Raw genomic sequence first — 111393 nt, forward strand, 5'->3', positions numbered from 1 at the left:
TGAATTCTGCACTGGAAAAGAAAAAGTGTACTCAACAGGTAAACGGCTCAAAGAGGTTCTGCAGTGCCTGATGGATTGGCTTAGCCTTCCATGCCACAAGCAAAATAGAGCATGTCCCACACAATGAGAGCTGTGTATACAGCTTACAAACTAGCAGATCTCCTAGAGTGCTCTGTTGGAAGAAGAAATGATGCTATTTGTTGTCCATGGGAGCACTGACACGAAGGCACGCTAACCCCACACCACACACATGCTCCCAAACTTGCTGTGATGCTGACACAGGGAAAAGGAGCGCAGGGATATTGGCTGGCCAGAGGAGTGTCCTTAGCAGCAGCTCTGCTTCATGCAGCTGATTTATAACGAGAGTCAGAAGAATTCCCAAGCAGCTGCTGCATTGGGGAGCAAACTAATTTCTTTCTTCTCTCCTTGGATGCGCAGACCGGAGCCTGGCTGCACCTCAGGTTCCAGCTCACAGTCTATATTCTGCATCATAAAAGATACAAGAGAGAAATCTAAACTAGAGAAGTAATAACCTGTAAACTAATAAAGCAACCCAGCACTTTGATAGCGAGGTGTTCCCAAGAGCAGGGATTATTAATGGATGTCCTGAAACACCGTGTCTAGTTTTCAAGAGAAGTGGGAAAGATTTCTAATGCTCTGCAGATCTCATGCATTAGCTCTATAAAATCACTTCAGATAGATGCAGAGATCATTATAAAAAAGCAGACTACACAGAGGCACTTAAGCATTTAAAAAAACAAAGGAGTGGTAAGAAACTGCTTGAATAAATAATAATAAAGGTTTAAAACTGCAATATTATGGGTAGTTTTTCTTGTCAAAGCATTGGGCTGCATAGTCATTGATTTTTGCAAGTAATTGAGATAGTGACACGCACGACTTAATGTTTCCTCAGCTGTAAGTGCACGGGAATGGAAGAAGAGATCTGGTGCCTTGCAGCCAAGGATGCGATGGCTTCTGAACTGCTGTCTGCCTTCATTCTTTATTGCCCTCGGACCGTAAAATGGGGTGTATTAATAACCTCTTATGTCAAAAGAGAGTTGATGAAGCTAAATGTAATAATGTTTGCAATGTGATTAGGGATCATTGGATGAAAAGCTCTGTAGATAGGCAGAGTGTAAGCACAGACATATGTCCTTCTGAGGCAGAGCAGGGTGGGAAGCGCAGGCTGACCCATGGTGCAGATCCCACATCCTGCCCATTCAAACCTCCGCACCCTGCCCAGGTCAGATGAGCAATAGGGGCCTTCTCCTTCACAGCCATCTCTATTTTTTGAGCATGTTTATTTTTGGTGATGAAAATTTAGGGCTCGGCTCCCTCCTGCTGCCAGCTTCACGTGTTTGCTCTATATCCTGCCTCCGATCCATGCCAAAATGGTTTCCAATCAACTGAAATAACTCTTTGCTCCCAAACTAATGGGAATCAGTGAAGTGTAGGGGACAGGGCTGTTTCCACGGAAATCTGAACTGGAGCGGAGTCTCTGTCCTCTCATCACGTAAAGAATAAAACAGAGGCTGGAAAGGATGGCAGGAAGAATCCAGTGCTCTGTTTCCTGAAGTAAAATCTTCCTCCGGAGAAGGCAGGACAGGAGTGCACTCCTCCACGAGCCAGGAGGCTTCGCTGACAGGAGCTGCTATCATCTCTGTCCAGCAGGCAAAGCTTCGAGTGATGCCGCTCAGCAAGAGAGCGGCGCTGACGGTTCGCAGTGCTGCAAAACAGACCGTGGCCACAGCGCCGAAAGGCACCGAGCCTCTCCGCCTGCATCAACCACCGCCTGAGCCGGTGGAAGGGATTTCTGTGGAGCTCTGCTGCTCTCTGATGGTGCTTCCGAGCACACTCAGCGCACAGCCTGCGTGCTCCGCCTAGAAGCTATAGGTTGTAAAGCGAACCAAAAAGGAGCGACTGCTTTTAGAAGCAAGGCAGAGTTCGGTGCTTTTCCTGCGGTGTTTTGGAAGGAATGGTAACAGCGAATGCGTGGAAAGGAAGGGTTGCGTTTTGGAGGCGTCACCCACAGCACGTGCACGAGTCCACACAGCTGCAAACCTCTGAGAAATCTCAGCTAGGAGAGCTTTGTGTAACTCTGCTTTGGAGGGACGCAGAAGAGCGTTACAAGCACCCAAATAAAGTACGGATGGAGCAGAAATCAGCACCCGCGTGACTCTCAGCGGCGCACGAGGTTTACGCACTCTTTGCTCATCTCCCACGGCAGCATACGAGGGTAGAAAAACACACGCTTTGCTTCGGGATACGAGCGAGAGGCACGGAGCTCCGCCCGCCTCGCAGCGCTGCCCACACGTGCAGGGGGACCGCGGGGCTGCGGGCGGCCCCTCCCCAACATGGCGGCCCCTCCCCAACATGGCGGCCCAGCGCCATCTGCCCGCGCCGGATGGTGGGATGGGAGGAGGGGACGGGCGCTCTTCCGCCGGGGCGGGCCGGGTGGCGGCGTGGGGCCTCAGCTCGGTCCGGGGTACGGGGAGGGGGTGACGAGCTGCGGGCGTTGTGCGGCGGTGTCCGCGTGGGGGCATTGGTTCCCCCGCACCTCTGGGTGCTTTTACGCTCCGGAATTCAACCGCGGTAACGAAGCCAAGCCAATGAACGAAAGGTTGTGGGCTTTGGATGGCCGCGTTCCGCGCATTTCATCTGATGTGGTCTGATTGCTTCCCGCAGCGATGGCAGCCAGTCCCATCGTGACGTCTAAGCGGCGGGAGGAAGCGGTCCGCGGGGTCCGCACCGAGGTGGTTTGCACCGCGTTCTCCAACTCCATCCTCGTGGTGGTCACGCAGTACGGCAAGATGGGCACGCTCGTCTACGTGAACCCCGATACCATAGGGGACAACGTTGGCAGGCCTTCGCTCAGCACCAAAGTGCTGCTGGGCAAGGATGAGGTAGGAGCAGATGCGCAGCGCCCCGGCGCCGAGCGAAGGGGAAATGCTGTAGGTGGGGCCGTGCGAGTTGCCAGGGAGCTGATGAATCACAGCCGTTGAGCGGTGTTTGCACGGCGGTCAAAGGGGTGTAAAAATGTGGTCTGGAGGAAGAGGGGCTCCTCTGGAAAATAGGCACGTTCATCTGTTCTCCGGCAGCTTTGTGGGGCCGGTGCTTGGTGCCGTGCAGGGTGTGGGTTGCCTTGCTGTGTTTATGGAAGGTTTGATACAGCTCGTGTTGCTTTAAAGGCTGCGGGATCAAACATACAGCCTCTGATAAGCTTTCCTGGCCTTCTGTTCCAACGATTTCTCCTTCTGGAGTCGCTCTTTTTTCCTCCCCCCAGCCTCCATTTCTGCCAGCCCCATAATGGACTTTAGATGCCCTCTCTGTGCACCTGCCAACACCTGCCCTCGATAAAGTTTAATTTGTTTTTCTCCAACAAAATGAGTTTTTATCGACTGGTTTCACAGAGCTGGAGAGAAAGCAGAAGGAAACGTGTTTTGCAAAGTGTCAGCTGGTCAGGCATTAAAGCAAAAAGTTACAGAGCTACAAGTTTATGAGGCTTTCCATCAGGGTTGGGCTGTCAGATGCTACTTGCTCACCTTAACTAGAAAAGCTGTAACAACACGTAGGTTCTCCTTTCTGTGCCCCTCCATGCAGTTCTCCTTCCTCAACAAGTCTGCTTTCCCTTGGTGGGGGAAGCTTTGCTTTGCCTGGTTGACATGGCTGCTAATTCTGAGCAGTGGCATCTCTGAGCCATTTCTGTGTTTTATTTTGGAGATAGGAAGTGCCTTTTTTACACCGTGTTTTTAAATCATGTGACCAACTTAATCAATTAACTTTAAGAAGGCTTTAATTTGCTGACTTCTTGCTTGTTGCTATGAACGTTTGAGACCATACATACTTCCAAGCTATGCTGGCAGCTAAAGTCAAGCTAGCTCAGCCTTCTAAATGCATAAGTATAGGTGTCAGTAAAGGCAAGTTGGATATTCTTCTTAAAGAAGTCTCACTAAGGAGATGATATTCCTTCTCTTCCCTGCTTCGGCCTCACCATTTATTTCTGGTTTTTATTATTCTGTTAAAATCAGAAACATTTTTTACATGTGCAAAGGCTTTGTGTAATGCCAGTTTGAGGTCTCTAAGACTTAGGAAAACAAGACAGCCTACTTCCAGAGTTTGTCAGCAGAGCGTGGTCTGGTCAGCAACAAGAATATGGTACTCAGGAATCTGGTTATGATGGGAATAGAGGCATTCTGATCATTTTATATAAGTTGGTATTTGGTGCTGTGGGAAGAATTGCAGCAGGGCTCTCAACAGCAGCTTCCCAAACACTCTAAGGCAGTGCAGAACTCCAGCGCAGCTGCAGTTCAGTTGTTTCAGGATGGGCTGTTGGGCAGCCGCTCGCAGGTCTAAACTCTTCTATTTTAAGTCTGTTGAGAAAGTGCCTTCTCAATTATCCCATACCACGGCTTGGCTATGCTGGCCAGCCAAGCTGTGCGTCTGTTTCCAATCACTCTGGAACTGCTCAGCAAGCTAATGCTCAGCATCCAGCACAGGCAGGTTCTCGACGTGCTCCACGAGCGAGTCATTGCAGGGCTCTACCTCTGCTAACTCATGCAGGATGACTTTGCAGGTGCGAGTGTACCTCTGTTTACCTTTGCTTTTCAGCCCCTCGTCCATGTTTGTGCCAAGAACCTGGTGGCATTCGTGTCTCAGGAAGCTGGGAACAAACCTGTTCTTCTCGCTATGGCTTTGAAGGACAAGACCATGGAAGGAATACAGGCTCTACGGGAAGTGATCCGAAGTTGCCAAGTGTGGTGAAGTTGTACCATCTGGATTCAAGGAAATGATCTGGAGTCCATGACTCATCACCACTTCTTTGAGAGGACAAGAAATGAAAATGATGGAATGTCTTTGTGCTGGTTTTGGACACGCTTAGGAATGTGATGAATCTTTCTCTACTGTGTAGAATGGTTGTGGGTTTTCTTCCTGTGACAGGTTTGCGGTCCAGATAGTTGGTGATGAGATGAGAACAGTTGCCTCAATAGACAAGGGAAATGTTATATTTTCACCTGGGGAGGGGTGTATATTTGGGAAACGTCACAGCTCTGCTTTTGTGCCCGAGGAGTGATGGATGCCAAGCTCTGTAGCTACGCTGCACCGCAAAGGGGAACACCCAGTGCAGAGTGAGTAAAAGAAACATTGATGAATCTAATTTTACATGGTTGGTTGTTTTTTTCTTCGCTCTGCAAAAATCACTTCAATTGAAATACAAGCCTCCGTAACAAATAAACAGCAATTGCATAATAGGAAAGATTTTTTTCTTGCCTGCTTTTCTTTTTTTTTTTTTTTAAGGGAATTACTTCTATATGACTACTTGTATCCTTATGTCATTTTCCTCCTGATGTATGCTGAATCTGCTCTTCGTTTTCAGTTGCGTTTTGAAGAGAGGTAGATAATTGCAGTGTTCCAATTTCATGAAAACTGATGACAGGATGGCAGAAAGGATCCAAAATTAATGAGAAAAAGGCAAAATATCGGTTGTTTCCGTATGATGTGTGGTAGTAGCACTTCAGAGAGACAGCCTGTGCATTGCTCTGGGCCACCTGCAGCAAGCTGCCCTTCTCCTGAAGCACTGTCAGAGCAGACATGGGGACAGAAGGGCTTTGGAGGTTACACAGTGGGGTGTTGGCTGAGTCCATTAAAAGAAAGTGCTCTTATGCGAGGTCAGACGAGTGAACGCAGTGCTGAACAGCCCAACTTGTGCTGTTTGCTCGGAAAGCACGTTTGTTTTTTCCTCTTCTTGGAACAGGTAGCACCAAGTAGTCAATTTTAAAGTAAGCTGTTGCACACTTTTGTCACTTAGGAACTTGACTGAGCAGACCAAGGCCAGGTCTTGCCTTCAGATTCAGGGCAGAAAAGACCTGTGCTGTGCTGGTACCCATCAGTGTCAGCAGAATCAGCACAGACCCTGTCCGTTCCCCATGCAGATCCTATTGCTGGATCATTACTGTTGCTAAAAAAAATCCCATAAAAGTACAAAAGCAGAAAATACATTTCGAAAGGACTTTTTCCTCTGAAGTAATGTTTTTTACAGCATTTTAAAGGATAACGAGAAATGAAACATTTTTTTAAGAGTACATTCAAAAACTGCAGGCTTGCAGCTGCCCTTGACAGAAATTTCATCTAAAAATAATTTTCCAAACTGTGCTTCCAAGAATCAAAAATTTGCATCTGTCAGAACTCCAAATTTTCCCTCTTTTACATTTCTTCTTTTTTTTTTTCTTTTTTTTTTCTTTTTTCAGCCTAGGAGGGCTCACAGAGCCATGTGGAGTTTGTTAACGTTGCTCTTTGCTAGTGGAGATCTCTTCCCAATCCAAAATGCGGTGTTTCCTGACCCCTGCTGCTCCTATGATGCCCTTTTAGCTCCAGTGAGTTTATAAACCATGTATGAGTTGTGGTTTACATTGAATTGGCCATCTTGCACTGTGGTGATACGCTGCCTCACTGCTTCTGTGCCCTGAAAACCTCATGCGTTAACACCTGAAAGCTGACCCTGGTTTACTGCCATGCTTTCCTTGTTCTTTTTGCAACCAGGTCTGCACGCAGCGGTGAGCAAAGAAAGGACGTGGCACTCTCTCCTGTTTGATGCTCAGAGCCACAGCGTCTCATCTGGCTGCCTCTCTGCAGGCGATAAGTCAGACCACGAGCAGCTGGTCCTTCAGGTTTGCTCTGTTCTGCAGTAAACCAAGGGAAGGCCTGTCCCAAAAAACAGCCTCCCCAGCCTGGCTGCTTGTACAACCAGATGTCTGCCTTTTAGTCATCGCTATCCTCCAGGAGGAATTAATTCTCAATCGCAACAAGAACTGCTTTTGCCACCCAGGCAGCGCTCACCACAAACGCAGGGCAGCAGCTCCGGAGCCTTCCAGCCTTGTTTGCTTTCCGGGCGTGAGTGCTAAACGGGGCAGACTGGAAAGGTACGTTCGGCAGCTTTTCTGCAGGATGTAAAGCCCTACCTGCCGCCCCAGCTGCTATGGGGAGGGCACAGAGGGCCGGTGCCGAGCCCCTTGGGGTGCAGCGAGGGAGGGCTGGCGGTGTCCTGCTGGGAAGGTGCCCGGAGGAGGAGTCTGTGCTGGAGGAGGGCACAGGGGATGCAGAAGCAGGTGCACGGCGGGACGCAGCCACGGCCTGCAAGTGGAGGAGCCCCGCAGGGTGAGTGGAGCCTCGAGATCGGGGCACGATGGCCGGCAGGGCGGAGGTTGGCCCCGTGCACCTGCGGGTGGTGGGGTAGAGCCTGTGGTATGGGCTTGACAGAGGGCTGGGTGCTGCTCTGCCTTGGTTATGTGTGCTATAGGTGCTTCCTCCTGGTGGTGTGGGGGTGGTATAGAGAGGCTGCTCGTAAACAGCCCCGAGCTGGGCTTTATCTGGATGCAATCAGCAGGAAAGGAGTGCCTGATGCTGGCAGGACGCAGCCTGGCCGCTCCCATCCCTGGGTGCAGATCAGCCATCTCCCCTCACCAGCAGCGTGGCCTGGGCACAGCGATCCTGCAGACAGCCTGCCCAAACCCAGCGCACTGTCCATGGTTTTCGGTTCAGCTTTCACTGAGCGCCTCCAGTATCCAGGGATTGAGCAGAGCGGGCAGTCGGAGCACAGCAGGTGTCTGCCCCGTGTCTAAGAGCTGCCTGTTGGGATGTGCCATCCTGTCGAGCTGAGTTTTGGGGCTAAAATTACCCTCACACCTCCTGGCTGCCTTTGTTTTGGAAGCAAATGGGCCCTTGGCTGCATTGAGTTGCCCGGCTATGTTGCACGGCCGGGATCTGGTTACCTCTGGAGCTGGGAGCCCTGTCTCTGAGTGGCACTGAGGCTTTTGTTTTTAATGACTTGCTGCGACGCGTTAAGAGTTTTACAATGCAGGAGAGCCTGCCAGGAAGGCCGCTGGTGCCGAGCTGCTTGCTGCACAGCCGGGCTGTGAAAGCTAATAGGAGCTGGGACAGCTTGGGCCAAGCATCTGTGGCACGGCGCCGGGCTGAAGGCAGAATAAATGGGTCTGGAGCTGAACACAGCTCTCTGCCATGTCCCACGGAGCAAGCCCGATTGTGCTCTTCCTTAGCACAAAGCTTGAGGAGAGTGAGAACATCCAAACCTGACTTAGGGCATCCCCAAAACAAGCTGTGGGGAAGGGTCTTGCCACGGAAGGGTCCCAATACGGCTTCCTCCCTCCTGCCTGTACCGCCAGCTCTCCCTGGCCTCCTGTTAATGTTTACAAGGGCTGTCCAAAGAACAGATCCCTCCCCGGGATCCTGCTTCCTGCCGGCCTGGGCAGGGTGACGACAGCTGCACAAAGGAAAACCCTCAGCTCCTGCTGCCCTGAGAGCCCAACTGCAGCTGCAGGTACTCCCTGGGACCCGGCCACCAGCAGCACCCACTGGGCATCTCCCCTTACAGACTGCGGGAGGGGTCTGGGGGAGGTATTTTTAGGGGTGCTGATCTGATACCGGCCGAGTTTCCTTCCCTAGAGGTTGGGGTTTGTGGAGAGGGAGCTGCCAGGCGAGCTGGGCTTTGGGCTGTTTGCTGTGTTCGAGGGGATCAAGGTTGTCCCCTGCCACAATCATCTCTGGCAGATATTTTCTTGCCTCTCACCATTCTCTACTTACAGGTTTTCCTCTGGGTGATAGTTACCCAGCAGCTAAAATCTTTGTTTTTTAACAATGTGCTGAGGAGTGTCTACATTATTAGAGCTCTGCTTGCTGCTTTTTTTTTTTTTTTAACTGCTGTTGTTATATGTGTGGAAAAAGCAGGTTTCCATAGATAGCTCAAAGAGAGGCCAAACATGGCAGTCTGTGCATCTGTTGGCCTTGAGATATGAAGCTGCCCTATAAATAAGAGTGTATTATTAGTTTGGTCCTTGCTGGCTGAGCTGCAGAGTGCTTTGTGCTGGGAATGCTGGGGTGAGAGTCTTTGAGGAAGGCAGAGCTGCCCACGAGGATGCTGCAGAGATGCAGGATGCTCCAGCATCCCCCAAACCCCACGCTGCTGCCTGGGCTGGCACACCAGAACCTTGAGGTCATGAGATGGCTGAGGTTTGCTGCCTGGCTGAACGCCCTGGGTGATGCCAAACCTCCTTCTTCTGATGAACCCTGGAGCTGGCCACTAGCAGGTCACTCAGAAAGAAAGAAGCCAAATGTGGGGGTGGACCACAAGGACCTCGGTGTTCTCTGGGCTCCCAGGATAATGATGTGAGCACATTGTCCATAGGGATGTCAGTATCCTGACAGCTTGTTGATAAGGGGATGGTTTTAATCATGGAATGAGGTGATATTGATGCTTAAGTCTCTGGTGCCCAGTGGGAGAGGTCCTGAGCTGCAGGTGAGAATACCTGAGAGCAAGAGTGTGGGCAGATCTTTTTGTTTCCTAAGGGATGGTGACCCCAGAGAAAACCAGAGGGAGTGCGACTGAGAGGAAGAAGTGTGTATTTTAGGGGTTGTGGAGACTAGAGACACCTTGCAGACACAAGGGTCTGCTCTTGAACATTTGCATTTTCCTGCTGAGAAGCAGCCCTGACCATGGAGAATAGGCTGGCTTGGGAGAGGGCCACGCTGGGAAAGGCGTGGGGAGGAGAAAAGCTCACTGGAGATTTGTGGGCTGGGAAACTTGCTGGGATCTTCCCCCTCACCAGTTCACCTCCATCCCACACCACTCCCCGTGCCTCTCCCTCCCACAGATGAGTAATGCCACCCATGCTTGGCCCTCTCCTGCGGCGCCCAGCTCTCCAGGGCCGGGCACAGCTGCCAGGCTGGCCTCCGCCACCCCATCCTCAGCCCTCACCCTGCTCACAGCTGCTCACAACGACTCCAAGGATGGCCAGCAGCTCTTCCTGACCACAACAACAGCACGGGTCATCTCCGGCATCTTCGTGTGGTCGGCACTCGTCATCACCTTCCACCAGGTATGGACAGGACGGAGTCACAGCTTTGGGTCCATGCTGGGGCAAAGCCATTGTTTCCCACCATCTCACTGCAAATCCTTACCTCCAGGTGGGTGTTTCCTCCTGCAGCTGGTGGAGGGGAAAACTCTGCATCGGGAGGGGTGGACTTTACCCTGTGGCTGCTGGAGCTGGGAGAGGCACAAGGCAGCACTCAGTGGGAGCTCATCTAGCACCGCGCAGCCGTGCCTTTGGGCATGCAGCCTTGCAGCACCCCATCAGTAGGCACATTCTGCGATGCTGCACAGCCACACAATGCTGGGGCTGCCCCAGAGCGAGCCACTGCCTCAGAGCAGCAAATTAAGCCCAGACTCATCAGTCCTAGCCACAGCTCTGCACAACGGGCACGCTCTCCCTTACAGATCTACACGCACCTGAAGAACTACACCATCCCCAAGGAGCAGCGCTACATCATCCGCATCCTTTTCATCGTGCCCATCTACGCCTTCGACTCGTGGCTCAGCCTCCTGCTCCTTGGCAGCCACCAGTACTATGTCTACTTCGACTCAGTGCGCGACTGCTATGAGGGTGAGCACAGGGCAGCTACGTCAGCAGAGATGCTAACAGCACAGCAGGGCTCTCCTCTGCCCTGTGTCTCTGGAGCATCCTGGCTTGCACACAGTGCTGGATCCCCATTGTTTTTGCTTTCAGCTCCCCCCGCCACCATTTGGAGCTTTCCCCCTTCCTGCTCCATCAGCAGGAGGGAGAGGAGGGCCACGGGGCACCTGCAGGCTCTGAGTGCCCAGCATCTGGCCACATTCCCAGGGGAAAGGATTTCTGCCTACCTTTGAGGTAGAAAAACTGTTGTTCCAAAGGAAAAGGCAGACTTACCTACAAAATCAGGCAGTTGGGATGTTTTGAGGTGCAGAGAAAGCTTGTGAGTTGAGTTTAATGTCCTTCCATGAAGGTCTTTGGCCATTGCACTCCTGCACATGCTCAGATGTGCATCCTTGGGTGCTGCCAGTACATCCTATGCCCAACACATTCTGTGCATGCAGGGGTTGTGTGTGCATGGTGGAGCTGCTGTGTCTGCAGCAAAACACATTTACTCTGTAGACGTGGCACAGTGCATCTGGCTGAGGTGTATTGAACCTGCTGGTGGCCTTCTACACACCCATGCCATTGTCCCAAACCCTGATAACATGCTGGGTGGATGAGGAAACATCTGAGCAGGAAGATAAGTGAAATTTAAGGCCCCCCCCGATCTCTACCACCAGCTCTGCTGACCATGTCTGCTCTTTCCTTGCCAGCTTTCGTGATTTACAGCTTTCTGAGCCTGTGCTTTGAGTACCTTGGTGGGGAGAGCACCATCATGACTGAGATCCGAGGGAAACCCATTGCGTAAGTGGTGGCACACCACCAACTCCTCAGCCCTCTGCCTGTTTTCCCCATCCTGTTGCCCAACAGCATCTCCTTGGCTTTTGCTTCCAGGTCTAGCTGCTTGTACGGGACCTGCTGCCTCCAGGGCATGTCCTACTCCATTGGCTTCCTGCGCTTCTGTAAGCAGGTGGGTACCCAGTGGGGAGCACTGCAACACCCCTCCACAGCAAGGGGTGGGGGCTCTTGGGGCTGTGTTGCAGTGGGTCCCTTACCCAAAGGCAAATCTCACCCAGATGCTCATTATTTTTCTCTCTGTCGGCACCTGGCCAGCAGCAGGGCGCTGCGCTTGCTGTCCTTGCTCTGACTCACTGCTGAGTCAGGGTCCCCTCCCACTGCAGCTCTGAGATTTTTATCTCTGCCTACTCTCAGGTTGGCTGGCCGGCTCCCTGACTGCCCAGTGCTGCGCTGCAGGCTGGAGGCACCGTTCTGTCCCCGAGCCACCCCCTCCTCGGAGTGGCTATGCTGATTTTTGGGAGCGCTCAGGGTGCACAGCCTTGCTCCCTCCTGTCTGCTGGTCCAGATCATTCCTGCAATGGAGAAGCACTTGTTCCTCCATCCCAGCAGCAGAGAGTTGGCTGTGGTGGGGCTCGGGGGGCAGGAGGTCGCTACTGCCCTGTTCATGGTGTTTCTCCCCTGTGCAGGCCACGCTTCAGTTCTGCATTGTGAAACCCCTCATGGCAATTGTCACCATCATCCTGCAGGCGTTTGGGAAGTACCACGACGGGGACTTCAAGTGAGGATGCTGGGTGGGGCTGAGAGGAGTGCATCTCCTGGGGGAAGGGGACTGGGTGGTCCCTGCTCCATCAGAGGGGATGGGGGACCTGCTGGCCTTCCCCAGGTAGCGAGACCACACGGAGCCCAAGAACAGCCCCACTATCCCCAGGCAAGATTCGAACCAAACACCCAAGGGCCAAAATACAAAAGTGACAGCAGCCTCTGTTCCCCCTCCTACCCTTCCACAGCTGGGCTGGGCTGGGCTGCCCCCCCACGGCACAGCCATGCACAGCCCCCTGCTCCTGTCCTTCCCTCTTTGCCCCCAGCTGTGTTCACTCAGCAGCTTGCTCTCCCCCCGCAGTGTCCGAAGTGGCTATCTGTACATCACCATCATCTACAACTTCTCTGTCAGCCTGGCTCTTTATGCCCTCTTCCTCTTCTACTTCGCCACCATGGACCTGCTGCGCCCTTTTGAGCCAGTCCTCAAGTTCATCACCATCAAGGCTGTCATTTTCCTCTCCTTCTGGCAAGGTGAGTCCCAGCCTTCTTGTGCACCACGCAGCCCAGGGGGGTGGTCCAGAGCTGATCCCTCTCCTATTCCCTGCACAGGGACACTGCTGGCAATCCTGGAGAAATGCGGGGTGATCCCCGAAGTTCAGATCATCGATGGGAAGGAGGTGGGGGCTGGGACTGTGGCTGCTGGATACCAGAACTTCATCATCTGCATTGAGATGCTCTTTGCTTCCATTGCGCTGCGCTACGCTTTTAGCTGCCGGGTGTACAGAGAGAAGAAAGAAAACTCAACAGGTAACTGTTCCTCTCTCCTGCCTTCTTTCACCAATGGGTAGGGAAAAGGCAACCTATTGCAGCACTACAATGGAATGGTAAAAACAGTAAAGGAGCCCTCTTTTGTGCTCCGTGAGTTTCTTCTTCCTCTACTGCTTGTGACAGGAGGAGATACCTTGGTGTGGACAGGCAGAATTAGGGCATTTTGGTATAACAGCACACACAGCTGGAGAGGATCCACCCTCTTCGAAACATAGGGCTGGATTTGCCATCCTCCTCCTCGGTGCTCACCACTGTGAGCTCCATTGTCCCACAGTGAGACGTGGCCCACGGTGAGGCCACGATTTTGAATTTGTAGGGAAATACATCACTGCAGTGTTAAAGCACTGGGACTATTGGCCATCTGATGCCCCATCACTTCCTGCTCTGTTTTTCAGCAAACCTTGCCCCGATGCAGAGCATCTCGAGCGGGCTGAAGGAGACGATGAGCCCGCAGGACATCGTGCAGGATGCCATCCACAACTTCTCGCCCACCTACCAGCAGTACACCCAGCAGGCCATGCAGGAGGCAGAGCGCAAGGCGCCGGATGAGAACGGGCACGTGGCCTGCAGGGCAGAGGGAGCAGGAGGCAGGAAGAGCAAAAACATCGAGAAGAGAGTGCTGATCCTGTCGGACGAGGAGCTGTAGGAGATATCCGAGGGGACAGAGACATTGGAGAGGCTTAAATGCAAGGAAGGGGGGACTCTCGAGGCTGTGACAACCTGGTCATGTTGGCACGCTGGAAGGAGGAGAGCCAGGAACTCTACTCATAAAGCCAGTTCCTAAAAGGGAAGATGCAATAACCGGGGAAAGGTTAAAATAGTGCCAGCTTCTGACTCATCTCTGAGGTGTTAGGGACTGTGCTCTCTGCTTCACTGCCAGTCTGGGTGCCAGCCCTGTGCCCATACCCCTGCTGGGCTCCCAGTGAGCCAGGACCGCCCCAGTGCTGTTGGGCAGACTGGCCTCCTCACCCTGCTCTTACCTCCAAACAGCACCGAGACCTGACAAAAATGCTTTTCTCAGCACAGTTCTGCTCTAGTTTCTCCTGATTTGGGTAAAAAAATGATCTCCAGGGCCCCATGGAGAAAAGCAGTGCAGGAAGGTGACTTCAATTCACCTCAAAACCTGGTAAAATTTGAAAGACATCATGCCTTATTTTTATGTTTTCCTCTCTACTTCCCTTCAAAAAGCCCACAGAGCTGTACAGGAGCCCTTTACCAGGAGGAAGAGCAGCTCATCCTCCTCGGCCTCCAGATGGGGATGCAGCTGCTGGACCGGATCTCCTGGGATCAGAAGTGGGACCTCTCCTGGACCTCACCGCACGGTCCTGCAGCTGCATTCCTGAAGGCTGCAGTGACAGAGGAGCTTGTTTATGTCTGAACCCATTTATCTGCAAGCGGATCAGGAGTTAAAAGGGATTCCAGCTTTCTTATCAGAGCCATTAGGGAACCAGACTGTGACTGGTGGTGGTAGGAATGCACCGACCGGGAACTGTCTGTTCCTCCTAACTCCTCTCCATCCCCTGTCCCTACCCTGCATGCAAGAAGCAAGTGCTGCAAGACCAGAATCAGCGGACGCTGGAGGCCCTGGGGAACTCAGCTGCATTGAGGGCTGTGTGAGCCATTTCCCAGAGCACCACAGCATCCCACAAATCCGTCGCCCTGCCTGGGCTCTGAGAAGGCACGTGGGGCTGAGCCACTGAGACAGATTTTCTCTGTCCTGCTAAACTTCCTCTCCAGTTTTATTTTCTCCTATTTCTGTTCCCCTGCTGTTAATCAGATGATCCCCTAGGGAACTTCTTCGGGCACCAGCCAGCTGTTGGCTGGGGTGGGAGCTGGGCAGTGGAAGGACAGGGGCAAGTCTGGAGCCTTTGATTTGCAGTCACATGGCAAACAAGCCTACGGGTGAGGCTTATAGCTGTTTTACAGCTCCTAGTATTGTTTTATTCCCTGCTCTTGAGCTGCAAAGTGTAAATTGCAAGAGGAAATTATTTATGATTTTTTTTTTCTAATAAACAGCAATTTCTACCATGGGCTGAATGAGCGTTTTCACTTAGCTCAGCGAGCAGAGCCCGCACTCTGCCCGCTCCTGCTCTAATGCTGATGCTCTTAAGCTGCACGTCCTCCCTGCCCCTTGGTGCTGGCCCAGCAGAAATACCTGCACACACAGCATCCTCCACACTCCGACGTTCCCACAGGGCTCGCGCTCATCCCTCTCCCTCCACAAGCAGTGCGTCCCCCCCATGCACCTCCTCCAAAGCTGTGGATGCAGCAGTTCTGAGCTGCTGGGTCCTCTGCAGCCGAGCCAAGCCCAGCAGCAACAACACAAATCTATGTATTATTATCAGAAGTATTTTATCATGCTGGAAACGTGGAGCCAACACAGGCAGGCTATGGCTGAGCCAGTCTTGCAAGCCCTCTGCTCTGGAGATCTGCTGCCTGTACCTGCCCAGCCCGTGAGGTTGCTGTTTTGTGTCAGCTGGCCTGTAAACAAGAGCCGAGCAATTGGCACATCCAGGGAGCTGCCACCAACAAGGCTTGACTTGGGTGCAAGCCTGACAGGGAAGCAGGGCCACATCTCAGCAAACATCTCCATCTTCTGAGCCCCTCTGTGCTGCAGCTGCGGGGACAGAAGCAGCTTCACCCCCTGGGTGAGGACAGACTGCGAGGTGATGATTGGGCATCTGCCAGCGTGCTCGCGGGATGCAGACTGGCATAAGAACACAGCAAGAAGCGTGGCTGTACTTCATTGCACAAATGATCAACTCCAGCACATAATGGGCTGCATTCATTGCTCTTGCCAGCAGGTGCAATTCCCACTGCAGACGGTAACAACTGCCTATTTATGTCAAGTCCTGATTACTGTATTATATGTAAAACAGGTCTTTCTCACAAGCAAAACACTGAGGGGAAAAAAAAAGCACCAAACCAGCTGTGGTGCACCCAAGCCTGCAGAACAATGCTGGCCCCAAGGAGTGCACTGCTATGGCCTGGGCCTTCAGCCTGCAAGGCTCAGAGCTCAGAACGCCCCAACGGGTGCCGAAATACCAAAGGTGTCCCTGGCAGAACGTGTCCTCCAGCATGGTGCTGCTCCATCCCTGGGATGGGCACGATGTCCCACCTCCCTCTGCCATCACCAGCTCCTCGCTGTCCTCTCCATGGGCTGGAGCTGAAGCAGGGGACGGTGACCTTCACAAGCTTGCTCCTCACAGCACCAGCAATCCCCTGGCTCGCCCTGCATCCCCACTCCATGCTCAGGAGCTGGGTGAGGAGGCAGCCAGCCCCACCTGTAGCACCGCACATCCCCAGTCCCACTGCTCATCCATACACTGCCCTACTTCCATCACTGGCCACCTCTATGCGACACGCAGCCCTGGCCCAGCGCAGTGCACGTTTCCCCCTTTTTAGCTGCCCCTAGAAACAAGGGCTGCCCATGGAAGGGGATCAAAGCCCAGGCGGTTCCCAGCTCTGCCACTGCTTTAAAGCTTGGATGAAGCGACAGGGCAAAAGAGAAGGATGAAATATCGATCGAAGGAATTAAAGCTGTTTATTCCCCAGCAGTTGCACAGGAAGCACCGAGGGATATTTCATAACTCCACGGCGAGGGGAGCGGCTCCCTCCAGCACCGTGACCTGTTTCACAGCACGAGGTCTCCAAGCCAAGTCCCACGGGGCGCTCCCAGCACCGCCACCGCGGCAGCTCCCACGTGCTCTGGGCAGAGAGCACAAACACACACCAGGAAACACGATAAGCGTGAGCCCTGGGGGAGCAGCAGCTCGGACCGGAGCACGGCCCAAACACATGGGAACAGCAGCACAGCGGGGCTGGGAGGCGGTCAGGCTCAGCCGCTTGCAGGAGCATCCACACTCAGCCTGCGTCCCAAAACCACCGCAGCCAGCTGCTCAAGGTGACGAGCAAGGAAAACGCCCCTGAAAATCAATGTGAGCTCCAAAACGCTGACCATACACCAGGGCAAGTCTGAAACCAGAAAATGCTTTATTGGAAAGGTACAAAAAAACCAGTCACTGCAGCTAAATTTACAGCAATAAATTACGTTGTGGCTGTCAAGAGAAAGTAATGGACACATACACAGGGCTACTCGCCTTACAAACAGGAATCCACATTGCTTGGTATATCAATAATTTATTTTATAATAAAAAAGCAGCACAAAAATAAATATTGAAATGAAATTACTGAGTAACCACAGAGGATAGAATGAGCTGGTGATAAAAAAAAAAAAAAAAAAAAAAAAAAAAAAACCAACTTAAAACAGAAGACTTCTATCATTAAAAAAATGAAAGCAAGTATCCACCATCTACGGAAACACCCCAGCAGACTGAAATACAGACGAAGGAAAACAAATCCACGTTACAAAAGTTTTTCGGTTTTTTTTTTTTGTTTTTTTTTTTTTTTTCCTTTTTGTTTGTTTCTTTGTTTTAAATAAAAACAATCATGACGACAAAGTTTAAATGATTTGAGAGAGGAAGAAATAAAATAAAATAAATGCCACTTTCTCCTCCTCCCCGGGTCCGAGCCGTGCCGCAGCCCAGCCCTGCTGCGCTGTCAGCCGGGGCACCGCGGTCTCCTCCGTCAGATGGCAGAGCTGGGCGAGAGCTGAGATGCTGACTTGCTGTGGGGGGGTCTGAAGGTGCCCTGGAGGGAAAGGTTTCCCCACTGCCACTGGAGAGCTCAGCAAAGACACCTAAGAGACCAAGGATGTCGCTCCCGGCGCTGCCCCAAGGTACCCGGGTGGATGCGTCGGGCCGTTCCCAGCATCCCAAGGTACCCACATGGTGCTGCAGAGGGGGAAGAAAGGCCCGGGGGAAGAGCATCCCAGCGCTCGGCCTCAGTGCGCCTGCACCTCGGGGAACAAGGAGGGGCAGAGAAGGGAGCCCAGCATCCGAAATACCGCAGCCAACGGAGGCGGCAGGGAGCGCCCAGTGACCCCGCAGCAGCAGCCGGCTCCCTGCGCCACGCTCAGCCTGGGTTCAGGCTTGCAAGGGCAGGACGGAGAGAAACGAAACAGAATAGCAACAACAACAAAAAGAAACAAACGGAAACAAACCAAACCCCAGAGGAATGCAATGCGACAACCCCAAGCTGCAGGGCCCTCCGGGGCGGAGGGTGGAGGAGTTGGGTCTCCACGGTGGTCAACAGCTTTCGGGTCATTCCTCCCTCCACGTTACCTTGCAATTCTGATCCCTCTGTGGAAGTTTAGCCAGGACATTTCATTCCCCTCCAGGTCACCACCCAGGGAGGGAGCCCTGGACCGGCGATTTCTTTTTAATAAAGATTTACAGTATCAAACTTGGAAAAAAAATTATCTTTTTTTTTTTCTTTTTTTACGAAAAATCTGTACGATAAAATGTATATAATTATATATTTATATATATATTTCTCTCTCTTTAAATATTTCCACGTGGTCCTTATGGATATCCAATATGGATTACCTACCATGGCTATGGTATCAACAGCTTTAACAACACCCAGGCCTCTTGTTCTTAACCGAGTGACCAGAGATTGAAGTGCCTACCAGCACCAAACTAGCAATCACTTGGACAAGCCTTTGGCACCCTTCCAAGAACTGGAAAAAAACAAACAAAAAAAAAACCACAAGAAATACTTGGCCACAAGGGAAGTGCCACATCTTAAAGATATGTTTCTCAACAGCAAGAAGACCCCACGGAACAAAGTTCAACCTCCATCCCCCTCCGTGTCGCTGGTCTGATTTCCCTGGCAGGGGCCAAGGGCAGCCCAAGGGTGTTCCTATCAAGCCAGGAATGTTATGGAGCTCTGGAGCTGTTCTAAAGACTGGAAGCATTTGGGCATTTACGAGTCAACTGGCCTTTTTTTCGTTAAAGTTTTCATTTAAAGCCCCAACAGTGCCAGGAGTCTCCATTTTTGCCTGTTTTCGGAGGCACCTGTAAGGTCTGGGAAAGTTTCCAATGTTTGTGAGCTGGAGAACATGAGAGGACCAGGAAATGACAGTAACATTTTTCTCTTCCTCAGCTTCTGCTGTGGGAGTCAATAACTGGTACTGATACACAGGACATCAATCTGCCCGTTAGGAGATAGGGAGGGAGTGGAGGAGAAATGAGGTAACGCTAAGTGTCATCCAAACTCTGCGCCTTGGAAAATCACTTGAAGGAAACTCCCTGCTCCCCTCCGGCACGCGCGGCTCTGGCAGGGGTAAGAAGCCTTCGGGAGGAGGCTCACCTGCCCCTTCCCAGCTCCGAAGGTCATGAGCACAGGTGTCGAGGACCGAACAAGAACCGAGGCTGAGGCTCCTCTTTTCATTAACCTATTTCACAAAGGACCCTCTCTGGGGAATCCAGAGACTCCAATGACAAGGTGGGAAAAAAAAAATAAAAGAAAAAGCAAGCTAACTTCTTCCAAAGGCAAAGAGGGCTCCACTGGAAGCCTACCAACGTACTGCCCCCAGACAACGGCTCGCACGGGGCGGCGGATGCCAGCATACTGTCTCCTCTGCGACAGCGCTCGATTAGCTCTCTTTCAGTCCAAAACACTGGTGAACTGCCCGCCATCTCTGGCTTCTATTCCACAGCCCAAGTCCTCCAAGCTCTGCTCCTCACCTCATCCATCAGCAGTCTCATTCTCTTCTCACCTGCACGACAACAGGCATCGTCCATCCCACAAGTCTCTGCCCTGCAAAACTCACAGGCCCTTTTTCTTTCCTACTTCAAACAGAAAATTAAAAATAAAACACAACAGAACACACGAACACCAACATAGCTATTTTTTTTTTTACAGTGACCTGGACACATTCATCTTTTCAGCGCTGCTGTGTGACAGCAGAATTCCTCCTCTTGGCTTCCCACTTCCTGCCCATCGCCGGGCCAGAAATCCCTCTCCCAAACCACTGCTCAGAGCCACACGCACGACTTCTCGGTGCCAACTCTTCCATTCCCTATGCACACGGATTTCCACCCTGCCCCCTGCCGGGGCAGTTCACACATTCCCAAGAGGAAGCGTCAAGTTTCGGGCTCGCATCCACGCAGGTTGTCTGAATACTGCAGAACGGAATCGTGCAGCTCCCAGCCAACCTCCCCATGACCCTTCCCTGGTCAAACAGAGCCCAGTGAGCCCAGCCCTGCAGCCGGGATGCTCCCTGCTCACCTACCAACGCTTCCACCAAGGAGGAGGCTCTAACTCCTCCTGTCTGTGCTATGGCCCTCTAGTTACACTTCAGTGCTTCTAAAACATCCTTCCCAAACCTTCTGCACAAACCCTTTCTCACAGTGCTGATCCCAGCAGAACAGCCCCCCTGCCTTGCAGTCAGTTCTGCCTCCATCTGGTAATACTTGCAGCCTTTTCTCTTCCTCGCCTCCCCTTCTCCTCCCCACCACACTGCTCTTCACAGCATCTACCGTGCCTCCTTCCCTTAAGCTTCAGGGAATCCAGAAAAAAAAATAAAATAAGCCGCTATTTCAAGACTGTGGATCATTTGGAAGAAATACACTGCATAAATAGACCCAATTCACAGGACACCTTAGGGAAGGAGCTATTGGGAAACATGGGCTTGGAATAAAGGAGGCTGCAATGTAGTTTTTCACAGGCCACACAGGTCGTGAGGCGTATTAAAATATGTAAAATATATATTTTTCCATATTTTAACAGCATGGATTGAAAACAAAAGGTTATTCCTAGTGGGTGTGGTCAGACCCAAGCGTTAATCTCCGTCATCCTCCCCCTCCCATCCACTCATAGCAGGATGAGATTCAAACCAAAATGCCTGTTTCCCTGCCCTCGGAACAGCAGATGGAAGTGGGGAGGAAAGGGGAGACCCTTCTGACAAGGAGTAGGATGCCACTAAAGGAAACTCTTTTCCATACATTCATCTCACACGATGATTTCTACGGTCCATCTGTTTCCTGGCTCTTGAGCATCATTCACGAAGGCTCTGGAGGCTCCTCAGGTATCTTCTCCCAGCTGGAACGCTGCTCACGGCTGCGAGGGGCTCAAGGAAGCAGGGACAAGGAAGTAGATCTTGCAACTTGTACTGCAGACAGAGCTCAAATCCTGGACACGAGGGGTTGATGGAGCCACCGAGTCCAGAGAGAAGCAGCCAGTTAAGTTCCCTTTGTAGGTATTTTTTCTTTTCTATTTTCTTCCTTCCTTACTTAATTTATTTAATTTTTCTTTTTCTAATTTTTTTTTTTTTTTTTTTTTTTGCACTTTCGGAAGAGAGTTGTTAAGATGCCAATTCTTGACGTGACCAAGAACTCCGGAACAATGCATAAGAGCCTCCTCCCCCCCCTCTGAAAGGCCGCTAGTTCCCCCACCGAGGGCACTAGGACGCTGCTGAGAACGGCACGGAACTGGATGAGATTTCGGCTGATTTCACGATGGTGATGACACTGGTGGTGGCAACTTTGGTCGGGGTAATGGGCCCTCGCGCCACAGTACGAGCAAAGGTCTGGAGTGCTTCGTACTTGGAGCGCAAGGCGTCCAGCTCTAGCTTCATGCTGCTGTTTTCTCTGGCCAGCTTCTCCACCTCTTGCTGCAGCTCAACCCGCTGCCTCTCCAGCTCCTCTTTCTGAGTCACGCGCTTGATGCGGCAGCTGGCGGCGTAGCCCCGGTTCTTCAGCGTGCGCCTCCGCTGCTTCAGACGGATGACCTCCTCTTTGGTGAGACCCCGCAGGTGCTGGTTCAGCTCCCGTACGGACATTGACACGAGTTCATCATCGCTCAGCACTGGGGCATTCTCTCCCGACTCCTCCTTTACCTGCAAACACCAACGGCACAGGGGTAGCGGCGGCCCTGCAGGAGAGGCCGATGGGGACAGCAGAGGCTTTCCCTCAGCACCCTACTGGAAATGCCCCAAAGCACTTCACAGAGCCTGTGCTCCGCTCAGACACTGCCACGGTGGGGTGACGCACGGCAGAGAGGCAAGCACTGCCCCCACCTGGGTTCAGGTCACCCTCTCATGTCAAGGACAGCAATGAGCCTTATAGGAGCACAGAATCACAGAATGGCCTGTGTTGCAAAGGAGCACAATGCTCATCCAGTTCCAACCCCCTGCTGTGTGCAGGTCGCCAACCAGCAGCCCAGGCTGCCCAGAGCCACATCCAGCCTGGCCTTGGATGCCTGCAGGGATGGGGCATCCACAGCCTCCTTGGGCAACCTGTGCCAGTGCCTCACCACCCTCTTTGTGAAACTTACTTTGAACTGAACAGTGACATTTTTAAGGAAACAAAAGGACATGGAAGTCTTTTGCATTCCTTTGTCAGGAATTCACACTGAATCCCACAGGGGACACCTTTTATCAGCACCGTGCTGGCACACCAGTGCAGTAGTCTCACAAGCAGAATAGCCACTTGTGTGCAGGGTTTCATTCCACATTTTGTGGCTTTTCATTGAACACTGCTCATCTGAGTGTTGAACAAAACCAAGCTTGCTTGGCTTCACTTGGCCTGACTTGGTTGTCCTGACTCTGAAGGCACACAAGAGAAATACCAAGGGCTCGTGCTTTTCTCTGAAGAATGTTTGCTACCATGGCTATCTTCAGAACCTTTTAGACACTATTATTCTATCTCTTCACAGACTGTAGATACCTGGAACGAACTGCCAGGACACAAGAAAAAATACAGCAGAGCATGAACAATGCACATGTGGTCCACCATACAGCAGCTGTACCCAAAGCATTTGCTGTCTGCTGGATCTGTGAGAAAAACAGGTGGGAGCTTCCTCTCCTCAGTGCATCTTCGCACTGAGAGCAGAAGTGCTGCACTGTCAGGCCTGGAGCACTGCTTTCAGAATGCTGCCAATGGCCAGAGGTCTCTGGGCCAGCAGATGGGACGATCTGGCCCTATGCTCTTGCAGAGAACTCAGACTTCTAAGCACAACCAACATTCTTCTACCTATCTCCCTAAGAACTTCTCTGCAGATAATAAGAAATTATATTAGTGCCCATCTGTGGGAGCCTCACAGAAGAAGAAAAGAAGAGGCATGCCATGTACGACAGTCACCGCGTGGAGCACGGCTCTGCGGCAGCCTGCCCCAACAGCCAGCATCTCCAGCCTCTCCCCTACCTTTAATGCCTTGTTCGGTTTGGGATTAGTCGTCATAACCTGAGCACAGTCTTCTGGACAAAACCGCTCAGAAATTGCAACTGGAAAACACAAAACAAGATTTTTGAGTTAGACTCGGACGTGAAGGCAGGTTAACAGAACAGCAGTCCTGAACCCCAGCTCCAAAACCCCGCCAAAGGAAATAAAACCACACAAGGAAGGATTCAGAGATCAGTCCACCCCATATAGGTCTAAGAAAGAAAAATCTGTACGGATAATCACGTTGCTGCTTAATGCTCAAGCCCTTATATTTTGTTTTTAAGCACACTGAGGACAGGGCAGGGAGGGAAGGACGTGGCTCACACCGCAGTCGTGCAGGCAGCCATGCACTGCCCAGGCCCCACTGTCTCCCCTCCCTCCAGAGGCATCCAGACACTCCGGACGCCCTATTAGGGACTGATTGAAGAGTTAACTCCGCTCATAAAAGGCACCGAAAAGCCACAAGACAACAACTCCATTCTCATTTCGATGCTTATTAACCCAGCTTGACACTGAATCAGCAAGGCAGAAATAAGCTGCCTGGTTTGTCACCTGCTCCCAGCACCGTCCCCACCCAGCGCTCCCAGAAAACCCAAACACCAGAAACAAAAGCCCCCCGTGATGACAAAGCAGGCAGCAGCTCTGCTCTCCTGCCGCTGACGATGCTCACAGCCCAGCAGCCTGATGCTGTCTGGCGAGGCGGGCGCGTGTCCACCGACAGCATCCTCCGCCAAGGCGCTGCCCTTCACGCTCACCTTAGCCGAGGACAACACCCAGCCGCAGCTCAACGTCCCCCCCCTAAAACCATCACCCTACAGCACCGCGGCACAGCAGGCACCGGGGTACCTACCCCGGGAAGGGTGGCCTCAGCCCTTCCACCATCACCGCCTCCGCCCGTCTCTCCCAGCCGGCGGGGCTCCACGCCGCGCCGGTCCGCCCCGACGCGCGGCTCCGAGGGCTGCGCAGCCGGCGGCACCGCGTCTGTCTGCCGGAGTCCTCTCCTTCTCTCTCCCCCTCTCCCCACCCCTACCCAGCCGGGCCCAAACCCTCCCCATTTTCACGTCTGCATCGTGTCACACATCCTAATCATTCATGAAAAATCCAGCCAAAGCATCCCAAGCATGATTCCCGTCTGATAGTTGCCATGGTGACCTTGGGAAAGTAGCCAACCCCGAGACAGTCGTCATGGCAACAGAGAAGCCCAAAAGCAATAATGACTTCAGGTCATGTCTGTGCAAAGACATCACCAAGTCGGCGGAGAGTAAACAAACTCATTCATAGCTGCGAACGGGGGGCGGAGGGAGCGGGGTGCCAAGGTGGGCAGCGAGGCTGCAGGAAACCACCCCGGCTGTCGGGGCGTGCATTTCGGTTCCTCCTCTTTTGCAGCACGAGACAGCCCCGTGTCACACAGCTGCCAGAGGGCCAAGGACAGCCACGCTCCCCAGTCCTGCTCTGTGATGAATGGAGCTCGGAGCAACCAGCACGCAGCACCTCCCCGAGCCCCACTCTGCTCTCCTCCCCGCATGCGGCTCCAGCAGCTCCTCCTATGGCACCAATCCCCGCAGACCCCACAGACCCCTCCATCGCCTGGCATCTCACTGACCTGCACCAGGCTTTGCCTTCAGACCTCAGCGCTGCCCTCCACCCGTCCTCCTCCTCCTCATCGCTTCCCCTCCGCCGCCCACCCCCATGTCCAGGCAAGCACGGAGGAGGAAGGAAAAGCTCGGACGGCCGAGGGGAGCCGAGCGCTGCCAGTGCGTAAAGGAAGCGGCCGGCAGCCCCCTCCCTGCACGCCGCGCAGGCACTTGGTGCCATAGTTATGCAGTGAGTCACCAGCTGTTTACAGAGCACAGCTCGCATTCCCACAGCATCAGGAACTCTTCCTCCCCTCGGTATCCCCCCCCTCCTCCCTTCGCCGCCCCCAGGCCCTACAAGGATGGGGTGCGATGGGGTGCGCGGCGCGGCCGGAAAAGGGAAGGTTGAAGTGGGGCGGCTGCACAGAACGGCTTTGATCTGCGCCCAGCGGGGCTTCAAAGCACCGACGGAAAAACTGAATGGGGCGTGAGGCGACGGAGAGCTGCAGCGCGCCGTGAAACAGAAGCGGGCAGAGGTGGGAGCCCAGCGCTGGGGCGGCCATTCTGCCACCTGCCACCCCGTGACATCAGAGCAGCGCTGCAGAGCAAGGCCTCGTCCTGCACGGCACTGCGGACAGACCCGACTGTGCTGTGCCGTGCGCCAGAGCTGCTGCTGGCACCGGGGCTGGAAGGTGGCTGGGCACGGTGGGAATGGCTCTCTTCGAACATGGATGGGAGCGCGTGCCACCTGCGGCCGGTGGAGCTGCTGGTGTGTGCTCCTGACATGGAACCAGGGGGTGTACCAAGCTGTAGGAACCCACGTGGATCACCGAGTCCAACTCCCAGCTCCACACAGGGCCTCTCAAACCCAACCCCAAACCCAACCCCTATGGCTGACAGCAGTGTCCCAGTGCTCCCTCAGCTCAGGCTGTGCCCACCGCCCTTCCCCAGCTGCCTCCCTCCCCTGGCAGCTCTGCACCACTCCCTCAGGTGCTGGCACTGAACCACATCTCTGCACTGACCAAACCCTGCCCACAGGGACCACCTGCACTGTTCAGCTCCCAGTGACGAGGTACCCCCAGAGTTAGGAGGCAAAAGCCCCAGGGTAACAGCCAATCACCCCACAGACACCAGGTGGTGTCCCCCAACCACGCTGCTTCAGGCTGCGCTGGGACACCACCTGCAATTTGATTACTACAACCCTTTTAGTCTTTGCCCTATTGCTTTCCTTAATTGCATTTGCTGCATCATGTCTCAAATTAGGAGCTCAGCTTTTTGGAACAAGGACTGCATTACATCTTTGCCCTGTAAGCAGCGTGACACACTTAGGACACTACATAAATAAAGCAGTGAGTAGTAATACACCAACGGTACGTGCAAAGGCTTGGGATTCACAGCCACTGTTTTGACTGTGGGTTACATAAAGAGCCCTTGTAATTCTGCAATAAAGTTATCCATCAGCAGCCTTGCCAACGCCCTCGCCCTCTCTCAGACTCCTGTGCCATTGGCAGCACCCCCAGAAATAAGGCACCCCAACGTCTCGATGCTGAGGATCTGAGCTCGGAGCACCTTGTGATTGCAGTGCTCTGAAGGGGAAGGCAGCAGAAAGCCGAGGCAGAGCAGAGCTCTCCATGTGAGGTTCGCAATTAAGGCGAAAGGAAACATGCCAGAGTGCAACTTCAGACTTTCCACGCTACGGGGCTCTCACAGCGCGTTACGCACTGAGGGATTACCATAAAGTCAATGCCGACACCCAACGTCTGAGGATGAACTCCAGTTTTAAAGCTCTTTCTACGCCTCACGAAAAGCCTGGCCAGAACACGAGGGCCTGGCAGGCAGCCCTGCTGGTGTTTAGCTTCCATCCTGAGACGAGCACAGCAAACTGAAAACACGCAGCCCTCACCTTCAGCCGGGCCAGCAACAACTTCCCGAGGGCAGAAAAACAGCAAAGCGCTCAAGCAGCAGCAGCAGCAGCAGGGATCTTCGCCATCGAACCTTAGCACAGAGCTGAGTTATATGGGAATACTCCTCTCATTCCCAAACACAGGGACTGGATTCCCAGGCAGCTGCTCCAACAAATCACCCAAATATCAGGTTCACCCCTGAGTTATCCTCAGCTCCAGCTGCGTTTACTGAGAGCACCTCCAGAGCCAACAGGAGGAGGCAACTCCAGTTCTCATCTCCGCACCACTGCAGCACCATGCGGATCAGTGTGCCACACAGCCCCATCCCTCAGCCTTCAACCCTCTCCCCACCCCGACAGCCTTCACGCACCCCATAGGGCAGACTGATGCTTGTCATTCATCTGTAAGGAGAGAGGGGAGGGCTGCGCTCCGGGTGTGAATCAGACAGCAGGAGCATATGCAAGGCAATATATTTGACATGAACAGAGAGAAGACACACGGAGGGGTGAGTCACTGTTTACTGTTCTAGAGGAGCTCCGCACAGCCCTCGCCCAGCTGGCCAGCTTTCCATTTCCCTTATGGATCGGAACCAGCATCCAGCAGCAGAGAGGAGCTTCACGAACCTTCAGAGCAAAGGCGAGAGCTGCCAGAACACGGCGCTATGAGGCGCTCTCTGGGGAAGCCTGGACGGAGATCAGACAGCCCTTGGTGGTTGGGTAAACAGCCTCGTCAGATGCTGCAGAGCCTGCGGTCAGCGAGCAGAGCACCGGGAGGGCGCAGCGCACTGCACCACGTCACAGCTGGGACCTCGGGGAGGTGGTGGCTGAAGGGGACAGGTATGCAACAGACAGAGCTGGTGTTCACCAACCACAGGATGCAGCACTTTTTCCATCACACAGGGGGCAGTGGCAGAGCTACACCAGAGTCACAACATCTCAGCACCGCTAGCCCAGGCAAGCTGAGCCTGCAAGCAGCAGCCAGCTCACCCATACACAGAGCAACGAAGGACAGGTCAGGATCCCCAGTGTCCCCATGCCGTGGCCAGCCAGCAGGTCGAACACCTTCACCTGCTGCACAGCAGCGTGGCACTCAGTCCTGCAGCAGCACAGAGCAGGGATTTGCTACGCCTGCTATCCCGCTGCTCGGGAGCTCAGCAGCAGTGGGACGGCTCCCGCCTCTCCCCCAGCCCTCGTGTTTATGGCCGTGGAGCTGCATGGCTTTGCGCTTGCTTCATGCTTGGAAGGCTCTCCGCTCGGGTTTGAAGATAGCCTGAAACAATAGCTCAGACAGAAGTGGAAACTGCCGGCTCATCTCGACAGGGTGCTGAGCTGGAGACTTCCTGAGAATTGAAAGCGCTCGCGCCGCTCGAGCACTTCACAGCTGGATGTTTACAGCACGGCCAGCTCAGCCCACGGCCCCCGAGTGCTGCCGGGCCAGAGCTCCCAGCTGTCCCCTCCTGCTGCCCAAACACAGCCAGAGCCTCACGCTGCCCACTCTCACACCGCCCGGTTTCACAGCGCATTCCACACCATTAATCACTTCCCAGCACACGGGGCGTATTGTGCTGCTCTCAGCTTTCCCTTTCGGAAGGCACACGCACGGCACCAACTCAACTGCGAGCTGCAACAGATTGCCGAGGGAGCACGGGGATGGGATGAAACACAACAAAGCAGAACGAGGGGAGAGCAAAAAGCTGACAGTTGGCCACCTGGCTCAGAAACACCTCCGAAGAGGGGCGTGAGCTTGCACCAGCATAGGTACAGACATGTAGCGAGCCAAGATGAGCCGCCAGCTATGGAGAGCCGCCGTGCCCCGTCCTCGTGGTGATTGCGACGACAATTAATTAGCGCCCAGCACCCCATCAGGTGCAGGCAGAGTTAACTCTGCTGCCTGCCGGCCCTGTGCAGCGCCATTGGGCAGCGGCAGCGTCCATCACAGCGAGGAAGTGACTGCGTGGGGAAGGAGCTGTGCTGTGCTGGGGGACGCGGAAGGAGAGGGAAAAACACCGACACGCAGCGCTGCGAGCGGACACTGCCAGGTAACGAATGCTGCAGAGTGCCGGGGTGCATCGATGGCATTGATGGCAGCGATGGCACACAGCTGCCCTCCAGCACATCCCTCCCGACGGCTGTGCCCGTTCCCAGCCCTGCTCGGGCTGCCGGCTGCGCTCAGAAGGCAGGGGCAGGTGACAGCAATATAGGGGCCCTGTAGCTTTCTGTGACAGCGCTGCCCAACGGGCCCGTTCCCAATTCGGGACCTGGTGGCCTGCTTTTGGCGGAGCTCTGGGACAGCCCCGCGAGAGAGGAGCGGGAGGAGGGCGGCACTCCTGCAGCTCTGCTCTCGGTTCCCCTCCCCGGCGGCCCCACGCTGCTCTCCGGCTCTCATCCTCCCCATCTCCACGCGGAGCTCGGAACGGGTTTTCCCCCAGCCCCGTTTCTGAGCAATTACAACACATCATCATCACCATCATTATCACCACCGTACTAAAATCCCCAGCCGTCCCGCGCGACGGCGGCTCACACGAGGAGGACGCTGAGGGTCACGGATCCCCGCAGCGCTGCGCGTGGCCGTGGGCCGGCTCGCGCACCCAGCCTCCAGGCGCGGCACCGCGCGGTATTTCCAACCGCCCGCCGTCACCACAACAGGTTGTGCCCGCTCTATTTTAAGCGGCGTTCGTGGATCCAAACGCGGCACCGAGCGCGTGCAGCGCGGCCCCGACTCGCGGCAACTTTCTTTCGGCGGAGGGGAGCGGGGAGGACCCGCGCCTCCCCCCGCCACGTGCCGCCGGGCCCGGTGCCGCGCGGCCCGCGCGGGGCGGCGGCCCCACGTGCCGGCGCGGTGGTGACTCAGCACTTTCCGCTCAGTCTCCGCGGGCGCGACCCCGCCCGGACGGCACCGAACGGGCACGGCGGGGCCGCGCCGCGCCGGTTCCCCCCTCCCCAGCCTCGCAATACCTTCATACCCAACCCCCCCCCTCTTCCCCGATCGCGAGTGGCGGCGGAGGCAGAGCCGCGCGGCCCCCCCACCCCCCGGCCCCACCCCGCCGCCGCGCCCGCGCCCGGTGCTCACCTGCGTGCCGGCGGGAGCGCGCGCGCGCCCGGGGCGGGGGGGGCGGCGGCGTGCGGCGGGGGGCGGCGGCGGGGGCGCTGCTGGGGCTCGCTGCCTCCCTGCGCGCCAGTCCCGCGGACAACAACAAGCGCGGGGCGGCCCCCTCCCCCCCGCCGCGCCGCCGACCAACCAGCGCCCCCGCCGCTTCCGGCATGGCGCGTCACCGCGCGCGTCACCCCCGGCCCGCCCCGCCTCGCTCCGCCCCGGCCGCTCGGTCGCGTCACCGCCGGCCCCGCCCGCGCGGTTCATTCATGGATGGGGAAGGGGACGGGGTGGTGACGTCACGAAGCCACGCCCCCTCGATCGCCGCCGCGCTGCGTAGCGCCGCGCCCCGCGCTCGGGCGGTCGGACGCGGGACTGCGGGGCGCGGGGTTGGCGCGAGGCGGCCGCGATGCCACCGGGGCGGCTCCTGGCCGGGCCTCCGTTTGCGGTGAGCCTGAGCCGCTCCGCTCCGCACCGGTCCTCTCTGGGGAGCTGCCGTGCCCGCAGCACCGTCCCGATGGCGTTTCGAATCGCCGTAACGTCCAACAGAAAGAAAAATGGCCCAAAGATCAGAGAATCGCAGTGTCGTTAGGGTTGGGAAAGACCTCGAAAGTCACCAAGCCCCACCACAACCCGTCCCCACCGTGGGCACCAAACCCTCGGTGCCGCGCTTTGCAGCACCTCCAGGACCATCGGCCCCGCGGCTCCGTGTGCAGCAGTGCTATTGCATCACCGCTCCTTCTGAGCAGAAACTTCTGAGAGCCAAGCTGACCCTCCCCTATTGCAATGCGAGGTCAACACAGGTGGCTGAGCAAACCCAACAACCTCCATCGAAACCGGACTCCCATTGCGTTTATGAGCAGGGCTATTTACGGCTGCATTGCGAAGCCAGCGCTGGCTCTTTGCAGTTTGTGCTTTCCAGCCTCAGGGCCAAACCTCCTCAAATAGCCACAGCTGAGGGCCGCCGTCAGGCTTTGCGTAAGGTTTCACCTTTCGCCGCTCCTTTTGCACAACGTGGGGAGCCCCACGTAGGGCACAGCAGGAGAGTGTAGGGAAAAGCGGAGCGTTGGAAACCTCCGGTGCTGGGACAGAGCTAACAAAGTGGGTTAAAGCTTCCAGGCGGCGGCACGGAGCTGCAGTACTGCTGGTCTCACCTCTCCCGTGTTTGCAGACTGGTTAAAATCTGGCCCTCTGGCTGAGTCCTGCTGGGCTCAGAGTTCAAGGGCAGTTCCGAGCCAGCCCTGTGCTCCGTGCTGAGTTCTGGATGTGTTTTGTATCCTCATCTCCCTTTCCAGCTCACAGAACCCAACAAAGGACAGGAGACCCGTGGCCACCGTGTCCCCCTGCGGCTGCCCACCCTGCTGTGCATTGCGGGTGGGTGGGGGATACAGAGATCCTGTTGCATCCAGGGCTTCTCCCTCAGCTGGTGGCTGTGTCTTACGTGTGGTCTCTCCCTCTGCAGTGACCCAAAGTGGGACATTCTGCCCTGGCTTTGCAAGGATGGGATTGAACATACTGCGTATGGCTTGGGAGGGGGGTTGTTGAAATTCAGCTTCTGGGTGAATTGGCCATTCACGACAGATCTGGATTTTTGTTTCCATTCCCGGAGAAAGCAGCTTTGCTCCAAAGGTCTGTTGTCCTTTGCTGCTGACCTTTGGACTGCAGTGGCCTTCAACAGCAAACGAGTGGCTCTGATCCCCTGAGAGTGCAAACCTGGCTGTTAGCATGCACACACACCCACTCCTTAGCCAGGAGAGTGTGAGCACAGGGCAGAAAGTGCACTTGGTGAAAAATGAAGGGACGAAAGGGGCCTTGCTTTGGGGATGTGGGGAACCTGTGGGGCAGCCCTCGTGCTGTGTGCTCAGAACAGGCACCATGGAGCGCTCAGCACAGGCATCTCTTCCACCCTCTGCTTGGGCTGAAACACTGAAACGCTCTGATCCTGAAAAGGGGAGGCTGGAAATGTGAATGTGCAGGCTCTCGAGACCCAATGTGTACACAGGAAAATTGGAAACAAATCATTCACTTCCCATGTTCTCCACCACGGGGCTTTGGAACAGCACTGAGCGTGGACCCATCGATATATACAGACACACTAAAAGTGCGCAGCAAGCAAAGCAGATGAGAGAGCAGCTGAGAAGTCAGCGCGTTAGCAGGCGCTGCTATTAGAAAGGAGCGGTAGGCGCTGGGCAATTGCTCGGAGTTTTACGGCGGAGCAGGCAGGGCTGCGCTGCTGGGAGCCCCGAGCCCGTGCTGCCCGCATCGCCGCCCGCAGCCACAGTATCAAGAGGACACACGTGGATGTAAGCGCCTGGGTTGTGCCCCCCGGGCTGGGCTGGGGGCCCCGCATCCGCCCTTGCACTTTTTGGCAGGGCTGGCTCTGCGCCCTCTGCCCGAAAGGCCATTGCTGCGTCGCCGTGGCCTGGCGTGAGCGCGCGTGGCCGGGCAGGTGGCGTGCCGAGCAGGTTGGGATCGATGTGCAGAGGCGGTCGGGTGTGCATGCAGGGGGTGAGGGCACCCGCTGCGTCCCGTCCCCACCAGCAGCCCCACGGCACGGGATGGGTGCCGAGCGGGGTGCTGAGCGGGGCGGGCCATTTTGGTGCAGGGCCAGGGGAGGGCCGACGGGGATAAAATCCGCTCTGCAGCGAGGGGCACCGCGCTGAGCTTGTGCAGATTAGGAGAGCGAGGTCTGGGCTGGAGGTGGGCAGGAGAAAGTTGCGTCCTTGTTTATAGCTCTGGGACTGCGCCCTGCAGGCAGCAGGAGCGGGGGCTCTGCTTCGCTTGCAGTCTGGAAGACGTTTGCCTGAGAAGTTTCTAAAATCGTATGTTATCAGTGGGAGGCAAACACTGACGGCATATTCCCTGCTGTCCTCCCTAGGCTGAAAGGTCTGACTCAGGGCTTTGGGCATGAGCAGAGGATGCTCAGAACAGAGGATGCTCCACACCTCACGCTCCCAGCACTGCTACTGCCCCAGTGGGTGGTTGGGGACTCGCTTTTGCTTGTCAATCTTCTGGAAATGCCACAACCCATACATTCAGACCTGGGCAAAAATCTTTGCAGGAACAGTGCCACCACCCCAGACCCAGAGCGTGTGGAGTTCGGTCTGGTGGTCCTTGGGGGTGCAGCAGAGCCTCATGGCTGCCTCTGTGCTGTAGTGGGGCTAGGCATGGGCAGCTCCAGAGAAAGCCATCAGTGCCATGAGTTTGCAGAGCACATCTCAACCAATGCAGAAAGCTCTGCATCAGGCTCAGGGAAGCCTTGCATGAACTTCCTCTGGCCACTTCCCACAACCATGCACTCTTCATCTCTCTCCCCTCACTGCAGCCCCAGGACAATGAGGTCGTACCAGAAGCTGAGGACATCGGTGCCACAGCTGGTATTGAGCCAGGAGGAGGAGGAGGAGGAGAATTCAACCAACCCGACAGCTGCTGGCCGCAGCAAGCTGGCCCCATGGTGGGTGGGCAGCGGGCTGCTGATCACCGCCGTGCTGCTGAGCACCATCACCGTCTGGGTGCTGCGACAAGTATCCAGGGGCTGGCATGGCCCTGCACCACCTTCCCAATGCCACCTGGTCCCTGAGAGCCACCGCTATGACTGCTACCCCGAGAGGAGCGTGGTGGTGACCCAGGAGCTGTGCGAGAGCCGGGGGTGCTGCTTCATCGAGACCCTCCCTGCAGTGGGGGGCAAACGTGGGGTGCCCTGGTGCTTCTATCCGCCCAACTTCCCCAGCTACGTGGTGCAGAGCCTCAACCAGACGGCGCTGGGCATGACGGGGCTGCTGGTGCGCAGGGAGAAGGCCTATTACCCCAAGGACATCCAGGTGCTGAGGATGGACGTGGAGTTCCAGACGAACACACGGCTGCGCATCAAGGTGAGCGTGCCTCCAGCTCCCTTCCAGAGCTCTGCACTCTGTACCACGTCTGTAGGTGACGTCCCCTGCTCAGAGAGAGGCTGGCAGCTGCTTTGCTCCTGACACGAACACGTGTCCTCAGTGAGCATCTCCAGCCCTCCTGTTTTGCTGGTGTTCATAGTGTCCTTTTTCCCCGTTGCAGATAACCGATGCAGCCAAGCCCCGGTATGAGGTGCCCCTGGAAGTTCCCCGAGTGATGAAGAGAGCAGAAAACCCCATCTACAGCCTGGAATTCTCCCAGGATCCCTTTGGGGTGCTGCTGCGACGCCAAGGGACAGGGACAGTGCTGTAAGAGCCCACCTTCTCTATGTGTCCTTCCCTCAGTGGGATTCAGCGTGCCTCCCTGAGGGCTTTCCTTAGGGAAAAACACACCTACACATCTCAATCCATCAGTTATCATTGCTTTCATCCTTGCTGCAAACTCTGGTGCTCACATGGGGACGCAGCAGCACGTGGCTTTCTGGCCATGCTGGACTGAGTGGGATCAGCACCTACTCCCAAACCAGCACAGTACCCCAAATTTCCACCGGTGTCATGGAGCTGCTCCAAACTGTGTCTTGAGTGAGGCACAGCCCTGGGATGCGGGACCCCAGCGTATCACCAGGGATGGACCTGGAGGCTTGGGGAAAGGACCAGCAAAGGGCTGCAGCTCTGCCTGCTTGGCCTTGCTTTTGGGGTTCTCCAGAGCTGTCTATGGTGTGGGAACTCCCCAGCAAGCGCTGGGTTCAGGCTTTTGGGGAAAAAAATACCAGTGGATTCGCTGTGCTGCTCCAGTCTTCTCCATGGCTTTGCCTGAGCTGAGCCACAGCGAGCTGCAGTGCTCAGCATAGGGCAGGTTGTCCCAGCACTCCCCCAGATCCTGTCCTGTCCTCCTCCCTCCCATTTTGGGCCCTGTGGTCTGTCTTTTCCTCAGGAGCTGCTTATCAGCAAGGGCAGACAGAGAACTCCCTGGCTGCATCGCCTCGGTGGTTAATTATAACCGGAGTGGAAACTGCCGGTGTCAAATGAATGGCTGTGCGGGGTTGGGCTGGCTGGGGTCAGGATGTGCCACCACCCAGACCCCAGTCTGCCCTAACAGGACTGGGAATGGGATGGGATGCACTGCTTTGCTGACATCGAGATGCTTCTAGAGGGAAGGGCACGTCACTGTGAGGGGATTACCATCCCCTGGTGACCTTCTCTCCCGCTGTGTCACCCGGCAGGCTCAACACCACCGTGGCTCCCCTGATCTTCGCCGATCAGTTCCTGCAGATCTCCACCACGCTGCCCTCCAGGTTCCTGTATGGGTTGGGGGAGCACCGCAGCACGCTGCTGCACAGCCTTGACTGGAACACCCTCACCCTCTGGGCCCGTGATGTGGCCCCCACGGTACCCCTGGGGCAGGGAGTGGTCATGGGGAGGATTTCAGTGCAATTGCAAAAAAACGTGTGTCCTGATGGCCCTGAGCGCTGTCTGGTCCATGCAGCAGGTTGTGGTGCGGCTGCCCTGGGCACAGCTTAGCAGTGTCCAAGGGAGAAGCAGCTCCCGTGGCTTCCAGCTCCAAAACTGTCCTCACAACCCTGCCATGCCCTCCATGGGGTGATGGATGCTAGGCTGGGTGGTGGCAACTGATGTGACTTGGGAACATTGGTTAGCCTGAGTCTCATGGCTCTGAGCTGAGCTGCTCTACCCGGGAGCTGCTCTCTCACCAGGCAACCCCTGCTTGCAGGAATCCTTCAATCTGTACGGCGCTCACCCCTTCTACCTGCTGATGGAGGAGGGCGGCGATGCCCACGGGGTTTTCCTCCTCAACAGCAATGCCATGGGTAGGTGTGTGGCGTTGGCTCGGGATCTTGGGGCAAGAGGAAGCCATAAAAGGGAAAAGATGTGGTCCGATGGCTCCGTTATTGAGCTGAGCCATCTGTTTCCTGGCTGAAGCGAGGCTCTTTAGCAACTGCTGAGCAGTTTAACCGCACACCCAGCTGCTGAATTGCTGTCGGAAAAGCGAGTCCTTCGCGTGCAGCTCTGTGCCCATTCCCCATCTGCCCAAAGCAGCCTTGCCCTGAGGCTGGCAGGGTGTGCGATTCCTGCCCAGACGGGGATGCTGCCTGTGCTGTCCCCAGCTGTCCCCAGCTGTGCCACCTGTGCCCTGCAGCACCTTCCTGCTAGTAGCCCCACGGGGTCCTGCTTTGCCAGGATGGCACTGGCGGTCACCCGTCCCCCCTCCAGTAGCCATCTGGGACCGTGCTGCTCAGAGCAGGGCTCCAGCTGTGCTCAGCTTCAATGCAGCTCTGCTTCCCAGTGTGAGCGTGGAGCAGAGCACGGGGAAATGCATCACCCAGCTGAGGTCTGAGGGCTCAGCCATGTGAAAAACCCGGGATCGCCCTGACTCCTGTGCACTGGAGGAAGGCATGCATTTGGTTTTTAAGTGAGGGCCAACAGAGGGCACAGCTTTCAACTTGAAGAGCCTGTTCATAGAGAGCTTTCTCCATGTATGAACCAGTGATCTGCCCAGCCTGTGACGGTGTAAGCCCTGGACACCCACAGGGATTTCTCCTTTCCTGCACCGTGGTGGTGCTGCCCGGCCCCATGCTGGGATGCTCCCCAGGTCTCATTGTGCTTTTCTCCCCACTGTGCAAAGAGGTGGCCTTGCAGCCTGCCCCGGGCCTGACTTGGAGGACCATTGGAGGTGTGCTGGACTTCTACATCTTCCTGGGGCCTGACCCCAACATGGTCATCCAGCAGTACCAGGAGGTGATAGGTAGGCACACACACCATTAAGTGCTCTTCCCTTTGTCTCCGTGCCTGCATCACCCCACCCCATCCCCATCCCTCCAGGAACACCACGTGGTCACCCCATACTCCATCTCCCCTTTTCCCTTCCTCTTCCACCCCCCTTCCTCTCCCATCCCTTTGCCATGCTGACACTGCTTGTGGACACACTGCAGGTTTCCCAGCCATGCCTCCGCTCTGGGCGCTCGGCTTCCATCTCTGCCGCTGGGGCTACGGCTCCAGCAATGAGACCTGGCAGACTGCAAGGGCCATGAGGAACTACCAGATCCCACAGGTACCCCAAGGAAGGAGGGAGGGATGGGGGCTGTGTGCTGCTGCCTGCTCTGAGCCCATTCCCCGCAGGATGCTCAATGGAACGACATTGATTACATGGATGGGTACCGGGACTTCACCTTTGATCCCCAGAAATTTGCCTCTCTCCCCTCACTGGTGGAAGATCTCCACAAGCACGGGCAGCACTACGTGATGATCTTGGTACTTGCCTCACTCATGCTCAGGGCTGTCACTTTCCGGAGCTGGGCTTGGTGGCTGCAAGGCAGGGACTGGGGGCAGCTCATGGCCCCCTCCGGTGCCTGGGTGGTGTCAGCCAGCTCCAGGACTGGGGATTTTTGTCAGCGTGCAATCTGCCTTTGGAAATCCCCTGTAAGGGCAGGGAGTGCTGAGATACGGGCCAGGTTATTGCACTACGCTCCCATCTGCTGAGGGAGCACAGGGAGGCGGGCTCCTCGTCCTCATGCGCAGAGGGACCATGACTGAGCCTGGGTTCAACTCGTGGGTGCTCGACACAGGAATCCCCGCTTCCCCACCAGTGCTGAGCTCTCATGACCCTGCGGTGCTGTCCCACTGTCAGGAAATGGGATGTGGTTCTGCTCATTGTGGGCAGCAAGGCCTGGGGTGCAAATGGACCCTGGGAGGGGATGTTGGGTTGCCCCGGGCAGATTGAAGTCCCCTCTGTAGCCCAAGCTGTGTCCTGATGCTTCTTGCGTAAGTTCATGATTTCTTATATTTATCCCCCCCACCCCAACACCCCATAACGGGTCCTCGGGACTTGCAGAAGTGACATTTTAGAAAATGAGCCTGGAAGTGTTGAAGCAAGTTTCTGTTCCCCTTGGTTGAAACAGTCGCCATGCGTGGGCTTTGGCTGACCCTGCCTTGACTGTGCTCCCTGAATCACGCTGGCATTGCAGGGGAAGGGGCCGAGAGATACTGACTCTGCTCCATCCCCAGGACCCCGGCATCAGCAGCACCAGCCCACGTGGTTCCTACTGGCCTTTCGATGAAGGCTTGAGACGGGGTTTGTTCCTAAACACCACCCAGGGGCAGCCACTGATTGGGCAGGTGAGGAGCTGGGGGAAATCCTGGGGGCTTTGCAGGAGTCGGGCTGGGATTTCTTCCCTCCTGCTGGAGGAGAAGGCAGGTGGCTGATTGCCAGGGCCCGGTCCTGCTCTCAGTTTTCCACATTTCACTTTGTGGCATCTCCACCCGCCTCCAGAGCCAGCTCCTGTCCCACAGAGGCACCCGGGCAAGTCATATGAGTGCAGAGGGGTTGGTGGTTCTGCCTGAGGCCGATCATCTGATCCTCTCCCTTCCTGTTTTTGAGGTGGGAAGAGGTTGCCTGTGATGCTCAAGCGCCTCCAATCTGCTCCAGACCCGCAGCCAGTTTATTACCCATTCACAGCCATTTGCTCCTCCTGGCTCTCCCTCTCCTGCTGAAACTTTTAACAGTCTAATGACCCACCTCTGTAATTCCAACACTATAATTCCTGGAGTGAGGTGAAACACAGAGAAATCACAGCTCTTCCCCATCACTGGCACATGCAGACAGACTCTGCTCTCCACCTCACCCTGAGATGCTCAGGGGGGATGCTGCACACGCAGCATCCAGCCCTTGAAGCAGTCAGCCTGGATTTTACCGTTGGCTTTATTGCCTGTTTTAGCCCTGGGTCCTTCAGCACGCTCAAAGCCTCAGGGTATCTCCTTCCCCTTAGCGTTCTGCCCTGCTGAACCACTGCTCTGTGGCTTCCCTGCAGGTCTGGCCAGGCTACACTGCCTTCCCCGACTTCTCCAACACAGACACACACCAGTGGTGGCTGGAGAACCTGCAGCGCTTCCACACCCATGTGCCCTTCGATGGCCTCTGGATCGTAAGTGCTCCCCGTTGGCTGGTGCCATCTCCCTGCTCCTGGAGCAACAGCCATTGCCCGAGTGCTGCTTTTCTGGCTTCATCGTGTTTTGGCAGGACAGCACTCTGCATATGTGACCATCTGTGTGCGCTGGGCAAAGGGGCTCAATGGTTGTGGTGGTGTGGGAGGAAGCCTGGAGCCTGTGGGTTCCAGCACACCCCTCATGTGCCTCCCTTAGACATCACTGATCCCTAACAGCTCCCCCTTCACACTGCTCTGTGGTTTTCACAGGACATGAACGAGCCATCCAACTTCATGGATGGGTCTGAAGAGGGCTGCCCGCCCGGAGAGCTCGACAGCCCCCCGTACACGCCGGGTAAGGAGGGCGGTGAGATGCAGGCTGCGCTGGTAGGTACCACGTGCTCTCATGATGCTGAAAACTGAGTGCTGTGGAGGAAAACCATTCTTTCAACACATCACACCTCTGTTCCGCTCCCTGACCGTGCCCATCCCTGCTTTCACGTGCTGATCTCCATACCCGAGCATTGAACGCTTGTGGCTGTGCTGGGGCGCGGGATGGGAGTTGCTGTGGGAGCTCACTTTGCAGCATGGGTGGCTCTGCGCCCCTCACCCTCTCCACCGAATGCCAATGGTGGCTGTCCCTCCCGGCAGCTGTGCTGGGCAATTCCCTGTCCGCCAAGACGGTGTGTGCCTCAGCGAAGCAGAACGCCTCGGTGCACTACAACCTGCACAACCTCTACGGGCTGAAGGAAGCCGAAGCGACGGCGAGGTACCTGAGCACCCTGGGGATAGGATGGGTGAAAGTGTGCTGCTCAGGGATGTCAGTGTAGGGAAAGAAGTGGGGTTTGAGTGGCTGAGCCAAAGGGAGATGCTGTGGCTGCTCACAGCCTTGCCCAGAGGAACGAGGAGAGGAGGGAGGATAAAGCTGGTCCTGTTCCAAGCCCAGGGACTATGCTACTCACACTCCCAGAGCTGTCTGTAAGGGGTGAGGAGGCTCCTCAGGGCAGCTCTCACCTCCTGCTCCTCGGTCTCCCCATTGCCTTGCAGCGCCTTGATCCAGATCCGAGGAAAGCGTCCCCTTGTTATCTCCCGCTCCACCTTCCCCAGCCAGGGCCGGTACTCGGGACACTGGCTGGGTGACAACCGGAGCCAATGGAAGGACATGTATTACTCCATCCCAGGTGGGTGGTACGGTCTCACAGCTCTGCCCTTCCCCAGGAAGCACCCCAGCCCTGCTGGGATTTCCTTTCATCCTGCATTTGGGAGGTGATGGAGACCGCAAAACTCCCCGTACTCTGCTGAGCATCTCTGCCCACCTGTCTGCAGGGATGCTGAGCTTCAGCCTGTTTGGGATCCCTCTGGTGGGGGCCGACATCTGCGGCTTCTCTGGCAGCACCTCGGAGGAGCTGTGCACCCGCTGGATGCAGCTTGGGGCCTTCTACCCCTTCTCCCGCAATCACAACACCCAGAACGAGAAGGTCTTGGGCAGGATGGGGGATATGGGATGCAGGATGTGGGATTTGGGATGTTGGATACAGTATGCTGGATTTAGAATATGAGACGTGGGATGTAGAAGGTAGAATGCAGGGGGATGCAGGCACATTTGCCCCATGAGGATGAAGATTTGGGTGAGGATGGGGCATTTGCTGACTCACATTTGTGTATCCTCCAGGCCCAGGACCCCACAGCTTTCAGCCCCTCAGCAAGGACAGCCATGAAGGACGTGCTGCTCACCCGCTACTCCCTCCTGCCCTTCCTCTACACACTTTTCCACCGTGCCCACCTGCAGGGGGAAACCGTCGCCCGACCTTTGTTCTTTGAGTAAGAGCACCCTGATGGGAGCTGGTGAGATGCTGGCTGTGGTTTGGTGGTGAAGGAGTAACTGATGGCAGCTTTGTCTCCATCCTACTGCAGGTTCCCCTGGGATGTGGCCACATATGGCTTGGACAGGCAGTTCCTGTGGGGCCAGAGCTTGCTGGTGACCCCGGTGCTGGAACCTGGAGCAGACTCGGTGTTGGGCTATTTCCCCCAGGGCGTGTGGTACGACTTCTACACGGTGAGGAGCACCATGGCACTCACACTCAGGTTTTGGATGATTTGGACGAGGCTCTCAGGGGATGCCGAAGTGTTGGATCATCACCAGCTGTGGGGCTTGCTACCTGAGGAGCTGCTCCCTGGCCCCTTGCCTGAGTCCATCACTATGTCCCTGATCCCCCTTTGTCCTTTGCTCCCTTCCAGGGCTCCTCTGTAAACAGCAGTGGGGAGATGTTGAAGCTGTCAGCCCCCCTGGACCACCTCAACCTCCATCTCCGGGAGGGTTCCATCCTGCCCACACAGGTGAGCTCCCTGCTGCCACCTCCCTGGGCTGGGGACGGTCCCAGAGGAGTCCCCTGCTCCACGACGTGTCCTTCCTCAGTCCTCAGCATGTCATAGCCTTCCCTGCCCCATACCGGGCACACAGCCTCACAGCTTCCTTTGAAATCCAGAAACCCGGGACCACCAGCAAGGCCACCCGAGGGAACCCTCTGCTTCTCATTGTGGCCCTGTCCCCACGTGCCACTGCCTGGGGGGACCTCTTCTGGGATGACGGCGAGAGCCTGGACACCTTCGAGCGGGGCAACTACTCCTACCTGGTCTTCAATGCCACAGAGGTGGGACATGGTAGGGAGGGCAGGGGGGTGTCCAGGACACCTCGTGCTCACACCATCCCCTCCTGCAGAACATCTTCACCTCCAACGTCCTCCATGCCAGCACCGAGGCCAACTATGTCACGGTTGATACAGTGAGATTCTATGGAGTGCAGGAGCCGCCCAGCAAGGTCCTCCTAGATGGGCAGGAGAAGCCCTTCTTCTACCTGGACAACCAGGTATGGCTTTGTGTTGGCGTGCTGTGTCCTGGGGGTGCCCATGCCTCCTCTCCCAGCCCTCATTGATGGGGGGCAGGAGGGTGAAGAAGGTGTTCTTGTGCTGTGTGGAGGGTTGAGGTCATTGCATAAGGGCTGGAGGAGCTCAGCCATGCTGTCCCCTCATGTCCTGCAGGTCCTCACCGTCAGCGGCCTCGGGCTCGGTCTCAGCCAGGGCTTCACCCTGCAGTGGCTGTGAGCTGGGGGGGCACGGGGCTGCCTTGCCATGACCTGCTGTGCACGTTCCTGATCCAGCCCTCAGGGCCAGGATGGTAACACAGGGACTGTCATCTGTCATCACCCGCTGCTGCAGATGGGGGCGGGGGACGTGGGGATGGGGTGGGGCTCCATCTGTGTCATCAGTGTGAGATCAGGGCTGTGCGCCCATCGCCCCACCTGCAATTAAAGGCACGCGGAGAGCTTGGTGTCTGGTTGTCCTTCTGTCCTCACACATCCCACAGTTCTCCCCCATGCTCCCCGATCCCTTACGTTCCCCACTTCACCCTCATGTCCCGTGTCCTCCTGTTCCCCAAACCCTCCAATTCCCCCTCCGTCTCCCAATTCCCCCTCCATCCCCGATCCCCCATGACCTCAGAACTGCATTTCCACTCCAGCCCGCGGGGCGGCGCCTCACACCGTGCCCTAACGGGACCTCCGCGACCTCCCACCACCAGGCGGCGCGATCTCTGCTCACCCATGGCGGGGCGGGAGGGGCCGCTCGCCGATACCGCCCCTGCAGTGGGGGCGCACGCTTCGCTTCCGCCTTTAGGGCGGGGGCGGGGAGAACTTCCGCTTCCGGGTCGCGAGGGCGGTGTGCCGGTGTCGGTGTCCGCGCCGTGCGGCACCATGAACCGACCGAAGGCGGCGGCCGTGCGGCGGCCCAGCGCCGCGCCCAAGCCCTCCGGTGAGTCTGAGGCCGCGCCCGAGAGGCCGGGGCGGGGGCCGTCCCGTTTGCCGTCGCGGTCCCCATCACGGTTGTCGTCCGTTGCAGCTCACCCGCCGCCGGGAGACTTCATCGCGCTGGGCTCCAAGGGTCAGGGCGGCGATGGCAAGGCCGCCGTCGCTCTGCTGAAGCCGGCGCCCGCCGGGCTGCCCTCGGAGCGCAAACGGGACGCGGCCGCCGCGCTGTCGGGCCCCGCGGGGCTGGGCGGGCTGAGCAAGCGGCCCAAGCTGTCTGCCACGCCGCCCCTCAGCGCCCTGGGACGCCTGGCCGAGGCGGCCGTGGCTGAGAAGCGGGCCATCTCGCCCTCCATCAAGGAGCCGTCCGTCATCCCCATCGAAGGTAAGGGCCGGCTTGGGGTTGGGTTTGCAGGAAGCCTTTCCTTTATCCTGTGCGGTGCCTTTCGTGTGCTGTCCTTAAGGCTTTCCCTGCTGGATAGGGGGCCAAAGTCATAGTTTCATCACCTTGTCTTCCTTGTTAGTGTTGGATTGTATTCATCTTGTCTGAAAAATTTAATAGGAAAAACACCACAGAGGGGCGAAAGGTATGCAGATTGTAGAGTCGGCATCATTAAGGTTGGATAAGATCTCAGAGATCACCTCGTCCAACTGTCAGCTCATGCCCAGCACAACACCAGGCCACCAGGTCCCTCAGTGCCACGTGCATGTGTTTATTAAGTGCCTCCAAGGATGGCAGCTCCACCAGCTCCCTGGGCAGACTTGTCAGTGCCTCACCACTCCTGAGAGAGGAAAGTTTGTTGCTAATATTAACCCTGATCCTCCCATGGCACAGCTTAAGGCCGTCACCTGTCCTACTGTCACTGTTACCTGCAAGCAGAGGCTGACCTCCATCTTGCTACAGCTTCCTTTCAGGTGGTTGCTGCTGCCCCGTCCCTGGAGGTGTTCAAGGCCAGTTTGGATGGGGCCCTGGGCAGCCTGGTCTGGTATTAAATGTGGAGGTTGGTGGCCCTGCATGTGGCAGGGGGTTGGAGATTCATGATCCTTGAGGTCCCTTCCAACCCGAGCCATTCTGTGATTCTGTGGTTGTAGAGAGCCTTGTCCAGAGTGAACAATCCCAGTTCCCTCAGCCTCTCCCTGCAAGACTTGTGTTTCAGATCCTTCACAGCTTCCTTGCCCTTTTTCTTACATGCTCCAGGGCCTCAGTCAGTCTTGTGTTAGGAGTCCTGTCACATCCCACCTGCAAGAGAAGGGAAGGGATGGCCCAAAACCGAGCACAGTGTTTGAGGCGTGGATCCATGTTTTGCTTTCCTGGCGGCTGATCCTGGCGGTGCGTCAGGGCAGGTTGTTTTGCATGAGGGTAAAAACTGGTGCCTGTGTGTTGGCTGTTGCAGTTGTGCCCACGGTGCTGCTGGATGAAATTGAGGCAGCAGAGGCAGAAGGTAACGACGACCGCATTGAGGGAGTGCTGTGTGGAGCGGCCAAGCAGCTGAAAATGAACCGAGCCAAACCTGATACCACGCTGTACCTGAGCCTCATGTACCTGGCGAAAATCAAACCAAATATATTTGCCACTGAAGGAGTTATCGAGGTGAGAGCTGTGTCACACGGGGACTCCTGGGCTTCCTGAAGCATCTGACTGCATGTTTCTGAAGTATAATTCTGGGGTTCCTGCCACGTCACGGGTAGGATTGTAGCTGCTGTCTGGCCAGAAAGTAGTTGGCATGCCTTTGTAAATGGCAAGTTACTGAGATGTGTAGCTTTTTTTTTCCTAAAGCTTTTCTATATGATTTTTGGGTATGTAACTTAAATTTTTTGTTTGTTTGTTTTTTTCATATAATTTTCCAGGCATTGTGTAGCCTGCTCCGAAGAGATGCCTCCATTAATTTCAAAGCTAAAGGGAATAGCCTTGTGTCTGTCTTGGCCTGCAACCTTCTCATGGCAGCTTACGAAGAGGATGAGAACTGGCCAGAGATCTTTGTCAAGGTTGTTGAACAAAGGGTGTTTCTGCTGGGCTGAGGCAAGTTGTATGAGAAAGTTTGAGTGTGGTTTGTGTTCTCTGCTGCTTTCTTTCCTATAGGTTTACATTGAGGACTCCCTTGGAGAGCGCATCTGGGTGGACAGCCCTCACTGCAAGACATTTGTGGATAACATCCAAACTGCTTTTAACACAAAGATGCCTCCTAAGAGCATGCTCTTGCATGGGGAAGTTGGTCGTAGTGGTGGCGACATTAGTGCTGGTAAGTGGATGTTTGAAAAACATTAGCAGGACTTGCAAACAGATGTGAGCAGTGTGTTACTTGATGGAGTCCTCTAGAGCAGATATTGAGTTTCTGGCATTGCTTTTCCCTTCTTTGCTGCCCTTCATTTTGAGGGCAAGCAGCGAAAGACTCGAATGATGTGCCTGTATGTGTGAGTGATAAGCAGTGGAAAGAGTTGTCTCATGATGTGTGCTTTGTGCTGATCTCTTGTAGGAAGTAGCCCACACCCTTCCATGACAGAGGAAGAAGACAGCCAGAGTGAGCTGCTGATTGCAGAGGAGAAAATGAGCCCAGAACAGGAGGGCCAGCTCATGCCCAGGTAAAGTGCTTTCCTTCCCTGTCACAGCTGTGTGACACATCTGCCTGTGCCACCCACTCCTGAAGTGCTGTGGCAGAGCTCCCTCTCTGCACGAGCTGTCCCACGACAGCTAGAGAACGTTGAATGTCAGGAGAAATGAGTAGATTTGTTTTTGTAGTCTTTACCGTGAACAAGAAAGAATGCTGATCTCTGGACACAGTGAAGCATGACAGAGCTGGCTTGGGAGAAAGTGAATAAAATGCAGTTTGTATGGCCCAGGTACGACGACCTTGCAGAGAGTGTGGAGGAGTACGTTCTGGACATGCTGCGGGATCAGCTCAACCGGCGCCAGCCCATGGATAACGTGTCCAGAAACCTCCTTCGTCTGCTGACAGCGACTTGTGGCTACAAAGAGGTGCGACAGATGGCTGTGCAAAGGCTGGAGATGTGGCTGCAGAATCCTAAGGTGAGGATGGAGACTGCTGGACCTTTAATTTTTTGGACCTGGTCTGAAATTCAGCCAGTAAGGCGAGTTCCATTTCTGTTCTGTGTTGGCCGGTGGCTGCAGTTCTCCTGTTCTTCCTCTGCAGTTGACCAAGCCAGCGCAGGACTTGCTCATGTCTGTTTGTATGAACTGCAACACTCACAGCTCAGAGGACATGGAAGTTATCTCCAACCTGATCAAAATTCGTCTCAAACCAAAGGTCCTTCTCAACCACTACATGCTGTGTGTCAGGTGAGTGAGTGACTCCGTGTGGATGATGTGCCCAGGGCCTTGGCTCTGGATAGGCTTGCTAAATATCTGCTTTGGCCATGGGAGACTGGGTCACATTCATATAAATTTCACTGGTGTGGAAACCCTTCAGTAATCCTTTAGCATCTCTGAACACACCTACTGCTGCACCTCCTTTAGTTTTGTGTATTAAACACTTCAAAGAAAAATCAGAGCATGAATCTAGCTGAAGTCTAAGCTTACAAACCTCTCGTCTTCCCTTGCAGAGAGCTGCTGAATGCACACAGGGATAACCTGGGAACTACGATTAAGTTTGTGATTTTCAATGAACTTTCAAATGCAAGGAATCCCAACAACATGCAGATCCTGTATACTGTTCTTCAGCACAGCTCAGAGCAAGCGCCAAAGGTAGGCGCAGCGTCTTGTGTGACCACTGGTGGGCCCAGATCCCTGCCTGCGAGTTTTAGCTGAACTGTGTCTCAAATGAAATCTTCCCACAGCCAGCTGTGTGTGTGTATCATACTGTTTTGAGATCACCTTGTTTAACTTGTTATGAATAAATGTGTATGGGCATCTTTTGGCTCCCACATTTAGAGCGACCAGACTTGTGGCGACGAAATGTCATTCGAGACACGTATTATAGCTCACAGGTGTCTGAACGACAAGCAATATGCTTTTTGTTTTGTAATTGCTGAAGTTTGCAGTGCACTGACAGTCCTGTTTTCCCTCAGTACCTAGCAATGGTGTTCCAGGATCTTTTGACTACTAAGGATGATTACCTGCGGGCTTCGCGGGCTCTGCTGCGAGAGATCATCAAACAAACAAAACATGAAATCAACTTCCAGGCCTTCTGCCTGGGCCTCATGCAGGAACGAAAGGAGGCCCAGTATGCAGAAATGGAATTCAAGGTAGCACTTTGCTTGCTCCGTGGGTGGTACCAGGGGTGTGCTGGGCTTTTCTGTATCTGGTCTTTTTCCCCTGTTATTTGGGTGACTCAGTATTGTGTCTTGCAATTCATAGCAGATCTTCCATATTCCGTTTCCAGACAGTCACGACTTTATCTTTTTATGATGAAAAACTTCAGAAGATGGCTGTAATTTGGTTCTCTTTTGTTTTCAGGAGCGGTTTGTCATCCACATAACAGATCTTCTAGCTGTCTCCATGATGCTTGGTATCACAGCCCAGGTGAAAGAGGCTGGAATTGCCTGGGACAAAGGAGAGAAAAAGAGTAAGCATAAAAACCTAGCTTCCTTCTGAAGATGGGTAGATTTTGTTAGATATCTCCAGGCAGTGCTGGGACTGAGTTACAGCTAGAATTAGAAAGAAGTGTATGCCAGTGTCCTGAATAGAGGTATGGGGCTGATGCTGTTATCCCACGACCAACAGAATTGTAAGTAGATGGGCATTTGCACGTTGGCTGAATAGATGGTGCCTTTTGTGGGACAAGGTCACGTTTGGGGGAGCAGCAGTAAGGATCACCAAGTACATGTTTCTGAGGTGGCAGAGCTTTTGGGATAGCACTGAAGTGACTGCTGAGATGTCTTCTCGTGGTCTTTACTCCTCTGTGCTACGTTTTGGGATTTTGTTGCAGCGTGCATCAGAAAGTGAAGCACGTGTGCTGTCAGTGTTGGGATGCTAAAGACTCTGACTTCTTCCCAGTTCACTTAATGTTCAGGGCATTGGTTACTACCTGCTCTTGAAATGTCTGCCATCTCCTGCTTTGCTTTGGATGGCATTCTTGTATGTGTGTAGATTTGTAATCTGACTGTCTTTCAGACTTGGAAGTGCTGCGCTCTTTCCAGAACCAAATTGCTGCTATCCAACGAGATGCTGTCTGGTGGCTTCATACAGTTGTTCCATCTATCAGCAAGCTGGCTCCAAAGGACTATGTGCACTGGTAAGAGAGTTACTTGGGAACCTACTGTGCTTATCCAGTCCCTTTCCCAAAATGGCACGTTGTAAAGGCCCTTGCATGTGTCCTTTGGAAATTCCTTGTGACAGGTTATCTGATCACAGATGATTCTTGTGGATCCCTTGTTATCCTGTCTGATGTCTTTTCACTGCGGAAAATGAACTCTTGAATGTGTTGTTGAGACTCACACGGATCGTGTTTACTGTCCTCTCTGTTCTGACAGCCTCCACAAGGTGCTTTTCACAGAACAGCCGGAGACCTACTACAAGTGGGACAACTGGCCCCCTGAGAGCGACCGCAAGTGAGTGCACGCTCCGTCGGTAGCTGGGTACACAGGCAGAGCTGCTGTAGCTAGGGGCAAAGGAACTGGTGTTTTCTGGCGCAGTTGCTCCGGTCTCCCTGCTCTTCTTCCTTGATTCTTTTTCCCTGTGCCAAGCTGTTCTGTATCTTAATGCTGTAATGGTGAGAAGGACAGCCCTGTACTGGTGTAACGTTAGGGAGCTCAGACTCGCACAGACTGAAGTGCAGAGGTACAAAGCAACACAAGCAATTTGTTTCAGATAGTTGCATTTGGACCTGGGGACCAGGAAAATGGTTGGAAGCTAAACTGTGCTTTATTTTCCGCTCAGGTGAGCTGTAGGGTCTGTGGAGGGTTTCAGCAGTCTTCGTGCTGCCGTCAAGAGAAGCACAATTGATTGTCTGTTGTCTCATGCAGCTTCTTCCTTCGCCTGTGCTCCGAGGTGCCCATCCTCGAGGACACGCTGATGCGGATCCTTGTGATTGGTTTGTCCCGGGACCTTCCTCTTGGCCCTGCGGATGCCATGGAGCTTGCTGACCACTTGGTGAAGCGTGCTGCAGCTGTGCAAGCAGATGGTGAGACTGCACAGAGCTCCAGCCAGCAAGTGGTTCCTTCTGGCTGCGTCTGCTCAGCACCGCTCAGAGCTGAGGCAGCTCCTGCCGTACTCCAAAGAGCCTCTGCATCGCTCAGACGTGTTTTAATCTTGATGGCAAAGCATTTGGCTCACAGCCAGCTGTATGTTGCTGTTCCCTTCTCACTGGAGCAGATTCTTATTTTCTCCTACCGTTTCTGCCCGTTACTCATCATCAGTCATTGGGGTGTCTGGGAAATACTGGTTTTGGTGAGGATGAGAGGCTGTGATTTGGCACCCAGAGATTTGAGTTACCACTTCTAAATCCAATTCAATCCGTTATCCAGACAAGGAAATGAGCAGAAATTTTTGGGCCGTTCAGAAGTGTTGGAAGTCAAAGAAATGAACCCACGTGTTCTGTGGTCTTCTCATTTATGTCTCAGTACCATTATGGCTTGTTTTAAGTGTTGCTGCTTTTTGAGTTGTGGTTTTTTAATGCTGTAATATCATGAGAACAAGACCACGATGACATAGTTGCTTGAAGCTGAATTTTTGTTGCTTTGTTGGTTTTCTTGAAGGACTTTCAGCAAAGTAGACTGGTCAATAACTTGCTTTGTCTTTTCCTCTCCCCCAGATGTCGAGGTCCTCAGGGTAGAGAGAATCCAGCTGATTGATGCTGTCTTAAATCTGTGCACTTATCACCACCCAGAAAATATTCAGTTACCCCCAGGGTAAGGCTTTTCACATAGATAATCTCAGTGTGATCTAGTTCATTTTCACTTTACAACTGGCAGTTCTAGTTCACGGATTTCAGGATGCTTTTTCCAGTTACAATTTTTAGTAATGAAATCCCAGAGAAATCTTTTCAATGTTGTGCTCTGGTGAGAATTTCTCCTAGGCAAAGGTAGTTCTGAGTCACAGAATGGACTTTTCTTTGCAAGAACTCTGGACTTTCTGCTCTAGAAATGTTCAGCTGAACTCTGTTGTCACACTTGCAAGAGATTTCTTTTTTTCCTGGAAACTACTGAACTGATGTTGCCAAATCCAAACAGTGTATGATTAAGTAGAACGGTTTTGTAGTGGCTTCCAGTAACCAAATTGTATCTATTGATGGCTTTTGTAGGTACCAGCCTCCAAATCTAGCTATTTCTACCCTGTACTGGAAGGCCTGGCCTCTCCTGCTTGTAGTGGCTGCATTCAATCCTGAAAACATTGGTGAGTGTGAGCATTTTCCTGGGTACCAGTTCTGCTGCAACAACTGGCTAAGGGGCTAGCAAGTGTGCTGTGCTGCATGCTCCTCGTGTGTGTGAGAATAAACAGTGAGGGGGTTTCGACTGGCATGCGACTGGAGTCAGTGTCTGGGCCCTGAGTGTGGTGGGATGTTCCACAGTAAGCTTGTCTCTCCATGACTTGGATTGTGATAGAATCTCTGTAAAAGCTCTGACTTTTTCCTGTTTTCCTGAATACCTTTCTCTTCTATGCTGTAGGTCTGGCTGCATGGGAGGAGTACCCCTCTCTAAAGATGCTCATGGAAATGGTCATGACAAAGTTAGTACGTCTAGATCCCTCTATAAATTGAGTGTTTCTGAATTCAGCTTGTGTCTGTTGGCTTCTTCCATTTAGTGGAGCTGGCAGTAGTGCTGCTGTTTGAGTGGGAAAGGAGTTTTCCCCCAGGAGAACATAACCAGCAAGGGCTGACTGTGATGTAAATTTGCTGAAAGGCTCTCAGTCTCCCTGGCACTGCTGGGAAGGTGCCTTTTTGTGTGTGTGTGTTTTCCCTAATAACATGGGGACGTTCTTGTTTCATAAGTCTTAAATGGGGCAAGATAACTGGTCTTTTTCTTGTTTTCTCAGTAATTACTCCTATCCTCAATGTACCTTGACGGATGAGGAGACACGCACAGAGATGATTAATCGTGAGCTTCAAATCTCCCAGAGGGAAAAACAGGAGATCCTTGCATTTGAGGGTCATCTGGCTGCCGCGTCCACAAAACAAACCATCACAGAGAGCAGCAGCCTCTTGCTATCCCAGCTGACAAGTCTGGACCCTCAGTGAGTACCTTTGTACTCTGTTGGTGTTGGGAAATCCCAGTTAATCCTGGTCAGGAACTCCTGCTGCTAATAAGGAGGTTGGTGGGGATAGGATATGTAGGATATGTGTTGCAACTTGTATGTAGTCTTCATGCACTGCTGAACTGGCTGATCACAGTGAAAGTGTGCCTTGTATGTGATTAACCTCTTGTTTCTCTGGCAGGGGCCCTCCACGCAGGCCTCCACCGCATGTCCTGGAGCAGGTGAAAAGCCTGAACCAGTCCCTTCGCTTGGGCCACCTCCTGTGTCGAAGTCGTCATCCTGACTTTCTTCTCAACATCATTCAAAGGCAGGTAAGCTCCACGGATGGATTGGCAAAATTAGGATCTGATCTCTTCTCTCTAAAGCTTAAGCAGAGTGAGGGACAGGAGGGAGCTGAGTGTGGTGCAGGAAAGGGTTGCTTATTGCCCATGAAACGATTAGTGCTGCGGCAATGTTCTGCTGATCCTGCGTTGTCATTCCTTGCTTCATAGGCTTCATCGCAGTCAATGCCATGGCTGGCAGATCTGGTTCAATCCAGTGAGGGCTCCTTGGATGTCTTACCTGTGCAGTGCCTTTGTGAATTCTTGCTTCATGATGCTGCTGATGAGTCGACCTCAGGTGAAGAAGAGGAGGAGGGTGAGAGTAAAGAGCAGCGTGCCAAGAAACGCCAGGTGAGTGGTCCGTGGGGCTCAGTTCTGTTACCTGCTTTCAGTGTATCCTGGATTTGTTTTCACTGGGAAGGCCAACTTCTCGCTCCACAGAGACAACAGAAACAAAGGCAGCTGCTTGGACGGTTGCAAGACTTGCTTTTGGGTCCCAAGGCAGATGAACAGACAACCTGTGAGGTGCTTGACTATTTCCTGCGACGCCTGAGTTCATCCCAGGTGGCTTCACGGGTCCTGGCCATGAAGGTGAGCAAAAGAAAAATCTTTTCAACTAGGGCTTATCAGAAGCTGAGGGTTGAGAGCAGTGTTTTGTATCATCCTTCTTGGCTAACTCCTCTCGATCTCCAGGCCCCATCAATTGCACTTGTGCTTCCTGCTGCTCAGAATCTTCTCTGTCCAACAGCCAAATACCATTTTAAGATAAAGCTGGATTTTGCTGTTTCCTGTGAAGTTCACGTGTAGACTCAGCAGATTGTGAAGTACAAGGAGTAATTGGCAGCAGCTGTTTTCTGTGGGGAGTGTAAATTAGTAAATGCCTGGTGCTCTAAAGCACAGTCAAGGCAGGCAGAATTGCAGAGTTTGAGATTATGCTTACAGAGGACTGAAACTTTAAGCAGGGTAGCTGTCAAGCAAACAAGTTATATGTTGGAGGTTTTGTGTGTGGCAGTTGGATCACTCCCTGATGTCTGAAGCTTGTTTCTCTTCTACTCACTGGTATGAAACTGGTGGGTCCAGCTGTGGCCTCATACACACAGGCTGTGTTTGTGTGATTTCTGCAGGGCTTGTCTTTGGTGCTATCAGAAGGAGGACTGCGGGATGGAGAGGAGAAAGATCACCCCATGGAAGAAGACTCTGGTGATTCTGAACTGCTGCAGGGTTATCAGTGGCTACTGAGAGACCTCCCAAGGCTGCCACTGTTTGACAGCGTTAGAGCAACAACAGCTGTTGCCTTGCAGCAGGTAGGTGTTACCTGGAAGGGATAAGTGACCAGCTCCTGGGCAAATATTCTTTATCCTGCTCATGCTAAAACAGATCTGAGCAAACTGTGTGGCTGTGGTGTTGTCGTTTCTATGTTCTCACAGAAGAGCATACTTTCTGCTGGTGCTTCTTTTCATCACTTCCTGATCTCTAATGAGAACCGTGTCATTCTAGGCCATCCACATGGAGACAGATCCCCAGACCATCAGTGCTTACCTGGTGTACCTCTCCCAACATGCTCCTGTGGAGGAGCAGGGACAGCATAATGACCTTGCTCTGGTGAGAGACAGGGATGCAAAGACAGAGGGATTGCACGGGGAGCCCTGATGTGTTGAACTTGTTGCCCAGGGCAGTGGTGGCTTGCTGTACCAGCAGGATGGGGTTTTTGGGAGCATGTGAAATTGATAACTGCGTGGTTGTGCTTCTGGGTATTTGATGGAGGGCAGCTTGTGTGTTTGGTTTCATATTCAAACAGAAGATCAGAGTCACGATCTCCAGTCTAGCAGCCCATCTCGGATAGTATGGGGAATGCAAGAGCAGGTAGTGTTTTGAAGGGAATGTCACCATATGGCAGCATTTCTCAAGTAAGCAGGTGTTAAACCTGCATGTGTCTGGAGAGAGAATGGAAAGTCAGGAACCTTAGTGGTGGAATATTCACTCTTCTGTAACTGAAATTGAATTTCTGACTCTTTTTTTTTTTTTTTTTCCTTGTTCAAGTCTGGTGATTTTGGGATGGTTGGCTTGTATACTGTGGTTATTCATTGTTCTCACTCTGGGTGCTTTTTTCATAGCTTTATAAGTCCACTGACCAACATCCTTTGTAACAGTCTTCTAGAGGCTCACTTGCATGGATCTAGAGATTCAAAGGCTCTTTCTGCTTTTTGTAGATCCTTTTAAACATATGGGTGTTGCTAAATGTTCAGAGAAACACCGTTCTTACTATGCAAATACTGGTAAATGCTCCCTTTTCATGGGATGCATTAGAAAGCATCTGTGCTACAACTTGGGAGCCTGTAAGTTTTCACAAGATGCATGCAAATTGCTTGGTCTTTGCAATCTGATGATTCCTGTCCTTTCTACATGTGTTGGTCTCCAGAATCACGTTAACTGGGCTGACGATGGAAACTGGAGGATGCAGCTTAGTAAGGCAGGAGGTTCTGCCTGTGTTCCTTTTGTAAAGACCTCACAGATGTGTTTCTCTTGCAGGATGTAGCCCGGCTCATAGTGGAGCGCTCCACCATCATGTCTCACCTCTTCTCCAAGCTGTCATACTGTGCTGAGTCAGATGCAGTACTTGTTGCTCTTCTGTCCATCTTCTCTCGCTACATCAAATGCATGCGCCAGAGTAAGGAGGGCGAGGAGGTGTACAGATGGGTGAGTTCCTCCCTACCTTTTGTAGGCAGGTAGAAGAATGTTAACACAAAATGTGCCCATGTGGGCTGCTGAAAATGTAGAAGCTGTGTCTGGTTCAAAAATTTCCTGATCTGAGAATAGTTGGAGGTTGATGTAGTATCAAAAGTGTGTGTGTGTATACATAAACATCACTTTGTTTTCCTTATCTTCTTTTGCCACTGTTGGAGATACTGGGGCTAGGTTGAACTTGGGTCTGAACAGACTTGTCCATTCTTATAGTTTCCTTTCACCTGCTTCTCACAGTACTCATTTCCTGTTCTTTCCCCACCATTGCTCATCTGTTTGTTTTTCTCCTTTTTTCCCAGTCGGAGTCACAGGATCAGGTATTCCTTCGTTGGACTAGTGGTGAAACAGCCACTATGCATATCCTTGTGGTGCATGCCATGGTCATTCTCCTGACACTAGGGCCACCTCAAGGTTAGTAACTGTACTCAGATTTGTTCAAGGGGTGCTGGGCTGCACAGAGGGTCTCTATCTGTGTAACAGGTTAGGTCAGTGCTAATTCTACCCACAGTTGTCCTTTGCAACATTTGCTAACAGCTGTAGTATTCTAATAGATATTGCTGCACTGAGTGAAGGATTTACAGGCTTATTTGCTGCCTTCTGCAGAGAGCAGAAAGTATTGAAATGGTGTGTCCCTCCCTGCTAAACAAGGACTTCAAGGATTATTGTGGGATGAGAACTGGGCACTCAAATACACACAGGTCACATTTCCATTTGATAGTGTTTATTCCTAAGTTGTCTCTAGCCTTTGAGCAAGAAAGGGTTTTGGTGGATTGATTTGTACAGAGAAGGATAGAATATTCTAGGTCCTTATGTTCATAACAAAGATTTTTGTGTCTGCTTTTAAGCAGGGGATGGTGATTTTTACACATTATTGGATATATGGTTCCCGGAGAAAAAGCCCCTTCCTACTGCTTTTCTGGTTGACACCTCAGAGGAGGCCTTGCTGCTCCCCGACTGGCTAAAGCTGCGCATGATCCGCTCTGAGGTCCCGCGGCTCGTGGATGCAGGTGAGCCTGTGGGATGTTTGCTGGTGTTTCAGACCCTCCTGTAGGGAAGGTTGTCTGCTCTGCTCGGTTCTTCTGTGCGTCCAACTACGTGGGTGCTTTTGTCAGAGCAGACCTTGCAGTGAGCTGCTTTTGTGTGCAGCTGAGTGACGGTGACTATTACTTCTAAAGCAGGGGAGAGCTTGTACAGCTTCTGTGTTTTCTGTGTGCTTTGAAGGAAACAGGTGACTGTTATTTGGATACTATCTACACTATAACAATTCAGCTCAAATTAAAGTACGCAATCACCAGACACCAGGCGCAGCTTTGCTTCTATAGGATGTGGTGTGCTTGCAATGTGGAGAGCAGTTGTCTGAAGAATGCAGGCTGTATCTGCAGTTACTTCTGTCCTTGCACAGCTTATCAGTGCTGTCTTTTCTTCCTGGTGTTCAGAGCTTTGTCCCTTTCTTGCTAATTAAATGACAGCTCTCTATAGCCAGTGATTGAATTATTCAATAACTCCTGCCTGCAGCCATTAACAGAGAGGGTGGAAGTTATTTTTTTAATATGGATGATTGAGTTCCTGAGGTTTTGATCAAATTAAACAGGAGATCAAATTAGTCAGTGAGTGAATTAACTGAAAGATGCCGTAAGAAGGCAGTGATTTGCAGAGCAGCGTAGGCAGCAGTCAGACTTCTGGCTTTAGGCTCTCTGCAGTCCTGTCATTAATGTGTTGCTTGGTCCAGCCAAAAGTACAATACCAGGTAATAAAGATGACCCTTTGTAAGCAATTTGGTGATCTGGGAACTCAGTGCTTTTGTATTTCAGCCCTGCAGGACCTGGAGCCACAGCAGCTGCTTCTCTTTGTTCAGTCCTTTGGAATCCCAGTTTCCAGCATGAGCAAACTTCTGCAGTACCTGGATCAAGCAGTATCTCATGACCCACAGACACTGGAGCAGAACATTATGGACAAGAGTAAGAGCTTTGCTGAGGTTAACTAGGCATTTTCCTTTGTCTTAAACAGTCATTGTGAGTACATCCCGTGACTTCCTTGTGTAAAACCCAAACTAGTTCACTGGACTCTGTGGCAGCTGCTTTGGTGGCTCGTTGCCTCTGTCGAGACCACCCTAGTTCTTGTCCAGATGGCCCTTGACTGTATTTCCCGAAGAAGAGAAGGGTTTTTCTGAACTGGATTGTACAAAGTACAAATAGTCTGGAGGCTCAACTGTAAAAGAAACAGGCCTCATTTGCATCATGTTTACGAAGTCCAAATGAACAGCAGAATGTCTCCTCTGTGGTAGCTACACAAGCAGCCACCAATTCTGTACTGCTTTACTGAAGAGGGAGAAGTAACGTATTCATATCTTGTCCTTTTTTCAGACTACATGGCTCACCTTGTGGAGGTTCAGCATGAAAGAGGAGCGACAGGAGGCCAGACTTTCCACTCCCTGCTCACAGCCTCCTTACCAGCCCGCCGAGGTACTGTCCAGGATAGCTTAAACTTCAGAATATCCAAGTTGTCTTTCAAATGTCTTTGCTGCTCGAGGGAGGAATTCCAGCATTATTGGAGTCCTCTATAGTTTTTTGTTCCAAGTAGTATGGAAAAGCAGGTATTGCTTTGCCTTGAGGGAAAAGCTACTGGATTTCTCAGTACCTAGAGACAGGGAAGCTGAAGATGATTCAGTACTGGGGCTCCAGATGCTACTTATCATAACAATATTTTCCTTTCTTTTTTTTTTTATTCTTACTACAGACAGTGCTGAGACTGCAAAGTCAAAATCTAGCCCTGAGAGCAATCAAGGCCAGAGCCGAATCCGGGCCTTAAGCCAGGTTCGGGTTCTGGGCCCAGAAGATGATCTAGCAGGCATCTTCCTGCAGGTACTGGTATAGCCTCGAGCTGGTTGTCCATCACCTCCTTTCCTGCAGCACCTTTGCAAAATCCATATTGTTTATTTGCCTCTTTTGCTCCATTCTTCCTGCAGTGTTTGTAGGTAGGGAATAGGAGAGCCCAGCAGTAAGGCTGTGCTCTTACAGTCTGGCAGAGTTGATGCTGGATGGACTTGTTTTTTCGTGTATTCTGAACATGATGTGGCTTTTGATCACGCCTAATACTGTCAGTGCCTGCAAGCACGTTACCATCTCTGCATCTTGTTTGTTCTGTGTATGGTGCCTTTCGTCTCAGCAGTGCATGGAGGATTTGTGAAATGCTCACAGGGCCTCGGCAACAAAGCTGTATGCAAACAGCCTTTGTGCTTTGACATGTCTGCTAGCAGAGCCTTCCTCTCTCTGTTGACTTCAAAACAAACCTTTGGGGAATTAATTGGACAAGTTGATTGCCTGTATTTGGGTAGTGCAGTGATCCCCCATGGTGTCAGTGTTGACAGTCGGGTTGGTTTTGCATAGGTGCTGTTCCTGTAGCAGGCACTAGAATATTGAAAAAGCTGTGTCAAGGTTCTAGTTGGTTCGCAGTCGGTCTGATCATACAAGGCAGATTGATCCTCTGCCTCGGGGTACTTTGTGGTATGGAAAGTCCTTTCATTTGCTTTCATAGACATATTCTGTTCTGCATCCTACCAGCTTTTCCCAATAAATCCAGACCCACGGTGGCAGAATTCAAACCTGCGCCCGCTTGCCCTGGCATTACAGCAGGCCCTGGGGCAGGAGCTGGCTCAAATCCGCCAAGGAAACACACAGGTGACCGGGATCACAGCACAACTTCTGCAGGCAGTAGCTGCACTGATGAACTCACCACACAGTGGTGCACTGGTGATGGCTATGCATCGTAACCACTTCATCTCCTGCCCACTGATGCGCCAGCTGCACCAGTATCAGGTGAGTGGTGCTGGACAAGAATCTCTGTAGCATTGAACAAAGTAGGCTGGGGAGGAAACTAAATCTGCTGTGCATCTAGTCTGTTGTGTGCAGATTTTCTACCTGTGTAATGCTAAAAACACAGCTTGGGAGCATAATACAAAGGGACTTAAGTTGTCTGAAGGTAAGACAGCTGAATGCCAGTTGGCCATGTTAGCCTAGCACTGCTGAGAGTTGGGGCTTACCTTCAGGGCTAGGTGAACCTGAAGCAACATAGTAACGGTGGCACTGTGGGTTTGCAGCTGTGAGTCCCCTGTTTTGGAGTCTCCAGTCTATGCTGTTGTGTAGCATGGACATGTCTTGTAAGCCAGAGCATCTGCAGACAGTTTATGAAAGGAAGCCTGTAATTCCTTAAGGAGAACTTCAGGGCAGGCTAAGAGTTACCAGTAAAATATCTCATTCCTTTCATGGTGGAAGAAGGCACAAAGCTACCCTTAATTATGCTTAGAGAGGTATTTTGTTTGTGACTGATGTTTTCTGCCTTGTGTTTCCATGTCAGAGGCTGTTGCCTTGATTTCAGTGAGGTATGGTCCAACAGAACATACACCATGGTGTACTCTGTATTCATGGCACTATGTGCCACTGTCTGCCCCTTCTGCTATCTTTGTTTTATTCTTGAAGTGTGTGTAAGAAGGTGTCTTTTGCTGCTCTCCCCAGCGCTGCATGCCACAAGACACTGCTTTCTCCTCCCTCTTCTTCAAAGTCCTCATGCAGATACTGCAGTGGTTGGACAACCCTGCAGTGGAAGATGGTCCTCTGCGTGCTCAGCTGAAGGGTTTTGCTGTGCAGTACTCCTCAAGGCACAGGATCAGTGACGGTACTGGCATTGTGCAGCTTGTGGGGCTCTGAGTGGACCAAGTGGGTTCAGAAAGGGACAGAAACAAAGCTAGTTTGCAGTAGACATTTGTTAGCATCTGAGTAAGCAGAGCAGATTTCTCAGGGAAAACTTCCATTTGCTCAGGTAAGGAATCCCATACTAGCTGTAGACCTGGAAGATGAGCATGCAAGAATGCTCATGGAACAAGGTCATGTCATGACTTGTAGTTATTGTCATCTGCCATCTGTTGGGAAGAGACTGTCACCGAGAGCTTCATCAGGGAAATGAGTTTGTGGTTGTAGAGTATTCTCTTAATCCACATTGTCCCTGAGAGCTGTCAAGAGCTGCAGAGGGAGTCGAATGACAGTGGGATGTTGTGGGTGTGTATGTTTGAGTAGTCGTGTGCCACTACAACGTGGTGCCTCTGTGGAAGAGAGACCTGGTGTTGCTTGTCCCTCAGATGCCAACGCTGTAATTTCTTTGCAGTTCGAGGTGGTTTCTTGCACCTCACAGAAGCTCTGACTTTCCGTCATGACCCTGACTTGATCAGCTCCACAGTACGTGCCATTATTGCAACCCTGAAATCAGGAGAGAAGGGTAATGTGGAGCCAGAGCTCATCAGCAAAGGTATGACTGTCTTCCTGCTCTCCTCTCTATCGCAGCAGCAGGTTGAAATTCCAGCACAGTGAGGGAGTACCTCATAGATAGGCAGTGGGAAGCAGGAAAATGCAAACTGATCTAAATGTGGCCTATTTTATATCACCTCCTTTCCCTGTGCTGGTATGTGGGTTTGTCAGCTGTGACCTAGGACTGACTTACAGCAAACTGTCAGTTTCTGCTCACCTAATGAGAAATAGAAGTCTGCTATTCCAGATAGAAATGGTTTCTCTCTTCCTTACTGAGCCAATCTCTGGTTGATTGCCTTCATGAGACACTTAGAGCGTTGCATAGCTTTGACCACACACTGAGGTTAGTGACATCTCTTTACCTCTGCTAGTCCTTCAGGGCCTGATTGAAACTCACTCTCCGTACTTGGAGGAACTCCTCACAGTCCTCTTCTCAGCTACTGTTGAGACTCCTGCCAGATTTCCTGCCATGAAACCAATTGCTGTGGTGAGCTCCTTGTTGCTCCAGGACAAGGAAGAGACAACAGTGAAGAAAGAACTGGATAGTTGCAGGTGAGCCTATGCAACGATGGGAACTCAGTGGGAGGTCTGGTTTCCTGGCATCACCTCTGATACTGGCTTTGTTTTTTCTGCAGTACCGAAGCTGCTTGGCTGGGGCCGTCCTCTGGCCTTTTGAATGACTGGCTGGAGATGTTGGACCCAGAGGTGATCAGCAGCTGCCCTGATCTCCAGCAGAAACTACTGTTCTCCTGGAACAAGGTAAGAGTTGTTGGGTAGAGAGACTGATGTGCTAAAACCACCTTTGTGGGGTGCTGACCTACACCGTGAAAAAGAGTTATGGTGGAGTTTTATGTTTTGCCACATGTTACCATAACTGTTTGAGAGCAGCACGGTCTGACTAACAGAGATTCTGGTGCATCCTTCTCAGTACGAGGCACATTTTCATCTTATCTTTGTACTTCTTCAGCCCTGTTCTTTTCAGGACTTCAAAGAGTGTTACAGACACAATGTAGTCCCATAATAGCCTAGCACTCTGTGTTTTCATGTGTATTTTTGAAGACAGTTAAGTAGCCTGCCCAGAAGTGCTATACCAAAGCTAAGGCTAAAGCTGAATGTCATGACTTCCGCCATGTTTTAAACAGAACTGCAGTTCAAATCCTCAATCCACTTGTTCTGTGCTGTGCTGTCTGCTTGCTTGGATTGCCATCATCGTCTCTTGTGTCCACCTAACAGCAGGAATCTGTTCATACATCTCGATTTTTGGTCCTTTCAGGCAGGATCCCAGGTGCCCTCCTTCCGCCCGTATCTCTTGGCTCTTCTCACTCATCAATCTAGCTGGACTACGCTGCACCAGTGCATCAAGCTTCTGCTTTGCAGAAACCGAGAGCAGAGGTGAGTCTTAGTGGTGGGGTTTTTTTTGAGCCTAGCAGAGTTCTGAGTTGGGCAATTTGCTGTCTGAGAGAACAATCAGAAGCTGAGAACAAGAGCTGCTGAGTTCTGAGGTGCGTGTGCCAAGAGATGCAGCTCAGCCAAAAACAGGCTTTGCGAGAAGGATGCTGATTTCAGACATGCTGATTTGTGTACCTTGATTTAAATATTACCTGCTGCTTGATGGAAAGAGCACATAAAGATTTGGCTGTGTTTTAAATAGGAAATACTAATCGTTTAGGTAATCCATCTAGCACTGCCCTTGTTGATAATCTTTATGAACGTGGGGACTGAAAGATGGCTTGGGTGGCCAACCAAAGGGAGCCTGTGTACCTGGGCAGGCTCTGCTGGATCCACTGCTTGTACTAAACTCCATTACCAGTCTTTCTCTAGCCCAGTTCTGATCCTGGGAGCTCCCTAGCTCTCAGCTCCTGTATGTTGCTCTCAGATACTGGAGTTTTACTGCAGTAGTAGTATCTTGCTTACATTTCTTACACTTGCAGACCAGAATGCACTAACAGCTAGTAAGTAGCGAGGCAGGGCATGATTAAACTAACAGTATTTCTAAAGCCAGCAATATTTGTTTCCTGCAATTTCTTTATTGATTTGCTCACTAACAATTTAATTTCTGCAATCCAGGATAGCAGGCAGGATGTTCTGCACACTGCAACATGAAGATCACTGGTCGTCTTGCATCAGCTGTAATGTTTGTGACAGACTTTTGGCCTTGTGGTGCATGACTGCGCAGCCACTGTACTGTTGTTGAATGCCATTTGTTGGGCACCATACCTGTGTTGTGCTTACTGCAACAAATATTTAGTCATAATCTGGGAACAGAACCAAGCCCCTTCTTGGGACTTAATGGATCCTATTTTTACATCTTGCAGATGTTTTTCCTTCACAGTACTTGTGATGTTTAGAGACAGTGTTTGCGTGCTGCCTGAGGGCTGCATTGACTCTAATTGCAAATCTGTCTTCTTTTGTCTTCTGGCAGGTTTGATCCAACTGCTTCGTTGGATTTCTTGTGGGCCTGTATTCATATCCCTCGGATCTGGCAGGGAAGGGACCAAAGAACTCCTCAGGTAGTGGTTCAGTTCTTCCAAGTTTCCTGTCTGGATGGAGTGAGAGGTGATTCTTTCATATCGCATGACTTGTCATGGCCAAGAGGCAACTGAAGTGATACAGGTGCAGTGTGCCAAATTTGCTGCCTGTACCTCAGCTGGTTGCCTAGCTGCTCTACTCCATTATATATTACAATGGCAATTTTGGGTTCAGAAAGCTCATTTGAGCACACATAAGTTTGCCCCCTTGACATTTCCTCTGCAGCTCCTGCAGAGTTGCTACAATATCTATTAAAGATCTAGTCAAAAAGCTACAGCAATGAGCAAGCTAAAACCCAGCGTGGGATAATTCCCACTTTGCCATGAAAAGGCAGTTTTAATCTCTTTTTGAGTTTCCACATTACTTAAGTCTCATCTTAAGAGATGCTCCTGTCTGTCTGGGGGAAGTGTGACTAGAACTAAGGATCTAGGGATTCAGCTGGGATTTATTTTGTGTTCTGCATTGCAGAAGCGCCGTGAGGAATTTGTGCTCCATCTAAAGGCATCAGAATTGATCAGCATGGTGGAGCTGATCCTGGCTGAAGCAGAAACCAGATACCAGAACACAGAAGAGGCTTCCTGCACGCTCATCCAGTCTCGACTGCCCCTGTTGCTCAGTTGTTCTCACGGGGACCTTGAGAGCATGAAAAAAGTAACAGAGTATTTGACCAGCTGCATCCAGCAGTGGGGTAGCAGGTGGGGTCGCAAATGAAAACTACTCTAATTGTAGTTACTTGGGCACAGGCAGCCAGGTAATGATGAGACTTGACAGCACGTCTTCATTAGCAAGTGTTCTAGAGCCCATATAACAAGTGCTTCCCACACATTATCTTCCCAGACGTTTTAGGAGAGTAAAATGTCACTCTGAAGTGTTACTAGAACCAAGAAGGTCACCTTAAAAGTGAAATTGCAGGGCATGTTTTCTTTCAGGAATTTTGGCATAAGATGTTCAACATTACTTTTTTTTTTTTTTGTCAGCTGTTGTTCTTAATTACCAGTTCCTAATGTAGAATTTCTTGTCTGCTCATGCCTTGAATCATTGCTTATAATGCAAACTGTGCTGATTATTATGATTGTTTTCTAGCAGCTGTGTTAGCACTGTTGGGAAAGCAGCACATAGTGTCTTTGTGTCAGTGGAGCAAATTGACCTAATTTTAACTTCATTTATGGTAATAGAAAAGATGCCTCGTAATTTCAGTTGCTCCTGCATGGTGATGCATCTCAGGCAGGTGTGCTAATTGTGAACAGGCCAGTCTGAATAGTTGCACTTCTGACTTACTTTTTTGAGCTGTTGATGACCACGAGTACTACATAGAGGAATTCTGCTCACTGGAGATGGAAGCAGGCTTTCCTGTCCTGTATCCAAGGGTAGCTGTGTAACCCATTTTCTAACTCCAGCACTGGAAACGGCCTCAGGGTGGATCCCTGTAGATCATGGATCCCTGTGGACTGTGCATGTTTTGAGAGTAGGTCAAAAAGAAACACAGGCTGAATAAACACTCTTCAGATTAGTGGTGACTGCTGTGCAAAGTTGTTTATCACATACACAACAAAACTTTTAATAATCTGATGGGTCTGTGATGTTTGCTGGTTGAGCTAAAGAAGTAACCAGAGGCTCTCCTCTCCCCTTTTCTTCCAGCTCTGTGGGAAAATGCTGCCAGGACCTTCTGCTTCAGATATACCTGCAGCTACCCGAGCAACTTGTGCCTCTGCCTGAGATGCTTCTCACCAGTGAAGGAGCCAGAGACAGCAGCACTTGCAAGGTAAATAGAGGAGCTCAGAAAAGCCTCTTTTTCCAATTGTGCACCTAGGGCGAATGCTATGTTGAGGCTCTGACTAAAAGGAGAGAACTAGAGAGTGCTGGTTGGGTCATTTTGGTTTCTTAACTTCACTCTTCAGTTGTCCCTTCCCTGCCTTCACGTTCAGGAGCAGAGTTTAGGTATGATTTATTTTTCATTGTCTCTCTAGAAAATACTTTAAGCTCTGATTATATAAATTTCTGTGTGCCAAAGGCTTCTGTAAAGCACAAGTGTGCAGGCGTGTGATCCTGCTTTGATGTCTGTAGGGACCGTGGGCTTCAGATCCTGTGCCAGCTGGAATGCTGCATCTGCTTGCAGGTTCTACCTGGGAATAATTTCTGTTAACCTCATCTGTAGTTGGAAAGTATTTGAGAAATGCTCCTGAAGAGCCACAGGCTTGCTTGTGCTTTAAACTTAACTATTTACTCACTACTTTTCTTTCCAGCTTGATGCCCTGGTTCACAGATTCATTAACCTCCTTGCAGACACCAGTGACTCCAAGTCATCAGAAAGCCGCGTGTGGGATGCCAACATGGCATGCAGGAAGCTAGCTGTGGCTCATCCTATCCTCCTCCTCAGGTACTGCTCTCTCCTTTCACCATCCATAAGACTGAGTTGACTGAAAAGCATCACCCTTTGCCATAGGAGTGGGGGGCAGGCTTGGAGCAGTCATGTAGATAGTGCAGAATCTGTGTTCGTTTATGAAACCTAGAAGAAAGGGCAGCAAAGCCATATCTTTTATAAGGAGGCAGCACTGGCTCCTTGTTTGTCAGGAAGCAGTCCTCATAGAACTGCAGCCTACAGGACAGAAAATGGGTGGGAAATGGTGACTGCTGATTCCATGGATACTGGGGTCAAACCCAAAACCTTGGGAGAGTTTGAGGGACACTTAAAGCCACTGGGACGTAACAACATGCAATTCTATTTAGGAAGAGGCTAGAGCTGGATGTTCTTCTGTTTGGTGTTTCAGGCACTTGCCGATGATTGCAGCTCTGCTACACGGCCGTGTTCACCTCAATTTCCAGGAGTTCAGGCAGCAGAACCACTTGACCTTCTTCATCCACGTCCTGGGGATCCTGGAGCTGCTTCAGCCGCAGGTCTTCCAGAATGAGCACCAGGCGGCACTGTGGGACTGTCTGCTCTCCTTCATCCGCCTGCTGTTGGTAGGCAAAGTCCTTGCTGCGCGTTGTGTGCGGGCTGCCAGCCGCTAGAGGGAGAAGCTAATGTAACACGAGGCCAGCCCAAGGTTCTGCTATAGGGAGGGAGAACCTTGGTGTATCTTCAGAGCCAAAAGACGTATAGAGTTCGTTGGAGAGATTATAACAGGGGAGGCCAGCGACCAGTAATCTAATTCCTGGGCCCTGGAGGTGCAGGACGGAGCAATGAATCATTGCTGTTTTTGTTAACTCATCATCCCTACCCTTTCTCAGAACTACAGGAAATCCTCACGACACCTGGCTGCTTTCATCAGCAAATATGTCCAGTTTATCCAGAAGTACATCACGTGCAATGCACAAGCAGCTGTCTCCTTCTTGCAGAAGCACTCGGATCCTCTACAGTAAGCATTTTAGTCCAGTTAGCCCAGTTAGTTCATGGAGAGATTGCTCAGGCAGGGTGCCATGAAATAATCGGGCAGAGAACAGCAAGATAATGTGACAACACTTGTTAATGTGGCACCTTGCTTGCTTAAATGTCTATTGATATGAACAGCATGTCCCTTTTTATAGCTGAAAACCAAACCTGACAAAGTTGGGTGATAATCTGAACTCACATAATGAATTAAATGCCCTGATAAGGTATTGCAGTGCTCTGCAGTCATTTCTGGAGTGCCAGCAGCAGAGTCTTTACCTAGAGCAATAACAGCAGGATCACAGCTGCAGATACAGGGACAAACTTATTTGAGTACTAATAGGTCATTCTGAAAGTAATGCCTCCTATTTATTTCCACACACTGCCTCACTGTGCTCACATCCACTGTTTGGTCTCCATAAATGTTCAGAAATCATCAATCAATGGGTGCTGTTTTTTCCACATGGAGAAGTTCTGTTCCTCCCCTTTGCTTCATCTGCACTTCCATGTCAGATGCCATTTTGCCAGACTGCCCCTCTACTGCCATCTGTCACACAGCAACAACATGTAACAGAAAACTGGCAGAAAGCTCACCCTCTACTGCCACACCACCAACATCCACCTCTGATATTGTAGGCCAGCATAATGAAATGGAAGGCATTAATTTTGGAGCAACCCCTGTAAGTTAACACCTGAATGGGAAAAATCTTGCTTCTGAGAAACTGCTTCTACCATGTTTAATTTATGTGCTGTTAGTTCTCCTTGTGCCTTTACTTCTATTTAAACATGCTATCTGTTCCACCAGTGACCTGTCATCAGACAACAGTGACCTAGCAATGCTGAAGTCCCTCTTGGCTGGGCTGAGTCTGCCTAGTAAGAGCAGCATCTTGGACAGAGGCTCTGAAGAGGAGAAGGATGGTGAGTCTGACTAGGATGCAAGAGTAATTCTAGCTGGCAAACCTGTAACGCTTCGTGGAGTGCAGATGTTTTTGTGTGCTAAATGCAGCGTTTCTCCTACTCCCAGTGAAAGGTGTTTAGAATGGGGAGTGGCACTTGTATGCTCTGCTGTTTGAAAGCAGTATCTGGAATGGGTCGGCTTGTTTTGCTGTCAGTGGTACCACTACTGGTGCAGAAGAAAAGCTTTCATTACTGTGGATTTTACATTCCAAAGCCTCGCTTCAGGATCAACCTGTCAGCAGACCCTAGGGTACATTCTCTTCTCTTTGCAGCTTGTGTGTGATAACTATTCGCTATTAAATAGTGTTAGGAAGGTTTGTTTTCTTTACATCAGCAAGGGCTACCAGGAGGTGCAGTGAGACGGGAGGCTGTGAGAGCTGGGAAGCATTGCTGCTGAGCTGATGGCTGGTAGGGAACACTGGATTTGTCTCCCTGTTAAAACTGTAGGCTGTCAAAAATGACCTGTTGTCATTCTGTACCAGATGAAGCGGCAGCTGGCTCACTCCCCCTTGTCAGTGTGTCTCTCTTCACTCCTCTCACACCAGCTGAAATGGCCCCATACATGAAGAGGCTCTCTCGAGGCCAAACAGTTGAGGGTAAGTGCCAGAACATCGGGCAAATGCAGCCACGTGCCAACGTTCCTCAGCTGTCAGCTACAGGTTTGTTTCCTAGAAGTCTCCAGCAGTTAGGATGTGGTTTTGTTTTGGATGCCTTGTCCGTAGCTTTCTGTGGTTCTGTGACAGAGGCTTCCTGTGATGCTGTGTCACTTAGTACAGCAGTGCTGCAACTGCCTCTTCTTTCAGGTATCTTGAAGGTGCTCTGGGAATTTGCATGAGTAACTCATGGAGTGTTACAGTCCACGTTCAGCCAGCACTGATCCAGTGACTCTGCTCTGGAGCACTGATAGGAGTGCCATTTTATTTAATACAGTAAAAATACCAAACTGATTAGAAGCATGATTTTGTTTGAAATCCCAAATGACCTTCACGAAGGAAAATCACGTTTACCTGGCATATGGCAACAGCATGCTGCTTCTCCTGAAGTGTTCTGAAATCACAAGTGTCCAGTGTTCATATCGGACATAAGTTGTGGTATTGGGGTGACAGTTGTCCTTCCACCCTAGAAACTGGTGGAAGAAAAAAGTACTCTGGAGTTGAAACATCATGCCCCACTCCACTCCTTCCCCTGCCCACGTCGTGACCGTGCTGGTGACCCCTGCTTGGGCAGTTTGAGATATGTTGATATAGCAAGTGAGCTGCCTGTTCTCATCCTTCCTTTTTCAATAACTGTCTTTATTACTCTAGCTCTGTGTGAAGTAGTAAAACTTGACTGGTTGGGAGGCTGCATTTGTAGCTTCTTTGCTGAATCAGTGAATTTCAGTCATTCCTTTTAACGTGTGTCTTCCACCAGACATTTTGGAAGTGCTGACAGACATTGATGAGATGTCCAGACGGAGGCCAGAAATTCTTTCCTTTTTTGCTGTGAGTATGACATCTCTAAATGCCACTGAAAGTCAAAGATTCTGTTCACTAGAGTGTGTTGTACAGCCAGCTTAATTGCTTTTCTTACTCTCCTTTTGGGGGGGAAGGTGGTATTACATTTCCCCTGAGATGCTGCACTTTCCATTAGGCTTTCTGACAGCAGGCAGTACGTACCTTCCTACTGTCTTCACTCCATTGCATAACAGTTCCATCATCCCCTTGAACTTCTCTATATATCTGAGGAAGTAGTAACCTTCTGTCCCCTTTACAATAATGGGACTAGGAGAAAGCAGAACAGCTCCCTAAAAAAGCACACAGGAGTGCAGGGAAAATTCCTATACACCATAAGATGACAGAAGGGTGCTTTAAAGCATTCAAAACAGGATAATCCTTATTACAGAGAGATTTCCTGTCTCGGCCAGTACCTGCTGGATCGATGCTGGAGGGGTAGTAATGCAAGTCTGCACAGTTCTGATCCTTATATGGCCTTGTGATCCTTATTTATGTCTCTTCTCTCAGACAAACCTACAGAAGCTGATGAGCTCATCAGAGGAGTCCTGCCGAAATCTGGCCTTTAGCCTGGCTTTGCGCTCCATTCAGAACAACCCCAGGTGAGGACCGTGGGCACTCAGGATATTGTGAGTCACTGAGGGGCACTGGCTGCCCACTGTGCGTGGCTGCTGATGGTGAACTGGGCTGCACTGATGCTGAGATGTTTTATTTCTAGCATAGCTGCAGACTTCCTTCCTACCTTCATGTACTGCCTTGGCAGCCGAGACTTTGAGGTGGTGCAGACAGCATTGAGGAACCTGCCTGAGTACACCCTCCTTTGCCAAGGTAAGTCAGGATCTGCTGCTCTGGGGTGCGTGCTTGGTGGCCTTGCAAAAGTCAAAACTGAGCTCCTGTTATGAAAGCAGCCTCCTCGGGAAGTTGCTAGGAGTCAGAGTTGCTCAGAATAGTCTGTCAAACATGTTGGTCATCTGTATCAATAGCTGTTTTGGTCTGAGCATCACAGAGAGAAGACTTGCCATAGAGATGAGGGAGGTTTCCTTGAAACAGATTTGCTCCTTTATGATCTTCCTCTCTGAGTTGTGATCCCTCACGCAATCCCAAACCCTCAGGGCCATTACAGGGTGAATTATGCCCTGTTCAGTCATAACAGAAGGAGGAACGTCTTGCACGGCCACAAGCATTCATCCAGGTGCTCACTGGCAGATTGCTGCTCTCAGGCCGCTCCTCACGCTGTGTTTCTCTTTCGCAGAGCACGCTGCAGTGTTACTGCACAGGGCCTTCCTGGTGGGGATGTACAGCCAGATCGACACCAGCTCTCAAATCTCGGAAGCCTTGAAGGTCCTGCACATGGAGGCCACAGTCTGAACACGTGGCTCTGGGAGCCTCGCTTTCAGTGGAATTGAACTGGACCCCCAACAGCTGCATTGAGGCCCTGTAAGAAGGCGCTGTACTTCAACCAATGTTCTGAAGGATCAAAGAGATGATGTCACAGGCCACAGCAAGAGCAGGAAGGGGCAAGGACAGATCTGTCTGGCTAAGTTGCCATTACTGTGGGGAAAAAAATCTCCTGAATATTGTGCCAAACAGGGACCAGTTTTGTCATGGAGTCTTAGGGCAGTGGCTGACACTTATTTTGTGTTGTTTTTTTGTGGGTTTTTTTCTCCTCCAAGAGGGCAGAGCTGCTGGGAGAGCAGAAGGAAGTTTTGGCCCTTTCAGTTGAAGTCTCTGCACTTTATGCTGGAAAAAAAATGTGGATGTGTGCAGGGGGAGAGACCATTTAATGTTTTGGTGGGGTTTTTTTTGGGAGGGGGGGGAAAGGGGTTGGTGGGTGAAGTCATTCTTTTTTCCTCCAATTAAAATTCTTTGTTTCCATTGTGCCTTTTTGTGCTGCCATTGGTGTAGCCTGACAACCTTCTCACCCTGTTCTTCATTGTCTTGTTATTCTAGATACAGCTTCTCTGAAAAACCTGTTTGTGTGGCCAAATGTATGCAGAGCCCTGCAGTGTCTGATGCACAGACTCAGATGTGAACGACCCAAATCATTTATTACAAGTTCTCACATCCCTTATATACCTTCACAAATTTTCTGTTTCTAGCTTTCCCATCCTCTTTGGTATCTGCCAGTTTCTCCCTGTGATTCTTCTCCTAGTCCTTGTCTGCTGATCGATGTGGTTGTTTACTGCCAGCTGTCATGGGAGAACAGAAAAGGTGGTGGCTTCCATCCCTCTGCTATGGAGAATTCACTGCCCATTTCATAGTCTCACTCTATTCACTGGCTTGCTTTCACATCACTTGTCTCTTTCCCTCTTGTGAGAGACAGTTGTAACCTCGTGGGGGGCAAGATGAAGAAGTATTGTCCGTTCTTGCAAACAAGAAATGCTATGACTGAATGCTTATGCTCTATGAATTGCTTGCTTTGCAGAGAATTGGAGGAGAAAAGGGAGAGAGATGAACTTCCCAACCACTGTTAAGTAGCCTCGCCTTGCCTTTAAATAGATTAGAGCTATTGCTTAAGGATGCAACATGCTTTCTTCCTCAGCAGCATCTGCTTCGTATCCAGAGCCACTACTGTGGCAATTAGTTAGATATAAATTATGTGGAGGAACAGCTGAAGAAGATCAAGTCAGTGAAATGGTTTTCCTGAGGGGCTCAATGACAGCAGGATTAACGCCTGTCTAAAGGGTTCCCAGTGAGATTACTGGCTCCTCTCGCTGTAGTCTCTTATCAGGCATCATTAAAACACTGCTCAGTTTGTCAGAGCAGGGAAGTATTTCTCTTGGTGCTGCTGTGTGCCCAGAGCCTCTGGGAACTTATGGGACTGGCTGGGAAAGGGCTTTTCACAGGACTTTGAACTAAGGAGAAATGAAAATGTAACAGCACTGTTATCACAGCAAAGACAGAATCAAAGTAGTGGTTCTTTGCTGAAGAGCCTCCCTTTGGATGGGGCTTTCCAAAAATCCTGCTCCAGGGCTTTTACTACAAACATGTATGGGTAAAAAGGAATGGTGTGGCTGGCCTCAAATTCTATGATGTCTGCCTGGAGGCCAAGTTTAGAGGAGAAGAGAACACTCGGATGGTGACAGAACTGTTTAACCACCCCTTGCTGCAGGGTAGCTAGGCTTTGCAGAGCAGTGGGGAATAAGGTGTGCTGGGGAAGGTGGAAACAGCATCTTTATTATCAAGAGCTCGTCTCTTTTGGGAGATCAGGAAACGAATTCAAAAGTTTGTAAGAAGGTAGAAGCTGTGCCGTAGAGCAAGGTATTTCTACTAATCTCCCAATAGAAAAAGCATCATCTGTGATTTGTTTCCCTGCCTGTTTTCTGCTAAATTGAAAGTTCCTGCTATGCATTTGCTCTGTTATCATCCTCCGCTTGAATGCAGTGGAGCTGAGCAGGCTGCCGTGGCTTGAAGCATGCCACTGAAACCAGATCATGGCTGAGAGGAGAGGGGGCAGCTCGGGGCAGGAGTGCTGTGGGAGCCCATCCTTAGCAGCTGTGACAGCTGTGAGATGGTTAGCAACAGCATTACAGATGCTCTGACACTTGCCCGCCTTTTAATCAGCACTCTGTAACTTTCATCTCTGCCTGGCTGAGCACCTTCTCCCTTCCCATCCCTGTTGAGCTGACAGTGTTATCCTTAGCAGGTCTGCTGGGCTCCTCCTGGGGGCTGGGGCCATGTTCTGCATCTTTCAGAGACGTTGACTCACTCAGAAGAGGAGTGAGGAGGAGGTTTGCAGCACTGCTCCTATCTGAGCCCAGGGAAGCTCACAAGGCTCACCCAGTGGAAATTGCTGCTGCTGTCTGGCTGTCAGAGGACATGCCTCAAAGTGGCAAGATCATTTGGATGCTCCTTTGCCACATGATGCTGCAGTTGAAAGCTTCCTAGGCGAGTTGTGGTCTGCCAGGGATGGTGTCTGGTGCATCCACCTGGAGCAAGCCTACTCCCAAGCCAGTGCTGGTGTCCTAGAATATCCTGAGAATCCCATCCAGCTCTAGGGAAAGGAAACGCTCTCTGCAGGCTTGTTCTTCATCCTGTGGCTGCACCATACTGTGCTGGCAGCCGCTCTTCTTGTCTGAGTGCCTGCTGTATGGAGATGGTAGAGGACAGGAGCAAAGGAGGGGCTGCAGATCCCTTCCACTAAGCACAGGTAGACAAGGACAGGGGAGGAACGCCATCAGTATGTTTTATAATGATTCTTCCAGCACAGCTTCCAAGTGGGGCTGTTTCCAAGCCCTCCACTGCCCAGAGTGGGGGTTCAGGGCTGGCTTGTTCCTTCTCCTGTAGAGCTGAACCTACCATGGCTCTTACTCTTAGCTCTCCTGGACCTGGGAGGCTTTCGGTTTGTCTTTGAGGTGCTTCTCTGAAAGAGGATGTCTGCTGCAGCAATAGCAGACAACTTTCATAGGGAAAAGGGTGGGCACTCCCTAGGTTTCAGCCTATGCAGTCTTGGAGACCTGGAAGGGTGCAGTCGCTGTTGCATTTTCTGCTTGGACAACAACTGCCAATGTAAATACATCAGTAGATGTGAGGTGGAACCGTATCTGGGAAGGTCTTTGAAGAAGATCTGATGCCTGAGTTGAAGAAATGGACTGCTATGGAAAAAGGCATCTGCTATTTGGGAGAGTTAGCCATGGTGGAAATGTTATATGAGCCCACATTCATATCTAATGATCCATACCAAGAGCACAATCCTGAGCAAGTCAGGCGTACATCATGTATGCCATGGAAATTCACAAGAACAGCACTGGAAAAGTACACCAGAACACTAGCAGGAATGTATGAGAGGGAGCAGAGAAGATCCCTATTCTTTGAACTGATTATTACACTTCATAACTTTGGACTGGGAGTCACAAGACTTCCTCTTTTTTTCCCCTCTGGGAAGGGGATGGAGGTGGTGCCTCTCATCTCAAGTCCTTGCACTCACCCAGCATGAAGCCTCACCACATGTATGTACTCCTGTCAGATAGCAGAAACGAGCAGCCATCCAGGTGGTGGCTGGCAGGAATTTATCGAGACTGATCTGGATGGAGTCTGAAGTGGCAATAGCATGGTCCCATGCATGCTGGTGCTGCAGGGCAGGGGCAGCGGTGCTGGTTTGGCTGAGAGCAGGCTGGGACTAACGGGACTAACAGGGGAGTTGCCTGCCTGACTCAGTGGCAGCTGCCCCTGGGGAATGGATTACAATGGGGAACTGGAAGAGACCCAGCACTGACCTCAGAGGCAAATCTGCCTGACCTGCTCCTGGCAACAGAAAGGCAGGGAGAGGCAGAGGCTCTCCAGGTAACTGCTAGCAAACAGGCTTTCATGGACAGAGGCATCAATGTTTTTTTTGCCAGCCTTTAAAATTAAAGGAAGGAAAGAGAGACTTTGCTCTGCAAGCAGCAGCATGCAAGAAGCTTTGTGCAAAAAAAGAGAGAGGAAAAGTCCATCTCCATTACGTACTGTGTACGGGTAAATGTGGGCTGAGGAGTCTATGACTGCTCCCTGGTGCCTCGCCATCTTCAGCCAATTCCATCTGTGACCTCAGTTGGTGACAGCTACAGTTCTGGCCCTGTCTGATCTCAATTAACTTCCCTCTGGCCATGCTGCAGTTCAAAACAGCATGATTCACACTTAAGTCAAGGAGTTATTCACTAAAAGGTAAAAATGTTAAGACTTTCGTTAGCTTTGTGTATGCCAAGGCCAGCCCCACACCAGCTAAGCAGCCTGGATTCTATAGAGGTAGCATTTGCCTAAGGTGGATTGATGTTTAAACCTCTGCTTTGCCTTACCATGCATTTAAATAACACCACCCAAAAGCAGCAGAAAATAGAGTTTGTATTTTCTCCTCCTTTTAAATTCAAGAGATCTTAATAATAACATCTCTGCTTGTCCTGTGTAGCTGGTGTTGTCTTGCCTTTCGCCTTGCCCTGTTTGCGTGAACAGCATCTCTATCTGAGGAAGATATTGGACAAAAGAATGTCAAGACCCCCAGCAACAATTAAAAAAATCATTAAGCTACAATAGGCCAGTCATTATCATTACTGGGTAATTATTAAGCTGTAAGAATTGCTAATTGTCTTATTAGCATTGAACAGTTATGCAAATAACAGAAAACATACCATAAAAGTAATAAAATTACCTCTTTTTTTTTTGTTTTTAATCAATAATGAGATTTAAAAACTAAGGCAATGCTTGCAGATTTGCCCTCTCCGGAGTTTATTGGGGATGTCATTGGAGAGAAGTGAGACCACTCGTGGCACTCTGCACAGAGTGAGTACAACATTTGAACCAAGTCTACAGCCACAGCACCAGGCTGTGTCCCCTGCTCTGCACCCACACAGGCAGCCAGGGACCCACAGGGGCCGAGGGCACGTGGTGATCTCAGAGCTAGAGCAGGGCTGGATAGAAAGTCTGAATTTTGCATTCCTACAGCATGTCTGGCTTTGTGCAACCCCTTGTCCCTCAGATAAAATGTGGGGCTTCAGGTCTGGTCTGGGTGCAAGCAAGGCAGATGGTAGCCTTTCATACCAATCTAAGGCAAAAGTGGAAAGTCTTGGCCTTTAAAATTATTTTATTTCAAGGGTTTTATCCCCAGCTGGAAACCTGAAGTAAGAGCTGGCCTCTCTTCCTGGTAAGGAACCAGATGGATTTCAGAGTTCAGCTCTAAGCAGAATGCTGAAAACGTGACTTTGTTTTCCAGTGGAACAAGTATAAAGCTTTATTTGCTCACGCCATCGTGAAATGGAGGCTTCATTTACTTGTGTCTGCAAGGAGCTTGAAAGAGGCAAAGGGCTTCTTTGCTAAGAGTGATTAACACTGTTAATCACTAACAAACATTACCGTGTTTCCGGGCTTTAAATTCTGCTCCGCTGATAAAACACAGCATTTCAAAGCTGCCAAGCCAGCTCCTGCTCCAGGGCGGGCCCTGCTCCCATGGTGATGCCATGACAGATATGGTTCACCTCACACAATCTTAGGATCCAAGGAGGTTTTGATCACCTTTACTTTCACTTTCCGATAAGAGCAGTGAAGTTTGTGGCTCTTGGAGAATTGCATTTTGTCATGGCTGTGTGAGGGTCACAGATCACCAGCAGCCATTTCAGCTTTCTCTGAAGAGGAGGGAAGGTCAGCTTCTGACCAGCACCATCCCTGTTTGTCTGTGCCCTGCTTTCAGTTCCCTGAGCTTCACTGGTGCCCTACAAAGCAGTTGTTATCTCTCTCCATTTTTCCTTCTCACCTGGTGGGAAGGATGCAGCAGGTGGGTAGTTTGGGGTAGTTTCCTATCCTTGCTGCTTGGCAATGACTTTCTGAGATGGATTTTTTGCCTGTCTCTCACCTTTCCATGCTGGGGACAAGAAAGCCAACAGGCCAGCTTGACAGTAATGGATAATAAGAGAAAGACTTGGTGGTGGACTTCTTTTTAGTCAGGCATTGTGTTTCACCTGGGTGGCAGGCCACACTTTGCCCTGATGCTTTGTTTTTGATGTTTTGAGGATGTGGGATAATGGCTATACCATTCACAAGTTTCTCAGTGGCATATGTTGCAGAGAGACTTACCAAAGTGCCCTTCTCTGCAACTTCACGTTTCACTTGCATCTTCTTTCAGTGGAAATTCGTGCTCAGACTTGAATTTTTTTAATAATTTTCTTTTCCTGAAGGTCAAGCTAGCCAGGCTCCACGGAGAGGCAGTATCATGCAGAAGCATTTCTGTGTTAGTAGCTGTGAAATTGTAGAAGCTTCCTTTCCTTTGGTTTGGGCCTCTCTGTCTCTGTGGAGTCAGCCTGGCTGCCTTCTGGGAAGAGAGAGCTGATGAGGCATGTTACTGATGAGACGTGTGCTTTTTCCTTCTTGTTTTGAATCCCTCAATTTAATGTAAGCCATTGGCAAGGGAACGTATGAGAGCTCCTGGCTCCAGCACGTACTTCCTATTGTTGAGAGTGAACAGCCCTGTGTACAGCCTGCAGCAAAATTATGAAGTACTCAATTTGATCTACTGATTTCCCACAATAGTTAAAAGATGTGCTTTTTCAGCCCATGACGTTGTGTGCTCTTATGAAAAGTGTTGGTTGAGGCCCCATGCTGCCTGATACGAGGAATCAACCCTTTCCTTCTTCCTCGAGTCCTCAAAGTAACAAATGTTGGCTTGTTTTTCATTGGGCTTTAGGGTTGTTCTTGTCATATATTAAGCTCCTTCTCTACTAATGGTAAAACCCACGATACTGCGTATGGGAGCCAGGATAAATAAGAGGTGGTATCAGAGAGTGATCCCCACTAGTCATAACAACTGTCAAAAAGCACTCAGCATTTCTCTGCTGTAGCCCAGTATCTAGGAAGGGAGCTGAAAAGGAGTGAGAGGGAAGGAAAAAATGTCTGAAAATACAAAACAATAAATCCTCCTTATCCGTGGCCTATTGTGCTCCAAAAGCATCTGAACACATCTTGGGAGGCATGAAGGCAAGGCGCACAAAATGGGGATAAGGGCACGTAAGGCACCTCCAAGGAAAACGCGTAAAAGGGAAGAACGCAAACCAGAGTAAACATTTGTGAGCTTCATTCCACAAGGAATGTCCTGTGAGATCAGCAGTTGTTGGTAATGGGTAAGCAGCTGTAAGACAGTTCTGCTCCCATCCTCCCCAGTTCCTCTCTCTAGTGGTCGTTAGTTTACCTGTTGGTACATTAAAGACTCATCATAGCTATAAACTCCTGCAGAGCTCTCCTTAATCACCAACTAAGAACACTGCACAAGTCGCTGATGCCTGTGTTTTGAAAAGCCATTATTGGGGCAGTGGTACTATTAGTGCTTTAGCTAACTTGTTCAGCAATGTCACTTTAATCACCTTAGCATAACCTGCTTCTTTTGGTAGAGCAAGGGCTCTGTCTCCAGCCTAGCTCTCTTGGGATGCGCAGCCTGAAGCCAATGGCTAACAGACTCTTCTTTTGGCGTCTGCAAGCCTGGATGCCTTTCTGATAGGTTTGCCTCGGTCAGACACAGATGACCAGGCTCAGTATGGGGAGGAGTAGGTGACATGTAGTGTCCTGTGACATACAGAAAATAGCAGCTGCTCTCATAGTCCAGCCTGGCTTTCCACTCTGTGGATCGGTGTCCCCTGCCACCCAGCCCCAGCTGCCCCTTCCCAAAGTGCGAGGTAATGAGAAGGCACTGACCACATCGACTCATTAAGCTGGGTTTGTTAGAAGACAGATTGTCATGTTAAACAAATATATTTAAAAAAAAAAAAACAGATATCATTCCCTGTGCTGTGCCCCATCTGGGCCATTAAATCTGAAAGGGGCAACTACAGCTGTGTCAAAGCTAGGCTCAGAAGCTGATTTCCACCACTGATTGGCAACAACTCCATTTCCAAACATCAATTTTGTCTCCTCATTTCCCAGTGCTGCTCTATTTAGGTTGCAAGCACAGCAGGGGGATGCATACTGCTAAACAAAACAGTATTTGGGACTTCAAACAAGAGAAACCCCACAAATGGATTTCCTGAACCCATCACCTCCTTTTTATTTCTCACAAGGCCCCTTGGCTAAGTGACCTGATGACAGAGGATAGGAAGGACCCATCTGCCCATCGTTAGCCAGCTTGCTTTTCATGAAATTTCATCAATCTAATGAAAAGGTGGTTTGGAAACAAACCAGGACAGCTCAGCTTTCAGTGTTCCAGCACAGTAGTTTCCAACCTGCAAGAAAGCAAGCCTCTTTTTTTTGAGGGGGAAGAAAAAGAAACTATTTTGAGTGAACCCAGCTTTTCTTTAGGTTGGCCCCTTGGTAGTCTGATTAATTTTGAGTGCAGATGTTTGTCCCATCCTTCCCAGATTATACGCAGTACTTGAGAGCAGGCTTACTGTGCCGTATGTCCTACTTGCCTCACTGCTCTGATATTGTTGCAGTTGTGTGGCAACATATGCTAAGGCCTTATTACAAGGGATTCCTATAAATGGCATAAAGGATTAATAATGTATTTATAACACAACTTTGTTTTAGTATAAAGTGATCTATAAATTTGTAATAAATGTTTTATAATGTTTTTGTAGCCTGTTATAAATGATAAATGGGAGACTATAGATGCCACATCAAATATTCATGCTGCATTGTGTGCATTATTATGCCGTTACTGTTCAGGAAACCATTAATAATAAAGTGAATGGAGATGTAAAAGTTGCTGACATGCCCAGCAAGCCATTTATAATGAAATGTATAATCCTTACCATAAAGTAAATACATTGGCCAGTGATTGTTGATGAAATGGAAACACACTGAATTATTTGTAAGGTATTTATATATTAATGTATATTATCCATATCATGTCATAGAAATACCATTAATATATTATATTATATGTATTATTAATTATTTTTACCTGATTTATAGGCAGCTCCTAAAGCGTTCCCTCGTCTCTTCCGCAGCCATGTGCGACTCTATGTGGTGAGTTACTATTTGGACGTGGCTGATGACATAAATTCACCGCGGCGCTTCTTTCCCCAGCTGTGCCACCTGGGCAGGCTCGTTTCTGGCTCCTCCCCGAGCTGCCCCACTCCTGCCTCCCCACAGCCTCAATTGGGCCACACCGAGGTCACCACGGGCTTTCCTGCTGTGTTCTGATCTTTCAATGCTGTGAGCTGGAAGGGAAACGAACCCTCGCGTCCCCCCGCACTGAGCAGGGAGCACAGCTCCACCAGGGCTCGCGTCCCCTCAGCTGGGCTGCGCGCAGGGACGGGGCTCGGCTCTGTATGACCTGCGCCACAGCCTCACCGCTCTTAGTGCAACAAACGCTTTCCTTATATCCCTCTACACCTGCCCTTTTTAGTTCCTATGGCCGGGGTGCTGCTGGGCTCTGCCGAGGCAGCCGCAGCGCCCGCTATGTCCGCGCACTGATTTCACACAGCGGGGATCCCGGCTCCCCGCGCCCATCCGGCCGCGTTCTCCACACGCGGCGCCCGACGCGAGAGCAGCGCTCCGTGCGTGACGGAGCTGCCCTCGTCCCTCTGCCCCGCACGGCGGCTGAGGCGGGGCCGGCTGAGGGCGGCCGTGAGGAACCGCCGCCTCCCGCCCCTTTCCCCGCCTTCTCCTCCTCCTCCTCCCGCCGTCCACCACACGCCCGCGGCTCCCGCAGGCGGCACGGCCCGGGGTCTGCGCCATGGCCGCCATCCAGAACCTGCAGCTGTGGTGCAAGCAGCAGTGCGAGGGCTACCGCGATGTCAGCATCACCAACATGACCACGTCGTTCCGCGACGGGCTGGCCTTCTGCGCCATCCTGCACCGCCACCGCCCCGACCTCATGTGAGTACCGGCACCGCAGGGCGCAGCCCGTCCCGTCCCCTCAGCCCACGCTGCCCTCCGCCGCTCCGTTAGCACCGGCGCTGTGACTCTATGAGCAGCGAGCCGCTTTTCCTCCCTCCTTCCTTCCTTCCTTCCTTCCTTCCTTCCTTCCTTCCCTCCTCCTGCAGGGAGCCGCGGCTGTACGATAAACCTTTTAAAAACGTCCTTTCTGTTGCACGACGTCTTCAGGCATCGCTTTGGGGTTTCCCTCTTCGCTGTGTGTTTGTTGAGTCCTGGCGAAGCGGGCACACGGCCCGGCGCTGCGTCCTGCCGTTTTCCCAGCCGCGGTTCTGGCCGTGGGAGGCGAAGCGCTGCCAGCCTTTGCTGCTTCCTTTACTGTCGTCCCGTGGTTTTTGACCTGCCTCTGCTCGAAACGTAACGGCTGGGTTAGAGAACTGTTAAAGGAAATTGGAAAATGACTAGGAAGCATCCTAGTTTTTGTCGTTTTTGTTTTTAATCTCATTGCACTTTGGGGTGGGGGATTGAGGAGGGAGCAGGCAACCGAGCAGCACAGCCCAGGTGTGTTGGTTTAAGCATTAGGTCATTCCCAGCGAGACGTGGCTGACTGGGGTGTGTGTTCTGTACTGGAGTTTTCCAGTTGTTTCTTGAATTCCGCCTTCCCTTGTTCTCTCAGTGCAGCCTGACACCTCTCTATGTGCAGAGATCTTTTATTGCTGTCTTACTGCTGGTGGAAGCCCGAGGAGAAGCTGTTTGTCGCTCACTCCTCTCTATAGCTTTGAAACTTGGAAGGGGCCAGAGCAGCCTTGAGAACAGCAGGCTGCAGGAACTTCTGCATGCCTGCTCTGCCTTTCCTTTCCTGCCCATGCCTGGGCTGTCACCATGGTGTTGCTGCGTGTGGCTTCCTGACGTGCTGTCACATCCACGTGGCTCCAAATATTTCCCTTCCTTCCATTCATTCACAGTCCCAAAGGTATGAAGTATCAGAGCAGAAAGGCTGATATGATGGGAGGTGCTCACAGAAGGCCTGGGGCCGCTTCCTGGCCAGCCCTGCTGCCAGCCCATCCAGAGTGTGGGTGTGAGCAGGGCCCAGCAGCTGGGGAACTGGGATCGTCAAGCTGACCCCCTTTAGCAGGTTGTTACAGTCCTAGAAGCACGCTGAGGGTTGTAGATAGATGTATCTAAAGTAAATGTTTCTGTGTTGGAGAGCAGAAAGGATCCCTGCAGCATCTCTGATCCTGCTGAACTCCTCTCATGCTGGAAATCCTGAAGGACTTTGCAGAAACCCTTTTTGACTTTGGCCAGCTCTGCAAGGCTGCCTGGGGGTGAAAGTAAGAGAAGCTTTTGGTACGACTTCCCTCCTCAGTGTCAGTGGTGCAATGTTGGAAATCGCCAGGTATACCCTTGGCTGGCCAAAGTCCTGCTTGAAAGTAAATTACGCTTTCAAAGAGTCGTCATTTCGGGCTGTCACATGTACCTCAGCTCCCAGGGCTGAGTACTTGTGCAGCTTCCCTGGGAATCTATAAAAGCCCTTTTGGCAGTTTGGCAGCTGGGTGTACATGTGGCTGTGATTTTTGCTTCCCGGGGGCTCAAAAGTGGTTTATCCTGAGCACTTCCTTGCTCCTAGAAAAGTTGAGGATTAAATGCATCGTACTGAAAACAAAACCAGAATTAAGTAACTGGTGTTTGGCGAGGCGGTGTTTGCTGTAGCTCCTGTATATAAATTGCCTGCAGGACACGATGCAGTCACGGCAGCAGAGTTTTGTAACATCGTGTTTTTCATCTTGGTTTACATTCTTGGGCTGAGGAGTGCACGATATGGAGAGGTGATTTCTCCTTGAAAGAGCCTGAGAAATTCACAGGAAAACTTGAAGCAATTACAAAGTGTGGTAATAATCATGTGCTTCTCTTGTGGGTTCCATGGGTCAGAGGGCAGGTTGGTGCAGGGCTCTTCCCTGTTCTTGTTTTCTTGCCAGGAAACATACGGACAGTGTGATAACTCCTCTCAGGCTTAGGGAATTCTGTATGTTATCAGTGAGCAGGGCGGGCTGTGTAAAATTAGAAACCCACTTCCAATTCACTTCCCGCTCACCCAGGGATGCGCAGACAGACTGAGCTCTGGGGGAGCGGAGGCACACACTGAATTGCCATGGAAATCTGTTTCTCTTTCGTCCCAGATGAAGTGTGTGTGGTACCCATGGGTGTGAGCCCATTTTCTGGGATGGTGGCAGAGCACTGAAGTCCCTCTGGTCAGAGGGCGTGCATCCTCACAGCAATGTGCCCAGCTCTGCAGCTGCTGGGTGTGATGGCACTGGCTGAGCCAGCTCCAGCTGGAGGTTTCTCTGCTCCCCATCCGATAAGTGAGTTAAAAGCAGCAGGAGAGCCGCCCACACTCACTCTGTTATCGATGCCAGATGTCGAGTGAAGCTTTCTATTAAGCTCATTCTCTTCATCCTGGATCCTACTCGTTCCCAGAGTGCTGGCAGTGTTTAGCTTAGCGTTCTGGGAATGGGATGGTTGTGAAATCCCCCTAGACAGCTGTACGCTTGGGCATGCATGTTTGGTGGCCAGAACAGAGCAGCTGTTTGCACCCGTTCCTCCAGCAGCATCTTCTGGGTCGCTGTCAGCTCAGCCAGGCAGGATGAAGCTGTGAGCTGCCAATATGGTCAGTTGATAGCCTCTGGACTTTCCCTTCTCAGTCTGCTCCAAGGTGAAGACTCAGGGAGTGCAGCATCAGCACAGAGGAAGCACACGTGCTTTCAGAGGTCTGTGGCATGCTTTGTGAGCACTGGGTCTGCACAGCTGGAGCAGTGGGTGGCTGCAGAGATTTTTGGGTGCAGGAAATGCTTGGCCACTTTTTGCTAAGAGATGGACGTTCTGGAGAGCTAAAAGCTTAACTTCTATTCCCTTTCTTGTGTACTCCACTCTGATTTGTTTCCAGCACTGGAGGCACTCTCCTGGATCAGGTTTATGTTTCTCACCTCTTCTGATTAATTCAGTTGCCTGTGTTTCCTCAGTGGAGAACTCCTACTTCTCCGTTTGTATTAGCTTTGCTTTCTTAGAATCGCATTGGTTTGGAGAGCTTTGATATTCCAAGATAGGGGGTGCACCAGCAAGATCAACTTCCTGAAGAAATACTGTATGCAAACTGTTCACCCAAATACCCAGGGAAGCAGAGAAGCTGTGAGGGCACAAAGTTCTTGAAATGACCAAGGGATCTCGTTGTTTGCATTCTCCTTGGGGAACAGGTGGGGATTTTAAGTGTTCACCATCAGAGATTCATGTTTTTAGGTCCCTGTTCTGTTCCACACAAGTGGGGTGCTGAACAAACAATCATATTGCCAACAGCGTTCAGCAAGGTGTGCGGGCCACAGGCTGGCAATAAATAGGTCACTGCTGTCACTGAGCTGGCACAGATCTCCTTCAGGCCTGTCCCACATCTGCATTTTGATGTGCTGATGCAGAGCAGAGCCACGACCTGTTGTGGCATTGTGTTTCCAGCCCCTAGCTGTGTGCTCTACTCCCAGTCCCACCGTCCCCTCCTCCCTTGGTGCTGTGTTACACCTCTGCATGGCCGAGCAAGCTGCAGCTCCTTGCTGCCTTGCAGGTGTTTTCCTGTGCTCAGGGTGTTCATGTTGTAGAGTCTTCGTTGGCAGCAGAACCGGCAGTGAGGCAGGGAGCTCCAACGCTTCCTTTGGCTGGCTCTTAAAAAAGCTGATTTTCTTGCCTGGCACAAAACAGTGATTGTATCTATTGTTTCCCTGAAACTTTTTGTTCTGTAGTTATTTTCATCTATTATCACAGGCAAGGGAAGTCTTGTGGCAGGATCACTGCTTGGTGAAAAGCCTCTGCGAGTCCCTTTGCATTTGCACAGGATAAGAGTATGTGATTTAAAGCTGGGATGTGCCTTGTCTTCGTGTGCTTCTTGGGGGAGTCTGACCTGCTGCTTCCTGTTTGTTCTCTCCTTATCCAACATAGCAGCCCCCGATGTGGAAAACGGGGGAGGTGTCCTGGGCTGTGTGTGAGATCTGTAGTGCTGCCTTTATAATGTGATGCTCAGCTTTCTATATGAAGTGGACAAAGCACCTGGCTTGGTCCTTGCTGTTACAAGTAGTGGAAAAAGTTCCCCTGCTGCACGGCAGATCATGTGTTTGCCTCATGAATAGATTGCTGTGAGCTGGCTCTGCCCTGGCTTTAGCACTGCTACCCACACTCTTCTGGAGGTGAGGCCAGCAGGGGTGAAGCAGCATCAGTTACAGAAGGCCTGCATACAAACGTGCAAAGCTGGTGGTGTAGCACTTGTTTGTTAGTGAGAGTTTCCTTGCTGATAAAAGCCTTGCACTCAGCTTTGTACCAACAAGTACCTTGCATTGTAAAGCAAAACTGAATTATTGGAAAGGAGCTGACCTTATGCATTGCCTGGGCAGGAGGAAGCAATGTTGGAAGCAGGGCTGCCTTCCAGAAGTCAGTACGTAGCCCCAGGTTAGCAGTCTTGGTAAGTTTAAAACCAGCTGATGGTGAATGTTTCCTAAGGAAGGGACACACTCTGCTGAGAGAGAGAAAGCACGCTGTGTGGGCTCTGCTTCCAAGGCACAGGCTGCCTCATGCTCTCTGGTCTGTCCTTCCAGTTCCCTGTTTTCAAGGTGTGACACCTGCATGGGACCAGAGAGCACGTGTTGGGGGACAGCAAGTGGTGGAGACAGGAAAAGGGAGGTGATGTTCAGAGCCAGTGAAAGGGCAGGAGGATTGCTGACTTTGGCTTGTAACTGCAGATAGTAATTGTCTCTTCCTTTTTGGTTATTGGCTGTGATTACAAATCAAAGGTGACAGCCCCAGGGAGAGGAGAACTAGATTTTTACAAGCAACTTTGGTGTAACCAATTGCAGAACTGTGTTGTGGGCAAAGGTATTTCTCATGCAGATGCTTGATACTGGAGGAGGAAAGAGGATTAGAAGCCAGAACTTGTGTACTGGTGGAACCAGCAGCATCTGAGGTCAGAGGACATGAATGCATTGAAGGAGGGTGAGATGCATGCGGCATTGGAGGTACCCAGCCCTTCTCCAGTGTGTGAGATCTACCTGTGGGATGACAAACTGGAGGCAGTTTGGATGTGTCTGCTTGGAAAGTATTTCTAGGGAAAGAGTGTTGCAAGTCTGGCTGGAAGCCATAGGTTTGTCTTCTCTCTTGGGGTGAGAAAGAAGCAAGGCTTTCTGCGGGGGATAAAAGAAAAAAGAAAGACAAAACAAATCAAAAGCATGAGTTAGAATTTGCTACTGGCTGTTTCAGCAGCCCCCCTGAATCTGCAGGGCATCGGCATGACCTGTCTGCAGGAGGCTGTGGAAGTCAGCCCTGCGAGGGTAGCTGTGCCAGCAATGTGCTGTGCTGCCCGTGGGCAGACGGCTGTGCCTGCTGGGGCTCCTGCCCACCCCTGCCCCAGGAGGTGCAGCAGATCTGTGGCCCTCTGCAGGCTCAGGTGGGGATCTGCCACATTGCTCCCTCTGCTGCGTCTCTGGAAAAGAAGAGTGGGAGAAGGTGCTCTGTCCCCCACATGAGTGGGGCTCAGAGAGGTTTGAGAAGCTGGAAGTGAAGCAGCTTGCTCTATGTCACCAGCCTGAGATTTTTCTTTCTGTGTTTCAGAAACTTCGATTCCCTCAGTAAAGAAAATGTGTATGAGAACAACAAGTTGGTAAGTGGCCTTTCATGCTTTACTTTTGGTAGAATGGTTGACATTCTCATACCCTAACTTGACCAGAAAATAGCAAAGGAAGGGGAGGTAGTTTGATAACTGAGGATTTGGGGAAATGGTGTTGAAAGAATTACAGCTGGCCTGGGCAGTGAGCTTGGTTTCTGCCATCCCTCTGCCTGGCTGGAGTTGGCTGCAGATGGTGGAGATCAGAACATAGATGTGGACTTGTGTACACAATGAGGGATAGAGCAGGAGATGGTGCAAGAAAGGAGGAAGGTAAGGGGTTCCCCCACTTGCTTCTAAAGCAGGAAATTGCTTCTGCAAAGTGTAGAAGTCCTTCCTTCTAGTCTTCCCACATCACTCCAGGATGGGTTTTCAGTTTCTCATGCTCTCTTCAGAAAGAAAGCTGGACAGACCAACCCACTCCTACACTGAATTTGAACACAGGCTTTGTGCTCCACAAAAGGATTCTCTCTCTCTCTCTCTCTCTCTCAAGGATAGAAACAGCAGATTAAAACACTTCTCTTCCCTTGGCATTGCTCCACGCAGCTTGGTGGCTGCTTGGCCAGAGCTCGGGCAGTGAAGGAACTGCCTGCAGCTTCCTCCTGTCTGGACTGGAGCAATGATATCTTCTGACACAGTGAGCTGTCTTTGATTCCAGGAGAGCTAAAAGCAGTGATGCTGTGTGCATTGTGCTCCTCCATGCACTCCTTTGCTTCAGCTTCCTTTCAGCCCTGGTCAGGTTCAGGAGTTGTGTTCAGACTCCAGGGTTCAGTCCTGCACATTTTTCTCCTCCAGATGAGGTTCAGACTGCTTTTGCCGTTGTTGTTTTGGTATCTGGGAGGCATGAGGGTCTCTTTGTCCTGGACTGAGTGCTGTGAGCCCTGAGTGCTGCTCCTTCCCCACGCCTGTCTGATGGTGTCTGTTCTGCTGCTGACTTTGTTTTTCTCTGGGAAATGAGCTGTACAACCGACCTCCACTGCTTTTCCTAATGAAAAGCTCCTTTGTGCCTCTCATAAAAAACAGTTGCTGAACTCTTAAGTCAGACTATGTTTCTTTCCCTTTTTTTTCCTTTATTCCTTGCTTTGTGCCCTTTATTTTGCTTTCTCTCCCTTATTCTGCTGGAGGATGACTTGTTTGTGTTACCCTTTCACTGCTGGACTCCTGCTGGCCTGGCACCTGAGTGAGATTTCCCCTCCATTTCCCCACAGCACTGGGTTCTTGGGCTGGTCTCCTTGGGATGTGAGCAGTCTGATTTCTCCCAGCATGTTTCCTCAGCTGTTGTTCAGACCTTCCTTCACACCACACACTGCTCACTGTTCAGTATATTTTTTTCAAGGGCCCTATTACTCAACAAAAAAATATCTTGTCCAGGCTGCAACTTGTCCTATGAGGTCATTTTGCCAAGAAAGAATGTGTCACTTCTCAAGTGCCAAAAAAAAAAAAAAAAAGAGAAATTACTGTTGGGGGCTTTTTTCTCATGCATAAATGTGAGAAGGGTTTCTTGAGACTTGGCATCCAGTTTCTTCAGTGCTAACGGATGATGGCATGGTACATAGTGCATACAGCAGTGGAAAGATGCTCAGATGGCCTCAAGTATTACTTTGCCTCCTCTGTGGCCTCTGTGAAATGGGAGCAGTGGTGCTTGCCTCCTCTGTGTGACCTTGGAGCTCCTCAAGTGCATCTTTAGAGGCCAGCCTGGTACAAGAGGTAGAGCAAAGCAGCTGGGCTGTGCTGGGTGGCAGGGATGTTGGATGTCCAGGCAAGAGCAGTTCCAAAGAACAGGAAAACCCCACCGGTCAGAGCTGTTGGGCAGGCAAGGTGATAGGAAGAGTTCCATGGAATATATTGAGTACCAGGTTACAAGACAAGCAAGTGCCAGGCTGGGCTGGCAGCTGGGGTGACACAGCCGGAGGTGACTGGCTGAAAGCGTGCTTAGTGTCAGCCTGGTTACATTTTTACTGGGATACCCAACGGAAACAAATGGTAATTATCTTGCTAAATAGTAGTGGCTGTTTGTTTCTTCTGAGCGGGGGTTGTTGGCGTGTGCACCAACTCTGCTGTGTGTCTGTGCCAGAGGTCAGATGTGGAGGGGTTTATTATGTTCAAGTCTTGCTTTAACTGTTTCACTGTGGGTTTCAGCAGTCGCCTTCTTTGTGCCTCTGCTCCTGAAGGTGCTGTTTCCCTTTGCTCTGTTGACATTTTGAAAGGAGTGCTCTGAAGGGGGAGGGAAAGGATTTTCTCTCCTAAGTCAGGAAGGAAGAGGGCTAGAGAAGGTCTCTAACAAAAGCCCTATGGTGAATTAGGCAAAGGCCTATTGCTTTAGGGATGCTGCTTTGTTTGTGTGTGTGTGTCCTCTAGAAAAGGCTCTCCTTCAGTGGAAAAACAAAGTAGCCTTTCTGTCCTTTGTCTGACTTTGAACCTGCGGTTTCAGACCACAAAGAGTGTTTGCCCCCAGTACGTGGAAATGGGTAAGCTGGGAGAGAGCTAGGTATCAGGAATTCTTCTTTATGCTTCTCTTCTCACTCTCTAGTCTGGGAGAGATGGTTTCCTTCCCAAAACCAGATTTCCCTATTTTCAAATGGGGGAAAAACATGTGCTAGCAGGAAGCCTTAACATTTGCGCAGCACTCTGAGATAGAAAGCTGCCTGCAAACACCTACCAGCTCACCGTTAATTGGAGAGCACCCCAGGTTGGGCTGGAAGCCTGGCTGCATGCCTGCCAGCCTGGACTGACAAAGCCCCTTCTGCCAGGCCTCACTCACCGCAGCTGTGCACATCCAGACAGAAGCAGGCTGGAGGAAGAGCAGGGGAAGCCCAGGTGAGTTCCTGTGCGATGAGCTACGGCCAGCTTGCCAGGCCAGATTTTTGGCTCCCTGCCTGAATTTCTCAACGCGGTGGCTGGAAGCCACGACTCTGTTGGTTCCTGTAATGGCCGTACAATGTAGGAGTTAAACTGGTGCAGCTGTTCCCCAGTAGAGTTATTATTTGAAGGAGGCTGTCTGCCGTGCAGTTTCTCTTGATGCAGAGCAGCTCTGCTGCCCGGGCTGGACAAGAACCCCCACCTCTTTGTTTTCTTCCTTCCCTAGGCATTTCGAGTGGCGTCAGAGCAGCTGGGGATCCCAGCCCTGCTGGATGCAGAGGATATGGTTGCTCTGAAGGTACCAGACAGGCTGAGCATCATTACCTACGTTTCCCAGTATTATAACTACTTCCATGGACGTTCTCCTAGTAAGTACCACATACATGTAGAGGTGGGCAGGACTGGAGATGAATTTTGTGCTTTTCCTTGCCTCCTAATAAACTTAGAAAGGCAAAACAGACTGCTCAGAAGTATTTTGGTACCAGAACTGTTTCAGTGGGGGGGATCTGACCTCTTTACTCGTTGGAGTAGCACAGTGCTTTTGGAAGGGCATAGAGCTGTGCTTCATCTTCAAAACTTGTGCATTAAAATTTAAATTAATTTTAATTAATTAAATTTTTTAATTAAATTAAATTAATTAAAATTTTTTATGGTACAGCCAGACAGGACCACAGAAAGTTCAACTCCATGATCTACACCACAACTTTCCTTTCTTGAGCAGCTCCATCACTGCCCTAGTCCTTGCCTCACTGGAAAGAGCATGGAGCCTAACAATGCTGAGCCTGCCTGTGAGTCTCTGCCAACAAAACAGCATCCACAGTGGAGACTGTACTGGTATAAGAGGCAGAAAAAAACGATTCCCTCAACTGGCATAATTGCAGTAGCAGTACTTTCAAGCATAAAACAGGCCACAGAGCTGCCAATTGTATCCATGTACTGGAGAGTTTATCTGGGCTCACAGGAGTGCTATTGTAGGCTTGGTTTATATTTGGCTTTAAGCGTGAGCTTAATATAAGAACATGAATGACTTAACTGGTTAAGGTGAATCTAGATGGAGGAGCAAAATACTGAAAACATCCTACATCTTAGAAAGAAAGCATCATTCTCTCTTGAGAGCTGTCTTTTGTATGTAAGCTCTTCTCCCTTCTCATGTTTTCATACAATTAAGCAGGCCTTCTCTTTCCTACCACAACCTCTTCCCTTCCCCCCTTCATTTTTTTATTTCATGTTTTGAAATCATACTGAAACAAATTCCATCATGTTTGTGCCAAGTTGTGGGAATCTGGGTCAGTTTGGGGTCTTTACTCCCTCCCTCCCAGCATCTTGCCTACCACGTCGTCAAGCACAGCACATTTTTATACTCTCTAGTGTCTAACAAAATGCTCTGGTTGCATTCCTGTTGCTGGGATGAATGTGTGTGTCTGAAAATGAGCCCAGCCAGGAATGTGCCCTCTGACACTAAGTGGGCTCCTAATACTATAGCTTTGCCCTCTGGATGAGTGCAGGCAGGACCATGAAATAAGCAAGATGCAGGCCAGAAAGGGTGAGCAGCCAATACTTTATTGAGGTCAGACATTTATTACAGAAGAGTTGAGCTGAAGCTACCCATCTTTGTGCCAGGCTTTGGGAGCTCAATATGTGTGGAACAAGCAGGCAATGAGAGCACAAACTGGGGCTAACATGTTTAATGGTTCTGGTGTCACCAGTCTGATTTGGCTCTATGTTAGAAGAGCCCTGGGTTTTGATTTGGATAGGTGAGAGAAGTCTGCTGGGAACTGGGCTTCCTGTCTGCTCCCTACAGCCTGCACAGACTCCTCTTGTATTCACTGGGAAGGGTATAAGCTCTTTTCAGATAGGTGGTCATTTAGTTGGCTGCTCTTAAAGCAGAGCTATGGCTCAGATAACTGCTGAGTTCCCTCATGGAATGCAGTGACATTCAGAATAGGAAGTGGCACAAAAATCGCATCTCAGCGAGACAGATGAGGAGTCTTGTCTGTCAGAGCTGTGCATGAAACCTTATTTGCCTGGGAAGTCTACCTGCATTTCCCAAAGCATAGGGAATACTGGGCTGATGGCTGAAGTGTAATGGTGATTCTCTTTTCTCAGCTTATTGTGAGTTTAGAGAGATTGTCTTTAATCCGCAGTGAAGAAAGAATTGGGCATTTGCAGGCTTTTTGTGGCAAGTCATGTTGGTTTCTGCATCAGCATGGCCATGACACATTCAAGTGTCTGTTGTTGCAGAATTAGCCATATTTAGAGGTCACTTCTTGGTTTGACAAGTCTGTTCAGTGAGTGCCCCAGCTGGGAGGTGGGCTGGACACCCACAGCAGTGAGGGGTGAGGATGTGTGGGAAGTCTGGAGTGCAGCAACTTGAATGAAATAAACCCTTTGTACTTTGCTGCTTTAGGTGCGATGTGTAAAAGCAGGGCCTGCTTTGGTGAAGATTAAATGCAACCAAACTGTGAGCCTGTTGGGAACAAACAGGTCTTGTTCACACTGTCAAAGGACAGCGTTTTGTATTTTCTATGGAATTTCTCTCAGAAGGAAAAAAAAATGTAGCAGTTTAATCTGTCAAGTTATTCCTGCATATGTTGATATTTTTGCCTCTTGTCTCTTGTTCCACTGCAGAACTGCTTATGAAGAAAGCCTCTGTCTCCTTGTATGGCATTTGCAGGTTATCCATCAGGCACTTCTGGCTCTTCAATTGTAGATAACTCCTAAGTTCATAGGTTTTCTTTACGTTCCTTTTAAATCTTCCCTCTTTCTTTTCTTCCAGTTGGAGGCATGGCTGGAATCAAGCGTTCTTCCTCTGAACTTCAGGAGCAGCCTGCTGGGAAGAAAGCTGTTCCAGGGCCTCCTAAGCCAGTGTCTCCAAAACTGCCTCCTGCACACCCACCAGCCAAAGCTAAGCCAAAAGAAGCCTCCCCAGTCACCACAGTAAGATTTTGAGTTATTCTTTCTGTCTTTAATCTGTTTGATGAACTTGGGAGCATTATGCTATTTCAAAGCAGCCAGTTGTCAGTCTCTAAACTTTCTGCTCATCATGGAGGATTTAATCCAGAGGTCTGGATATTGCACATATTCAGTTGGAAGTCATTGGGAAAGCGAGCTGTGAATCATCTAGTGGTGAATAAGAAATGGGTATCTTAGGACATGGCTATGTTGTTTCTAGCCAGTAGACCATGGGGATGGGGATTTCTAACAGAAGTTGTGGAGTTGTTTTTTTTTCATTTTTGTTTTTTTTTTTCCTGATTAATTTCTTAGAAATAGTTTCTAAAAGCAAAATAGGGATGAAATCAGAGTAGAAGAAAGGAAGCTTCTCTCTTACTAAAGGCATTTTCCAGCCATTTAAATTCAGAGACCTTTGAACTTCAGTTTCCTGCGTGCAAACTGACACCATGGTTCCACACTGCATAAAACAGGGGTTAGCCAGAGCAAGGATTTTGCTTGTATCCTTTCTCTGTCCCAGCAACTGGCTGTGGTCAAACACCTGATTATCTGGGAGATTCTTGGTTGTGTGTGAGTGCTGCCTGCTCACGACTGCTTCTTCCTTCAGAAGGGTGTCCTGACAGAGAGTGGGAACATCCGTAGCAGCTGCTGTGGGATCTGTGGGAGCCACGTCCACCTGGTACAGCGCCACTTGGTTGATGGGAAGCTCTATCACAGGAATTGCTTCAGGTATGGCTCCTCAAAGTGGGGGCGCAGGCCTGTGGGTTTCTGTGGGGCAGTCCTGTTCCTCTGGGGCTTCAGGGAGAGATGTAAGGCATTCAGAGTGCTGGAAAACATTTCCGTCAGAGTGGAGGTTGCCCGGGCCTTCTCTTGACCTGTGCATAAGGGAACTCTTTGCACAGTTTGTTTTTCAGCCACACCTTTCCTGCTTCAGGCCGTTTGTAATTGGCAGCTCCTGTTTTGGTGCCTTACAAACATGCATACAGGAGCCTGCTCACTGCCAGTGTGGTGACTTTGCCCCCTCTGTGCTAGCAATGAAATTGTGCCTGCACTCTCAGCTGTATCAATGACCTTCTCATCCTCTGAAGGATGTGTTCTGAGACTTTCTTACCCACAGGTGCAGGGAGTGTTGGAATGTGCTTCTTCCTGGAAGCTACAAAGCTGGGCCTGAGCCTGGTACATTCATCTGTACCAGCCACCAGCAGCCAGACAATGTCCAGATCTCTGGGCTCAGCAGCACGCGGAACAAACCTGAGAGCACCCCAGCCCCTACTAGTGCCAGAGCATTGCAGAAAGCAGCAGAACCCAAGAAACAGGAGCAGGTGTTGAAGAAGCCGAGCCAGGAAGGCCTTGCTAATTCAACCAAGCCATCTGTTTCATCTTCTGGAAGCTCTGGCTTCCGAAGTCTAAATACTCCATGGTCGTCTTCAGCTGTAAATAAATCAGAAGACTGCAAAGGTACTCCATTGGGAAATAAAACATATCATCATGAAGGTACCACATCAGGACCTCTTTGGACAACCTCCAAAACAAAAACACAGCAGGCCCGTGAAAATTTTTTTCAGTCATTAGAGTCCTCCAGCAACAAAACCTCTGATGCTAAAAGCCACGACCCTTCTCATAGCTCTGGTAAAATTTCCTCTGGCAGAACTGCTGCTGGGGTCACTCCAGCAAAGATTGAGAAGGCTCAGGCACGTAACCATATTATACAAGCTTTGGCTGGATCAAACATCTCTCCAAGCAGGCCAGGAGGACGCAGTTCTACTGGCTCTTCAGCATCTAGTAGGTAGGTACTGTTTCCCTTTCCTTCTTTATTCCCAAGATGACCTTGGGATAACTTGGGAAAGTCTCTGCATGTTTCTTCCCTTTCTCTGACAGCTTTTTTGGATAGGATTTAAAGACAAATAAAATGACTCATCCGAGTCTTTGGAAACAGCATTCTGTAACAAAGGCCTACCCTCTCAAATAGAACAGACTTTCAAAACTCATTAGATCATTCTTTTTTTTTTTGCAGTAGCAACTTTTCTCCTTCCAGTTCCCAGTCACAGAGTCCAGCTCTGAAAGCACAGACCAGCAAAACAGGCTACACAGCACCAAAACAGGAAAAGATCGCAGAACCTCTGCCCAAGAGTCAGACTACCAGCAAACCTGTTGAATCTGTGCACAAGCCAGAGTCAAAAGGCCTCAAAGGTGAGAATGACTGATTTGCATACAGCTCTGCCTGGACACAATAAGCCAAATTTGTGCCCTTCTCTTGGGCGGTTGCAATGAATCCGTCCGTGGCTCCTCGACTTCCTTGCTGTGTTACCACAGAAGGGTTTACTGTCTTCTGGGGACTGACGCACTTCCATTTGTCCCTGTGCAATTGCTCCCTCTAGCATGGCGATTCTTTCTCCTCTGATGACCTCCAGGCATTTGAATTTGTATTAGCTGTCATCACGTGTTGAGATCGTGGTCATTTCTGAGGCTTACGCAGACTTTCCAGATTGAAGACTATGCCTCAACTTCAGGATGATTTTGTGGCTACAGCATGGGCTTTCCAAGCCTCCTTGTCTGTTTTAAGCTGATCTTCCACTGTGGTGGCTGAGCAGTAGGCCAAGGGATGTTGTTTTGGGAGCGTTTAGATTCTCTGCCACTTCCTTATGGCCTGTTTTTTTAGGGGGGGCAGTGCTGAGTGCAATATCTGTATGGAGTTTGATGTGACTCTGTGTGGTCGTTTGTTGTTTTTTGTCTTCCCTCTCCTCCATCTTTTGCTCTCTAAGATCTGAGCTGATTTTGTTGTATTGCTTTCAAAAATGTCTTCATTTTCTCTGCTACTGTGTTTCTGTAGCTGCATAGATTTTAGAGAATTTGAGTTGAAAGATGCAAAATGGCACCAAGGTTATTTACAACCAATTGTATATGAATCTGTCTATGTTAAACTTACTGAACTGGTGCTAGTTTGCTGCAGAGACATTGTAGCATCTACCTGTGTGCATAGCTTATCTCTTCCTTCTGAGATGCGGATCTGGCTTGTATCTTTCTATTGAATCTGATATTATCTTGCCATGTATCTTCACTTAGGAACTGTGAATGCTGGTGAAGACAAGTCTGAGAGCCCAGCAGACTGGAGATCTCGGTTGAAGCCTGTGGCCAACAAGTGAGCATCTTCAAGTTTGTGGGTCTCTGTGAGAATTGTAGGGGAATGTCCATGTCTGCAGGCTGTGTTTGATGCTAAAGTCTGTGTGCATGTAGGAGGGATAAATTCTTGTGTTTAAATGCTTCTATTTTCAACTATTTGAATGAAAAGTCAAAGACGCTCATTTCTGGGAAGGGAGAGCATGTTTCAAGTTAGCTGGACTCTGTGACCATCCCAGGGTGTCCAGAGATCTCATTATGGACCAGTCTGCTAGAGGCATGGTTTCCTACTTTTGTCTTTCTTCTTTGCAGAGACCAGGCTGGCTCTAAGAAGCCTACTGATCACTCACAGGTGGGAACAGGGAGCCCAACACAGAAGGAGAAAAAGCCAACTCCATTAGTTGTTCCATCAGCAAAGCAGGAGTCCGGTACGAAGGATATAAGCTTTGCTTTCATTTTGCTGGTCAGGCAGGGGACAAGCATTAGCAATGCAATGCACAGAGGGGGTGAGGAATATGGTGGTCAAGACAGTGCCTTGGTTTCTGGGATTTTTGCTCTCTACACCTGCTTTGGCTCTGCTTTTATTTGGAGAGCTGTCCTCCCGCAAGGAGAAGGGCTTTGTCTTCACAGTATGCTCCTCTTCTGCAAGACAGCTAGCAAGATTTCACTTATTCTGCCTTGCATAAATATATAATGGTGAGAAGTCTTGTGATACTTCCTCACCTTTCGTTCTTCTCTTCCATCTTTCTTTCATACTGTGGTCTTCTGATTGCTGATTTCTCTCTGTTTTCTTCAGGTTGTACCCTGAGGGGCACACCTCAGGATTATCAAAAGAGGAGGGTTGGGACTAGAAATGATGTCAGCTAGTGGTGAATGCCAGAGACTGTGGGTAATGCAGGGATTTTTGTGAGGTGAGGCTTGAAGTTTCTTGCCCAAGACCTGTCTGTGCTTCTTAATTTAGCTTCCTCTGGTGGAATCCTTAAGAAGAAGTTGATCCCCAGCTCAGATCTTATGAGCTTTCAAGGCTGGAAAGATTATGGGGTTTCTGCCAAGAAGGAGGAAGAGAGCAACCACCAGTTGAAACAAAACACTGTCACATGTAAGATCTCTTCTACCTACTTAAAGCCATTCTCTGCTCTGCACTTCCAGGGGACAACTTCAGTGTGGGAAGCATATCCCAGAGTTTTCTGTGTCCAAGCCTGTAACTGTTGTCACGGGAGGAAATTTGTGTCAGTAGCTTTTTGTTAACCAGGAACCAGCCAGGCCAAGGAATTCAGTGGGAAGGGAAGAAATTAAAATAAGGACTTTTCAGGGTCACTGACTCAAAGCTATGAAGAGTGCCGTCTCCTGATTTGAGGAACTGGGATCTTGTTGATGTCTCTGTTCCTTTCCAAATGACTGGCTTTGGAAAAGGAAAGGAATGCAGAGAACTGTCAGCAAGAGACTCCAGCTGGTGGAACCCACTGTGGAAGCAGCCAGGGCTGCTGCTTCTGGGACATTCAAAGATGCCCCAACCAGTTCTGACCCATTTGTTCTTACTCTTAATCCAGTTCCTTTCTCTTGTTTGTTTTGCCTTAATGCTACTGCGTATCTTTACCCTGTAGTCCTTGCTGCTTTCCCTCTTACACAGTGGGATCCCATGGAGCTAACATTCCATATATTTGCTGCTGGTCTGCGTGCTCAGCTTGTTCATCTCCTTTCCTTACCCTGTCCATCTCTGTCTTACCTATTTGGACTAGAAGGCCCTCAGCTCTGACTGATCTTGGAGCAGGCAGGATGGTTCCATGGGGCTTAGTGGTCTCGTGTTAGTATTTGTTAGCTGATTAGCACTGTCTTTGGCCTTCACATCTGACACCTGGGATGCACTGAAGCTCCAATTGTGTTGTCTGTTTTAGAAGTTCAGCATGTCTCCTCTGCCACAAGGCTCAGCAGTAAATCTTTTCCCAGGAAGTGAGCCACCACACAGCAGTTCAGTACCCAGCATCTTTTCCTTCTTTTTGCAGTCTTCTAGAAAGCCTGTTAGAACAAGGACTGGTCAATCTGTGAGATGTCCTTGAGCTCTTCCACGAGTTTCTCATCAGCAGCAGTCAACTTGGTAGAGAGAGACTCTCAGGAGGCTCCCTGCCCTGTCTGTCCTGTGTTTCTCCTTGTGTGTGTTGCATCTCCACTGCTTTTTTACAGGTTTGCTCTTTTAATACTGCAGTTTTCCTTCCTATCACATCATCTACATATGCCTTTATTCTCTCTCTGTGGTAATTATCCAGCCCAGCCCCTTGGGTATCCAAATACCTCACACTCTCCTGTAGTTATCCTCGCAGCACAGGTGGGCAGAGGAAGCTGAGGCACAGTGGAACAAACACACATTGCTTAAGGATTGATTTTAATAGGTGTCCAGGGCCTAAATAATGCTGTGTAGCTGGGCCATAGGGACTTCTCACCTAGGAAGTGTTTTGTGCAAGGAATTAAACCTTAGTTTCCTGATGCCTTGGGTAAGTTCCCCTAGACCATCTTTGTTTCATTAGTGTTTATTTGATACTTATTTGTACAAGAGCACTGGAGGGCATTTTAAAATAGAACTTGTTGTTTCTAGTGGCAGTAACCCAATACATCTTTTCTGTCCTTTCAAAGCATAAGGGATGTGTTTTGTTTTGCCATTGCCCCAAGGAGGAAAGCAGTGCTGTGGGATCATGGAGTGTGTCCAGCAGCAAGGGGTAAATCAGGCTGTGATGTTTCCTGAGGATACATCTCTCACCTTATTCAGGGTTTGCCAAAGCAAGTATATTGTCTGTGCCCTCTGTTGGGTGGAAGGGACCTGTTGTGCTGTCACATGGTATAGGTACTGTCCCTCAGCACAAAATTATTTAAAGCTTGATGTGGGCTTTCTTACTTTTTCTGTCTTTTTTTTCCTTCTAGTTGAACCCTCTGTTCCAAAAAGCATCCAGAGCATTGAAGCAGTGTCACCAACCAAGGTATGGCTGGAAACCAGGTGTAATGGGCACAGACTGGTGTTGCCAGTTATCCTGGTGATGTGATTGCCAGGATTCAGGTTGTCTTCTTTTGAAGGCTTATTTATATTCCCAGGCAAGACTGTATGATTCTGTGATAGAGATGAGCAGGAGAGATTGCCAGTGATCTCCTGTGCAAGGGGACAGTAGAGGCTGGAACAAGACAGAGCCATAAGTAATAAAATTCTGGTGGACACAGTCTGCTCCAACAAAGAAGGGGGGAGAATGCCTGTGCATTGACAAGTGTGGGTAGTATCATCCAGTGAATGTAGCATACCGCTGTAGTGTTTCAGTGGCCACCACAGTGTTGTGAACAGCCAGCTCTGCATCTCTGCTTACTTGGCCCTTCAGGGCATGGCGCTTCAGCTTTGCTCCTTAAGTTGTTTCCTATTTCTGTTGGGGCTGTGCCTTCAAGAGGCAGTTGGAGGGCACTAAGATGTATTCGTTTCTACTTCCTAGCTGCACCCAGACTACATCCCTGAGGAGGAAATCCAGAAGAAGGTGCAGGACATTGAGAAGCAGCTGGATGTGCTGGAATTGAAAGGAGTGGATCTGGAGAAGCAACTGCGTGGCTGTGAAGGAGGTAAAGGAAATGGGAGGGCCAGCCCTGTTACAGTGGGGAGGTGTGAGGCTCATATCCTATCGCTGGGCATTCTTGGCTCTGCTTCTAGAAGCTCATACTACACATGAGACACCAAGTTACCAAAAGTAGCTGGTAGAGCAAGATAAAGCCTTGGGAATTTTGAACCCATTCAGGGCTGTTTCCTAGTCTATTGTTTGAGCTTGTGTGTATTTGGCTGAAGAACATGGAGTCTGGGGAGTGGAAGACTGCTATTGATCTGGTTTTTGAATACCAGGCCAGACTGACTGTCACGATTGGCTCCAGTTCTGTGTGGTTTCAGAATGGCAAAGCTGAGCCAGCCACATGGAAAATGAACTGAGTGTCCTATGACAGAGTATCTGTGAGCAGCTTCCTTGAATCTACAGGGGGTGGTGTGCTTCCTTTCCTTTGTATCTCAAAGTACCAAAGATAAGTTGTTTTCAGTGGAGGTTGCCTATGGCTCATACAAGTTATTCTGGGCTCTTCTTCAAGCGACTGTGTGTTTGTGCCAGAAGGAACTGAACTGATCCAGCTTTTGGATTTATTTCACTCTGTCACAGATGAGTCCGAGGATGCCCTCATGGTGGATTGGTTCAAGCTGATCCACAAGAAACAGCTGCTGCTAAGGCAGGAGTCAGAGCTGATGTACAAGTAAGCAGAACCAAAAATTCACCTGTCTCTCCACACTCTTCACCTGTGAGCAGTAAGCAGTGAAGGAAAGAAAACGTGACAGGCCACAAAATTATGTGCTATCTGGTGGGATGAAGAGAGCTGCCAGCATCCTGAGGTATTAGCTGATGGGCCTTTGAGCACTGAATGGATAGACAAGCCCTCAGTGTCCGTGATGAGCTTGTGGGAAGGGAAACCTTACAGATGTGATGGAGGCAGATTTCTCCCAGTCCATCAATTCCTACCTGGGTGGTGAGCCATGTAGAGATGAAGCTTTAGCATGACATGAGAAGAATCCAGCTCTGGGTTGTGGAGGGGCACTCATCACTTCTGTGGACTCTTCCAGGATGAAACAGCAGAATCTGGAGGAGCAGCAGTGGAACATTGAGTTGGAGCTGAGACGTCTCGTGGACAAGCCAGGTGAGGATGAGCTGTACTGAGAGTTCTGCTGGTTCCTGGCTGTGCAGAATGCTGCACTCCATGCACCTAGCCCTAGGATCTCCTTCAGATCTGAATGACTCTGCTTGCCAGGTATCAATGCTTCACTCAAACCTTCCTGGCTAAGCTGTTGGTGCAGGCTCCCCGTAACATCCAACCCACTCACATTTTCTGAGGGATGTAGAATTTACCCCTGAGAGTAAGGATAATTGAATTCAGACCTTTGAGAGGGACCTGATGGAGCAGGGAGGAGGCATGGGGGGGAGGTACCGACCTGCAGCTGTGAGACAGACTTCTCTTGTCTTGTGCAGAGTATCTGAAGACACGCAGAGAGAAGGAACGTGAAAAGGAGCTGCTGGATTCATATGTGAACACAGTCAATGATCGGAATAATATTGTGGAGTGCCTGGATGAGGACAGAATCAGGTGAGGGTACGTGGGTGGCAGAGGATCAGCCAACACAAGGAGGCTCTGCACTGTACTTGCTCCACTGTCCAGACTGCAGGGTTGGATCAGTGGCTATTATCTGTACTTCTGCTCCATGAGAGCTGGGTAGCGACCTGTCACCAAGCATCTTGTCTTATATGCTGCTGCTGTTGCTTCCTTGTCAGTGTTTCTTCAGGTCTGCAGTCATATTCGGTGCTCTCAGAAGCAAACAGTGCTCTGAGGACAAGGGCCATGAAAATGTATAAGGCAAGGGAAAGAGAAGGAAAAGCTAGAGATGGGGAGGAAGCCCAGGAGGACTGTGGGAGCATGAAGCTATGCGTGTGTTCGTCTGCTAAAGCAAAAGAACAGCTGTAAGCATTGTGCTTAGTGTTGGATCTTCTCCAAGTTCAAAGGAAGGCTGCCATGTCTAGTTGGATGTGTGTCTCCTGTTGCTGAGAGCAGTTTCCATTTCTTGCCTTCTGGCAGCAGCTCTACCTTGAGGGTTCCAGTAATGCCCTGGCTTTTGGCTCTGGCCTTGCCCAGGCTTTAGGAAGTACCAGAGTGTTTTTGACTGTGATGTGAGCATCTCTGCAGCACCGTGGGCTGCTGGTGTCCCAACCTTTATTCATCTCCTAGGGTGTGGTGTTGCCTCACAACACAGTGAACTCAGATGACTCTCATACCAGCTGAGGGAGGGCCTGGCTGCTGTAGCAATGGACCTCTGTGATCTGGAAATCCCCACACTCTTTATTGCTTTAAAGTGGACCAGAAGTAATTTGCTTATGCCTAGGAATTTAACTGTTTTTTTTCCTGCCCTCAGGGAGTTGGTTGCTTCTGACCGTGGGAATGACAGTAGCTATGATTCTACATGTTTTGCAGTGCCTACCACCTAGTCATGAGACAGAGTAGTTTTTTAATGCCATGCTCTTCCTTTACAGAGAGAAAGAGGAGGACCAGATGCTGGCAGACATGATCCGGAAGTTGGGTAAGGACCCTTTCTGCTGTTAAGAAGCAGCACTGGGTAACACTAGGGCTGTGGGTCTCAACAATCTTTGCATCTGCTCCCTGTCCTGTAGATGGATCTCTCGAGGGCCAGGAGTCAGAGAAGAAGAAGAGCAAATTCAGCTTGTCCAAACTATGGAAGCAGAAAAACAAGAGTTAAACTCAGGAGTGATGTTACTCTGCACGCTGGTGCAGAGAGGACTGTCAAAGGGATGTTCTTTTCTTGCTGCTGCTTTCCTGGATTTGTGCAGGATGGTGACGAGGCTTCTTTCCTCTCTGACGTGGAGACTGTAGGCTTGCAGATCAAAGGGACAGTGTGAGTCCTCTCACTGGTGTGAGGCACACCTTTCCTTCTTTGAATCTAGCCCAGAGCTGGCTTCAGCCTTGGTGGCAGCTCAGCAGGATAGAACTCAGTTTGCCCATCCACTGCTTAGGTCATTACAGTCCTGAATCAGGGAGCACGGCACTGTGTGTCACCCCACAGTGCCCGACTCACATCAGCCAGGGCTATGCCAAGGGTACTGTGCTGGTTTCCAAAATGGCAGTTCTTTCTCCCTCCCTGCATCTCCTTTGGCAGAAAGAGAGATACTATGGGTCACGAGGGATCAATGGTCTCCCCCTTATTTACACCCATGCAAACTGGAGTTTCAGCCCCCGCAGCCAGGGGAAGCAGACACCAGAATTACCTGTGGGTTGGGATGTCCTAGACCCAGAGATGTTTCAGCAGTAGTGCTGTTTCCAGACCTCCTTGTGGGAGTTGCTGTAGGCTGGTTTCTCAGAGCCATGAAGGGCTGCTCGCTGCTTCATTCCCTCTATGGGGGAGATTTTTAACTCGTTTCTCTCACTGCACAGTGAAGCATGGTTTTCATTGCTTTTGGCCCACCATGCTGAAGGCAAACAGAAGTCTTTTAACAGCCTTATGCTAACAGGGAGCAGAAGTGCATAACTGGGTTTGTCTTGCCCACCAGTTTTCTGTGTAGGACAAGCACTCATCTCCTGAGTCTCTGTCCCTGGTTATCCGGTGCCCTCAAGGGTTGCCATGGTTCACCTTAATGGAACCAGGGCAGTAATGAGCAGTGCAAAGTAGGCGCTGGGCTGCTGGCAGTGTGTCTTTCTCCTCCTCACTCAGCCTAGAGTGACTGCAGCCAAACAGCTGCCCTACGTGGCATCGGCCTTTGCACAGTCAACCCTGGGAGCAGGGATAGAGATCGGCAGGGGAAGATGAGAATCATTCGTGATGCCTCTAGCTCTAATGTGCACTCCCCCTTGCTCCCTTCTTCCCTCCGTGCCAGGGTACTCCACGATTTCCCTGCGTCCTGTTCTCCAGCAGGGCCTGGGATTTTTCAGTGAGGGGCTTTGCTGCCTGCTGTGCCCGGTGGCAGAGCAGAGGCGATGCGTCCCTCACCCACGAGGTGGCAGTGGGACTCTCCGTCCGAGGCAGCTTGCCCTGGGCACCGCAGGGGGGATCTCGGTGGGGTGCCCACAGCGCGTGTGTGTGCGGTGGGACGCCCTGTACCTGCCTATGTTTTCGTCCAATAAAGAGCTGCTGGTGCACATCTCGGAGTCCCCGTGTGAGTTTAAAGGTGGGTTACTGGCTGTGCGTTGTCCTGCTTGCCCCACTGACTCACTCTCTGGGGATGAGGGTGTCTGGAGCCACTGGTGGTAGCAGGGGACCTGCCAGAGAGCTGGTCCTGCTTTGCACACCTGTGATGGAATAGCATCCCTCCCTGAGCTCACAGACCAGTTGCAGGTCCTGGGAGAGCAGCAGAGCCATGGGCTTCCTCCATGACATCTTTTACATGCCCAACTCCCCCAGGCTCCCAGATGGATAAGTATATTTATTTTCTCCCTTGCTGCTTTAGGATCACACACATCCCCAAGCCTTGCGGTACCCCAGCACACCCAGACTGGTGGCCTAACTGGCTGAGCTGCAGATCCATCGCTGTCCTTGAGTGCTCCATGCTAGCCTGTGCTCACCCTGAAGAGGATGAGCTGGGCTTGGAGGATGTTCTGACCACAGAGACCGTTGTGCTTTTTGTGAAGCTCTTCCTTTCTTGTGGCTGTCTCAGCCTGGGCTGTTGTTCTTGCTCTGCTTTTGACTTTTCAGGCTCAGATTCTTCAGTCTCAAGAAATGCAAGTTTGAAAGTGGCAAAATCACCATCTCCATCTTCAGTTGAACCTTCACCTATCTTGAAGGCAGGCAGGAACTGGAGCTACACAGGAATGTGATCACTGGGTGTTCAAGTTACAACCTTATGACTTCCTATAGGGTTTGGTTTTGCGAGATGGCCAACTGCTGCCGGAAAACAGGCACTCACTACTCAGGACCGAGTGGGGAGTTGGGTAACTAGCTGTCTCTCCCCCGCAATGGTCATCCCTGAGTAATTGGGCAATTTGAGCACCTTCCTGCAATCAAACAGGAATCCAATTCCTCTCCTGTCTCCGTGGGAGAGGGCTGTCAGTGCTCCACTCAAACCCCACCAGACGCTGAGCCCTGAGGTCAGGCTGGCTGATGGTTGCTGTACTCATGTGGGTGTCTGCGTTTTGGTAATGACTGAGAGCTCACTTGCTCCTCTAGGTCAGCTGCTCCACTTTCAGGAGGACTGAGCTTTCCTATTCATTCCCTGTTTGGGTTCATGGTGTCGCTGGCTTCTGGATATCCAGGAGCACTGCAGCTGTTTTGTTCATAGCAGAAATGAAGGTGAGTGGGGGCTGCGCTGGGTCTGGGGGCTGCGCTTCTGAGTCTCTGCCATTTCAGGGTGTCTGGGGGGGTCCTTTTGTGGGTTTGGGATGCAGGGGAGGTGGCTGCCTGCTCCAGCACTTCTTGACTTGCAGATGAAGCTGTGACGAGGCTCTCTGTGTGTATGTGTGTGTGTGTGTCTCTCTCTCTTCTGCCGTTTTCTTTAATTACAATCTCAGAGGTAATTTCTGACGCATCATTAACAGTTCTGAGTAAACAAGGGGAATTCTCCAAATTATTCGTGATGAGTACAAAGGGAAATTGGCTTTCATCAGCTCCCTCTCCACCAAGGAAGAAGATGATCTGTAATAGGCTGCCCTTGGATGCCTTGAATCAACTTGAGACGGAGCAGCGAGCACTCCTGTTCATCCAGCTGCCAGAGGGCAGACCTGCTGCTGAGCTAAGTGGCCAGGGCTGGACACAACTGGGGCTGTAAATGTAAAGTGCCTTTTGAATACGGGAGCTTCAGGCAATGCTTTTCAATGTTCGAAGTGACCAAAGCCACCTGCAAATCTGGGTCTCAGCTTGTGCCTGATTTAGTGGCTGGCAATCCTACCCACTGCAGGAGGGTTGGAACAGCTGAGGGTTTGAGGTCCCTTCCAGCCCAACCATATGTGATTCCTGAGAGGTGTCACCCTCGTCTTTGCCCTCAGGATGAAGGGTGATGCCTGAGGCCAGCACTGTTGGGAAGGGAGGGACGGAGCATTGATGTGAAAGGCCTTGGGTCCTTGAGAACTAGGTTTGGTGCAAAGCACAGACTCAGGGCTGCTGGTGTGCCCTCAGATGAAGCTACAGCACCCATGTAAGCATCCATAGCCCTCAGGTCCCCACACTGCACCGACAGCCCGGTCACTCGTGCTCCAACACAGTGGCAGAGCATCTCCGATAGCAACCAGAGGAGCACAGGTTATTTATATTCATGTGGCAGCTCTGCCAGCCGTGACTCTGTTATCTGCCATGCATGAATATTATTTGAATGCGCAGTAATACGGAGTTTGTCGTGACTATTCTTCTGCGTGAAGCGAGGGATTTGCGGTGGGATGGCAGCCCTCCCTCCAGCTGTCAGTCAGGAGGGGTTTCCTTTTCCTGTCTCGTTGAAGCCGCGTCCCCAGCAAGGTGAGACAGTGGACACTTTTTCTCTTGTTAATATCCATGTCTAATCTCCTCTCAGAGGGGCCCTTTGTCCTATACTGTAGCCAAGATGAGTAATTCAGGGATAGATGAGACGCTATAATTGGTTTGTGACAAATTAAAACATTTTTCCTTCGGAGCCGTGCGCAGGACTGTGGTCTGGAGCTGTCACACATCACAGGGGAGGGCGATTTTTGGAGTAAGCACATTGCAAATTGGCTCCAGTTACGCCTTGGAGTCAGAAATTGAACTCCAGCTGGTGGCCCTGCTCTGGTGGGGTTTTGTTCTGAGGGGACAGAGGGAACTTGTGCGTCTCATGGTGAGCTGGTGGCGGGATGCTGGGGAGCCCAGGGATGTGAGATGAAGGTGGGCAGACAGAACTGGAGCCCACCAGGGCCTGTCTTACCTCCACGCTGCTCACAGGGGTTCCTCTGTCCTATCCATGGAAGGATCGAGCTGCAGCTCACCCCATCTCTTCCCCACAGTTGCAAGTGGTAGAGTGCTGCAGCGATGTTACCTCATCGTGGTGGAGATGGATGGGGAATGGAGTGTGAGCAGCAGGCCTGGGAGGAACATTTCTCTATAGAGAGGGTTGAGGAGGAGCAAGAGGAAGTCCCCATGTGGGCTGGTCTGTGTGTGAAGGGCAGTGGGGAAGGAAGCTGAGCTGGGAAGGGCAGGCAGAGCCCAAGGACGGGGTGTCAGGGGCTGTTGGAGTCGTGGTGGGATGGAGACCACAGGCAGACTCAATATGGGAGTGGATCAGAAGAATGGAAACACAACCTTAAGTTGTTTGCCTCAGTGTTTTGTATCTGATAGTGAAGGAAAATGAAACATAAGGAAAGAAGCTGTGTTTTCCAGTGGGGCTGCATCTTGAAGAAGAGCGCTTGGAGGAGAAGCCCGTAGGTATCAAAGCCAGGAAAGCACAAAGACTTTCAGGTGGCAAAAGAGACCCCAGAGGAGCCAGGTGAGAAAATGAGGATATTTGGACATCTATGAGATGAGAGGAGCACAGTGGGGTGGGAGGCTGCTGGTGGTGAGGAGCTGGAGGCATTGCAAGGAGGGATCACAGGATCTCCTTCAGCAGAAGAAAGTGCAGAGATGCAGCAAATCCTGAAAGGCAGGATCAGATGGTGAGCTGTGACTGGTGTCACTGGCATTAAGGCGTTCGCTAATCCGGTTTAAGGGGATAAGCCCAAGAAAAACTGTGGAGACCTAAATTGGAGCTTGTCACTCTTCCATGGAGAGCAGGGATGCGGAGGAAGAGGATTTGCTGAACGAGGCCTGGATGGTTGGGTGGGATGGAGGAGCTCAGAGAAGAGGAAGGATCGGGAGGAATCAGGTGTGAAGGAACAGCAGGAGTTTTGAACTCCAAGTACTAATTGGAAATTGCAAGCTCTGGGAGAAATCGCCGCTCTGGTCTCAGCCCATGGATGACGTCCCTTGGCACAGTGTCCAGGAGCCTTCTGGGCTGTAGAATCACTCTTAATAACTCCCAGGCTGGCCCTGTGTGCTAGGTGGAACTGGTAAGGTAGCAGTGACTCTGTAGAAGCCCAGCAGTGATGGTCTGGGAAGCTTACACGATGCATATCAAAGCTAGTATGGGAATTGCGTAAGTGTGATGTAGGTCTGGCACTAAAATGATAAGAGCCATATCAAGGGAATAACTTAATTAACTGGTCTTGATCAAAGAACTATATGAATTCAATAGCCCAGTTTTCAGTGCTAAATGATGAAGTTTAGAAAAACTGCACTTGACGCAATTATCAATTTTCCTGACCGAGGAGCTTTGAAGTGGCATTAAGAAGGGACAGGCTATTGTTCCACTTAGGACAACTTTCCCCCTCCCTCGAGTGACAGGGAGGCAGAGGGGCTCTCTCCTTTCTCAAGTGCTCATTTGAAATGGTCTGAGGCAAAACAAACAGGGGATACCAAGGGGGAACGGTATCTCAGCTTTACAAGTTAATTGTTTCAGATGGTGTAAATCAGGAACAAAGAGCTGTCCTTTCCCTACCAGCCAGCAGAAATGTCTTAATTTCCCTGTAGCTTTCATTTTGCAGTGGAATTTGGAGGAGAAGTGGTTCTGTTTAACTTTCAATGAGCCTGGACCTTTTGGTTTTGGTCCCTCTGGCATGCCTGCCCAGCTGCAGCAGAGAGCTGCGTGCTGCTCATACGAGATGCGAGAGCAAGGAAGGAGTTAGGCTGTGAAAGCAGGTTTCTGCAAACCTTTAAAATACCATCGTGTGTGTTTGTGTGCATGTGTGCCCAGTTTGGAAGTGTTTGTATCAGCTCAGTGTGTGGCATCCAACCCGTGGCTGTCTGAACGCAGCCATGTTGGCCAGCTGAGTGTTTTCTTCTTGCTGAGTTCCTCAGCTGCTGACTTGCACGGCTGTGGACTCCCATCTCCAACATGGTCAACCAACAGCTGTAAAACACTGCAATGGGCTCTGAAGGGCAAATGTCAAAGCATCTGACTGCAGCTCACTCCAGCTGCAGGAGGTGGATTCCCCCTCTGCAGGACTAACACCCGAATCTGGCTGCAAGGCAGAGGATGTGCAAGCGCTCTGCGTGAGAGCATCACCAGTTCCTTACTGTGAATTCACCCATAACCAGCAAGGTAAGCAATGCTGAAACACGGGATCAGAGAGCAAACTGTGCTACAGGAACGCCAACCCATGCTCCACATGGAGGGACAACGATCCCAGAACAGTTGTATAAATCCCACGTTTATTTATTTTGTCATGTTTGTAAACGCACAATGTTTTTGAACAGTGAGTTGTTACATAGTGAAAGGATGCTGTCCTGCATTCTGTAGGCTGTCTGAACTCTTGATACAGTTTTCTTGATGGCCAAATTAAGGACATAAAAACACAGTTCTCCAAATCACCTCATTCTGAGCACTGAATGCTTCTGAGCTTGAAACCAAAACGTTAAACCCAGCCTTCCTCTTCCTTCTGGGAGACGGGGTGGGGATGCTCACCTTGCCTTTAAACCATCCATAGCTCAGTGCTTTGGACTGGCAGCTCTCTGTATGTATGAGCTCCAAGACAGCACTATGAGAACAGCCTATTGCAGAAGGTGCCCCATGCAAAATGCTTTCCTCCCATTCAGTAATAAACCACAGGACAAACATCATCAGCAATAACAGTGAAAGGCCCACTGTGAGAAGGGGTAGGATTTCACTGGATTTCCTGAGCAGTCTGCTCTGTATGTTTGGTGCAGGATTAAAAATGATGTTACAGGTAGTCAGTGGGGCATCTATCTGATAAAACCCACCTGGTTACGGAAGCTGAGATTTAAACTTCTGCAGAACTCCATTGCTATTGTAAGGAGAAGGGAAAGCCTGCCCTGCACCCTGCAGCACTCCACATAGAGTCGTAGGACGGTTTGGGTTGGAAGGGATTTGATGGTCACACCTTCCCCCATTGACTGCTGGCTTCTTCTCCTTCCCTGGTGGCAGGCAGGTGTCCTGCAGGCTCACAGGTCACTGCAAGGAGGTGGTTCCCTTCCTCACTGTTGCCTTGACATCTCAGCCAGGTCTTCCAGAGAAGTGAGACCAGCTGTTGGATTTGCCACCAAATAAAGGTAAAGGATGTCTTGTCCACACCCATCCATCAGAGACACTGACAAGTCCTGCTGCTTCCTATGGGCAGCCCCTGCTCTTCTCCAGCCCCTGGGTGGTCAGGCACTGGAATGGCTGCCCAGGGAGGTGGTGGAGTCATCATCCCTGGCAATGTTCAAGAGGCATCTGGATGGGGAGCTACAAGATGTGGTTTAGTAGCTTGTGATAGCGATGGTGATGGGAGGATGATTGGACTAGATGATCTTGTTTCCGACCTTATGATTCTATGATTCTGTGATGACAATATGTCCTCTCAATGTGGGTGCTTCATTCACAAGGCAGGGAGAACTGGGGATGTGTCGCATCCGTCTGTTGTGATTTGAGGCTGCTGAGAAGCCTCAGAGAGGCCCTCGTGAAATCTAGAATTAATTCCAGGTCTGTCTGCTGGAAGATGTGGACACACTTTGGTTTTGCTCTCTGAAATGCTCCTCCCGGGCAGAAAGAAGGAATGATTTCCAGAGGCAGCAGCAAGCCGGAGGTCTGAGACCTTCCCCAGGTTTGAGCCCTGGAGGTGGGACTGTCAGCACAGCCTTTGTCTGCTGGCATGGAGCGGATGTGGGGCCCATGGGCAGGGAGTGGAGCTGCAGCCGGCCACGCCAGCTCCGAGCAGCGAGGGCAATTAGAGATCAGAAGAGCCGGGGTGGCTTCGTCACATTTCCCTGCTGCCGTTCTGGAGGTGATAATATAATTCATATCAGAAGAGTTAGTGGGCTGAAAATGAATTGGAGAAATCAATCCAGAGGGTATAAATGAATTAGCATGTAAATGAGGACACTTGCTCTACATAGTTTAATATTGCCTGCAGCTGTAAATAATTCCAGGGATGGAATCAAAAGCCACAAACAACTTCATTTTTGTGCTCCTCCCCGGTCCGGGAGCACCTGCAGCTACGACCGACCCACCCTCACTGAATCACCGTGTTGCAAGTGAATTAAAGGAGATGAGATGTATAGACACTTCTTTCCTGATGGACCATTATTTACCAGGCTGCTGCTCCACGCATCGGGTGATGGCTGTGTGTGTGCATGGCAGTGCAGGCAGCAGGAAAAGGAGCTACCAGCCAGGTGGCTGCTGATAGCCAGGCTCCAGTTGTGCTGCAGCCCAAATAGAGGTCATTGGGTGCTGTCTGAGTCTGTGGCCGTGCTGGGGGCTGTTTGTGCCGAGATCTTATGCCCTTTGCCTAGAGGAGGATGCCTGGGGGGCTGCCCTGGCTCTGCCTTTCCTCAGTGCCATGCTGGAGTGAGAGGTTGCTCAATAGAAGCTGCTGGGAGCTGTGTGCAGAGATGGCACCTCTGGAAAAGAGGAAGAGATGCAGAGAGTGGAGAAGGTGTCAGGATGTCCCTCTGAGGTGGCTGAACAAGCACGGCTGATGCAGCCTAACCAAATGAAGGCTCAGAGATGTGATTGCACAGGCAGATAAACAGGAGGGAGAGAGAAGAGCTAGTTAAGCTAAAGGCCAATACTGATACCAGCACGTGCAGATATAAACCTGCCATGAATAAATCGCAGAACGAAATGAGCTGGAAGCCTCCAACCAAGGCAGGGCTGTGGGTGAAAGCTGGAGAGCCCACAAGGCCGGGGTGCTCTCACACCACTGCTTGAGTGTAAAATGGGATTATGGAGTGAATCGCTCCAGACCTGGCCGCTGGGTTTGGTGACGCAGCAAGTCCTGTGAGCTGCCAAAAGGCCCTTTAATATTCTGGCAGGAGAAGGACGTGGGGCTGAGGAGGGCATTTGTCTCATTGAGTGACTCCAGGAGCGGTGGTTGAGCGCTTTTGGAGTGGAGCCGATGACAGGAGGTTAAAGATGATCCTCAGCAGTCTTTTATCAGTGCTTCCTTCTCGTTTTTGACACTGACGGATCACTGAGTTCCCTCTTTCATCAGGTTGGAGTTTCAGGTTCTGCACTAACTAGATCTCCCAGGTGGACTGGAAACACTGATTAAGATGGATAGAGTGAAAGCAAGTCCATTAAATTGTTAATAAAGAATATTACACACATACCTTAATCTGCAGCTAGCCTGACACTTTATAAAAGTACATTAGGATATAATCCAATTGAAGCCACAATATCGAGAACATCTTATCTCATCACAAATTGAAATTATATCATATTCCTCATTTCTTAAATTAAAAAGCTAAAACCTTTTAGTTTCCTCTCATATGCTTGTGTAAAACTTAATCAGTGGTTTTAACAACATTATTTTTCAATATGGGCCATTTCTGCTCTCATTTATTTACAAGAGAGAACTTCCTGGTAGGAGAAGTGATTCAATTTGCAGGAGGATACATCAAGCACTTAAGGATTTTGTAGGGATTGATTGATTATTTATCGTGTTATCTTGCCTGGAGACGTCTGATACGGCCGTGCTCTTGCTATCTCTCACTCCACCTAATGCTCTTCCTTTGCGTCTCGCTCCCTCCGGTGCTAAGGGCACTGCTCCTGTGTGTGCTGAGGATGGGCTGAGAGGAGGCAGCATGGCTCTGCGGAACGGTGATGCTGAGCTTGTCGGAGCTGAGGGATTCATCTTGCTGGGAGATAGCAGGAGGAGAGGTGAAAGGGCAGCGTGAAATTCTGCTGCATTTCAGCCGCAGGCTCTGCTCAGCTGTAGATCTCCGTGTGCACTGCATGCATCCCCACCACGAGCGCCTTCAAGCTGCCATGTGGGCAGCTCTGGGGGACAAATCCCAGCTTGGGCAGGTGGGTGCTGCATTTCAGCAGTGACAACAGTTCTGCTTGGTGCAGATATCTACAAGAGCAACGTGCAGGCTCTTGTTCACTGCTGGTGAAAATTCGTGGCTAAGGATGGTGACTGCGTTGAAAAATAGTGCTTTGTAGTTGAGAATTCGCTCCATCAGTTAGTGCTGTTGTGCTCCCTGTAGCTGTCGTAATTTCGGTGGAGATAAATAGGAGGCATTACTTTCGGAGCAGCCTACACGTATGGTCCTGTTTGGGTTGAGGTGCTCCGTGGTGCTGTCTGTGCAGCCCATCGTGCAGAGGATCTTTAGGTTCCACCAGAAGTCAACCAGTGCAGGAGGATGGGGCTGGAGTTGCTGTTGGAGATGCAGAGAGGCAGAAATCAAAGTGTCTCCTCTTAACACGGAGAGATGTGTCTCTGTGAAACTTGTTACACATCTCGTGTCTCTGACTGCAGAGATATTGAGGGAACATTTTGCCAGCTCCCGTGTTGTTCCATGCTTGGCTGAACCCTTCCACAGCTCCATGGTTTTTTGTCACAGCATTGCAAGAGAAGCTTTGATTTGGAGGATGCCAGCAGCACTGAATGAGGCTTAGGTGATTGATCAAATTATTCGAGGGGCATCTGCTAATCACCATTGTCCTTCCCCATCTCTGGATTGTGAAGTCAGAATCATGGTGCAAAGCACAGAGGGAGCCAGGCAGTGGGGGGAGTTGTGCAGCAATGTGTGGGTCAGCAGAGAGGTGCAGGGGTTGTATGGGTGTATGGGGTACTGATGGGGGCTGGCACAGGGCTCTGCAAGACCAAGGGCACAGAGAGTAGGGACACGGCGCCGATGATGTGCTTTTCTCTTTGGGGACCAGGTGGGGCTGTCACCTGTCTGCTTCTACTTTGACTAGGGATTTATCTGCAGATGAAGAGCTCCCAAAAATGAGAAATCTTGTGCTGCCAAGCCACACGGTGCTGCTAGTGCAGGAGGGTAAGGGTAAGGATTAGTTTTCCTTACTTCCAGGATGAGGACATGGCACTGATACACAGGGAATTGCAGGCCTCTGCTCTGCTCACTGGCAGGCCAGGCAGCGAGTGCTTCAGCTCCATGTGAGCCCCAGCGCGTGCCCTGTGCACCACGAGCTGATGGCACACAGGGTGTTCCATGGTCCGGTGACACGGAGGAGGAAGACATTGGGCATGCTCTTGTAGAATCACAGAATTGTAGAATCACAGAGTCCTTGAGGTTGGGAAAGAGCTGTAAGATCCCCGAGCTCAACGCAGCTCGTCCCACCATGCCTTCCACCGCCTCCCTGGGCATCCCCATCCAATGCTTGACTGCTATCCACCTCTTGACAACTTTCCTTTGCTTTCCAGCACAGAACCACACCGCCTGCCCTCAGCCGTGGGGCTGCGCACCGCAGAGCCCCTCGCCATCTGCACGCACCGCTTTGCCCCCAGCCCTGCGCCCGCAGCACCGCTCACGTGCGGCCGTCAGCTGATGGGGAGGATGACTCAGCCGGCAGCTGTCGGGCCCCTAAAATAATGACAAAAACAATTAGCAGTCCAAGCAGTAGCCTCTCCTTAATTATCTCCTCCGAGTTTAATTAACTAGCTAAATTATCAGCAGTAATGTAGGCATTAATTATGTCAAATTACAGTGTAAAAATCACAAAGTGTGGAAAATGTCAATTCAGCTGTGCTCACCTGCCGGGCTGAGACAGCGCCGGTGACAGAGGCTCAGCCCAGCACAGGGCAGGGGCTGCTCTGCTCTCCGGGCTGTGGGACCCACAAGGCTCCACGGCCACACAGGGGGATGGCAGTGGCAGAGATGGTGCTGCATTTTAGGTGGGGAACGTTGGGGAGCGGTGAGGCTGCAGCAGTTTGGCTTCGGCAGAGGGAGGGGAAGGAGCGTGGCTCCCCAAACCAGATGGCTTGGATGCTGAATTATTAAATTATGAATATTAATACAAATCAGACACGGAAGAGGTAATAATTTTGCTGCCCTACAGAAATAATTAACATAATTTTGATAAATTACATGATAAGAGAATCTCAAAATTGAGGTAGATTTATCTTAATTAATATCTTGGACTTGCTCCGAAAGGTAAGGCTTTTCTAGAGGGATGGGGAAGGGTGAGGAAGAGCCCCCAGCACTGCAAGCCAGACCCTTCCTGGGGCAAACGTGTGTGTGGGGTGAGTGGGGCTGTGGTTGCCCCATTCCTGCGGTGGCACTG

General features: G+C 51.0%; 6 protein-coding genes and 1 long non-coding RNA gene across 17 annotated transcripts; 5 read left to right on the plus strand and 2 right to left on the minus strand.

The window, feature by feature from the left end:
• The first annotated feature begins 2275 nt into the window (after nucleotides 1–2275).
• On the plus strand, nucleotides 2276–5254 carry PSMG3 (proteasome assembly chaperone 3). 3 transcript variants are annotated; one of them, XM_052680333.1, is made up of 3 exons: nucleotides 2276–2407; nucleotides 2686–2903; nucleotides 4609–5254. In XM_052680333.1, the coding sequence occupies exons 1-3, from the start codon at nucleotides 2374–2376 to the stop codon at nucleotides 4759–4761; spliced, it is 405 nt and encodes a 134-aa protein (XP_052536293.1). In that variant the 5' UTR covers nucleotides 2276–2373; the 3' UTR covers nucleotides 4762–5254. The 3 variants fall into 3 exon arrangements, with proteins under 3 accessions (XP_052536293.1, XP_052536292.1, XP_052536294.1); XM_052680332.1 differs by having other exon boundaries at nucleotides 2359–2485; XM_052680334.1 differs by lacking the exon at nucleotides 2276–2407 and adding an exon at nucleotides 2508–2592.
• Nucleotides 5255–7024: 1770 nt separating this feature from the next.
• TMEM184A (transmembrane protein 184A) lies at nucleotides 7025–14873 on the plus strand. Of its 2 annotated transcripts, none has more exons than XM_052680331.1 (9): nucleotides 7025–7152; nucleotides 9663–9887; nucleotides 10286–10451; nucleotides 11174–11264; nucleotides 11355–11430; nucleotides 11945–12036; nucleotides 12379–12548; nucleotides 12627–12824; nucleotides 13241–14873. In XM_052680331.1, the coding sequence occupies exons 2-9, from the start codon at nucleotides 9663–9665 to the stop codon at nucleotides 13489–13491; spliced, it is 1269 nt and encodes a 422-aa protein (XP_052536291.1). In that variant the 5' UTR covers nucleotides 7025–7152; the 3' UTR covers nucleotides 13492–14873. The 2 variants fall into 2 exon arrangements, with proteins under 2 accessions (XP_052536291.1, XP_052536290.1); XM_052680330.1 differs by lacking the exon at nucleotides 7025–7152 and adding an exon at nucleotides 7220–8332.
• Nucleotides 14874–20987: 6114 nt separating this feature from the next.
• On the minus strand, nucleotides 20988–29532 carry MAFK (MAF bZIP transcription factor K). 2 transcript variants are annotated; one of them, XM_052680336.1, is made up of 3 exons: nucleotides 29460–29532; nucleotides 22895–22974; nucleotides 20988–21588 (listed from the first exon to the last, which is right to left on the minus strand). In XM_052680336.1, exons 2-3 carry the CDS (start codon nucleotides 22928–22930, stop codon nucleotides 21154–21156), a joined length of 471 nt encoding a protein of 156 aa, XP_052536296.1. In that variant the 5' UTR covers nucleotides 22931–22974; nucleotides 29460–29532; the 3' UTR covers nucleotides 20988–21153. The 2 variants fall into 2 exon arrangements, with proteins under 2 accessions (XP_052536296.1, XP_052536295.1); XM_052680335.1 differs by lacking the exon at nucleotides 29460–29532 and adding an exon at nucleotides 23763–23785.
• Nucleotides 27568–41617, plus strand: LOC128079293 (lysosomal alpha-glucosidase-like). Of its 4 annotated transcripts, none has more exons than XM_052680314.1 (20): nucleotides 27568–28428; nucleotides 32806–33352; nucleotides 33534–33679; nucleotides 34594–34759; nucleotides 35100–35196; nucleotides 36012–36131; nucleotides 36319–36437; nucleotides 36506–36637; nucleotides 37391–37501; nucleotides 38194–38307; nucleotides 38578–38662; nucleotides 38959–39076; nucleotides 39355–39488; nucleotides 39634–39785; nucleotides 39980–40128; nucleotides 40222–40363; nucleotides 40546–40644; nucleotides 40794–40958; nucleotides 41027–41173; nucleotides 41346–41617. In XM_052680314.1, exons 2-20 carry the CDS (start codon nucleotides 32816–32818, stop codon nucleotides 41406–41408), a joined length of 2796 nt encoding a protein of 931 aa, XP_052536274.1. In that variant the 5' UTR covers nucleotides 27568–28428; nucleotides 32806–32815; the 3' UTR covers nucleotides 41409–41617. The 4 variants fall into 4 exon arrangements, with proteins under 4 accessions (XP_052536274.1, XP_052536275.1, XP_052536273.1 ...); XM_052680315.1 differs by lacking the exon at nucleotides 27568–28428 and adding an exon at nucleotides 30557–30581; XM_052680313.1 differs by lacking the exon at nucleotides 27568–28428 and adding an exon at nucleotides 31661–31783.
• A 359-nt stretch (nucleotides 41618–41976) lies between these two features.
• Nucleotides 41977–68763, plus strand: INTS1 (integrator complex subunit 1). Of its 2 annotated transcripts, none has more exons than XM_052680311.1 (47): nucleotides 41977–42113; nucleotides 42201–42491; nucleotides 43501–43697; nucleotides 43955–44092; nucleotides 44187–44346; nucleotides 44581–44686; nucleotides 44945–45131; nucleotides 45256–45401; nucleotides 45665–45806; nucleotides 46130–46306; nucleotides 46518–46626; nucleotides 47175–47295; nucleotides 47534–47611; nucleotides 48026–48183; nucleotides 48814–48910; nucleotides 49303–49394; nucleotides 49667–49727; nucleotides 50034–50231; nucleotides 50434–50563; nucleotides 50744–50923; nucleotides 51014–51163; nucleotides 51697–51876; nucleotides 52070–52174; nucleotides 53102–53269; nucleotides 53614–53725; nucleotides 54160–54321; nucleotides 55126–55272; nucleotides 55678–55776; nucleotides 56051–56175; nucleotides 56875–57129; nucleotides 57826–57985; nucleotides 58472–58612; nucleotides 58983–59163; nucleotides 59247–59370; nucleotides 59885–60003; nucleotides 61034–61121; nucleotides 61609–61835; nucleotides 62779–62902; nucleotides 63384–63517; nucleotides 63909–64101; nucleotides 64369–64496; nucleotides 65313–65425; nucleotides 65947–66060; nucleotides 66875–66945; nucleotides 67465–67556; nucleotides 67673–67782; nucleotides 68207–68763. In XM_052680311.1, exons 1-47 carry the CDS (start codon nucleotides 42056–42058, stop codon nucleotides 68320–68322), a joined length of 6564 nt encoding a protein of 2187 aa, XP_052536271.1. In that variant the 5' UTR covers nucleotides 41977–42055; the 3' UTR covers nucleotides 68323–68763. The 2 variants fall into 2 exon arrangements, with proteins under 2 accessions (XP_052536271.1, XP_052536272.1); XM_052680312.1 differs by having other exon boundaries at nucleotides 54163–54321.
• Nucleotides 54014–77899, minus strand: LOC128079301 (uncharacterized). The gene is made up of 4 exons (XR_008206067.1): nucleotides 77309–77899; nucleotides 72400–72542; nucleotides 57354–57484; nucleotides 54014–56721 (listed from the first exon to the last, which is right to left on the minus strand). It is a non-coding gene; the product is annotated as an uncharacterized LOC128079301 (long non-coding RNA).
• Nucleotides 77900–78010: 111 nt separating this feature from the next.
• Nucleotides 78011–100536, plus strand: MICALL2 (MICAL like 2). 3 transcript variants are annotated; one of them, XM_052680319.1, is made up of 17 exons: nucleotides 78012–78228; nucleotides 83863–83911; nucleotides 87000–87141; nucleotides 89550–89710; nucleotides 90330–90451; nucleotides 90840–91508; nucleotides 91737–91912; nucleotides 92786–92861; nucleotides 93152–93267; nucleotides 93801–93938; nucleotides 95753–95808; nucleotides 96304–96427; nucleotides 97006–97096; nucleotides 97461–97534; nucleotides 97864–97978; nucleotides 98917–98963; nucleotides 99055–100536. In XM_052680319.1, exons 1-17 carry the CDS (start codon nucleotides 78086–78088, stop codon nucleotides 99138–99140), a joined length of 2385 nt encoding a protein of 794 aa, XP_052536279.1. In that variant the 5' UTR covers nucleotides 78012–78085; the 3' UTR covers nucleotides 99141–100536. The 3 variants fall into 3 exon arrangements, with proteins under 3 accessions (XP_052536281.1, XP_052536279.1, XP_052536280.1); XM_052680320.1 differs by lacking the exon at nucleotides 78012–78228 and adding an exon at nucleotides 78744–83350; XM_052680321.1 differs by lacking the exon at nucleotides 93801–93938 and having other exon boundaries at nucleotides 78011–78228.
• Nucleotides 100537–111393: the final 10857 nt, after the last annotated feature.

The sequence above is a fragment of the Tympanuchus pallidicinctus genome, unplaced genomic scaffold (assembly GCF_026119805.1).
Source record: "Tympanuchus pallidicinctus isolate F22 unplaced genomic scaffold, pur_lepc_1.0 scaffold18, whole genome shotgun sequence".
Classification (NCBI taxonomy): domain Eukaryota; kingdom Metazoa; phylum Chordata; class Aves; order Galliformes; family Phasianidae; genus Tympanuchus; species Tympanuchus pallidicinctus.

Bases quoted from the DNA above. Each gene is read 5' to 3' on its own strand.
- PSMG3 (XM_052680332.1), top strand. From the start codon at position 2,374: ATGGCGGCCCAGCGCCATCTGCCCGCGCCGGATGGTGGGATGGGAGGA. The intron at 2,486-2,685 runs GTACGGGGAGGG...TGCTTCCCGCAG, and splicing joins GGGCCTCAGCTCGGTCCGGG to CGATGGCAGCCAGTCCCATC. The intron at 2,904-4,608 runs GTAGGAGCAGAT...TTTGCTTTTCAG, and splicing joins TGCTGCTGGGCAAGGATGAG to CCCCTCGTCCATGTTTGTGC.
- TMEM184A (XM_052680331.1), top strand. From the start codon at position 9,663: ATGAGTAATGCCACCCATGCTTGGCCCTCTCCTGCGGCGCCCAGCTCT. The intron at 11,265-11,354 runs GTAAGTGGTGGC...TTTTGCTTCCAG, and splicing joins ATCCGAGGGAAACCCATTGC to GTCTAGCTGCTTGTACGGGA. The intron at 12,825-13,240 runs GTAACTGTTCCT...TCTGTTTTTCAG, and splicing joins GAAGAAAGAAAACTCAACAG to CAAACCTTGCCCCGATGCAG.
- MAFK (XM_052680336.1), bottom strand. From the start codon at position 22,930: ATGACGACTAATCCCAAACCGAACAAGGCATTAAAG. The intron at 21,589-22,894 runs GTAGGGGAGAGG...TGGTGTTTGCAG, and splicing joins AACCGAACAAGGCATTAAAG to GTAAAGGAGGAGTCGGGAGA.
- LOC128079293 (XM_052680314.1), top strand. From the start codon at position 32,816: ATGAGGTCGTACCAGAAGCTGAGGACATCGGTGCCACAGCTGGTATTG. The intron at 36,132-36,318 runs GTAGGCACACAC...GACACACTGCAG, and splicing joins GCAGTACCAGGAGGTGATAG to GTTTCCCAGCCATGCCTCCG. The intron at 40,129-40,221 runs GTAAGAGCACCC...ATCCTACTGCAG, and splicing joins GCCCGACCTTTGTTCTTTGA to GTTCCCCTGGGATGTGGCCA.
- INTS1 (XM_052680311.1), top strand. From the start codon at position 42,056: ATGAACCGACCGAAGGCGGCGGCCGTGCGGCGGCCCAGCGCCGCGCCC. The intron at 45,402-45,664 runs GTGAGTGAGTGA...CTTCCCTTGCAG, and splicing joins CACTACATGCTGTGTGTCAG to AGAGCTGCTGAATGCACACA. The intron at 61,836-62,778 runs GTGGGGTCGCAA...CTTTTCTTCCAG, and splicing joins ATCCAGCAGTGGGGTAGCAG to CTCTGTGGGAAAATGCTGCC.
- MICALL2 (XM_052680319.1), top strand. From the start codon at position 78,086: ATGGCCGCCATCCAGAACCTGCAGCTGTGGTGCAAGCAGCAGTGCGAG. The intron at 89,711-90,329 runs GTAAGATTTTGA...TTCTTCCTTCAG, and splicing joins AAGCCTCCCCAGTCACCACA to AAGGGTGTCCTGACAGAGAG. The intron at 91,509-91,736 runs GTAGGTACTGTT...TTTTTTTTGCAG, and splicing joins GGCTCTTCAGCATCTAGTAG to TAGCAACTTTTCTCCTTCCA.